Source organism: Pleurodeles waltl, chromosome 6 (assembly GCF_031143425.1).
Source record: "Pleurodeles waltl isolate 20211129_DDA chromosome 6, aPleWal1.hap1.20221129, whole genome shotgun sequence".
Lineage (NCBI taxonomy): Eukaryota > Metazoa > Chordata > Amphibia > Caudata > Salamandridae > Pleurodeles > Pleurodeles waltl.
This window is the reverse complement of record NC_090445.1, coordinates 1,423,538,897-1,423,683,075: the sequence shown is the minus strand read 5'-3', so window position 1 is coordinate 1,423,683,075 and position 144,179 is coordinate 1,423,538,897.

Genomic DNA, 144,179 nt, shown 5'->3' with positions numbered 1-144,179 from the left:
TGCGCTTACAGGTCCTGTACCCCAACAAAGCTCTACCCTTCACTTGACCAAGAGTAGAGACAGGGCTGTAAAGTGTCTTAATGATGTTGAGACCTCTTTCACGTATCCTAGCAATGCTGTGAGGGTGGAGGGGTCTGTGGTATCCTAGCAATGTGTAGAGTGTTCTAGGTCCGGGGTGGAATGATGCGGGTGGAACGCTGGGGAGGAGAGAAAGGAGAACGACGGTTGAGGAGCAAAAAGGAAGTTGTTGGATTGCGTAGGGCTGTATCTTCATCTTGATCTCCTACAATAGAACCCCGCTATCATCGCTACGCCTACTCGTGTGATTTCAAGTCCTACTTGCGCTTCTATACTAATGCCTCTTTTACAGGGTCTCAGTCATGTTGTATCATTTCCCCAATTCAGTATGGATCTCTAAAATATTTCACCACCCCTGGGTAAGACTAGGCCAGCTGTATGAAGTCAGCTTTCTGATAAGAGCACCTAGTCATGCAGTATCAAACAATATGCCAAGTGGCCCAACTTGTAGAGTTGTCAAGTAGTATCTTTGGGTAAGTGCAGTAGTCTCTTACTGGTGTTTAAAGAGAACCCTTCAATTTTTGTACAGCAGAACTTCCACTGTTCATCCATGAGGGCCTGTGCTAGGTCTGTTTCCCGGGTGCATCTGGTCCAGCATGGCATCAAGTGCTGCATCAGATGGGCACCTTGTAAAGTCAAGAAACCATAGTGGCATTAGCATGGTGCAACAAGGAGAAATACATTTATTTCCCCTTGTTTTTGCTTTTTCCATGTGTGCTGTATTCTGCAGCACACATAGAAAGAGTAAATTGCCATGAATGATTGTTTATGTGCAGGAAGGTTTTCCTTCCTGCACATAAACAATCATTCAATAGTGACGACTTGCTACTTCTATACGTGCCTCAAAATTGCCACTGTAGATTGTTTATGTGCAGGAAGGGACACATTCCTGCACACAAACATTCATTCCCTTCAACGCAGGCACCCTTGCAAGGACGCTGCCAGCTAAATGTAGCACCATTGCTCGGGGAAACACACAGGTGGCGCAGCTAGCAAGGGACCCACTTCTGGGCATACCCTAGCCACTTGCGGTGCACAAGGCAAGGCTCAAGACTGATGTGCATATGGCTGGGTCCAAACTGTGGTGGCAGGCAAATAAATTGATGGATTAAATCCAGATCTTTGTAACTGGGGGTGATTTTTGGCAATGTGCAGCATTCCGTCCATCACCTGTTCATTTCCTTTTGTCGACCTAAGTGGGAAGTGCATGCCCAGACATGGGTTCGTGCTCACTGCGCCACTGGATTCAAGCTAGCCTGGCTAATGAAGGGTGATACCCTGAAACCGGTCCGTGGATGCTTGTTTCCAGTCCACAGAGGACCTGGCTTAGCAGTTCGGGCTGGGCCGTTCCCATGGGGAACAGGGTCAACTCTGATTTGCATATAGCTAGGTCCAAACTAGGGAGGCGTGGGGGCCAAAAACACAATGGATTAAACCCAGATCTTTGTGACTGGGGTGAATGTTTGCATTGTTAAGCATTCTGTCCATCATCTGCTCTTTTTGTCTTTGTTGCCCTAAGTGGGAAGGGTATGCCCAGACATGGAGCTGACCTCACTGCGCCACTGGATTCAAGCTTGCATGGTTGTTGAAAGATGATACCCTGAAACTGATCCCAGGATGCTTGTTTCCGGTCCAGGGAGGACCTGGCTTGGCAGTTTGGGCTGGAGTGTTCCCATGGGGAACAGGGTCAGGACTGATTTGCACATGGCTGGGTCGAAACTGGGATGGAGTGGTGGGCAAAAAATTATGTGGTAAACCCAGATCTTTGTGAGTGGGGGTGAATGTTTGCATTGGTCAGAATTCCATCCATCATCGGTTCTTTAAAAAAAGTATTGTTGGCGTAAGGTACAGATACAGATATCCAGTTGTTTGGTGGCCTTGGGAACTCCATGCTGCAAGTTCAGCATCTCTAACATAAGCAATTAAAAACAGTGAATAAAAAACTGCAACACATGCAACACTGTATTTCATTTGGCTTCAATAAAATGGCCAATCCATTGGCTGCAAACCAGGCAAAGATGGACAGTAAAATAGACAGTCTCACCAACAGCCTTGAAAAATTGTGCCTAGAAATGCAGAGGATAACACCAATCAAAGGCACAGACAGAGAAGCACTGCAGCACATTTGGATGGGTTAACCCGTTCAAATGGGAGATTGGCACATGGAAGTTCAAATTTATGAGTAAATCTCTAAGTGGAAATGGGCCACTTTAGCGGGGACCTCTCAAAGGACTTATGGTAAATTGCCTCTGCAGTCAAGGTACTACAGACTTACCTCGAAAACTAATTGTTGACAATGTGTTCGCTTTGCCATCTCCCCTCCACTGCTCTATTCTACTATTGCCCACTGAACAGGTGGCACATGGTTTTCATCCTCCAAATCCAAGCCCAACATGGTGATATGTCGGCCGCTTTGGTTGCAATATTATGTAGCATGGCACATGTTGCCACTATCTTGCATGCGGTTTCTGGAACATATTTCAAGGCACCCCCACCCTTATGTAGGCACTGGAAATGAATATTAAACAAACTAGACTTCCTCTCATTCACACCCCTGGTGCAACAATGTGGTGTGTTGCATCACCTTTCATTTTGGGTTGTGGGGCATAGGTATGGTGTCAAAATCTATGGACACAGGGCATACACACTATCACCCAAACAAACAAATAACTCTAAGTTTTTTTCATTTTGCATTTGATTAGCACAAACACGTGTCATTATATTAAATGTAATTACCTAACAAATAGCCAACATCAAACTCCACTCTTTTCAGCTGACTGCATATTCCAGAGTGTCTAAACATGAAGGAGTCACAGGTGCTTTCTCGGTATAGTGCCTCAAAGTATTTGGGATGTTGTCCATCGATTCAACCAGTCACGGAATGAAGGGGACGTAAGAGAATAAAACAATCCCTACAGGAGACACTTAGAGGAAAAAGGCCTAGAGTAGCTGGCAATTAATTAGTAAAAGGCACCTGCATCAGACACAAGGTTGAATTAGTGAACAACATCCCAATTACGTTTTATGACCTCTGAGTTTTTATTTTGCGTGGTCCATCACCAAGATCCTTCATTACTTCACGGCCTTATAGTGTGGCTATTTGGTTGGTCTAGTTTTTGCGCAATACATTGAGGCACTGGGTTATGTTAATCCCTTTATTTTCATGGATGATGATCCCAGTCTTGTTATAGGGATCTTGTTGGGTTATGGACTCAAACCCTGTGTTCAGGAATGAATTGCAAATCTTTTTCCTCAGGCACATTGGTTTGTCCTGATGATGATCCTAGAGTTGGACTAAAGGATTGAAACTTTGACTACAGTACTCTGGGCCTCATTATGACCCTGGTAGTCACCAGACCGCCAGGGCCATTGTCGCGGTCGGACTGCCACCAAAGTGGCGGTCCGACCGCAACATTATAACCGTGGCATGGTCCAACCGCTGACACCGCCAGGCTGCCACCAGCCTGCAGCCTGGTGGTCCCGGTGGTTGTAATCTGCCAGGGCAGCGTTGGAAGCAACGCTGCCCTAGGGATTACGAGCCCTCATCCGCCTGTCAAAGGCTGGCAGAATGGGGGACTTGGAGTCCCCCATGCACTGCCCCGTCGCGCATTCCACTGCCTGATTTACAGGCAGTGGAATGCGTGGCGGGTGCTGCTGCACCCAACGCACCGCCACATTGCAGCCGGCTCCATTAGGAACTGGTTGCAATGTTAAGGCCCTGTTTACCGCAGGGCCCGCGGGGGGAACCTCTTTTTCTGCCTGCCGGCCATGCAATAAACTCCTAATAGGGCCGGTGGGGTTCAGGCCCCACAGGGGGCCTGATGGCGGGAAGAGTTTGGCAGGCAGCCTCTGCTGCCCGCCAAACTCATAATGAGACCCCCTGACTCAGTTCTTGATTATGTGTATTCAGTAGCAATAAGTACTACTGAAATGTTACTTATAATTTTGAAGTGTTTCTGATTGTCGCATTTTAAATGGGTGAGCTATGTCCTTTCTGCACTCTACAGTTTTTCCCCTGTTTGCCTCTACTTTCCCACTATGTGATTGTGGTTATAAATAAAAGCGTTTATTTGTATATTTTCTATTTTGTGTTGAATTAAGAAAAGATTCCATTTGGTTTCTATTTTCCATCTGTCTGATTTATTGATTTTGTGGAGGAACCTTTGTTCCTTTATAACATAATTTGACCCCTGGTCCCACAGTATCCATGGGTTCTCTTGTTTTTTACAGCAGACCAATCAGGTGCTAGCAATTACGAGTGACAAGTAAGCCAATAAATGGTGGGCAATGGATGGGCTCCATGTCTCTTATAAGTTAAAGATAACAACTCTTGTAAACCATAGCATCCACGCTGTGTCAGGCAAGACTTAAAAATCAATATAATCTACAGATTAGTCTCTGTACTGTGGACCGTGTGCTTCTGGACAGCCAACAAGTAATACTTATTACTGCAACCAGAAGAGTCAGGCGGTCATAACTGTACATTCTTTCATAAATTTGACATTGGGGCAAACAAACATAAATGATAACGTACATTTTGGCTATTTTCTTGGTTCCCCCCAGGGGAATTCATAAACTGTTTATAACACTCTGCATGTGGGAAAAATCTGTGGCAAAGCCAATAGGTCTTGAATATGGAACTTTGCTGGTGTTTTAAAGCCATGCTGCAAAGTAGTTTAGCTAAAAATAAAAAGATGCAATGACACATCTACTGCATCATTTTGCAGGTGTGTGCATGTTCACAGCACACATGCGCCTGCCTACAAAACCTTTTTTTTCTTCTTTTTACCTTCCGATTTGAGATGGATCAGTACATAAACTAAGTAGCCCAAATGCCCATCAAGTAACTGACCGCACAGAACCTTCGACTCGACGTTCCTGTAATTGGAATTGTCAGCATGTAACACATGCTGTCAAATCCATGAGTATATCATAATACAAAGGAGAGAACACAGTGATAAAGGTAGAAACATACAAGTGAAGGGGAGCAACATGGATCCAAGGAGGGTAGAGAAGCACACAGGTGGGAGAGAGCACATGAGTGCAGAAGAGGGGAAAGAAACAAATGGCCTAGAGAGAGCAATGTGACGGCATGGGAGGAAAGCGGAAATGAGAGACAGCTGGAAAACACATGCACACTCATGGAATGCTTAACCACCAAAAGTGAGCACAGGAAGCATAGAAGCCAATCATTCTTCTGTGCAGAGCCTCTTTGTCCCTCTCTCGGAGCATACACTCCTTACCATTCAAGGTAAAGAAACTATACTCTGTAGGAAGGACAAACCCAAAATCAACAGGGTTAAGCAAGGAAAGCATCCAATAGAAAGGAAGCAAATAAGAGTGACAGTAAAGTGAACCAATGGTAAGCAAGTACTGCAAGTCTCTGTATCTTCTTGGTAAGCCCACAATATGTCTTGTGCACCCAGACCATTGGCGCTGTCTGGTAGACATGACCTAAAAAAGGCTGAGCACCAGCAGGTAAGAGACTGAGGGCCTGATTACTAGTTTGGTGGTTCAAGGATCACCAAACTCATGGTGGCAGTCGGACCACCAAACTCCTGGCAGTCCGACTGCTAGATTATGATCCTGGCAACAAGACCGCCACCTCCACCAGGATTAGGGATCCCCACGGGTTGGCGGTGGTCGGAGAAGTGACCAGCCACGGTGGTGCCAGCACCGTCGGAATGCGCGCTGTCTGATATGCCAAGGTTGTAATCAGGCCCTAAGAACTTAGGGGCACATGTACGAAAACTCAAATTTGCGAGTCGGTAATTGTGATTCAATCAAATCGCAATTACCGACTTGCAAATTGGAATGTACGAAGCAATCGGAGACCAATTTAGCGATTCAGTGCTGAGTCGCTTCGCAATTTGCGAAATTGCACATTGCAATTTCCTAATTTCCTAAATTGCGAATAAGGGTGTTACTGAATCGCATTTTGTGACCTGGACTCGCAAATTGCGACTGAGTCGCAATGAGCAAACGGGAGCAAAAGAATAGAGAAACTTCACTTCCTGGTCCTGAGTAATGACCTTATAACCAGGAAGTGCCTCCCATAGAAGTGGGAGGAGTCTAGCCAGCACACACAGCAGAGGCACACCAAGCAGAGAGGAGCAACTGCAGCCATGGCTAGCCAAACAAAGGAGACAAACACAGCAGGAAGCAAGATAAAGTTGAAATTTTCTGAAAAAGAGTTGGAAGTCCTCACTGAGGTGTGCTGCCTGCATCATGAGGTCCTGTTTGGGAAGGCAGCAATGACTGTACCTGCCTCACAGAAAAACAAATCTGGATGGACATACAGAGCAAAACTAATGCTATTGGAGTCAGCCACCACTCCATTGAGGAAGTCCGCAAAAGGTGGTATGACCTCAGGTCACGAACCAAGGAAAGGGTTGCAGAGCGGATGAAGAAGGCGCATGGAACAGGTGGGGGACCATCCACAGTACCACCACCCACGGCAATTGAAAGTATGGTAGAGACCACACTGGAGCTGGAGGCTGTTGTGGGAATCGGGGACACGGACAGTTCAGCACCAGGAACCTCCAAAAGTAAGTAGCACACATCACATTTTCACACTTTTCAGGTCACTTGCATTCAACCTCAGTTCACAAAAGCATGCATCATTCAGATACTTCCATGCCTAGAAGTCCAGGTCAAGTATAGTGCATAAGGGGTAATGTTGTCCAGTAGTCCAAAATGTGATATATTTTTATTTTGATAACCCAAACATCTGAGAGGCACTGACAGTGTATCCCCTGTGTCCCACAGGTCTCCCTCAGGTATCCACTGATGACCCCAGTGTTGAGGGAGGTGATGATGCCACCATGGCAGCAGAGGAGGCAGTCAGCATTTCCACAGAGGAGGGCAACCCACAAACCATTATTTCCAATGCACCTGAAACCACAGAGGACACCGATCTGGACAATGACGGTGTAAACCTGACTCCCAGTCCAGAGATGGGTGATAGCCAGCCACAGAGATTCACAGGGCGTTGGCATAGAAGGTGTCGTGTGGCACATGCTGCAGGTGATGAGGATGCCAATACTCAACTTTTTATGGGACTGGATGCATCCCAACTCAACAGTCAATGCCTGCAAAACAAATGTATGCGCTTAAGGAACAGGAATGTACACCGTTTGCAACAGACTCTCACACAGGGATTTGGGAACGTGGAAACACAATTGGCCACCATGAATGGCAACATGGTCAACCTCACCACTGCCGTCACTGACCTATGCAGGGAAATGGTGGTAGATCGTGCCCATGTAAGGCGCCATGAGCACAGCACAGTTGCATGGATGGACCCGCTATGTCAACCAATTGTCCATCTAGCCACAACAACTACATGCCTGTCACGATGCGGTCACACTCCAGGTTGAATTGGGACATTTTGCTGAAGACGTGGCCAGGGTACAAGGCCGCATTACTGCAGCTGTTGACCTACTCCATACCTCCCAGGCAGCAAGAGGCAGTGGTGACACCCCTCAGGACAGTGAGGACATATCTAGTGTGAGCAGCATTTCTGCCTCAGATGCCCGCGTACTTCGTAGTAGCAGTGCCCGCCAGACATCTGTGGACCAACCAGGCACAGGCCATGGTATTCGTCGCTGTAGGAGGGTGTGATGTAATGACTGTTTTTTTTTTAAGGCACATGGCTTGAATGAATCAGGTGATATTACCCATTTTTTGTTTACTGATTGGCACATGCCACTATTGACATGATGCACTCCTGACATTAAAGGATATTTTTTTCAACAACATTTGTGAGTGCAGTGTCGGTTGTCACTTACCTGTCAAAGTAATGGGTTGCTATGTGATCCTGTCTGCCCTCCATTGCAGTGCTACCATACCCAGGCTGTCGTTGTGGTGGCTCCTGCTCCTCATACTCAGATTCTGTGTCATCTATGGTGAGACGCCTGGTTGCAAATGTTGTGTAGGATGGCACATGTCGCCACAATCTTGCATGCATTCTCTGGGGCATATTTGAATCCACCTCCACTTTTGTGCAAGCATGTAAAACGTGACTTTAACATGCCAAAGGTCCTTTCAATGATGGTCCTGGTGCGCCGATGTCCAATGTTGAAGCACCTCTCGTTCTGATTTGCAGGTGTTAGGTATGGGGTGAGTATCAATGGCCTCAATGCATATGCACTGTCACCTGTGTAACAAAACCTCAGATATGAGCATGGCTTTACCTGGTTATGCACTGACACATATTTATCACATTGGTGTGTGTATTTCCTCTGCATTTCTGGGAAGGTAAATGTATCTCGACATGTGTGCGAGTAAGGTATCCAAGAACCATCTAAAGAAACGTGACAGGGCACTTTGGGACACCCCACCAGCGACAGCAATCACCCCCTGGTATCTACCCGAGGCCAAGAGGTGCAGTGAACACAGCACTTGTACATGTACTTGTACATGTGTGGGAATGGAGCAGCTGCGCAGGGCTTGGCTTTCTAGCTGATGTTTTAGCAATTCTGTGCTCTCTAAGCAGTGTAGCCCCATTTTCTGGTACACAAGCCCCATGGACATGGCTCCTGACTTATTAAAGACAGGAGCCATGCCCAGCACCCCAATGGCCATGCCCAGGGGACAACTGTCCCCTGGGCATGGCCATTGGGACCAGTGCCGTAAATGGGGCCCCAAGTCAGGGCCCCTGAGCGGAGCTGGATAAAAAAATACCTACCCAGGCTTACCTTCGGATGGGTCCCCCATCCGTGGGTGACCTCCTGGTGTGGGTAGGGGTGGGGGGGGTGTCCCTGGGGACAGGGAAGGGAAGGGGTCTCTGACCATGGAAATCTGCCTCCAGGTCCTCTTATACCTGCCCTTACCCAAGCGTTAAATAATGGCGCTAAGCAGGCTTAGCGCCATTATTTAAGGCCGTCCTCCTCCGTGCGTGATTTTTGCATGGGAGGATAAATAAGGCGCTAGGGCCTTTGAGGCATTTTTTGCCCGGGAACGCCTACCTTTCATCTCATTGACGCAAGGTAGTTTTCCGCAGGCAAAACATTTTGTTAACTCCAATATTTTGGCGTTAGACATGACTAGCGCCAAAATATAAATATGGAGTTAAGTTTGTGCTGGATTTGCTTAAACAAAATGACGCAAAACCGGTGCAATCAGAGTATAAATATGGGCCTAGGTGTTCTCTGAAACTGGAGCACAAGCAACGCAAGACCACTTTTAGCCTATTTGGTGAGGTATCAATACGTGTGTGCTAATCCAGATTTCACATTTCATGATGGAATGTTTTAAATAGAACAAACTTTCAAGAAGCAACAACTAACAACACAGTGAAAGGGTGGCACAATTTCTTCCAAAGAAGCCTTAGAAGAAGGCACCTAACACCAATTTTTAGAAATGCTCAAAAAAGAATAGAGCTAGCAAGAACTATGACTAGAAAAATCCATAACACAACTGAAACCAAAAATATGCAAATAGACTAAATAAATGCATGAAGTACTCACAAGCAATGTGTAATTATTTACTGTCGACCAAGGCCTACCCTACCTTGCAACAATAGCCAGAACACTACTAAAAACAATCACCAGAAATTAAGTCAAACTAAAACCTGACTTAAAAACTATTAAACAGCAAAACCCCTCAGTTTTCATAAATATAAAATTATCTCATAAATTGATAAATAATTCCTATCAATCTGATCAAAATTATTAAGTAAATGTAAACATGATTTCAATATAAGAGTATAATAATTATTATTTATAAAATATGATTTCTCAATAAATAACACAACTCATACACAGAAATATTTAGTACATGTAGACCAAAACAATGTATAATATATCACAATAAAATTAATTATAGTTACAAAATAGCAAAATAGGAGCAAAGCAAATAAAGTTAAAAACGCACCCAACAAATAAATGATATAAAAAAAAAAATTACTCACAATTTTTAGCTGAAGTCCCTCATACACAATATGGCATTTAAAAAAGCACATTACCCATCAAAAATATATGAAAAATATACCCACACAAATGAAAAAATAAACAAAACATATATTCCCTCCAATATGGAGATTTAAAACCCTGGGAAACAAGCCAGAACTTGAAGAAGGTTAAAACGTACACAAACTACTCCAGGAAGACCACAAAAAAGCATTGATGAGTAAATCTGAACTATTTTTCTTTACAAAAACATTAGCTGCATCCACCAAACAAAAATAGAACTTTGAATTCAATAAAAACAAAACACACAGAAAACACCCTGAACAGAAATTACCCCATATAAACACTAACACACGTGTAAGAATGTAAAAAAATAGTTAAATGTACATCATATTTTCTTAAGATACAAACACATTCTCAGTAAAAGAGAATTAGAGAATTAGACTTACTGCGTTCAGTGCAAAGAGAAACAACAAAACTGAACACAAACTATAATATAAAAATAATACTAACTGTAGTAACAGTCTACCACCTCCTTCACAAATAGTGGTGATAGAAAATATATAAAAAATAACCGTACCTTTACCGCAGAATAGCAACAAGAAACATCTAACCTGCAGGGTAGACTGCACCCAAAATTGATAAGAACAGACTACAAAATAAAGAAAGCAGTAAAAAAATGGTGGAATAATCAAATGAAAAAATACTTTCTTACTTTACAAACAATGCAATTAATAGATCCAAATACTTTGTATATTTTCTATAAAATGTACAAAAGTTTAAAATATGTGCAAACAGTTTTATTGAATGTCTTAGAAAGAAATTTAAATATGTACCAAAAACTGTAAAATAAATGAAAAATAATTTATAGTTTCAATACAGTATATATATATAAATATATATAGAGTGTATAATTGAAAAATAAATATAAAATGAATAATTGTGAAATTTTGTGTTAAAATTTTTAAATACAATACGCATTTAAATATGGATGAACAATTCAACAAAAATGTTTATGCAAATAAATGTATATGTTTTTATGACTACAAACTTTACAGATACTTGTTGAAAAAATAAAATGTACTATTTTCAACAAACAAAATGTTAAACTAAACTCAGTTGTTTCATTACCAAAATGGTTAAAATTGTGAAACATATTAAAACATGGTAAATTCAGTTCCTATTTTTGATAAATCAATCTAAATATTTCTTACTTCAAAGTAACCAACTTAAACAAATAAAATGCTATTTCCATTAATTTTATTATTTTTCCACTCCAATCCTACCCTCAATAGAGAATACAGTTAGATTTTCGGAGGATTACGTTTTCAACTCCCCACTTCATACCTTACCACACCAGGGAAAATGTGAGCCTTAGGAGGTTTGATTTGCTATTTCCATTCAACACTTACCCACATTGGGGAAACTGATGGACTGTTGGAGAGTTACATTTACTATTCCAACGCCAAACATAGCCACATTACAGAAAGCATTGGATGTTTGGAGAGTGAGTGTGTGGGGAGGATAGTTTTACTGTTACAAATGCAACCACATTGGGGGAAGTTATGGATTTCAAAAGAAGTTCAAATTTTCTATTACACTCAAATCTACCCCACCTTCCTAAAATTATGACAATCTGAGAGATTTATATTTTACAAACAGATTACAAAAAATCTAAATAAAAAACATCAGTAAAGAGTAAAAAATTGAATGTTTATCAACTTGATGTTTAAAAAAAAAAATTAATTAAAAAAAGTAAAAATAAAAACAAAATAAAAATTTAAATGAAAAGGCAAAATTGTACCCTTTTTAAAAAAATATAAAATTATGGATTTGAAAATGAGAAAAACAATAACAACTTAACCAATTACAAACTAACATATAACTAGGCTAACAAATTAAAATAATTTAAAACAAAATTAATAATTATGTAAAGAAAATAGAAACATAGGAGGAGCACTTAAACTTTTTCAATTAAATTAAAAAAACATTCAAATAAACTGGAAGTCTTAATAAACTCATTTTCAAATAATGTCCTTTTAGAAGTGCTGTCCATGAAGGAGCCTCAGTTGTCATTGATCATTTCACCTCCATTATAAACAGACGGCAACAGCCCAGCCAATGCATTTCATCCCCATCCGGGATTTCATTTCAATGGGCCTGATAGGAGTTTGGCGGTTGAACCGCCGGAATTTCAATACAGTGATAGTGAGTCAGCCGTGAAGCCGACGGCCTCACCACAAGTGTATTACAATGTTTCTACTGGGTTGATTGGCAGAAATATCATACTACAATGTTACCATCAGTCAGCCTGGTGAAAGCATTGCAGCGGCATTGGCCTTTGCTCCTTAGGGAGCCGAAGCCAATGCTATCACATACAAGCACCCTCGGAAGCTGCACTGTCTGCAGTAGCAAACTGCACATTTTGAGCGTGCTGGCAGGGGGCCGTGCCCTGCCCATGACCTGGTCATGGGCAGTGCAGGGGCCTGTCTGATCCTGGCAGTGGTGGCGGTCTCCTGGTTTTCCAATGGCTCAGATCATAATCTGGTGGTTGGAGCTCCAGGAGTGCGATGGTCCGACTGCCACTGCAAGTTTGGCGGTCTGTGGACCGTCAAACTCACAATGAGGCCCTATGTTATTTTGCACCAAATACTCTCCTTCAGTTTCCTCCTGATTCATTGAGTCATGGGTGTGTAGAGAGTCCCGTTATCAAGAAATGTCCGTATGTCTTCAGTTCTAGCAGCAGCCTGAACCAAATCCTATCGCTTGTCACAAAACCTCAGAACAACACTCTCATGATTGTATTTTGTATTGGCTTAGTAAGGAGGTTGTTTGGCAGTTCAACCTTGGTTTTAAGGCACTAACTTTATTGATTTTTTTGTCCTATACACCTGTAAGGTAGATATTTAACCATTTTATGTAAAAAAGTATAAAATGGGTTTGATTATTAGATGCACTTAAGAATTACAATAAATATAAATTTTTGTAAAAATAATACAACTTACATATCAAATTAAGAAACAAATATCAAAAACACTTCCCATCCAATTCCCATGCTAGCCCTACAACCCAATCCTAAATTATTTAGAGTCAAAATAACTCATAAATTAAAATATTCAATAAATTAATTATACAACTACTTAATAATAATCACAATAAAATTATATATGACAGTCTATAAAAGCTCGATATTAACCGTAACAAAACAAAAAATTCATGAGCAAAACACTATTTGGCCTGTGATAAAATATCCCACAACATCAATTATATTACAACATTAGTGTAACAATGTTAAATAATGATGGTAATTTTGACACCCTCTTAGGGGCATGTTTATACTCTGTTTGCGCCGAATGTGTGTCAAAAATTTTGACGCACATTCGGCGTAAACCTTGCCCCATATTTAAACCTTGACGCCCGACCCCGCGGACGTCAAAATTCTACTGTGTGCGTCATTTTTTGGAAGCGGGAAACTGCCTTGCGTTAATGATATGCAAGGTAGGCGTTCCCTTCCAAAAAATTACTTTAAGGCCTTTGCGCCTTATTTATACCCCAGTGTCATTTTGACGCACAGGAGGGGGAGGGCCTTAAAAAACGGCGCACAGCCTGATGTGCACCGTTTTTTATGCCTGGGTCAGGGCAGGCGTTGAGGGATCTGTGGGCTCGGAAGGAGTCCGCAGATCATTGGTTGCGCAGTTGTGCGTCAAAAAGTATAAATATGGCCCTTAATGTAGTTTTATGAAACAATGGTCCTTACAAAAAGCATACAAAAGTATCAACTCAGTGAATTTTTGGCATAATTTCAAAATCTCATATTTAAAAAAAATATATATTTATTGATAATCCAGCATGGTGGGTATTGCAAAAAATGTTTTGCAGGTCTTTGTTTAAAAGTAAACAAAAGTGTATATGTTCTCAGGTGAATTCTGCAGTGAAATTTATATACAATGGGGTCATTACAACATTGGCAGTAAAAGCTGCATACCGCCGTGCAGAAGACCGACAACACACCGCCACGGCCGCGGAATTCCGCCACAGTCATTATGACCCAAAGGCCGTAATCCGCCAAAATCTAGACACCCACACAAGTCCGCCACACCAAAGGTCAGTGATAAACTGGTGATAACAAATCCTCCACCGTCACGCCAACAGGAATACGCCCACACTATCACGACGCACGAATCCATGTGGCAGTCTTTCAACCGCGGTATTCCATTGGCGGTACACACCGCTGCGCTCAAAATACACACACAATTACAAAACACAGCCACATTGGACAATGCCAAATACACACACCTGATACACATACACACACCACTCCCACACACCCAATACAATATAAAACACACACCCACATCACCCACAAACCCTTACGACCACAATTGCGACTGAAGGCCACAGAGAGACACCCCATCTACAAACGAGCATCCACAGGCACTCAACACCATCACCCACATAGCATCCACGCACCTCACACAACACACCTCTAAAATCACCCCACACATCATAACACACACCACCACACACATCACCCACACCACCCCATGGCACGGCAAAGACACCCCAGGTTCTCTGAGGAGGACCTCAGGGTCATGGTGGAGGAAATCATCCGGGTAGAGCCACAGCTATGCGGATCACAGGTGCAGCACACCTCTACAGCTAGGAAGATGGAGCTATGGCGAAGAATAGTGGACAGGGTCAATGCAGTGGGACAGCACCCAAGAAATAGGGTTGACATCAGGAAGAGGTGGAACGACCTACGGGGGAAGGTGCGTTCCGTGGTCTCAAGACACCACATCGCGTTACAGAGGACTGGCGGCGGACCCCCACCTCCTCCCCCACAACTAACAACATGGGAGGAGCAGGTCTTGGCTATTCTGCATCCTGAGGGCCTTGCAGGAGTAGCTGGAGGAATGGACTCTGGTAAGTCAAATCTTTACTATTACATCCCCCACCCTACCTGCATGCCATCACATACCCCCACCCTCGCCCTCACCCCATCACTCCTACTCCTCACATATGTCCCAATATCACAAACCACACATCCCAACACCAAGCCCTGCATGCAACACCAAAGCATGGACACCCATCACCAATGCATGGCCACTGCACATACCCATACACCCCCCTAAACCATCATCACACAAGGTCCTACACAGGAATGCAGGCACTGGGGTACACAGCCAGCCACCCATTGCACACCATGGCACATACAGATGCAATAATCATGCCTTTACACCCCTGCAGGACCCCTACCCAACGTTACCGGACAGGAGGGTCCAGATATGTCCACTCCACCCACAGAAGAGGCCCACTGTGATGACAGAAGCTCTGTCCAACTGGATCTAGATGACCAGCCCGGCCCATCTGGGACCTCGGGACAGTCGGTTCCACTCACACTGGCACAGGCCACTACAGAGCTTGCCCCCTCTGGAAACACCAGCACAGCACCCACCCAGCGGGCCCATACTTCTGTCCCCAGGACACATCAATCAGCAGTGTGTCCACCACTACAGGGAACCCAGGCTAACCCACCACCCCAACAACATCAGGGACCTGGGGCAGTGGTAGTGGGCACACGGTTCAGGGGACAGAGGCCCAGGAACACAGGGGAACTGGGAGGGCTGCTGTGCGACAGGGGGAGGACAAGCCCATGGAACCCACTCTCCAGGAGAACCTCTCCAAAATCATGGGAGCCTACCACCATTCCCAGGAGACGATGGCAACGGTACTAGCCAAGTTTCAGGAGACCCAGCGGCTGCAGGAGGAACAGTATTTGGGCTTCAGGGAGGAACTCAGATCCATCAATTCCACCCTGGGCACCATTGTAGGGGTGCTGAAGGAACTCCTCAACACCAGGAGGTAAACTGTGGCACAACAAGGGGCACCTGACACTAGCCTGGACGATGAACTGCCCACCACCTCCGCCGGCGCTACTGGACATGAGGCACCGCCACAGGACCACCACACCAGCACCCCACCCCCTGCAGAAGGAGAACCACCCCACAAACGGTCCCTGAGATCCAGGACAAAGACAGAGAACAATGCCAAGACCCCCTCCAAGAATTGAGAACACCCTGATTGTCATCCTTTTGTCCCACCTTGTCACCCTGTCCATCCTTAAACTGCCTCCGCTCCACTTCCTATGCCCCTTTGGACAATGCACCTGTGAGACTAATAGACTGGACTCTGCCATGGACATTCCTCCACCATCACCCCTGACCATTTTACAACCCCCTCCAATATTGAGCACTTAAATAAACACCCTTAAAGCACAAAACAATCAGGAGTCTGTCTGTGATTTCGAAATAGTGTAATAGCAATTACAGTGACAAAATGTTCTTTCAAATGTAATGTCAACATACCTATGTCACACAGCTCTAGTCCATAAGGAAACAAAGCAGATGTCACACTGTGGGACCCACATCTGTGAAATCGTAAGGGAAAGTGACAACTCAGTGAACATACACTGGGTGAAAATGACAGACAGATGAGAGGTAGTGGATTAAAATGTAGCAGGCAGAGTTGTCTTATTACCTGTGTCTCACTGGAAGTATTGCAGGATCATCGTGTTCCTGTTGTCGATGTCCTCCTCTTCTGCTTCCTCGTCTTCACTGTCCACAGGGTCCACAGCAGCCACAACACCTCCATCTGGACCATCCTCCTGCAGAAAATGCACCTGCCGTCGCAAAGCCAAGTTGTGAAGCATACAGCAGGCCACAATGATCTGGCACACCTTCTTTGGTGAGTAGAATAGGGAACCACCTGTCATATGGAGGCACCGGAACCTGGCCTTCAGGAGGCCGAAGGTCCGCTCTATAATGCTCCTAGTTCGCCCATGGGCCTCATTGTAGCGTTCCTCTGCCCTTGTCCTGGGATTCCTCACTGGGGTCAGCATCGATGACAGATTGGGGTAACCAGAGTCACCTGCAAATGGCGAGGGACAACCGTTAGACACACACTGACTCATAGGGACATCCACAGACCCAGACAACTATTCCCACTGATTTGGGTCCAGGTGCTCACCTAATAGCCACACCCGGTGCCTCTGGAGTTGCCCCATCACATAAGGGATGCTGCTATTCCGCAGGATGTAAGCGTCATGCACTGAGCCAGGGAATTTGGCATTAACATGGGAGATGTACTGGTCTGCCAAACACACCACCTGCACATTCATCAAATGGTAACTCTTCCGGTTTCTGTACACCTGTTCACTCCTGTGGGGGGTACCAAGGCCACATGTGTCCCATCAATAATAATGGCACCTATAATATTGGGGATATGTCCCAGGGCATAGAAGTCACCTTTCACTGTAGGCAAATCCTCCACCTGAGGGAAAATGATGTAGCTCCGCATGTGTTTCAGCAGGGCAGACAACACTCTTGACAACAAGTTGGAAAACATAGGCTGGGACATCCCTGATGCTATGGCCACTGTTGTTTGAAATGACCCACTTGCTAGGAAATGGAGTACTGATAGCACCTGCACTTGAGGGGGGATTCCTGTGGGATGGCGGATAGCTGACATCTGGTCTGGCTCCAACTGGGCACACAGTTCCTAGATTGTGGCATGATCAAGCCTGTAGGTGATGATCACATGTCTTTCCTCCATTGTCGATAGGTCCACCAGCGGTCTGTACACTGGAGGATGCAGCCATCTCCTCACATGCCCCAGCGGACGGTGCCTATGGAGGAGAACAGCGAGCAGAGAGTCAACCAACTCTGTGGTACGTAAACACAGCTTACTCTGAAAATATTCTTAAATCGAAATTTGCCTGTATGAGTGGTTAGGCAAGGGCTAGGTATGTGTGACGCAGTCAAAAATAATGCCATGTGGGCCCCTGAAATGGCGGCTGCCTGACCTGTAATGTGGGACAGGGGGATGTGAGGTAACTGCGCTGGCGTTCTACACCGTCGCGATAGGCGTTCAAAGACCGCAGCACAATTCTGTATTGGTTAACATTGGGCCCTATGGGTCCCAGGAGCCAATGACGATGTACGCCGACGGTGATGGTACGCACCGCCAGGGACGTGACCGCCATTTTCTATCTGTTCAATCACTCGATACCTGATCTTCGACAGGAGAGGACCTACACTGCAAGTGCTGCTGTGACCTCAGTCTGGAAGAGACAATGGCTCGTGTGTCTGGGATAAGGGCCCCTGCCTTCAGCACAGAGGTGTTGGAGAAACTTGTGGATGGGGTCCTCCCCCAGTACACGCTACTCTACGGTCCTCCAGACAAACAGGTAAGTACACTGTGAGCATGCTGTATGGGCAATGCCTGGGTGGAGTGGGGTGGATGAAAGATGGGGGGGAGAATGAGGCGTGAATGACACAACAGTGAGTGCATGTGCGTCATGGCAAGGGTAGGGATGCAGGCCAATGACTGTGACGGTGCAGTTGGTAATTAATTCTCTTTTCCCCTGTACAATTCCTGTAGGTCAGCGCCCACCAGAAGAAGGACATCTGGCGTGCCATCGCCAAGGAAGTCCGGACCCTGGGGGCCTATCACAGACGGAGCACCCACTGCCGGAAAAGATGGGAGGACAGTCGCCACTGGAGCAAGAAGATGGCAGAGGGCGAGGGTAGCTCCACGGCAGGGACAGAAGCTGATGGATTCCTCCTCTGATGGGAGCTCCATTGCGGTGGCGGCCCCATCTGTGCCCCCCGCATCTACAGGTACAGCTGCAACCCCCTACCAGCACTGCCCTCCCAGCAGCCCCTCAGCCTTTGCCCCGTGCCCGCTCACCTAGGAGGGTGGGCATTACCTTCGCCCCAGGCACCTCAGGCCCTGCCCCTGTCACCCCTGCTGCCCTCAGTGAGGAGGCCATTGAATTCCTCAGGTCCCTCACTGTTGGGCAGTCTACCATTTTGAATGCCATCCAGGGTGTAGAGAGGCAGTTGCAAGAAACCAATGCATTCCTGGAGGGCATTCACTCTGGTCAGGCAGCCCTTCAGCGAGCTTTTCACACTCTGACCTCAGCACTGATGGCAGCCATTGTCCCTGTCTCTAGCTCACCTCTGCACACCCCACAAGGAACCAGGACGCCATGGAACCGGAGCTCCAAATTCTGCCAGCCTTTATCTTCCTGCTCCTCCAGGAGCACAAACGCCTGCGGAGAAGACCACGGTGAGTACTGCACCTATGACACAGGGGACGGGGGAGGGAAAAAACAGTGACACACACATGCAACATGCAAAACCCCCCCCACCCTCACACACTACAACACACACACAAGTACATGTTGATACATCACAGTTACACCCCCCAACCCCACCTGGAAGAATGCAAGGACAAAAGGAAATGAGTCAAATAATTGTAATATATTCAAAGACATGAATCAAAAATATATACAAATATATACATTTATACTATATACAATTATATACACCAAGAACACAAGTCCAAGGGATTCCACCATCATAGTCCATGGATCACTGGGCCCAAAAGGCATGGGCTAGGCCCACACTCAATACCCAATCAAAACGGAGAGAACACTGCAGGGGCATCAGATAGAAATTAAACAGGCACCTCAGGCGGAAGGGAAGGGGGGGCACCTCAGCCGGTTGAGTGCACGATTCCAGATCCTTGAGGGGGCTCCAAGCCCATTGATGTATCCTTGAGAGTGTAAAGCCACAGTCTCACAAGTCTCTAGAGTGGGTGGTTTGCCCACTGTTCAATCCTGGGGAGTGCAAAGCCACAGTCTCTCAAGTCTCTACAGTGGGTGGGTTGCCCACTGTACCATCCTGGGGGGTGCAAAGCCACAGTCTCTCAAGTCTCTACAGTGGGTGGGTTGCCCACTGTACCATCCTGGGGAGTGCAAAGCCACAGTCTCTCAAGTCTCTACAGTGGGTGGTTTGCCCACTGTACCATCCTGGGGAGTGCAAAGCCACAGTCTCTCAAGTCTCTACAGTGGGTGGCTTGACCACTGTACCATCCTGGGGAGTGCAAAGCCACAGTCTCTCAAGTCTCTACAGTGGGTTGCCCACTGTACCATCCTGGGGAGTGCAAAGCCACAGTCTCTCAAGTCTCTACAGTGGGTGGTTTGCCCACTGTACCATCCTGGGGAGTGCAAAGCCACAGTCTATCAAGTCTCTACAGTGGGTGGCTTGCCCACTGTACCATCCTGGGGAGTGCAAAGCCACAGTCTCTCAAGTCTCTACAGTGGGTGGTTTGCCCACTGTGCCATCCTGGGGAGTGCAAAGCCACAGTCTCTCAAGTAGATGCAGGTCTCTGCTGGTACTGGGGGGGACTGGTGCCCAGACTGGATGAGTCTCCCCGTGAAAGGTCGTGTCCTGTCACTGTCCCAGTTGCACATGGGATAAGGATGCCTGATGTGGCGGTCCATTCATTCCTACCCAGTGCTTGCCCTGTTCAGCGGTGCTTTGCCATGGCTGTCTTTGCCCTGTTCAGCGGTGCTTTGCCATGGTGGTCTTTGCCCTGTTCAGCGGTGCTTTGCCATGGCGGTCTTTGCCCTGTTCAGCGGTGCTTTGACATGGCGGTCTTTGCCCTGTTCAGCGGTGCTTTGCCATGGCGGTTCAGGACTGTTCAGCGGTGCTTTGCCATGGAGGTCTTTGCCCTGTTCAGCAGTGCTTTGACATGGCGGTCTTTGCCCTGTTCAGCGGTGCTTTGCCATGGCGGTTCAGGACTGTTTAGCGGTGCTTTGCCATGGCTGTCTTTGCCCTGTTCAGCGGTGCTTTGACATGGCGGTCTTTGCCCTGTTCAGCGGTGCTTTGCCATGGCGGTTCAGGACTGTTCAGCGGTGCTTTGCCATGGCGGTCTTTGCCCTGTTCAGCGGTGCTTTGAGATGGCGGTCTTTGCCCTGTTCAGTGGTGCTTTGCCATGGCGGCTCAGGACTGTTCAGCGGTGCTTTGCCATGGCGGTCTTTGCCCTGTTCAGCGGTGCTTTGACATGGCGGTCTTTGCCCTGTTCAGCGGTGCTTTGCCATGGCGGTCTTTGCCCTGTTCAGCGGTGCTTGACATGGCGATCTTTGCCCTGTTCAGCGGTGCTTTGCCATGGCGGTGCAGGCCTGTTCAGCGGTGCTTTGCCATGGCGGTCTTTGCCCTGTTCAGCGGTGCTTTGCCATGGCGGTCTTTGCCCTGTTCAGTGGTGCTTTGCCATGGCGGTTCTGATACGGACATTGGTGTGTGGCATGACGTTCTCTACACTGGACATTGGTGTGTGGCATGACGTTCCATCATTGCCCAGTGGGGCTGTGGCAGCCGGGGCCCTCCAGGGCACTGACTCCGGCGGTAGCGGTGGTCTCCTGACCAGTGACGATACTTGGGCCCTCCAGGGCACTGACTTCGGCAGTGGTTTCCTGACCAGTGACGATACTTGGGCCCTCCAGGGCACTGACTCCGGCGGTGGCGGTGGTCTCCTCACCAGTGACGATACTTGGGCTCTCCAGGGCACTGACTTTGGCAGTGGTCTCCTGACCAGTGACGATACTTGGGCCCTCCAGGGCTCTGACTTCGGCAGTGGTCTCCTGACCAGAGACGATACTTGGGCCCTCCAGGGCACTGACTCCGGCGGTGGCGGTGGTCTCCTGACCAGTGACGATACTTGGGCCCTCCAGGGCACTGACTCCGGCGGTGCTCTCCTGACCAGTGACGATACTTGGGCCCTCCAGGGCACTGACTCCGCCGGTGGCGGTGGTCTCCTGACCAGTGATGATACTTGGGCCCTCCAGGGCACTGACTCCGGCGGTGGCGGTGGTCTCCTGACCAGTGACGATACTTGGGCCCTCCAGGGCACTGACTCCGGCGGTGGTCTCCTGACCAGTGACGATACTTGGGCCCTCCAGGGCACTGACTCTGGCGGTGGTCTCCTGACCAGTGACGATACTTGGGCCCTCCAGGGCTGTGACTCTGGCGGTGGTCTCTGGACCAGTGACGACGGTGCTGGCGGTTGTGTCTCGACCGCCGGAAATGATGGCACACTTCTCCGCCGTGACACTCACAACAGGCTGGGCAGACTTCCTCTGGCCCTTCCCCACCTTTGGTGGAGTCACAGCTGACTCTCCAATCCCCTTGGAACCCATGTCAGTTGTTTTCCCACCAGGAGTCTTAACACGGTCCCGTCGTCCACTCTCCAATTTTAGAGCCTTTACAGGGGGTGGGCTGCCAGTGCCTTGGCTCCGGGTCCTACTGCCTGCCCTGGTGGCCGGTGCACTCCACAAACCTTGAACAGGCACCACTGGTATTGGAGGCTTTTTGGCTGAGGCGCTACGATGGGACTGATGAATTGGAGGAGGGGGGTGGGGGCAAAAAGGTCAATTTTACAGAGGGACAGTTTCTAACGAACACTGGGATGGGTAGCTGGAGGGGGTCTGGGAGTGGAGGAAGAGGAGGTGGTTGTCGGAGGTATCACTTTAGCTGTTTTGGGTGCAGGTGCAGGTACTGGAGGCTGTCGTGAGGTGGATGGATGTTGGGTGAGTGATTGCCAGCGTTTGTGTACTTTGGGAGGGAGCGTCACAGACACACTGGGAGAGGACACAGGGGACATTTAAATGGCAGTGGAGGTGGTGAGTGCAGGTGAGCGGCTTGTGGTGCTGGGTGTCCTGGTGCGATTCATGGTGTAGATGTGGTGCATGCAGGTGTGTGTGTAGACGAGACTGGGAGGGAGGAGGGAGAAGAGGAGGAGGGGGACACAGTAGAGGCAGTGGATGTTGCTGTGTCTGCATGTGGGTGAGGCTTGCGTGAGTGCCTGTGGTGTGTGTGGTGCCTATGTTTGCTTGAGCTACTTGTGTGTGTTGACTTGTGTGCATGCTGGTCTGTAGGTGTGCTTGGGATGGGCTGGGGTACAGGGGATTGGGTCTGGGTGGAGGAACCTGGAGGGGGGAGGCTAGACACAGGGACAATGGCTGCCATCAGTGCTGAGGCCAGAGATTGCAGGGTTCGCTGAAGGACAGCCTGACCAGAATGAATGCCCTCCAGGAATGCATTACCGTGTTGCAACTCTCGTTCTACACCCTGGATGGCATTCACAATGGTAGACTGCCCAACAGTGAGTGACCTGAGGAGGTCAATGGCCTCCTCACTGAGGGCAGCAGGGGTGACTGGGGCAGAGCCTGAGGTGCCTGGGGCGAAGGTGATGCCCACCCTCCTGGGTGAGCGGGCACGGGGCGAACGCTGAGGGGCTGCTGGGAGGGCGGGGCTGGTAGGGGAGCCCCCATCGGCGAACGAGTCCATGTCGCTGCTTGGTGATCCGGTGGCCGACGTGAAGCTCCGCTCGCCCTCTGTCCCACTGGTGCATTCAGAGTCTGTGGTGTGGCCCTCCATGGCCATTTGGGATGCAGCTCCCTCGTGCTCCGGTGCCACTGTACCTCCGCCTGTTGATGCTTATGTACAAAAGGACAGGGAGAGCAGAAAAAGGGGGGAGACAGAAGAAAGAGAGTTTTAGTGCATGGCATACCGCTACCGTTGACGGACAAGACAGACGCAGCAGCCCCCTGCATTACGTCGTGCTCTTGCCCTTTGCACACGCAATTTCTGGGATATGGCCTACATGGCAATGGTGGACATCTGCACACATGGATGCCACGGGGCATCTATACCTCGACTTGGCACTCTGCTGAGGTGGGGTAGAGTGCCACATGGCCTACATTACGGAGGGGCCTTGCCTACCTAACTCACCCTGGCCTAGGGACACCCACAGCCCACCTCCCCACCCAGACACCTCCACTGCACGCAAAGTCCACAGAATGAGGTTGTACTCACCCCCTTGTGTCTGCTCTGATGCCCTCAAGCGCCCATCCAACTCCGGGTAGGTCACTGCCAGGATCCAGAACATCAGGGGGGTCATGGTGCGACGGGCACCCCTCCCACGTTGGGAGGCCATCCCCAGCTGAGCCTCCGCCGTCTTCTTGCTGCAGCGGCGAATGTCCTCCCATCTCTTACGGCAGTGGGTGCCCCGTCTCTGGTGGGCCCCCAGGGTCCGGACCTCCTTGGCGATGGCACGCCAGATGTCCCTCTTCTGTGGGCGCTGACCTACATGACATGCACAAGGGAAGAGGAACAGTCATTACCAACTGCACCGTTGTTGTGAGTGGCCCCCTCCCTACTCTGGCCATGTGGCCCATTCATTCCCATGCATTAATGTTCTATGAACTTTGCCCCCTTCCCTCTTCCAACCAGCCCTCTCCACCCAGGCCTAGCCCATACAACGTGCTCCTTGTGTACTAACCTGTTGGTCTGGAGGACCGTAGAGTAGCGTGTACTGGGGGAGGACCCCGTCTACCAGTTTCTCCAACTCCTGTGCAGTGAAGGCAGGGGCCCTTTCCCCAGACGCAGCAGCCATCGTCGCTTCCAGACCGAGGTCACAGCAGCACTTGCAGTGTAGGTCCTCTCCTGTCGAAGGTCAGGTATCTAGGGATTGAACAGATAGAAAATGGCGGTGACGTCCGCGGCGGTGCGCATCATCACCGCTGGCGCACCTGTTCATTGGCTCCTGGGACCCATACGGTCCAATGTTAACCAATGCAGCATTGCACCGCGGTCTACGACCGCCTACCGCGACGGTGTACAACACCAGTGCAGTTACCCCACAATCCCATTGTCCCAATTTAGAGGTCAGGCAGCTGCCATTTCAGGGGCCCACATGGCTTCATTTACTACTGCGTCACACATAGCTAGACCTACACTCAACACACATACACACATACAGGAAGGGTTTTGTGAGTGGTTTAGTCTTGTGTGTAACTGTGGGTACATACCTGGAGGAATAATGACTGGTTCTTCGCTGTTGTCCTTCGTAGGCACCGTCAGCTGGGACATATGAGAAGATGACGGAATCCTCCGGTGTACCGACTGCTGGTTGACCTGTTGACAGTGGAAGAGAGACAAGTCATCGTCACCTACCGGTTTGACCGTGCCACTATCCAGGAACTATGTACCCAGTTGGAGCCAGACCTGATGTCACCAATCCGCCTTCCGACTGGAATCCCTCCTGAGGTGCAGGTGCTGTCAGTGCTCCATTTCCTTGCAAGTGGGTCTTTTCAGACTACTGTGGCCAGGGCATCAGGGATGTCCCAGCCTATGTTTTCCAACGTGTTGTCCAGAGTGTTGTCTGCCCTGCTGAAACACGTAAGGAGATACATCATTTTCCCTCAGGTGGAGGATTTGCCTACAGTGAAAGGTGACTTCTATGCCCTTGGACATATGCCCAACGTCATAGGTGCCATTGATGGGACACATGTAGCTCTGGTCCCCCCCCCACAGGAGTGAACAGGTGTACAGGAACAGGAAGAGTTATCATTCCATGAATGTCCAGATGGTCTGTTTGGGAGACCAGTACTTCTCGCAGGTAAATGCTATGTTCCCTGGCTCAGTGCATGACGCCTACATCCTGCGGAATAGCAGCATCCCTGATATGATGGCTCAACTCCAGAGGCACCGTGTATGGCTATTGGGGGACTCTGGTTACCCCAACCTTTCCTGGCTATTGACCCCAGTGAGGAATCCCAGGACCAGGGCAGAGGAACGCTACAATGAGGCCCATGGGCGGACTAGGAGGGTGATCGAACGCACCTTCGGCCTCCTGAAGGCCAGGTTCAGGTGCCTCCATATGACAGGTGGATCCCTATTCTACTCACCAAAGAAGGTGTGCGAGATCATCATCGCCTGCTCCATGATCCATAATTTGGCTTTGCGACGCCAGGTGCCTTTTCTGCAGGAGGATGATCCGGATGACGGTGTTGTAGCAGCTGTGGAGTCTGTCGAGCCTGTGGACAGTGATGAGGATGAAGCTGAGGAAGAAGACAACGACAACAGGGAGTCAGTCATACAGCAATATTTACAGTGAGACACAGGTGAGAGCATTTTCAGGTTTAACATTACATTCACTTTCACACGTCTACCTCTATCCTGTTTCTCGATTTAAATCACTATTTGGTAACTGAGTTGTATCCTTCTATTACGGTTTCACAGGTGTGGTTACCTACGTGTCAACTGCTTGTATCCTTCAAGGGCTTGTGATGTGTGACATAGGTATGTTAGCCTTACAATGGTAAACCCATTATGACACTGTCATTGATAATACATATTTACTAAATCACAGACTGACTCCAGATTGTTTTGTGTTTCAGGGTGTTTATTTAAGTGCTCAAAAATGGAGGGGGGTTGTAAAATGGTGATGGGGGATGGTGGAGAAATGTCCATGGCAGAGTCCAGTCTATTAGTCTCACAGGTGCACTGCCCATCTGGGCATAGGAAGTGGAGCTGGGGCAGTTCGAATATGGACAGGGTAACAAAGTGGGACAGTGGGAGGACAATCAGGGTGGTCTCATTTCCTGGCGGTTGTCTTGCCATCTTGCTCTGTCCTGTTCCTGGATCTCAAGGACCGCTTGTGTGGTGGTTGTCCATCTGCAGGGGGCGGGGTGCTGGTGTGGTGGTCCTGTGGCGGGGCATCCTGTCCACTAGCGCCGGCGGAGGTGGTGGGCAGTTCATCGTCCATGCTAGCGTCAGGGGCCCCTTAGAGTGCCACGGTGTCCCTAAAGGTCTGCTGTTTGTCCTTCAGCACCCCTACGATAGTGCCCAGGGCGGAGCTGATGGTCCTGAGCTCCTCCCTGAACCCCAAATACAGTTCGTCCTGCAGGCGCAGGGTCTCCTGCAACTTGTCCAGGACCGTTGCCATCGCCTCTCGTGGGAGTGGTGGTATGCTCCCATGATGGAGGATAGGGCCTCGTGGAGAGTGGGTTCCCTTGGCCTGTCCACCCCCTGTCGCACAGCAGCCCTCCCAGTTCCCCTGTGTTCCTGTGCCTCCGTCCCCTGGACCGTGTGCCCACTACCACTGCCCCCAGGTCCCTGTTGTTGTTGGGGTGGTGGGTTATCCTGGGTGCCCTGTAGTGGTGGACACACCGCTGATTGACCTGTCCTGGGTAGGGAGGTTTGGGCATGCTGGGTGGGTGCTGTGCTGGTGTTACCAGAGGGTGGAAGGTCGGTGTTGGGATGTGCCTGTGCAAGGGGAACCGACTGTCCCGAGGCCCACGATGGTCCGGGCTGGTCATCAGGATCCAGTAGGGCAGAGCTGCTCTCGTCACTGTGGGCCTCTTCTGGGGGTGGAGTGGTGTTGTCTGGACCCTCTGGTGTGGTGACGGTCCTTTGGGGGTGCTGCAGGGGCATAAGAGCATGATTATTACATGTGTGTGTGTAATGGTGTGCAATGGGTGGGTGTTTGTGTACCCCAGTGCAAGCATTCCTGTGTGTGGGTTTGTGTGATGATGGTTGGGGGGGTGTTCTGGGTATGTGCAGTGGGCATGCTTTAGTGAGGGGTGTCCATGCTTAGTTGTGTCATGCAGGGCTTGGTGTTGGGATGGGTGGTTTGTGTCATGGGTACATTAGTGAGGAGTTGTAGTGATAGGGGAGGGGGTGAGGGAGGGGGTGTGTGATAGCATGCAGGTAGGGTGGGGGATATGATAGTTAAGATTTGACTTACCAGTGTCCCATCCTCCACCGACTCCTCTGAGGCCCTCAGGATGCAAGATGGTCAAGAGTTGCTCCTCCCATGTTGTTAGTTGTGGGGGAGGAGGTGGGGGTCCGCCGCCAGTCCGCTGTACCACAATGTTGTGCCTGGAGACCGTTGAACGCACCTTCCCCCGTAGGTCGTTCCACCTCTTCCTGATGTCCTCCCTATTTCTTGGGTGCTGTCCCACGGCGTTCACCCTGTCCACCATTCTGCACCATAACTCCATCTTCCTGGCTATTGATGTGTGCTGTACCTGTGAGCCAAATAGCTGTGGCTCTACCCGGACGATTTCCTCCACCATGACCCTGACCTCCTCCTCGGAGAAGCGGGGGTGTCTTTGGCGTGCCATGGGGTGGTGTGGGTGATGTGTGGGGTGGTGTATGTGGTGATGAGTGTGGTGAGTGTAGTGGTGTGTGTTTTTTTGTGCGTGGATGTTGTGTGGGTGATGGTGTTGTGTGCCTCTGTGTGATGGGGTTGTCTATTCTGTGCTCTCTCTCTGGCCTTCGTTCATGATTATTTTGTCGTAGGGGTTTGTGGGTGATGTGGGTGTGTGTTTTATATTGTGTTGGGTGTGTGGGAGTGTTGTTTGTATGTGTGTCAGGTGTGTGTATTTTGAATAGTCCAATGTGGCGGTGTTTTGGAGATGTGTGTGTATTTTGAGCGCGGCGCTGTGTACCGCCAATGGAATACCGCGGTTGTATGACCACCGCATGGATTTGTGTGTCGTAATAGCATGGGTGTGTTTCTGTTGGCGTGGAGGTGGAGGTTTTGTTTCCGCCAGTTTATCACTGACCTTTGGTGTGGCGGTGTTGTGTGGGTGTCTGAATTTCGGCGGATTCCAAGATGGGTGTCATAATAGCTGTGGCGGAATACCGCCGCAGCGGCGTTGTATTGGCGGTCTTCTGCACGGCGGTAAGCGCCTTTTACCGCCAATGTTGTAATGACCCTCTATATGCTGATGAAGTCTCATGCCATCAAATCAAAGAAGTGCTAACTATCAGGATCACTCCAACGCCGAATGTTGATTACGAAAGATATATTTTCAACCAGAAAAGATAAAGAGCTTGCGAAATGGTTGACAAATTTGTTGAAAGACTTGATACGCTTGCAAGTTCAATTAATTTAATGATGAAGAAGCCATACGTTCCAGAGTTGTAGATGGCTGTTTGTCAGATTAATTCAGAAGACGAATGCTGAGAGAAACACTTAGCGGCTGATTTAGGTCTTGGCGGCAACAGTCCTGCTATCGATTTACCGTTGGACTTCCTCCCTGCCTTCTTGGTGATCAGTTGGCTCCATTTAGATGTTGGAAGTCGCATAGACGAAACACCGCCATGAATCTCCACCCGCATCAAAGGCGTAATAGGCAAAAGTGGCTGACGGAGAGACTCCAGACAGTTTTACTGCTGAGCCAATCACAATGTGCATTCCCGCCGACGCAACTGTGGTGGCTAACGTGCCACACCTGAGTTTGTGGGTTGGGAGAGATATAAGCATAAAACACACCTTTTTTCGAGTTTTCTCATTTTCTGCCACGATGAACCTGATAGTACAAGTCATAACTTTGCTGCTGCTGCTGGACCAAGTTGAAAATCTACCCTGTCTTTGGTGGAACCAAAGGTAAGTCACTGTTTTACCTTTTTTCCTCAGACTTGCCTATGTACTTTAGCACTGGATTCGTACATGATTATTTAATACTTGCAAGCAATAGTACAATGCTGTGCAATGTATATGTCTGTAAAGTGGTAGTTACAAAAACTTGAAAGAAAACACTCGACATATAATTCACAATCATCATTATTGTGCCAGCTGCCTGCATGCCAATGGACACCTACACAAAAAGTTACAACAATCCCTAAATGGGAATGTGTCCATTCAGGTGTGTGTGATCATTTAACACAAACTACCATATCATAGACATGAACAGTACACATCATATAATACATAAAGCCAATATAATGTGGTATTTGCACTACACTGTGAAACAAGTGGGTTTACACAGAATGTACACACAATGCAACCTCTAAACTTAAAACATGTCAGAGATGTATTAAGGTAACAGGTACCCTGGGTTTGTCCAATTTCTGTTAAACATTAGATGCCATTTAACCCTAAAGTGTCATATTAGGTGTGTAATGCATATGTGTACATCATCAACACATCATGTTGAGATAAACACACATGCTTTCTCAAGTTACAAAATAGAAACATATATACCTTTGGTGTAAGAGTCCAGTAACAGGAAGAAGGCTTGCACCAAAAGCAACAGGTCCATCACAAATGCACAACACTAATGTATGCACTATAGAAATATGTCAAAAATAAAACCTGTTTTTGTCACTATCATAATTTAAACTAAGTTAATTTAACACACATTTGCAAAAATAACATTGTCAATAATCAATTAGTAATAACATTAAAACCCCAGGCCAAACGTACTGAAAATAAATGAAAGAATGAGTTACCTCTCAGATATTGAAAAACAATTTTAAAGAACAACGGTTGTCCAGACTGTGCTGCTTAGGACTGGTGGGCTTCAAGCCCAGAACGTGCCTCCTAATTACTCTGCTAAGTACAGCCTCCTCAGCAAGGGACATCTAGTGGGCACAAAGCAGGCACCTCAAGGACCTTACTTGGGAAGAGGGTTTCGGGAGGGGTGGTTTTGGATTTGGGAGGGGTGGTTTTGGGTTTGGGAGGGGTGGACTTGGGTGTGGGAGGGGTGGGTTGGGGATTGGAATGGGTAGGTTTAGGCTTGGGAGGGATGGTTCGGGATTTGGAAGGGGTCAGGGCCAGGGCAAATAAAAGGTCTTTCTTAGGAAAATGGGTGGGGTGGTTGGCAGGAGTTGGGGTTCGGAGTTAGAGGGAGTGACAGTGGGTGATGTGTGTGTGTTTGTTGAGGGTGCAGTTGCCTGTGTGTCTGGTGTATGTGGTGTATGTTTGAGTGTTTGTTTTCTACTGGGTTTCTGTTGCTTTGCTTGGTTGAGTTTGGACGTTTCTGTCCAGTGAGTGTGAGTGTGGATGTGGTACTTGCGGTTGTGATGGTGCATAAGGTTGTGATAGTGAGGGTGGTGTCTGTAGGTGTGCTGGTGGTGGTGGTCCATATGGCTGTGGTGGTGGTGTGGTGTCTGCTGTTTTGCTACTGGTGCATGTGGGTGTGATGGTGGGTATGGTGCCTGCAGGTGTGCTGGGGTGGTGGGGTACGTGGGTGTGGTGGTAGGTGAATTGTCAGCTGGAGTGATGGTGGTGCATGTGGGTGTGGTGGCTGGTGTGGTATCTGCAGGAGTGCTGTGGTTGCAGTGGTAGAGGATGTGGTAGTGGATATGGTGAATGTATGCTTGCATGTTTGCCTTTGTTTCTTGCTGTGTCTGTGTTTATGTATGGATGTGCTGCTTTTGTGTGTTGGAGCAGGTGTGTGCAATGGAATAAGTGTGCTTTAAACAGGGCGGGGAATAGGAAATTGGAATAGGGAATTGCAGGAGTTGGTGCACGAGGGTGGGAAGGTTGGGAGGCTGTGGTCAGTGAGGAGGCCAGACCTTGGAATTACCTCTGTAGGCCAAATACATGGTCCAACCTAACTGCAGTGTTGCAACAGGTATTTCAGACTAAACATTTGTCAAGTGTTGGCCTTACAGTAAGGTAACATATATTACATATGGTAACTAAGCCCCTGGATGGTATTCAAGAGTGCAGTCTGGCCTACAGTGATGGTCTGCAAGCGGTCAATAGCCTCCTTACTCAGCACAGCCTGGAGGACAGGGGCAGAGGATGTGCATGCTGCAAAGGAGACACCACCCCTTTTAGGGTAGTGGATTTTGCCAACTTTGGGGAACCAAGAGGGATGGTGGATATGGGAACGTGTGTGCCAGACAAGGATGCTGGTGGTAAATTCTTAGTAGGTTCAGTCATCACTAGGGACTGACCTTTGGTGGAGTCCTCCAGTGATTATGATAATGATGATGATGATGAAGTCGTGGCCCCTGAGCCAGTTCCTTCCCCTTCCATGGCACTGGGTCCCTCGGTGTCAGTGGTGTCCGCAACAGAACCACGGTAGCCAGCTGCTCCCCAGCTGACGTAGCCAGTGTCTCCTTCGCCTGTACCGGATTATGCTGAAAAAACTGATACAACAGTTTGAATGTATCTGTGCAAGTAGAATTGTACATGAACTTTGCTCACATAACATTTGCAAGTCTACATATTTAATCAGCTTCAAGGCTCTGAAACGTAGCTTCTCTATCATCAGAATGGAATGCATGTAGGGAACATTTTCTTAAACCATTTGCTCACAGTTTTGAAATCCCTCAGGCTAGCTCCTATATCATGTATGCCCTTGTCTTTTCAACCACTTTTATTTCTAGTCATGAACTGTTTCTAACCTCTGATTGCTAGTGCTTTGTTGTTTATAATACAGAACTCATGTCCCCAAAATTTACAGTAAACAGAAATACATTTGTGCAGTATATTTACAAGGTCAAATAATCTGCATCATTTACATTCACCAGCACATAAATATGGATCAGTGTGTGTCCACAAATACTGCAATGTTGTACCAATAAGTCTATAAACTGAAAACCTGTTTCCTTTGCCTGACCATTTCACAATTGCAACACTTACTTCAGGTAACTGAAGTATATTTCAAATGTAGTCTATATCATGTGGAGCCTGTGCTGAATTAACGTAGCAAAATATTAGTGTACCATGTACATACCTATGTGGTCAAAGATATTTTTTGAAACATTTTTGTGGTGGATTGACAAATGGCAATGACAGCAGAGTAAATACATACACCTTGATACATTTATAACCCACTTCACTACACATTTCCAAAAGAGTCCTGATTGGGGCCTGATGTTGATTTCTAAAGATGGGATACCCTTAGACATATGTGATGTAACCTTCCATCTGCAAATGTCCCTTTAAGTATCACATTTCTCACCATCATTGATTTTTTTTATCTGGACATAACTAAGGACCCTGAAATGTTGTTTAAGGTATGTGTAACTCTGGCACCAAGGAGAACACATTCCTGTCTGTTTAAATCAATACATATTGGCTAAAAAATTAATTTAGTTATAAACCGGCTAGCTTACATGCACATTTGTGAAGGACTTAGGGCCCGATTACAAGAATGGCAGTCAGACTGCCAGTCCACCGCTGTGGTGGCCCCAGAAAAGACTGCTGTGCCGGCGGTCTCCTGCTGCTGTATTACGATGTATGCAGGTTGAGCCACGTCAACATCTTGTTGCCCGCCAGCGGCGTGGAGAGTTGCAGTGTGGCGGTGTGCACTCCATCACAGTCAGGGCTGTGGCCAATCACTAAGCCTATTACAAAAACACAGTTGACATGTCAGCCCCCTTGCGGCGGTTAACTAACGGTGGTCAGCCGTCATGGTACGCTCTCTACAAAGCACAGAAAAAGCACCCGTTGGATGGATTAAAAAACAACAAAGCTGACATCCATTGGCCAAATGGACAAACCTGCAAATCACACTATGAAACATACCCCATCCCAGACCATGATCCTTTGCATCACCACTGCAGCTCAGAAAGTCAGAGACCACCCATCATTTTTTCGACTAAAGGCAGCCCTTTTTCCCATCCCGTTTAACACCTTTCACACACTTCTTATTTTTTTCCCCCAATATCACTCGTCTTGTTTAGTTAGTTACAGTCACCCACTTTAATTTACAGTCATATCACTGCCCCAAAATCCACGTTTTTCTGAGGATGAGTTGAGTGTCTGTGTGGAATAAATCATAAAATTAGAGCCACAGTTGTTTGCAGCCCAAGTCCAACATACTTTTCTCAGTAGGAAAATGGAAATGTAGCAAAGGATAGTCAACAGAGTGAATGCTGTATGCACCACCTTGCACCAAAGGAGGATATTAGGAAGAGGTGGAATGACCTTATGGGGAAGGTGCATTCCCTGGCCTTCAAGCAACACATAGAGCCCCAGAAGACTGGTGGTGGTCCTGTCAGCACCTCATTACAACTCTTTCCCTGGGAGGAGAAGGTCTTGGCAATCCTGCATCCTGTGGGCTTGACAGGAATAGCTAGGGGATCGGAGTCTGATAAATTACACCACAAAAGACGTCACAAAACATCCATGTCTTGTATATTCACAACTCAGTTTTTGCCATTGTGTCGCTCATCTACTTTCCTAACATGCAATACCCAAAGTATCAGAGACGGTAGGTTGTCAATGTGTATTGTTACACATAACATCACATGTATCAATCTCCATTACATGCCATATGTTGGAATGGGGTCTGTAAGTGCTTTAATATCAAAAGATCATGCGAGGACCCATGGTATGTGTTAACAAATAAATGCCTGGTCCAACCTAAATGCAGTGTGGCAACAGGTATGTCAGACTGAACATTTGTCTAGTGTTGGGAGTTAGAAAGTGACATGACTACAACTACCATGAGGCCCTGTTTCTGTAACTCAAAACAAGAGGCCATTGTGCTCTTGTCCAAGGACACTTGTTAGCCATGTCACAACTGTTCACTCGTCATGGACAGAGCAATCTACCTATCATACTTAACTCTGAGACGTGTCTGCCTACCTAGCTTAATGTTGCCCTGGTAACCCCAAATTACATTATTGATGCCATGAATGACACCTCACCTAGTGTATACATCAAATAGTTGTAAGGCATTAAGCTGCTTCAGCTGATTGGAAGTGGCAGGTAACGCATGCACTGCTCTGCACTGCTTACATGGTGTCTACAGCTACATATACAACCAAGTTTTGTGTGTGCCTGCATCTTACACAACTAGGCCATGGAATGGTCAAATACACGTTACTTCTCCAATGTGTTGGCTTAACTGTTTTTTAGATGTCGTGTTCATTCCTTCATTCAAAATTCAACTAATAGCACATGTAAGGGGCTGCTCAATCCTAATAGGTTTTGCAACCTCCACAAATGTCTTGTAAACGGCTTCAATACAGTGGAAATATAGCACAATAGGCAACCCTACCTATTAACATATTTCTGGGTCTCTACTTACTGTGACACAAAACATTTGGATGTAGATTTCACACTTTCACCAATAACAATGTACTCTATTTCTCAACAGGTTGAAGTGGCACTGCACCTGGACAGACACCGTCCACCGAACAGACTCCCAACTGACCCCCGGATTAAGCCCTCAAGGATGACACACTCCTGGACATGTGGATGTGGATGACGCACCTGGCACATCTGATCAACCTGGTCAGATGGCAACAGTGAGTCTCACTGTGCCCACATCAACACCTTCCACCCCAGCTGCTTCAACATCTAATCCAAATGTCCAATTGAAAATGCCATGGTGAAGGTACCTAAACAAACACAAAACAAAGGGTATAGTTATGAAACCATACATATGACAGTCTTCCCATAGCAAACATCTGGAGAACGCAGTCCATGGCTTAAGTGTGACATAAAACAACATTTACTAAATATGACTCTGTCAAAAGCTTCCTCACCAAACACTCTGGCAGATTTTGCCAGAACTTCAGCCTCCTAACAGTTTTAATAAAATGTACTCCTCACATCATCACAATAAGAGTTCATTGCACAGTCAAAGTCATGACATCTCATAGACTCATGAGAAGGAGAGGTTGATGAGATCTTGTCGCAAGTCAGCTTCTTCCTCTTTACCATGGTCATCATCGTTTGGCATTTCAGGAATCTCAGCAGATGGCACCTCAGGCTCTCCCTCCTCTGTAATGCAAGGAATGCTCCTTCACAGGGTGATATTATGGAACATGCTGGAGGCCACGGTGTTTTAACACACCTTCCTGGGTGAGTAGAGGAGGGACCCCCAGGCTTGTCCAGACAGCAAAATCTAGCCTTCAGGAGCCCAAAAGCCAACTCAAATGGCTGCCGTGTTCTTCCATGGGCCTCATTGAAGTGGACTTCCCCTGACATTGATGGATTCTCCAGTGGTGTTAAAACCAAGGACGGTTGGGATATGTTGAACCTCCTGTTTTGTAATGACTTATTAGAGATACAATGAGACACACATCTCCTGATTATAGCACCTGACATTGCACACACAAAGTTAGGACAGATATTATTTACCAACAAGCCAGGCCCTCTCTGATTGCTGTTGTGACATCAGCTGGGGTATTGTGCTGTTCTGCATTACAAAGGAATAATGGGCTGAATCTGGGAACCGAGCAAAGATGTTTGAAATGTACAAATCTGGCAAGCAGACAACTTGCAGGTTGATAGAATGGAAGTGCTTCCTCTTTCGATATACTTTCTTTACTAGCAAGCGGTGGAACTAATAGAGGTGACCAAATCTACAGAAGTCAACCTTCACATTGGCTAAACCCTCACATCTTGGGAACCTGATGTAGCTGTCAATGTGTTTCATCAATGCTGATGGCACGTCTTTTGAAACTCCACTGAACATAGGTTGTGACATTCCACCATATATAGCCACTGCATACTGAAAGGACCCTGTCACCAGAAAGTGTAATACTGCCATGAGTCTCACAATAGGTGGCATACATGTTGGATTAGTGATTTGAGGCATGAGATCTGGCTTCAACTGAGAACATAAATCTTGTGTAGTTTGCCTATCAGACACAATTTCTTAATTACATCCCTTTCTTCCATGGTCTGAAGCTTTGTAAATTCACGGTACACTGGAGGTTGTTGTCTCCTTCCTCTTCCATGTGCAGAATCAAATACATAGGAGCATGAGTCACAGTGTGCAGAGCAACATATATGATGACTAAGACAAAAGTCATGTGACAAAACATTACTGGCTGAAAAACCATTACACACATTTCAATTGCGTGTAAGGTCCAGCTATAATTCCCATTGTTATCTACATGTGTCTACAACATACATGTGCATATTATACACCTATATGGTCCTCATGTGCACCTTGATATAGAAAAGTATGTTTTTTCCTCCCAAAATACCATCACCAGCAGTGCACCACGGTTATATGGCATTTATGACCAGTAACACACTACACTGATGATTGTGTAGAAGAAACCACTCATCAATGGAGTATTACGTAAGCTTACATGTAACAACACATTTGTAGTGGTAGTGACACATTTACCAGTCACCAACACTGTAGTTTCAAATGCTAAAATGATGGATGCGTGACCCCATATATTCGAATAAGTCGACTGCGGGGGTGGCAATTCATCCACGCCAGTCACAGCCATAGGCTAACTGTGTTGACTGTGACTGTCGCAGACCAATGTCTGTGCCCATCTACACTGATGACTGCATACATGGCATACATGTACGCCTTGGTTTGAAAAAGAACTCACTTGCCTCCTGACACTGCTGCCATGCACACCTTCACCACTTTAGCTGCTGTCTGCCACCTTTGGGAGCAATCATGCCAGGCCAAGCAGGTGTAAGGGTCCCTGCCTTCTCTCCAGAGGAGCTGGAGAAACTTGTTTAAGAGGTCCTTCCCCTGTATGATTAGCTATATGGCTCACCAGAGGAACACGTAACTACCTCAAATACATATTTCGCAACCGAGGGTATTCGGACCAACTGTGGGAGAAGACCAATAAGAGAATCCGCACAGTTGAGAGATCTACTCTACTATTAGACACTACACCTAGAAAGAACACAAAAAAGATGGGTCTATGTTTTATTACCCCCTACAGTAGTGCAAGTTCTGATATCTTTAAAATCCTTAAGAAAAACTGGCCCATTTTACTCTCTGATGATACCTTAAAAAATGCTCTTAGAAATAGACCGGTTATTATATACAGGAGATGACGCACTTTGAGGGATAGCCTATGCCATAGTTTTCTACCTACTAATACTAAGGAAAGTTGGATGCCACAACCTCCACAAGGATTTTACAAATGTGGCCACTGTAACATATGTGACTACACCATGGACAAAACAAAATCTTTTTGCTTCAACACTGGCATACCATATCACATCAAGCAATTCATGAATTGCAACACCAGATTTGTGGTTTATTGTCTCATCTGCACCTTAAGCAGATATAAGTAAGTAGCACCATTAGACCTTACAAAGAGAGACTACAGGAACACATTTGAGAAATTAAAAACAACAACAGAGAATATCCATTTGCTGTACACTTTAATTCTGTACATGCCCAGTGGGAAATACTGGACATTAAAACACATGGCATTGCCACCCTGGGCGGATGTCCCAGGGGAGGCAACAGGACCCTCTTGCTGAGACGCCTGGAAAGGAGGTGGATCATCAAGCTACGCGCAGTGGAGGAAGGTCTTAATACAGACAAGGATCTACATATCTTTCTTTAACCACGTCTTCCATTGTGCCATTTTATATTCACATACATGTACTTTTACGTGCATTTATGATTTAATATTGATATGTATCCCATCACTGTATATATGCACGTATATGCAGCTCATGTCAAAACTTTCTTAACATATGTATGACTGGATGTGCTTAATTGGTATAGATTTGCGCTCGTCACATGTGGACACAGCATTCGTCATAACATTGATCGATAGTATACATTTAAGATTAGTGGTACTTTCATATGTATATGCTTTGTCATTACCTTATGTAATCATATTAAGAATGGGTGTAGACATTCTGTCATAGAACACCGACTAGGCAACCACACCAATGTGCACTTATGTGTCTATTTACAAATCTTGACTTGTGTGCATTTTTTTATATATATACATCGTTTCATCATTTCCACAATGTAAATGTATATTAGATTCAAAGATGTCATTGATGCTATGGGCTTGTTTTTTCTTTTTTCTGACCACTACTGCCATTTTCACTTTCCATATCTTTCGGGGTAACGTGCACCACTTACTATTTCCTCTCTATATCACACACGTCTCTCCATTCCAATATGGCCGACATTTGCAATTCTGTGCATATCATAGTCCTTTCTCTATCTCCATCATACTCAACTACTATAAACAACTTAGTGATGGAGCACGAGTCCTTACTCTACAACGCCACGGACTCTGAACAATCAGGGATTCACTCTAACGGGTAAGACGCCACCCCGTTTATGTTATTACTCTGGTACCCTGTCTGGCCTTCTGCCGTCTCTCTGTACTTCATCATACAAGCAGACAAGTGCACTTTAACACGTCTTTTGATGCGTATTCTGCACACTTATCCCTCGGAGATTTACATTATTATATCTGATATTGGGCGCATGGAACCGCACTTTTCCCCGACTATGCAAGATGCTTCTTCCTTATCTGCATGATTCCTCAGCATGGGCCCTTTATTTTACCCAAGGCTTACTCGACTGCCAGATCTATACTATTTTGACATCTACGGTCTGCAGTCCTTTTTTGGACGCCAAATATTTTCTTTCGGTTTGTCCTACATATGCCGTTCACTTATATATAATAAAATAATATAATTTGCCCATTCAAGACCTTGTTCTTGCTAACATACATATATTTACCTTTTTAATTGTTTACTCTTACCCCGACCATGTAATAACTTGTAGCAGTTTCCCTCACCACCACTACTTTGAATTCTCCCTATCAGATCCTTACTTCTGCATGGAAGTTCTGTTTAAACCTTGCTTTTGTGACTACTCCCAAGTGATCATGACCCTCGCTCTCTTTCTTACTTAGACTTACCGTGGTCCCAGTGTGGTTATTGGTACAATACAAGAGCGCACTCTTTTGGATTCACTAACTAAGGAACCTTTCGTATTTAAAAGGATTCTGCTCTTGGAACCAAAATATTATGGCTTCAACTCTCACACCTAGCACATGTGTATCTTTATCATATCTCTAAGGTATGTTGATTCCAAGTAACTTTTTCTCTGCTTCAACTTACTCTTCACCTGCTTTTCTCTATAAATAGCTATGCACTCTTTAGACGGTAATAGCACCTGTAGCCCTCTACCTCTCCCCGCGTCTACTCTTTTCTTACATGGCACGCACATCTCTTTATGGAGCACCTAACAAATATAGACTTCACTTAGTCAGACACTGTGTTGATGATTATATAGTGTACAGAACACTTTTTCTATTTGGTACAATACCCTATAGGTGGATTGTCACTTTTTGGGCTGGCTGATACACTATATTAGACAGTTGGAACTAACAGTTGGTTTATTTATTTCCTGTTTGCAACATTGTTTCACAGCCTTGAGAAAGTCGCTATTGACGAAACACGTGTCGGCTGTCTTTGCATTGAATACCATACAAGTGTTCTGATTCAATGTCACATTTAATGGCTCATGACCGTGATGACTTCACATCTGCTTTGAATTATCATCTGACCCAACTTGAACAATACATGGATATAATTATGAACATCTGGATGTGCCGTGGTTCTTTCCTCCACATATTTGACTATGTTCAACACTATCCTTTCCTTTCTCACAGGCTACAATGTGCTTCTGAGTCACAGATATCTTTCTGGATAACTTTAGTTACACTTTGTGGTCCATACATAGGATGTACACATCCTGGATTGTGGATCCCTCTACTTCTTATATGAAAAATGACCATTGTGCTGTGTGGTCTATGATAAGTCCTAGATCCTCCTTCTGTTGCATTCACGCCTATGCAAGTGAACCTTTCAGGGTAACAAGATGCATTTGATGATCCGATGATGGCAAATGACAAAAAATGATTTGCAGTACAGCGTGAGCTGTGTATGTGTTCTGTTAAAAGCAGTTGAGGTGTAAGTTAGCAATGTGTAGAGTCCCACATAGCCCAGATCAGGCCTTAGCAAACTGTTGTCTGAGAGGTAGCTAATCCTCACTGACCCCTTCCAAGTGCCACATAACCATGAGATTACATATAGGATGGCTACAAGATATATTGTTATGCATAGAAGTCATGGAAATGCAATGTTCATGTTGGTTCAGTTTGAGCAGACTGCAGAGAGCCAGGCCTGTCAAAGCCTTTCCCATTAGGGGACAGAGCAAGGGGACAGGGGCATAGTTACTGTGGCAGTGCAACTGATGCACATGATGAACTCCCTGTAGACCTGCAGATACTTGGATGTTCCCAAAATGGGTCTTCTGAACCAGCAATAAGCCTAAATGATTTTATATTGACTACATTTGGAATGGTGACTGAGGTAACCCCCCCTTCCTGCTATATCTTTCCATTTACCCACATTGTCAATGTGTGACATTTACTACTGACATTTATTACTTCCACAGGTCTGTTGTCACTTTTCCGTAAGTCATGTTTGCACTGTACTGGCCTACTACACAAGTGACAAACATACAGTGCAGATAGTTGGTTAATTCTATTGAAAGCAATACATGTGAATCACTAGCTTTGTTACATTCAGCCAATCAAACCAACCATACCTTGGCATTTTGTATCTCATCTCTGTAAGTGTGCCACATAGGATAAAAGGTGTGTCCTGTGATACCAGTACATACCACACATGCCCAGTCTTATGTAGCATGAGATTCCATTTAGTAGTCTACATGTCCACACATCCACAGAGAGGAAGCTCTCAGTGACACTCATGCCAGTCACTTAGGTCTTAGGGTGCAGTTTACACCATGGTAGTAGCCTCAATACAATACAGTACAATATAGACCGTATGCAAGAAGTCAATGTGCCTGGAAGTAAAGGTGTCTGTACAGTCATGCACGTGTAGTTTACCCTTCAGAAGGTCGCATTGGTGTGCTCTGTTTTGTCGCGTAGGCTCTCATTATTCTAATGAGACTACTGGATTTCGAGCAGCCGAATCGCCTGCGGTGTGGGAGACTGAGTCTGACTCACTACGAGTTACACCTGTCGCTCCAATCCAGGTTTTGCTCTGGCTAACTAGCAGTGCCTCATCTCCACCCAGGGGTGGGATGATTGGGCAGCCGAGCACATGACATAATTGATTTCTCAGGGAAACCGTGGTCACTCAGGTCTCAACCGTTTCTCCCAGTTACATTGGTCTCACATACACAATGTCAAACAGAGGCAGTATATGTTTGAATAATATTTTAATGAAGCAACTGCATCTTAGATAGCAAAGCATGGGCTGCAATAACCAGGACAATACAGCATGACAAGATTAAAATTGTGACAAGGAGAGTGAAGGAGAGTGAAGCATAGAAATAACGCTGCCATATTGTCACTAGAGTCAATAGACTAATTCCTACCTAGGGAATAATAGAGCACAGTGTGTTAAGCTCTAATTCTGCCCTTCAGGTTCCCCTGGGAAGACATCATTCCCCCATACCTGAGCAAAGGCCTGAAGTCTGCATAAGCAGCTGTAGCGAAGCGTTCAGCAATCAGCATACAGTTGTGATTCTCTGGCTGGAATATCCCTCTAACGTGCAAGGGGCAGGGAAGTGTTTTTATAATAAAACAGCTGTCCCTATGTAAGGATGTGTGTTTTCTATGAATGTCAGAGACAAAACTTTATACCACGTTCATCGGCAACTTATCTTACTGCAGCCTTGGAAGAAGCACAGAGCGAGCAAGAATGTCTTTTTTGAGATTGCTGGCCTAGGCAAAAGCAGTTAGATAGAGAGAAATCAAACAAGACCGTAAACACAAACAGTTTCATAGTGGCTCACATCACAGTACATGTTGGTTTGTCTTGGGCTACCTGATGTTAGTGGGCTGGCTCAGTCAGTGTAGGTCATGACCAGGGTTGTGGATAATCAACAGATGATTGCAAAAGCGTGTATATGTATATCCCTTTACTTATCAGCATGTGAAATTTCAAAATGTAGTGTGTTAACAATTCAAAAATGCTTGTGCTAGGTGTCTACAAAATATGTGAGGAAAAAACAGATATCCCAAATTATGCAATTACAACCTCTTCATTTGTCTATTGTATTCATGCAGGGCAACGCCCATCAGAAGCAAGCCATTTGAAGAGCCATCACCCGGAAGGTGCGGGCCCTGGGGGTCTACCGCCGACACAGCGTCCATTGTCAATAAAGATGGTACAACCTAAGACGCTGGGCCTGGAAGATCACAGAGGTCCAGCTGTGGCTGTCCTCCCTACGTGGACAGGATGCATGCGGGACCCTGGCCTCCCTAATGGCTCACATACTGGCGGAGCTTGCCTGGAGTTTGATGAGTGGTTGAGAGAATCACAGCAGCTACAAGGCGGTGAGTCCTGAGCAGATTCATACATGTTACATTGCCAACTTTATGCATTAGAAGCAGCCATCCCCCCCTGAATATTGGAGGTGGCCCATGTGCAATGCACAAGTAGTTATTGTTTGTGTAGATCTAGTTGTAGGTGCATGCTGATGTGCCTTGCCTATTTTCCAAATAACCAAGAATACAACAGAGTACAGACCACTCCCACTACACTCTCTTGCGCAGACACATGGCTGAGTCAGTGATCAATCAGCTAATGATGTGTGAAGTTCACAAGTTGATTGATCACAGTACTCAGCCATGTGTCTGCTCAAGGGAGTATATTTGCATTTGTCCCCAAGAGGCCACTTATCTTCAGTGTGTCATGAGTGCCGGTACCTCACTACTGTGTCTCATGTGATGGTGGACCTCATACATGTGACATAGCATGTAGTGAATTTTAGGTGCAGTCACTGAGCAACACTTCCCTTTGCTAAGTGTGGAATGTACAGCTACATGAGATGGCTAACATCACAGTTGCCAACAGAATCTGTGCCTACATGTTGGCATGTGTACCTTTCACTTTTGTAGTATCATTTACACTACTCTTTCACACATGATCAATCTTTCCTCATGGGATGATGTCTGATACTATCACATGTGTGCGCATGCAAAAAATAATTATTGGAGAATAGTTATGTGTGATAGGTACACAGTTCATGTGTTCCAACAGGCAAGGGTGTGTAAACATTGGTTGGTGGGTCACACATACCATAATCCATTACTCAATGACATTTTTAATGTCCAATTGCTAAAGCAATGAAGGACATGACAGGTAGACCTACAGTCATGACTCATAGGGGGTCATTCTGACCGGGGCCAGGGTCGGCGGGAGCACCGCCGACAGGCCGGCGGTGCCCCGCAGGGCATTCTGACCGCGGCGGTTCGCCCGCGGTCAGAAGAGGCAAACCGACGGTCTCCCGCCGGTTTACCGCTGCCCTTAGAATCCCCCAAGCTGCGCCGCCATGGGGGATTCTGACACCCCCTACCGCCAATCTGTTCCTGGCGGTTCGCCCGCCAGGAACAGGATGGTGGTAGGGGGTGCCGCGGGGCCCCCGTAAGAGGGCCCCGCAAAGTATTTCAGTGTCTGCTAAGCAGACACTGAAATACGCGACGGGTGCAACTGCACCCGTCGCACCCCTGCAACTCCGCCGGCTCAATTCTGAGCCGGCGTCCTCGTTGCAGGGGCATTTCCTCTGGGCCGGCGGGTGCTCTTTTGGAGAGCGCCCGCCGGCCCAGAGGAAATGTCTAAATGGCCGCCGCGGTCTTTTGACCGCGGTGCGGTCATTCAGCGGCGGTACCTTGGCAGACGGCCTCCGCCGTCCGCCAGGGTCATAATCAGGCCCATAATGTGCATTTCCATGTCATTGATGTGGAATTAATAGATAAGTGATTTGCACATGTTTATTGGTGAAGGTTCATTAATTGACTGTTGACATGCATCAGGGAGTGACAAGCGGAAATGTGGGACTCATATAGGAGTGTGTACACTCAGTAAATCAATGGAATTTGTGTTTGTATGAAAAAAGGCACAGTGATGTGCCTTCCCATGGAGAAACAGATTAAACCACCTCTTCAGGTAATTGAGATTCCCTGAGACTCAACAACATTCAATGGACTATTGTCTTTTTGCTACACAATGTAAGAATGGTGTTCTCACCAGTACCAATCTGGACTGGTGATTTGCCTATGTCTAGCTCATTCATTGTGCTGTAGCTATATGCAGACAAATCTCCCAGACATTTTGACCAGATTGTCTCCAGTGTACTTTTTTGTGCGACATCTTATATAGTAAAGCTACTTTAGTTCAACGCTCATGAGACTATTTTGACAATGGACATATTAGGAAGTTACCATTGGAAAGTTTCTACAATGTGACATGAGTTTTTCTATGTAATCTTCTTCGGGGTACTGTACATCTTGCTGCAATATAGCTGTATTAGTTGACCATCTGATGATGATGTGGTATTAGGTATATGAACATTTGCTGATTGCAGGGGCTTGTGTGGAATCTGAAGGAATACATTTGGCATTGCCAGACTGCTTGATGACAATAGATTACTGAGGTATGCTACAAGAGACAAACCATTCAAGTTGACAAGGTCTCCTACTTGATACATGGATATTGTGATTGCACAACTTCACTAATGCAATTGGAGTTTCTGTGAATCTGACTTTACTGTGGGCAACTGTTTACAGTTCATGTAAATTTGCAAATGTTGGAGCCACTTTGTTGGACCTTATAGCTGGGGTCTACTTACATTATAGTGATGTTCTGTGATCCAAACTGTTGTTCAACAATGTTCTGGCGCATGCAATGACCCGATTTGTATTTGTCATTTCAGCATCATCCCAGGCAAACGTAGGAGAAAGGGCGGACATCTGTTGGGAAGCAGCTGGCCACGGTATCTCCTGTTGTGACACTGGAGACACAGAAGGACCCCGATGTTGAGGGGAGTGCCATGGAGGACACAGACTCTACATTGTCATCAGACGAGTCCAGCTCCAGTGGACTCTACCTAGTGATGGCAGAACATACAGGACCAGTTCCTACACCATCCTTGTCTGCCACCCACACTACCTTTTCCACCCTTCCCGTTGCTCCCTAACCAGTTGGCCGGGCCCACTCACCCAAGATTGGGGCCATTTCTGACACTCCAGGCACCTCACCCTTTGCCCCTTTTCCCCCTGCTGCCCTGAGTGAGGAGACTATTGAACTCCAGAGAAACATCTCTGTTGGTTAGGCTGCACTACAGGATGCTATCCAGGTGCAGGGCAGCCATCTGCAACAGATAGTGGCCTACCTGGAAGACATCCACAGTTCTGTGTCTACTCTACAGAGATCTTTTCAGGCTCTGGCCTCTTCCCTCACGGCTGCCTTTCACCAAACCAAACTTCCACCCCACCACCTGCCTCTTCCCCTTCCAATTTCCCTATTCCCATACCTGTCCCAAGCACACTCACACATAAGCATGCACACACCTCAACAGCCCCAAGCAGCACACGTAAACAGAAACACCACAAAGCACACAATCATCCAAACCACTCTTCAGGCACACACCCCACTCACAACCACTACCACCACCATACCCCCAGACACCTCACCCAACCCACAGACCCATCCACCAGCCCCACCATACCCCCTGACACCACACCGACAGACCCATCCACCACCTCTATTAAACCCCCAGATACCACACTCACACCCACAAACCCAGGTAGCACTCCCATCATACCCCCAGACACCACACAAACAGACACAGCCACCACTCCAACCATACCCGACCTCACACCCTCAACAACAGACACATCTTCCACTCCCAGAATATCCAGCACATCCACATCAAGCACCGCAAAGAAATGCAAATGCCCATACTCACCCACATGACAGACACCTACAAAACACAAACATCATACTTCAGGCACACAGACAGTAGCACCAACAACACACACACACCCACACCTGCCACTTCCACTTCCAGTTCCTCAACCTAATCCCTCCTGGACACTCTACTCATTTCCCAAAAGAAACTTTAATGTTTGCCGTTGCCCCTATTTCTGTAAAAAAACACTCTCTCCCAAAGTCAAAAGGACCACATCCACACTCCATCCCATCCCTTCCTCATCCAAGTCCACCTCTGTTACATCTGATCCCCCACCCCACTGAACACAGCCATATGCCAAAGAAACTAAAAAAATGACACTCCTCCTAAAGTCAGACCAATCCCTCCCAAAACCAAACCCACCCACCCCCAAAACAACGCATCCCAAAGGACATAAATGAGGTGCCTGGACTGCCCACTAACTGACGCTTCCTGGGGAGGTTCCCATGGCAGTGTTCTATGAGGAAAGTTTATGGCACAGCAGTGTGCTGAACCACATGTTGACAAATGGACTGGCCATTGGCTTTGACTACACATATTCATTTTTTCTAATAAAAATAAGTTGGTAGTTTTCATACACATTTATCCTGCCATTATTTTTCTGCCATTTTGATGTTCATGGATACTTTGGAATGTATGACTAGATTTGTGTTTGTTTCACCCTGATGACCCATTTGATGTAGTTGGCATGATCTGACCTTGGAACCAGTGCTGGAGTTACCCAGAACTAGGGGAAATGTTCAATGGACGGATGTGGGAAGTAATCTTATTGGGGCTGACATTGCCTTGGGTGGAGTTTCATGTGGTAAGTATTTCCTCTTGGCTTGGCCAGTGTCAATATCTATTAGGTTACCTTTCTCCCTATGTGTAGGTTGGACATTTGTTTAATGTGTGCAAGCTAGATATTTGTTTGTCCTCACATGGGAGGGGGGTTTCAAATGTCATACCTTTGTATACATTTTAATGGACTTGTGTCTATTTAAATGTGTGCTCCGTGCAGTTAGTGCTGTATTTGCTTTCATGCCTTGCACTTACTAATTTCTTACATATGCATGGCACTTGGTTATACTATTGGTTGTCCCCGATATACATCAAGCCACAATTCCTGTGTAAATAGTGGTTTTGAGGCATGTGCAAAGTGGAGTGTGGCCCTGGGCACCAGCTTTCCAGGGGCCCCACTGGTAGAGGCATATCTATTCCTCAGGGATTCTTTACATTTTGACCTTTCAATGTTTCTCACACTGACTATTTTGCATCCCATTTACGTTACATTACCTTGAGATGTAGGCGATATGTGGAAGTCATTACAGAGATTTAGCAGAGAAGGTGTGTTTCAGTTCAATGACATATCCTTTTAGATATATCTTTGATATCACAACAGGCCATGGCATATGAGCAATATGAGGGTATCAATAAGATTTGAATGTATTGATTCGAAGTTGCTGTTGTGTGACACCATATTATGGACACATCCTTATCCCTGAATATTGTTTGTGCACACATTTAAAATTTAGAAGAGTGTGGCTGTGTCGTGTCAGTGACCTGGCCAAAGACGGCATCATAGGGCTGAGATTGGGTCATACAATGAGTGCAAGTTTCAACAGAGGCACACAAAAGATGGTTGACCTATGGACTTCATGCCAGGTCCATGGTGGGGCATTGATTTACTGTGGAGTTGATGAAAACAGATAAGTGTTTTAGCCTACTGTCATTTGCTTCCATGACGGCATCAGTTTTGGGCATTATCTAGCGGCACAATCAGAGGAACAGCATGTGCGATTGGCTCCATGGCCGCACAGTATATGTGAATCTGAGTACAGGTGAGTTTCAGCCTTATATGCCTCCCTTTCCACCTGCTCAACGTCAGTGGAAATCCACCTTGTAATTGGTCCGGCATTTACACTGCTGGTCTGCCCTCCAACAGAAGCACTTAATAAACGCCGTGGTCTAGATGTGCTGGCAGTGTCAGCAGGACCGTGGGGGTCTTTTGTCTATGTAACTGCATGCAACGTAATACAGAGGTCAGACTGCCAACACTGTGGTGGGGTGAGTGTCACCACTGTATGGCGGTCTGAACACTGCCAAACTTGTAAGCAGGCCCTAAGTCCTCATGCCAGTCTGCTGCTCTCCACATGAACTGACTTAAATCTTGCAGTGAAAACAAAACATATTTCTAACATTTTTTTTAAACGTAATGATACAATTGTACTCATGTTTCCAGTTCTTTTGGACCAGATGCTCATTGTCATTTGGTCACTGTACCAACTTACCAATGTAAAATCTGAAACATCAACTGTATGATAGTGCTTGGTATGCAATGTCACCTGTACTAGGGCCTACATTCCTGCTCACATGCCCAATCCTCAAATGGGGCATGTTTGGTACAACTGTCCCTTATAACACCTAAAAAATGCAGATACCTATTTTTTCTTATACTGACGTGTATCTGTTCAAAAGAGATGTGGCTTGTGATGAAGAATCTAGTGGCAACCTTTAGCACAAATCAATACCCCAAACATAGCATTGGACACCGTCTAAAAATGTACTCCTCCAGAAATCCTTGTGTGAATTGGATGTGTGTCAACTATCATGTTGATGCCACGAAACATTGATGTGAATAAAAAAGGTTAAATAAAATGAATGGCTACAAAAAATAACTCACCCCCTTGAAGCTGCTGTTGGGCCCTCAACTACCAATTAAGGTCCACAGAGGACAACACAAGGAAGCAGGCCACTGGGAGGGCTGGCTAAGCTGGACTTCTGCTGACTTTCAGGTCTAGCATTGAGGTCCCTCCACCTCTAACTGCAATGAAGGCTGCACCGCTTATGGACCCCCAGGGTCCCCACCTTCTTGGAGATAGCCTTCAATATTTAATGCTTTTGATGGATGTTGACCGAAATGGATGAGAAAACGTAGAAACAAAATATGTTCTGAGTGATTTTGTCTGTAGTGCTGTGACACAATTTTACTGCATCCCTCACATGTCTTTCTAAACCAGTCAGCATAGAGTATCTGAAAACATTTCAAATTTACTAGGAAATACTAATTTGCAGTGATCTGTTGAGTAATCTCAACACTTTCTATCTCCTCATGTTACTAATCCAGGCCACAACCATCATGTAGACCAGGGAAACCTTTCCTGTAGTGAGACCCATTCCTGATCAGTCCAAATCATTGTGAGCTACCAACAATTAAACAACTTGAACATTATTTGCACCTACCCCCATGTCCAGCTATATTTGCTTAATGCCTAATCTTATAAGAGTCAGATACTATGGTTTGAACCACATACAGTGATGAAGGTCAGTATGGAAGGGCTGCCATGTGTCAGTGAGAGCATGGTGTTTGGGGATGTATGAACAATTGTATGTAGTACTGGGGCATACTTCTCTGGGTGTTTGAGGCCCTATGACATTTAGACTTGCAGCACAGGAAATACCTTTCCCCAGACGTGGCACCATGACATTTTGAAAACATACAGATACTCTTCTTAGAAAATATGGGCTGCAGTTTAACTTGAAAGAAATTCATCAGACAGCTCCATAATTTAAAAGTTTCTTCTTGCACGTTACATTTCTCTCATTTGACATGGGTTGTATGTTTTCTCTTATACTAGTTGTACAGTGTGTATTGCCCACTGGAAATAGAGGGTCTGCAATTTATCTAATGAACTCTGGTATTGTTAGTGACATTTACAGAAATGTCAGCTTATTCTTTCAGGTGATGTTTCATTTCAATGTACAGACACTTCTAACATTGTTAAACAACATTCTGTACCAACTAAATTAACTAAGGTTAATATGTCCAATCACAACACTTCACTCATGAACAAAAAGGGACACATTAACCTGTGTATACAGAAGGAAAAAGGTACTTAGTAAAACATTTCCCACCCAAACATGTACCTGTTGTTCTAGGTTCCCATACAGCTGGTTTCTTAGGGACAGGGCCTCTGTGATGAGGAAATTCAACTCCTCATGGAAGAATGCAGGGGCCCCGTCACCTGCATTACTCAGCAATCTGGATCCCAGAGGTCAGTAACTGCAGTAAAAGTCAAGGAGGTATTGCTAGCTGCAGTGTTAGGAGGCAAGTGAGCTTTGTTCCAGATGCCAGGTACAAGTACACAGCATACGCAATTCTTGAGGGAGACGGACACAGCCATTGGCTTTCGTATCTAACCGCACACACGTTAGCCTATGGCTGTGTCTGCCGTGGAGTGATACTTACTGCGCAGTCAACTTCTGTCGATGGCTGTCGGATAGCCAATGTCCTGACGTCAAGGTCAGGCACTTTCCATTTTAGAATGTAAACAGTGTATTTTCAAATTGTTTGTGTGTCACTAACACTCATAGTGGTGGCTCGTTTGTTTACCAATGTCAGATACATACAACACTGTTTTTGCAAATATATGACACATTAAAAAGTGTACTCTCACTGTGTTCAACATTCATAGTGCCTTGGTGTATGTTATACTTCTCTTGACGATAATTAAAAAAATGAATAAAAATAATGTGCAAATAATACATTTCAAAAGTATTATTTATAATTTATTTGTTAAAAATGTCAGGCATGTAGAAGAATAAAGGTTTCAAGTTGCAACATGCAACAAGTATGAGTTAATTATCAATGTATTGTGTGACCATTTCAAGTGATAGTTTGTTTTCAATAAATGCAGGCATATGAACCCAGGGAGGGGTAGAAGTTGACTTCCTCAAGTCTTGAGACCTTTTCCAGAACCTTGCCACCATGGAGGAAAGGGACATCATAAAGAAATTCAGACTAAATAGGCAGACAATACTTTATTTATGTTACCAGCTGGAGCCTGATCCCGTGCCTCACAATAGGAATACAACAGCAATAACACCAATAGTGAAACTCATAAAAGTACTTCATTTTGTGGCCAATGGATCTTTCCAATACACTGTGGCAGTATCAGGAGGCATTCCAAAACCAACTTTCAGTAGTGTGCTACAAGAAGTCCTTACGTCAATAATGAGATGCATCTACAGCTTCATCCAGTTTCCAAGACATTAGGATTTAGCCATTGTGAAGAGAGATTCTTATGCTTTGGGTGGGCTACCACTTGTGGTTGGAGCAATTGACAGCACACATATTGCCTTGGTGCCACCACATGCCAGGAAACAGGTCTACCCCTATTGGAAGAACTAAATTCCATCAGTAAGCACGTAGTCTGCTTACCTGATTTGTACATCTTAAGTGTGTGTCCCTGCTTTTCAGGTTCAACACGATTCCTTTTTACTATAGAACAACACAATGCCCCAGCAAATGTCACAACTTGGACCTGAGAGGGCCTGGCTTGTTGGTAAGTACAATATGACTTGAAGAGTGTTTGCTTTAATCCTAGTCAAGGAATATACAATGGCTTGATATGATTTTAATCTACCAATGTATTTCTTCCATGTAAGAGGCTCAGCGTATCCTAACCAACCATAGTTGATGGCACTGTTGAGGAATCCAACAGTGCCAGGGGAAGTCCGCTTAAATGAGGCCCATGGAAGAACATAGAGGCCTATGGAGTGGGCTTTTAGGCTCCTAAAGGCCAGATTTGGGTGCCTGGACAAGACCGGTGGAGACCTACTCTACTCCCCTGACAAGGTGTGCAAAATCATGGTTGCCTGCTGCATGTTGCACAACATTGCCCAGCGAACATACCAATCATCACAGAAGATGGAGACTGTGAAGAGCCACCAGGTGAGGATGTTGAAATGCCCAATGAAGATGACAGTGGTGAAGAGGAAGTTATTTACCTGCGTCAAGATGTTACTCACCACTTCTTCAAATAAGTGTAAGTGTACCTTTACATATTGTAACTTCCAATGTCAGAGCAACTTGTGACATACTGAACATATCAGTCTGTATCGGTAGCTTAGTAGGAATGTTCAGCTCAGGAAAGTCCAAAGTAAAGATGTTTGTAGATCAAAGTTTCCATACACTGACTTTTGTATTTATTGACAGAATATCTTTGCTTGTCCTAAATGTATGTGTCCTCCTAACTTATCATTTGAACCAAATTTCCTATGTGAAATCATTCATTTTCCCTTGCAAATCTGTTTTAGGATTCTTTACCATGTCATCTCCAATTTGGACATTTCAAAGTTGTGACATTTATAGTGAGATGTTGCTGTTGAAAAGTACAAAGGGGACATTGATTGATCCTAGGACTGACACCCACTTTGGATATACAGATCTTGCACAGAGACAGCTTGCACTATGGTTGAATGGATGTTCTTGAGATTGTATCAGACCTGTTTTCTGTTGGATGCTGCCACCAAGGCAATATGTGCTACTTAACTTACTTTCTCTAATCACATGTACATATATATCAAGCTATAACATACTGATCTCCCTTCACATTGGCTAAATCTTCAATTTGTGTTCAGTGTACGAAGATCTTGATGTGTCTCCTCATAGCTGAAAGAATTTTTTTTAGCACACAACTGAAAGGTGGTTGTGACATTCCACCAGGTACTGCCACAGTGTTCTGAAATAGGCATGTGGCCTCAATTGTTGTTACTGCCATGATGTAGACTATTGGTGTTATTGATGTAGGATTCCTATTGTGAGGGCAGGATGTCTGGCTCCAGCTGAGGACGTGAATCAATAATAGTTTGCCTATTTAATTTGGTTTTATGAAATTTTCACTTTTTCCCATGGTGCCAAGGTTGTGGATTGTCATCTTCTAAAAAGCACGGACTATTTGGGTTAAGCATGGTTTGTGAAAATCATCTTTGATTATGTGAAAGACTTGTTACCTACAAATGTATGACACCAATACATTGTGATATCATTGTTTCGTTTTCTTTTTAAAATGGGAAACACTTAACCTAGTTGGTATCTATTATTTTTTTTTTTATCATATTGGTTGACAGGTTTAAATAATGATGGAATATGGAAGACATAGAAAAGGAATTACCACAATAAAGACTACACCAGTGTTTGAGTTTGTGTTATGCACATTTATTTTGAAAAAAAAAGAAAGCAATATCTTTGAAACCAGAATGAAAAAGAACAAGAAATTACGTTTGATGTCTCTTGGAGGTAGTGGTAGAGGTCTTGTTATCCTCTTCTGGTGGGCCAGATGAACGTCCCCTCCTGGTGGGCATAAGGCACAGGGACTGGGGTGGGTGGAGAAGTCTCCTGTTGTGGCAGTGCCTCTCTGCATGTGGCTGAGATAGGTGTATTCTGTCCTGATGTTGAAGGACCACAGACAGGGGCTGACGGTACAGGAAAAGCCCTGCACATATGATGATAGATGTCAAACATCACCCCAGTCAAGGAGCAGAAATTGAAGTTGATATTCTGCATCTCAACATTGTGTTCTCTCTACACCTACGTAATGTCCCACAAATACAACCTGGCTCATCAAGTCTTGGCACTGTTGTAGTGCACTTGTACTCAGAGAAAGTGTGCATGTCGGGCTGGCGGTATGCAAGGAAGAAAACAAGTCAAAGAGAAGTTGACAAGTCAAATCACACAGGTCATTCACACATTGTCCTAAAGGTACGCATAAAATGAATGGATGCTCCATATCTTTTATTTTATACAGTGGTGCGTTAATAAACATTATGCCTTATGGGAGTACCACAACTGTATCCAATGCCCCTTCTCACACTATCAAAGACTAAGGTGTGTACATGGGCTGCATCAATGCTAGTAAAAGGTCAAGGTTAATTTGTAGCAACCATAAAACACAAAAAGATAAAAGTACAAACTCATTCATGTGCTTCAAGGTACTCCCTCAAAGGCCTGTTTACTCAGTTTCAGTACTGCTGCTGAAATAGGATTGATATTGGTAAACTATGCCTAAAATGTTCCTCACAAGATAGTGAGTTTGTTTCCATCATTCTTTCATGGTTTAAGAAAACTTAAGACCATGAAAGTGCAACTGTATATTAAAGAGGACGTTCGCCCTATGGCTCAATGACATGGCTGAATTGCATTTCTTTTACAGGACGCAGTTGAAAAAAAACCTGAAACCTCACTAAAGCATTATATCGCTGAGTGATCTACTGGTCTGACACCATGGGTTTCATCCATAGTGGTAGTGCCCAAAGAGAACTGTGAAAGAGCTGTACGCATCTGTGTTGATATGCATCAAGCTAACAAGGCAATTGAAAGTATAACAACATCCAGGTCCACTCATTGCCGAAATTATCACAAAGCTAAATGGTGCCAAAGTCTTCTCTCGCCCGCACCTTGATCTAAACAAAGGGCATCATCAATGGGAACTTGAAGAAAATTACAGGTATATTACTACCTTTTCTATTCACGTTGGGTTGTTTAGCTATAAAGGATTACGTTTTGGTGTCATCAACTGCAGAATTTTTTCAAGATGTCATTCGACGCGTAACACAGCGTACTACAAATTCTTTCAATTACAATGATGACATATTGGTGTTTGGAGCCACATGAAAAGAACATGACAAAGCTCTCACACAAGTTGGTAGATTACTTGCTGATGCAGGTCTAACCTTAAATGTGTGAGTTCCACAAAGTAAAACTCATGTTCTTTGGCCATGTTTTCTATGATGGGGGAATGACTTCCGATCAGGATAGATTACAGTTGTTGTCTGCCATCTGTCCCCCACAACATCTTACCACGTTACGTTCTTTTCGTTTCGTTACTTTGCCACAGTAAGTGCTCCCTTAAGAGACTTAAGGGAGCAAAATGCTTCATTTCACTGGTCAAATAACTGTGAGCAAAGCCTCAAGAAAATCAAACATGCGATTGAGAATGCCACTAAAATGGTCTTCTTTGACCCAAAGCCTCATAATGAGGTTGTTGTTGATGAAAGCCCGGTTGGGATAGGTGTGATTCTTTTCTAACACAGTGGACACCCAAATGCTGATAGGAATATTGTGGCACATGTTACCAGAATTTTGTCACATACTGAACATGCCTATTCACAACCTGAAAAAGAAAGGTTAGTAGTGCTGTAGGCCTGTGAACATTTCCACGTATTTTTATATGGAAAGCATTTCACTCTTGCCACAGATCATCAAGCATTGTTTACCATCTTTAGCAATCCTGAAGTCAAGAAGCCTCCTCGCATTGCACGTTGGGGTTTGCGATTACAGGAATATAACTACACTATTGTGCACCAACCACGGAAAAATCAAAACCCTGCTGACTGTTTTTCACGAGGGCCAGTAGAGTGTCCTAGTACCATTTTCAAAGCAGCTAAAACATACATTAGCTTTATAGTAAAGTCCAGTTCACCTGTTGCCTTTTTATTGAAATAAAACAGTACTGCCACGAGCACAGATGCTGACATGTTGATACTTAACGACATTATTACTCATCAGTCCTGGAAACAGCACGCTCAACCTCTTACAAATGACAGAAATTCAAAAATGGGAAAGATGAACTGCCGGTTAGTCAGGAAAGTATTGTCTTACAAGGTCTGAAAAATGCCATACTGGAGAGTCTACCACAAAAGGTCATTGAAGTGGCACATGAAGGACATTGCAAAATTGTTGCCACGAAAGCTCCGAGTCTGGTTTCCTTATCTTGATGAAAGAGTTGAAAAGGAATTAAAGGCCTGTCATTTGTGCAACTGCTTATCTCCCATAACAATCCAGCATCTGCTGAACATGTCTGATCTTCTGAAGCATGTGTGGGAGACAATCACTGTTGTCTTCTTTGGACCCCTTGACAATGGACATCACCTGATTGTGATCATTGATGAGTACTCTTGCTTTCTTTTGGTAGAAGACCTCTCATCAATCACTCAGGAAAAAGTTATTGAGAGGTTAGATGGCATTTTTTGCAACATGGGGTGCTCCTTCAATTCTAAATTCCAACAATGGTCCCCCTTTCATCAGTCAAGAATTCTGAGACTTTCTTAATCATCTCAGTTTTAGGCATTAGCAAAGCATACCTCTTAGGCCACAAGCAAATGGCCTTGTTGAGCGTATTATGAGTACACTCTAGAAGACCATTCAGTGTGCTGCGCTGGAAAAGCTTGACCTCAAATCAGCTTTTCAATCTACTCTTCATGCCTATTGGTTGACTCCTCATTCAACGACTGGTGAGAGTTCTGCTACCCTGATGTTCCAGAGAGCCATGACGACCACTTTGCCACAATGGACCATTGAAAGATCAACAAATGATGGTAAATTTTGTCACACAGATTTGTGTCACAAAGCAATATGAAAATGTACGGAGACAAGCACCGATGTGCTAAGTACACTGTGATTACAGAAGGAGATCATGTCCTCCTAAGACAAAAGAGAAAACGCAAGTCTTATTCTCCATTTGATGCTGAACCCTTTAAAGTTGTGGCTAGTAAAGGACTTGGTGACTGCTTATTTTCCTGGAAAATCCATTGCACGTGATTCTTTGCATTTCAAGCATCTGCCTCATCATTCACCAATTCCCGATATCAGAAATGAGCCTGTCTCAACTGAGACTTCTGAGAACCCACTGACTGCACCTGTCTCTGGATCACCAGTGCCAGTCACAGACACCTCTCCTAGCTCTTCACATTCTCACAGGACACATTCTGGGTGATTGACTTGAGCTCCACAATGAATTATTGAACATCTGTGATATATATATATATATACAATATTTGTACTTTTTATTTAACGGGGAAGATGTAGGGTCTTGTGAGTGAGGGATGACAGGACCCTTTTGGCTCCTGAAGGGTTCCGTAGAACTGTGAAGTAAGCGTTCAGGTGTGGTTAATATAATTCATAATTTGGAAAGTTGAGTTGGTGGTTACACACTGAGTAATGAAGACGTGCAATACCAAGTTCTATGTGTGGCATGATCATTTATATGTACTGAGGCTGGAAAGACATTACAGGTATAAGGAAAAGAAGACTTTTGTTGTTCCAAAACAGACAGCTCTTTCAATATGAGTTTCTAAAAAGTAGGAGTTTCAGACGGAATAGTACTGTTCGTGGGTGGGGAGAAAGTGTTGTCAGACTTACAGGTGGAGGGATGATTAAAAAAGAATGCTTGCAACCTAATTTGGCAGACAGTTGGAACAAAAGACAGACCTATTGAAATTTCGGTGGAGGGAAGAATATGTAATGACAAGGTGAAAATAGGAATAGTCTGCATAGTATGAGGCTCAGTAGTAACAACCTCAGGTACTCAAGTGTTAGCTGGGGAGATTACAATGACTGAAGTCCCCATTGGTAATGTTTTTGTCTGGTTTTCTGTAGCTTGGGGTGGTTTACCATCGTTGGCCTCTCTCCCTCCCTCCTCAGGGTGAACGAGATTGCCCCCTTGCTAAAAAAGTAGGGATAGTACTTTTGGTCGGGGAACTTAGGCCTTCTCCTTGATCAGAACAATCTGCTGAATTTTCTGAAGTGTCTGAAAATGTGACCACTTTGTTTTGTCTTTTAAACCATCCCCAAGGATGAACAAAAGTAGAGTTAGAGTAGCTTTTATTAGTAAATAATTTGTAGTTTAAATAAGGATATGTAGTTTATATTTACGAATATCCTTTTTCACTGTATTAGATTTATTTTCTTGCTTCAGCCTGTTGAATTCACTGATCATTTTCTCACATACACTTTTAGCCTCAGTAATAAGTTTTGATTCTTTAAACTGTTTTTCTTGGGTAAAAATCTCTTCTAAGATTTTTTTGGAATGTAGAGAGAAAGTTCTACCAATATGTCTGAAAACTGAAAAGCTCTTCAAAAATATTTGCAACCCCATTGGCAAAAGGCTCCCTGGGAACCCCTTCCCGTTTGCGAATGGGTTACCACCTACTTGAAGTTGGTGGTAACTGAGAGTGTTTTGCAGCCCCTTTCCCGGTCGCAAAACATTCCTACATGGGCCTGTGTCTCGCTATTGGAAGGGACCCTCTTGGCATGCCCCTTCCTAATAGCGACTCGCAGTCACTATTCTGCGAGTCGGTAACAAGTTACCGACTCGCAAAATAGGGATGATACATGGCCAGAAGCCTTTCCCAAGTCTTAAGCAGTCCGATGAACAGTTTGCGACCAGGAAAAGGCTTTCCTGCACATGGCCCATAGTAATTATGTAACTGTGCTGCTGTATACCTGTACCAAGAAATTTCGGACTACAAATGATTTAGGGTAACTTAGGTGACCATGCTCTTGCTCATGTGTATATTATAGTGCGATAAATGAATTCCAATACAGGCAAATTAGTCAAGGCATGTATTATAATTTCCCTGTGCATTTTAATATTCTCATTTCCTAGCCCTTTACCTATTTCTTTTATGTAGTTTCACTTTTGGCTACTGTCACACTACCTCATCTTACCTGCTGAATGTCAAAGAAATCTGCTTAGATGCCAATGAGTGTCTGAAAGGGTTTATTGACAAATTCAACTGGCCAGTGTTTCCACCAGCAACAGTCAGTAGTGCAACCTCATAGACACAAGGCAAGAAGCACATTTAGAAAGGTACTTTACACAAGTTTCAATTATTAATCATGTGCCTGGCTCTTACAAGACCCACTACCATGTGCCTAGACTGAGATAATGAGAAAGGATGGCCTTCAAATTGCAGCAGAAATGTAAACTGTTCAGCAATCGCTTCCTGGTTTTTCACCCTCTGTAGCCAAGATGAATGAGTGGCTCCATGTCAAAGACACTGCTTCCTGTGGGCAATGGTAGCCTGAGCTACTGTAAAAACCCATACAAACATATACATGTTTTGCTTACATGGATGAAGTGGTCCATCCAGCATAATTGCTACTGGGTAGGTGAATTATATTGTATTTGCTTTAGCATCAGCTCTGAAATGAGTAAAAGAAAATGTAGGGACGAGGCTTCACCTTTATCCAATAATGGATAGGTAGGGCTTAGTTTGCCAAGTCACCTTTTAGTAAAATCCAGTTGAGTTTTCTGAATGACCAAAAAATGCAAATAATTTCATTTGAAATTCATTATATGTTAATTGTCCTTGTACATATATATTATGACCTTCGGAACTAGATTTGACTAATGTGTGGGTCGAGAGCCCAGCCTTTGCATACACGTGTCTACCCTGAACCTTTGACTGGTGGAGGGCTAAATTAATTGCCAAAAAGTGAAGATTGTAAAATCTGCCTGTGGAGAACATTCACTCCTGGGACAAATTTGCCTCTTTTCGTGGCTCAGTGCTATTGGACGGATTTTGAGGTTGCTCAAAATTTTGCCCCACACTCAAACAAGTGAACTGAAGAGTACAAGCACACACCAGTGGAAAGTTGTGAAACAAACATTGGCAAAGTCAATAGGTCTCGCCCATGTAAGAACTATTGGCTTTGCCAATGTGTTTTAGCCATGTTTTACACCAGCGTGGCTGCGGTTCAGCATGGCTAAAGCTTAGTGCCATAGAGGTGAGTGGCCTGGATTCTCATAGATTGGGATGGCAAAGAATGGAGTAGAGTGTTGTAGAGATGAGTGGCAGAGAGTGTCTTGTTTTGGAGAGGCATAGTGTGAAATTGCCTAGAGTGGCATACACTTGAGTGGCAAAGAGTAGAGGGGTCTGGGATAGAGTCCACTGGTGTAGAGAGTTGCAGAGTGTAATGGTGTAGAGTGCGGTGGCAGTGACTGCAGTGGCTTTGAATTCAAAGGTATACAATGTAGCATCATAGAATGCAGTGGCATAGATTAGAGTGGTGCGTAGTATAGTGCAGTAGCGCAGAGTGGAGTGGCGCAGAGTAAGAGTGGCACAAAGTAGAGTGGCGCAGAGTAGAGTACAGTACAGTGGCATAGAATACAGTGGAGTACACTGCAGTGGTACAGGGTAGAGTGGCGTAGAGTGGTGCAGATTGGAGTGGCGTAGAGTCGAATGATGCAGAGGGCAGTGGGCAGTGCCACAGAGTAGAGTATAGTGGCATAGAGTGCAGAATAGATTTGAGTGGCATAGAGTCCAATGGCATAGAGTAATGCAGAGAAGAGTAGCATAGAGGGGTGCAGAGTACAGTATAGTGCCGTATAGTGCAGTGGCACAGAGTGCAGTGGCATAGAGTGGAGTAGCATAGAGTGGAGAAGTGCAGAGTAGAGTGGTGTTGAGTTCAGTGGCACAGAGTGCAGTGTTGCAGAGTAGAGTGCCAGGGTGCAGTGATGCAGAGTGGAGTAGAGTGGCATAGAGAGCAGTGGTGTAGAGTATAGTGATGCAGAGTAGAGTTCATTGATGTAGAGTGTAGTGACATAGAGTGCAGTTGTGTAGAGTGCTTTGGCATAGAGTGCAATGCTTAAGAGTGAAGTGGCATAGAGTGGAGTAGGGTGATGTAGAGTGCAGTGGCATAGAATAGATTGTTTGAGAGTAGTGTTAAGTGGCATAGAGTGGAGTGGTGCACGGTAGAGTGCAGTTGAGTAGAGTGACATAGAGCGGTGTGGTGCAGAATGGCATATAGTGGACTGGCATAGAGTGCAGGGGCATAGAGTTGAGTGCTACAGAGTAAAGTACCTTAGCGGGGAGTGTATTGGCATAAAGTGCTGTGTTGCAGAGTGGCATAGAGTTGAGTTGTGCAGAGCATATTGGGGTATCCTAGACTGAAGTGGTGCAGAGCGCAGTAGCGAAGAGTGCAGTAGTTTAGAAATGAGTTGTGAAGAGTACACTGGCATAGAGCGGAGTTGTACAGGATAGAGTACAGCAGTGCAGCCTGAAGTGGTGTAGAGTGCTGTGGCATAGAGTTGAGTGGTGCAGAGTGCAGTGGCGTGGAGTGGTGTAAAGTAGAGTGGTGCAGAGTAGGGACAGTGGTGTGGAGTGGTGCACAGTACAGTGGACTGCTGTAGAGTGGAGTATTCATGGTGTAGTAGCACGCCACCATTACAGATAACACATTTTCAATTGAAATGATCATTACATTTTCACAGACATACAGTTTTACTAGTAAACCTATACTGGGCACAGATGAAAATATGTGGAAATTGCATGACATAGTGTGATGATTTGTTTTGATCATATTAAGGTATTTGTTTCCAACATACTTTAGAAATAACAAAAATGTGCTTCATGTGTGTGTTCATTATCCAGATATAATCTGAAATACTTGTACAGTTTATATAAATGTTGGTGTGTGCTAGAAAAAAACTATTTTCTACCCCCAGTATCCAGCAAGATTGTCACGTTAACCCTCTCACTTTGAAGTCAGAGACAGAAAAAAGTAAATAAACGCCCTTGGAAGACAGCATCTGACATTTTACCTTGGAATTCGAAGGCATAGCAAATGTAAGGAGATAAGAACAAGAATTACAGGCCTGTTTACAGAATGGAACACTCAGAAGGATACTGTAAGCAAAGTTTGTTCAAGGGAATTTTTTAATTCAAGCTGGCCAGCCTAAAACAAATAAAGCCAGCAAATGGAAAGCCAGAAAATGTGAGTAACAAATCACAAAGTGAATGGCAAGCGAGCAGAAAGTATTTGTAGGTCAGCTTTCTGAAAGTCCCCAAGATGTCTTTAACCGTTTCTGTGCCTTGGACGAGGTCACCTCGTCCAAGGCTACAGGTCCTGTGTGCCTTGGACGAGGTCACCCCTGTGCACCCCCCTGCCCCCCCAAGGCGGGGATGGAAAGGGAAGACCTTCCCCTTCCACCCCCGCTGTGACGTCAGCATGCGAGCGCGCGCTGATTTGTCACAGGGGCCTCCCCCATCGCGCTGGAAGAAGAGAAATGCTTTGCATTTCTCTTTCAATCATGTGGGGGAGGCCCGGAGGGGCTTCAAAGGGAAGGAAATGTATTTCCTTCCCTTTGAAGTCTCTCCCAGGGTTTCAAAAGCAAGCAATCCGGCTTTTGAAACCCCACTAGACACCAGGGATTTTTTTTTTTTCTGAAAGTGAAAAAAGGGAGCGACCCCTTGGGCAAGGGTCGCTCCCGGGGGAGGGGGCATTTTTCGTGAAGGCCCTGAAACCTCTAGGCACCAGGGATCTATTTTTATTTTATTTTGTTATGTTTTTTTTTTTTTTTTTGGTGGGGAGCGACCCCTTAGGCAAGGGTCGCTCCCCTAGGGGGCAAATTATATTTAGGCCATTTCTGCCCCCCTTGGGGGCAGATTGGCCTCTTTTGATGAGGCCAATCTGCCCCCAAAGGGGGCAGAAACCACTAGACACCAGGGAGTTTTTTTTCTTTGCGTGAATTTCACGCAAGGGGAGCGACCCCTTAGGCAATGGTCGCTCCCTGGGGGGGGAATTATGTTAGGCCATTTCTGCCCCCCCCTGGGGGCAGAAACCTCTAGGCGGCAGGGCAAATTTTTTTTGTGTGTGTTTTTTTTGTTTTGTTTGTTTTTTTGGAGGTGGGGAGCGACCCATTAGGCAAGGGTCACTCCCCTTGGGGGGAAATTGAATTTAGACCATTTCTGCCCCCCCTTGGGGGCAGATTGGCTGATTTTAGGTCAATCTGCCCCCAAGGGGGCAGAAACCACTAGGCACCGGGGATTTGTTTTTTGGTGCCAATGTCACGCGGGGGAGCGACCCCGTAGGCAAGGGTCGCTCCCAGGGGGGGGTGGGGTTTGGTGGGGCAAATTTATTTTATGCCATTTCTGCCCCCAGGGGGGTCAGAAACCTCTAGGCGCCAGGACAAATTTTTTTTTGTGTTTTTTTTTTTGTTTGTTTGTTTTTATAGAGATGGGGAGCGACCCATCAGGCAAGGGTCGCTGCCCTGGGAGGCAAATTGTATTTAGACCATTTCTGCCCCCCTAAAATCGGCCAATCTGCCCCCAAGGGGGCAGAAACCACTAGGCACCGGGGATTTGTTTTTTGGCGCCAATGTCATGCAGGGGGAGCGACCCCGTAGGCAAGGGTCGCTCCCGGGGGGGGGGCAAATTTATTTTAGGGCATTTCTGCTCCCCCCGGGGCCGGCTGAGCTAGAGGCCAAAATCCACAGGTAGGCACTTTGCAAAAAACACCTCTGTTTTCTGTGAAAAAATATGTTGTGTCCAAGTTGTGTTTTGGGCCATTTCCTTTCGTGGGCACTAGGCCTACCCACAGAAGTGAGGTACCATTTTTATCGAGAGACTTAGGGGAACGCTGGGTGGAAGGAAATTTGTGGCTCCTCTCAGATTCCAGAACTTTCTGTCACCGAAATGAGAGGAAAAAGTGTTTTTTTGGCCAAATGTTGATGTTTGCAAAGGATTCTGGGTAACATAACTTGGTCAGAGCCCCACAAGTCACCCCATCTTGGATTCCCCTGGGTTTCTAGTTTTCAAAAATGCGCGGGTTTGCTAGGTTTCCCCAGGTGCCCGCTGATCTACAGGCCAAAATCCACAGGTAGGCACTGTTTTCTATGAAAAAATGTGATGTGTCCACGTTGTGTTTTGGGCCATTTCCTTTCGTGGGCGCTAGTTCTACCCACACAAGTGAGGTATCATTTTTATCGGGAGACTTGGGGGAACGCTGGGTGGGAGGAAATGTGTGGCTCCTCTCTGATTCCAGAACTTTCTGTCACCAAAATGTGAGGAAAATGTGTTTTTTTAGCCAAATTTTGAGGTTTGCAAAGGATTCTGGGTAACAAAACCTGTTCAGAGCCCCACAAGTCACCCCATCTTGGATTCCCCTAGGACTCTAGTTTTCAAACAAGCGCTGGTTTGTTAGGTTTCCCCAGGTGCCGGCTGAGCTAGAGGCCAAAATCCACAGGTAGGCACTTTGCAAAAAAACAGCTCTGTTTTCTTTCAAAAAATGTGATGTGTGCACGTTGCGTTTTGGGGCATTTCCTGTCGCGGGCGCTAGGCCTACCCACACAAGTGAGGTATAATTTTTATTGGGAGACTTGGGGGAATGCTGGGTGGAAGGAAATTCGTGGCTCCTCTCCGCTTGCAGAACTTTCTGTCACCAAAATGTGAGGAAAATGTGTTTTTTTAGCCAGATTTTGATGTTTGCAAAGGATTCTGGGTAACATAACCTGGTCAGAGCCCCGCAAGTCACCCCATCTTGGATTCCCCTGGGTTTCTAGTTTTCAAAAATGCGCTGGTTTGCTAGGTTTCCCCAGGTGCCGGCTGATCTACAGGCCAAAATCCACAGGTAGGCACTGTTTTCTATGAAAAAATGTGATGTGTCCACGTTGTGTTTTGGGGCATTTCCTTTCGTAGGCGCTAGTCCTACCCACACAAGTGAGGTATCATTTTTATCGGGAGACTTGGGGGAACGCTGGGTAGGAGGAAATTTGTGGCTCCTCTCTGATTCCAGAACTTTCTGTCACCAAAATGTGAGGAAAATGTGTTTTTTAGCCAAATTTTGAGGTTTGCAAAGGATTCTGGGTAACAAAACCTGTTCAGAGCCCCACAAGTCACCCCATCTTGGATTCCCCTAGGACTCTAGTTTTCAAACAAGCGCTGGTTTGTTAGGTTTCCCCAGGTGCCGGCTGAGCTAGAGGCCAAAATCCACAGGTAGGCACTTTGCAAAAAACAGCTCTGTTTTCTTTCAAAACATTTGATGTGTGCACGTTGCGTTTTGGGGCATTTCCTGTCGCGGGCGCTAGGACTACCCACACAAGTGAGCTATCATTTTTATTGGGAGACTTGGGGGAATGCTGGGTGGAAGGAAATTCGTGGCTCCTCTCCGCTTGCAGAACTTTCTGTCACCAAAATGTGAGGAAAATTTGTTTTTTTAGCCAGATTTTGATGTTTGCAAAGGATTCTGGGTAACATAACCTGGTCAGAGCCCCGCAAGTCACCCCATCTTGGATTCCCCTGGGTTTCTAGTTTTCAAAAATGCGCTGGTTTGCTAGGTTTCCCCAGGTGCCGGCTGATCTACAGGCCAAAGTCCACAGGGAGGCACTGTTTTCTATGAAAAAATGTGATGTGTCCACGTTGTGTTTTGGGGCATTTCCTTTCGTAGGCGCTAGTCCTACCCACACAAGTGAGGTATCATTTTTATCGGGAGACTTGGGGGAACGCTGGGTGGGAGGAAATTTGTGGCTCCTCTCTGATTCCAGAACTTTCTGTCACCAAAATGTGAGGAAAATGTGTTTTTTTAGCCAGATTTTGATGTTTGCAAAGGATTCTGGGTAACATAACCTGGTCAGAGCCCCGCAAGTCACCCCATCTTGGATTCCCCTGGGTTTCTAGTTTTCAAAAATGCGCTGGTTTGCTAGGTTTCCCCAGGTGCCGGCTGATCTACAGGCCAAAATCCACAGGTAGGCACTGTTTTCTATGAAAAAATGTGATGTGTCCACGTTGTGTTTTGGGGCATTTCCTTTCGTAGGCGCTAGTCCTACCCACACAAGTGAGGTATCATTTTTATCGGGAGACTTGGGGGAACGCTGGGTGGGAGGAAATTTGTGGCTCCTCTCTGATTCCAGAACTTTCTGTCACCAAAATGTGAGGAAAATGTGTTTTTTAGCCAAATTTTGAGGTTTGCAAAGGATTCTGGGTAACAAAACCTGTTCAGAGCCCCACAAGTCACCCCATCTTGGATTCCCCTAGGACTCTAGTTTTCAAACAAGCGCTGGTTTGTTAGGTTTCCCCAGGTGCCGGCTGAGCTAGAGGCCAAAATCCACAGGTAGGCACTTTGCAAAAAACAGCTCTGTTTTCTTTCAAAACATTTGATGTGTGCACGTTGCGTTTTGGGGCATTTCCTGTCGCGGGCGCTAGGACTACCCACACAAGTGAGCTATCATTTTTATTGGGAGACTTGGGGGAATGCTGGGTGGAAGGAAATTCGTGGCTCCTCTCCGCTTGCAGAACTTTCTGTCACCAAAATGTGAGGAAAATTTGTTTTTTTAGCCAGATTTTGATGTTTGCAAAGGATTCTGGGTAACATAACCTGGTCAGAGCCCCGCAAGTCACCCCATCTTGGATTCCCCTGGGTTTCTAGTTTTAAAAAATGCGCTGATTTGCTAGGTTTCCCCAGGTGCCGGCTGATCTACAGGCCAAAGTCCACAGGTAGGCACTGTTTTCTATGAAAAAATGTGATGTGTCCACGTTGTGTTTTGGGGCATTTCCTTTCGTAGGCGCTAGTCCTACCCACACAAGTGAGGTATCATTTTTATCGGGAGACTTGGGGGAACGCTGGGTGGGAGGAAATTTGTGGCTCCTCTCTGATTCCAGAACTTTCTGTCACCAAAATGTGAGGAAAATGTGTTTTTTTAGCCAGATTTTGATGTTTGCAAAGGATTCTGGGTAACATAACCTGGTCAGAGCCCCGCAAGTCACCCCATCTTGGATTCCCCTGGGTTTCTAGTTATCAAAAATGCGCTGGTTTGCTAGGTTTCCCCAGGTGCCGGCTGATCTACAGGCCAAAATCCACAGGTAGGCACTGTTTTCTATGAAAAAATGTGATGTGTCCACGTTGTGTTTTGGGGCATTTCCTTTCGTAGGCGCTAGTCCTACCCACACAAGTGAGGTATCATTTTTATCGGGAGACTTGGGGGAACGCTGGGTGGGAGGAAATTTGTGGCTCCTCTCTGATTCCAGAACTTTCTGTCACCAAAATGTGAGGAAAATGTGTTTTTTAGCCAAATTTTGAGGTTTGCAAAGGATTCTGGGTAACAAAACCTGTTCAGAGCCCCACAAGTCACCCCATCTTGGATTCCCCTAGGACTCTAGTTTTCAAACAAGCGCTGGTTTGTTAGGTTTCCCCAGGTGCCGGCTGAGCTAGAGGCCAAAATCCACAGGTAGGCACTTTGCAAAAAACAGCTCTGTTTTCTTTCAAAACATTTGATGTGTGCACGTTGCGTTTTGGGGCATTTCCTGTCGCGGGCGCTAGGACTACCCACACAAGTGAGCTATCATTTTTATTGGGAGACTTGGGGGAATGCTGGGTGGAAGGAAATTCGTGGCTCCTCTCCGCTTGCAGAACTTTCTGTCACCAAAATGTGAGGAAAATTTTTTTTTTTAGCCAGATTTTGATGTTTGCAAAGGATTCTGGGTAACATAACCTGGTCAGAGCCCCGCAAGTCACCCCATCTTGGATTCCCCTGGGTTTCTAGTTTTCAAAAATGCGCTGGTTTGCTAGGTTTCCCCAGGTGCCGGCTGATCTACAGGCCAAAGTCCACAGGTAGGCACTGTTTTCTATGAAAAAATTTGATGTGTCCACGTTGTGTTTTGGGGCATTTCCTTTCGTAGGCGCTAGTCCTACCCACACAAGTGAGGTATCATTTTTATCGGGAGACTTGGGGGAACGCTGGGTGGGAGGAAATTTGTGGCTCCTCTCTGATTCCAGAACTTTCTGTCACCAAAATGTGAGGAAAATTTGTTTTTTAGCCAAATTTTGAGGTTTGCAAAGGATTCTGGGTAACAAAACCTGTTCAGAGCCCCACAAGTCACCCCATCTTGGATTCCCCTAGGACTCTAGTTTTCAAACAAGCGCTGGTTTGTTAGGTTTCCCCAGGTGCCGGCTGAGCTAGAGGCCAAAATCCACAGGTAGGCACTTTGCAAAAAACAGCTCTGTTTTCTTTCAAAACATTTGATGTGTGCACGTTGCGTTTTGGGGCATTTCCTGTCGCGGGCGCTAGGACTACCCACACAAGTGAGCTATCATTTTTATTGGGAGACTTGGGGGAATGCTGGGTGGAAGGAAATTCGTGGCTCCTCTCCGCTTGCAGAACTTTCTGTCACCAAAATGTGAGGAAAATTTTTTTTTTTAGCCAGATTTTGATGTTTGCAAAGGATTCTGGGTAACATAACCTGGTCAGAGCCCCGCAAGTCACCCCATCTTGGATTCCCCTGGGTTTCTAGTTTTCAAAAATGCGCTGGTTTGCTAGGTTTCCCCAGGTGCCGGCTGATCTACAGGCCAAAGTCCACAGGTAGGCACTGTTTTCTATGAAAAAATGTGATGTGTCCACGTTGTGTTTTGGGGCATTTCCTTTCGTAGGCGCTAGTCCTACCCACACAAGTGAGGTATCATTTTTATCGGGAGACTTGGGGGAACGCTGGGTGGGAGGAAATTTGTGGCTCCTCTCTGATTCCAGAACTTTCTGTCACCAAAATGTGAGGAAAATTTGTTTTTTAGCCAAATTTTGAGGTTTGCAAAGGATTCTGGGTAACAAAACCTGTTCAGAGCCCCACAAGTCACCCCATCTTGGATTCCCCTAGGACTCTAGTTTTCAAACAAGCGCTGGTTTGTTAGGTTTCCCCAGGTTGCGGCTGGGCTAGAGGCCAAAATCCACAGGTAGGCACTTTGCAAAAAACAGCTCTGTTTTCTTTCAAAACATTTGATGTGTGCACGTTGCGTTTTGGGGCATTTCCTGTTGCGGGCGCTAGGACTACCCACACAAGTGAGGTATCATTTTTATTGGGAGACTTGGGGGAATGCTGGGTGGAAGGAAATTCGTGGCTCCTCTCCGATTCCAGAACTTTCTGTCACCAAAATGTGAGGAAAATGTGTTTTTTTAGCCAAATTTTGAGGTTTGCAAAGGATTCTGGGTAACAAAACCTGGTCAGAGCCCCACAAGTCACCCCATTTTGGATTCCCCTAGGTCTCTAGTTTGCAGAAATGCACAGGTTTGCTAGGTTTCCCCAGGTGCCGGCTGATCTACAGGCCAAAATCCACAGGTAGGCACTGTTTTCTATGAAAAAATGTGATGTGTCCACGTTGTGTTTTGGGGCATTTCCTTTCGTAGGCGCTAGTCCTACCCACACAAGTGAGGTATCATTTTTATCAGGAGACTTGGGGGAACGCTGGGTGGGAGGAAATTTGTGGTTCCTCTCTGATTCCAGAACTTTCTGTCACCAAAATGTGAGGAAAATGTGTTTTTTAGCCAAATTTTGAGGTTTGCAAAGGATTCTGGGTAACAAAACCTGTTCAGAGCCCCACAAGTCACCCCATCTTGGATTCCCCTAGGACTCTAGTTTTCAAACAAGCGCTGGTTTGTTAGGTTTCCCCAGGTGCCGGCTGAGCTAGAGGCCAAAATCCACAGGTAGGCACTTTGCAAAAAACAGCTCTGTTTTCTTTCAAAACATTTGATGTGTGCACGTTGCGTTTTGGGGCATTTCCTGTTGCGGGCGCTAGGACTACCCACACAAGTGAGGTATCATTTTTATTGGGAGACTTGGGGGAATGCTGGGTGGAAGGAAATTCGTGGCTCCTCTCCGATTCCAGAACTTTCTGTCACCAAAATGTGAGGAAAATGTGTTTTTTTAGCCAAATTTTGAGGTTTGCAAAGGATTCTGGGTAACAAAACCTGGTCAGAGCCCCACAAGTCACCCCATTTTGGATTCCCCTAGGTCTCTAGTTTGCAGAAATGCACAGGTTTGCTAGGTTTCCCCAGGTGCCGGCTGATCTACAGGCCAAAATCCACAGGTAGGCACTTTGCAAAAAACATCTCTGTTTTCTGTCAAAAAATGGGATGTGTCCACGTTGTGCTTTGGGGCATTTCCTGTCGCGGGCGCTAGGCCTACCCACACAAGTGAGGTACCATTTTTATCGGGAGACTTGGGGGAACGCTGGGTGGAAGGAAATTTGTGCCTCCTCTCAGATTCCAGAACTTTCTGCCACAGAAATTTGAGGAACATGTGTTTTTTTAGCCAAATTTTGAGGTTTGCAAAGGATTCTGGGTAAGAGAACATGGTCAGAGCCCCACAAGTCACCCTATCTTGGATTCCCCTAGGTCTCTAGTTTTCAGAAATGCACAGGTTTGGTAGGTTTCCCTAGGTGCCGGCTGAGCTAGAGGCCAAAATCTACAGGTAGGCACTTTGCAAAAAACACCTCTGTTTTCTTTAAAAAAAATGGGATGTGTCCACGTTGCGTTTTGGGGCATTTCCTGTCGCGGGCGCTAGGCCTACCCACACAAGTGAGGTATCATTTTTATCGGGAGACTTGGGGGAACATAGATTAGCAAAACAAGTGTTATTGCCCCTTGTCTTTCTCTACATTTTTTCCCTCCAAATATAGGAGAGTGTGTAAAAAAGACATCTATTTGAGAAATGCCCTGCAATTCACATGCTAGTATGGTCACCCCGGAATTCAGAGATGTGCAAATAACCACTGCTCCTCAACACCTTATCTTGTGCCCTTTTTGGAAATAGAAAGGTTTTCTTGATAACTATTTTTTACTCTTTATATATCAGCAAATTAATTGCTGTATACCCGGTATAGAATGAAAAAGCACTGCAGGGTGCAGCTCATTTATTGGCTCTGGGTACCTAGGGTTCTTGATGAACCTACAAGCCCTATATATCCCCGCAACCAGAGGAGTCCAGCAGACGTAACGGTATATTGCTTTCGATAATCTGACATTGCAGGAAAAAGTTACAGAGTAAAACGTAGAGAAAAATTGATGTTTTTTTTTAACCTCAATTTCAATATTTTTCTTTTTCAGTTGTTATTTTCTGTAGGAAACCCTTGTAGGATCTACACGAATAACCCCTTGCTGAATTCAGAATTTTGTCTACTTTTCAGAAATGTTTAGGTTTCTGGGATCCAGCATTGGTTTCATGCCCATTTCTGTCACTGACTGGAAGGTGGCTGAAAGCACAATTTTTTTTAAAAATGGGGTATGTCCCAGTAAAATGCCAAATTTGTGTTGAAAAATTGGGTTTTCTGATTCAAGTCTGCCTGTTCCTGAAAGCTGGGAAGCTGGTGAGTTTAGCACAGCAAACCCTTTGTTGATGCCATTTTCAGGGGAAAAACCACAATCCTTCTTCTGCAGCCACTTTTTCCCATTTAAAAAAAAAAAAAAGAAATTTTCACTGTATTTTGGCTAATTTCTTGGCCTCCTTCAGGGGAACCCACAAAGTCTGGGTACCTCTAGAATCCCTAGGATGTTGGGAAAAAAGGACGCAAATTTGGCTTGGCTAGCTTATGTGGACAAAAAGTTATGAGGGCCTAAGCGCGAACTGCCCCAAATAGGCAAAAAAAGGCCTGGCACAGGAGGGGGGGAAAGGCCTGGCAGCGAAGGGGTTAACAAACCAGACCTAAAAAGCAGCTTGTAGCATTTTTTTCGATTCTGTTAATTACATACCCCCATACCCTCCTTTAACTCGACCCCTTTTCTCTTTCCCAACTAAATAACAAATATAATGTTGTCTTCTGCAGAGGCTTAAATACTAATTTGTTGGTCACAAATCCCAACAGACCAAAACGTGAATGAGTACACGTGACGCACGCACTCTTTCTTCATCTCCCCTCAACCCTCTCCGACAAAGGAAAACTCAGCACCTCGAGACAAGACAATCAACTTTGTAGCGTGGCGTGACAAACCACGCTCATAAATAAACAGAATAAATGCCTTGTAGACGGTTTCTTTTTTTTATTTCTAAGGGACATTCGTTTTAAAACTGTCGACGTTTCCCTTATAAATATAACTTCGTGCAATGCAAGGAGACTAGAACGCTGTTTGGCCGCTTCCTGCAATCAATAGCCCGCCTCATCTTTCATCGCTGCGGTATTAATTTGCCCTTATTTATTTCGCTCGGCACTAGACGGGCAACATCTTCCTGTTTGAGACAAACCTTTCATTCAGAGTGAAGCATGGCGGCAGGCCGAGCAGCGGGGTTAGTAACGTTTGCGTGTTTACTACGTGCAAGATGAATGACCCGCTCAGGCATTTACATCCTCCTGCATTTTTATGACAGCGCAAGGAAAGCCATGTGATGTATGAGCCGGGAGGAGAATAAGGGGTTTCTGTGTCTAACAGCTGTTCGCGGGAATTTCAGCAATGTTTTAAGAGCTGTCACCATTTACCACTCACCCCTGCTCTCTGCTATTTACCATCCGGCCTCATTAATTTCGTTTTTTTTCCCTGCGTATTTGCACGGAGCAAAACAACACTGTGCTGAGAAAATAAAGTATTGTCCCTGGGAGAATGCTGACGTCTCCTTTCCAAGAGTGAACTATGTGTTTCATTTGCTTGTTGGTTTTCTCTTGGAATGTATTTTTTTATGAATGTGGGAAGAGGCCTAGTTGACCGAGTGGACCCTACATGGGGCATGTTTGTGGCACATGTATGGTTAACTGTTACAAATGTACATAATTCAAAGCTCCTTCTTGGCAAGGCCATAAGTGGTTAGAGGAGAGGCACTAAACAATAATAATAGTCCATTGGTCAGCTCTAGAGGCCGCACTACCCTCCTTCTTAAATAGGCCGTTCAAGGGGCGTCAACTCAGTGCAATGCACTCCATCACTAGGGGAAATCAACATCAGAGAAGCCTGTGATTAAGTGGGCATTGAAACGGAACCATTGGCAAACTGGCTTTTAAGGTCATTTTGCAATTCACCAATGACTTGTCTAAGGCAAGCCCATCTGCGCCCGTTCTCCTTGACCGAGCCTAGGGGCCAGGGAGGCTACCAGTTCTGGGCCAGTGGAGCTCAATCTATGCTATACTAGGCAAGACCTATTAGACATCGCACTTAAGGTGAGATGCGAGGGAGGCGAGCAGTAGATACGAGACGGAAGGAAGCCTGTCTCTGTACCTGCTGCGCCTGGACACTGGATAGACCTAAAGCTAGGGTACTGTGGTCCATACCGTGAACTCTTCTCAGGGGGTGTGGGAAGCAGGTGTTGGGAAGACATCGAGGACTAAGGGAAACCTGAGCTGCAAACTGGTGAATGCTCGTTCCCTAATTAAACACAGCTTTGAAATTTGTGAACTGATAGAAACTGCCAAGCTGGATTGCCTCTTTGTGACAGAGACCTTGGTAAGAGAGGATTCTGACCCGGATTTTGTAACAGCCACACCGCCAAGGTATGAGGAGGTGATATTGATAGGTCCGGACAGAGGGGAGAGGGTGTAGACATTATTTTTAAAGACAGCCTGAATTGTACGCTAGAGCATTTTAACATGGACATTAAAGTCTGCGAAGGAGCTTATTTTAAGATTTAAACTAAAAATGCTAACATGATGGAGGGAATTCTGATTTATCTTCCAACAGGGCTGAAAAAGCAATTTTTATCGCACTGGCACCAAGTTGTATGATTTATTGCTTGCAATAAGTTCATAGTCCTGGGGGATCTCAATTTACATTTGTGTGCCCGGGCCCCGCCACCCAGCACCACCGACTCCAACACAGCCGCCCTCAACCTCAGACATTGGATAGACGACTGCGCCCACACTCTCCCTCCGCCCAAGAAATCCTCCAACAACCGCACCAGCACCAAGGCCATCTGGTTCACCACTGACCTTCAGGCCTCCAAGCAGGAGTGCCGGAAAATCGAGAAGAAGTGGTCCCACAAACCAACAGAGAGCAACCATGCCGCCCTCAAGACAGCCATCCACAAGCACCACCAGCTAATCCGGACCAACAAAAGATCCTTCTACAAAGATCGCATCGACAACAATGCCCAGGACAGCAAAGAGCTCTTCAGCATCGTCAAAGAACTCACCAACCCCAGGTCATGCTCCATCGACCCAGTTCCATCGCAAGACCTCTGCGACTCCCTCGCAACCTTTTTCCACTGCAAGATCACAGAGATTCACAACAGCTTTAACACCTCGCCCTCCACTACCACCTCGGCCACCACCAACCCCAACCCCAACGCACCCAGCCACACCAACCTCTTGCTCTCCTGGAACCACATCAACGACGAGGACACCATCAAAACCATGACCACCATCCACTCCGGATCTCCCTCCGACCCCTGCCCCCACCATGCCTTCAACAAAGCGAGCTCCATCTTCGCCCCCAATTCCTTATGATCATCAACAGCTCCTTCGAGACCGCCACCTTCCCGTAGAGCTGAAAGCACGCCGAAGTCAACGTCCTGCTAAAGAAACCCAAAGCTGACCCCGAAGACCTCAAGAATTACCGACCCATCTCCCTCTTTCCTTTCCCGGTGAAAGTCATCGAGAAGATCGTCAACGGCCAACTGACCCGCTTCCTGGAGGACAACAACTGCTGGATATATCCCAATCCGGATTCTGCAGGAACCACAGCACCGAGACCGCCCTCATCCCCAAAACCGACAACATCAGGACCATGCTCGACAAAGGCGAAACCGTGGCCCTCCTTCCCCTGGACCTCTCGGCTGCTTTGACACCGTCTGCCACCACACCCTCTGTACTCGCCTCTACGACGCGGGGATCCGCCACAAGGCCCTGGACTGGATCACATCCTTCCTCTCCTGCAGAACTCAGAGAGTCCGCCTCCCTCCCTTCCTGTCGGAAGCCACCAAGACCATCTGCTGCGTCCCGGAAGGGTCTTCTCTCAGCCAACTCTTTTTAACATCTACATGGAACCGCTCGCCAACATCGTCCGATCCCACAACCTCAGCATCATCTCCTACACCGACGACACCCAGCTGATCCTCTCACTCACCAAGGACACCGCCAAAACCAACCTCCACGACGGACTGCATGCCATTGCCAACTGGATGGAGAAGAGCCGCCTCAAACTTAACTCAGACAAGACAGAGATCCTTATCCTCGGCTCCAACCACTCCGAATGGGATGACTCCTAGTGGCCGGCCACCCTAGGAACCGCACCAACACCCACCACCCACGCACGCACGCAATCTAGGTTTCATCCTAGACCCATTGCTCACCATGACCCAGGAAGTCAACGCCGGATTATCTTCCTGCTTCAACACCCTCTGCATGCTTCGCAAGATCTTCAGATGGATCCCCACCGAAACAAGAAGGGCGGTCACCCATGCCCTCGTCAGCAGCAGACTGGACTACGGAAACGCACTCTACGCAGGAACCACATCCAAGCTCCAGTAGACACTACAGCGTATACAGAATGCCTGCGCACGCCTCATCCTCAACATCCCACGCCGCAACCACATCTCAACCCACCTCAGAGACCTACACTGGCTTCCCGTCAACAAGAGGATCACGTTCAAACTCCTCATCCACACCCATAAAGCTCTTCACAACACGGGCCCTGCCTACCTCAACGAGCGACTCACCTTCCACACTGATATCTGCCAACTCCGTTCTGCCAACTTTGCCCTCGCCGCTGTCCCTCGCATCCATCGAACTACAGCCGGCGGCAGAACCTTCTCTCACCTCGCCGCCAAGACCTGGAACACCCTCCCCACCCACCTACGACAGACCCAGGACCTCATGACCTTCAGGAAACGTCTCAAGACCTGGTTATTCGAGCAGTAGCAGTCCTTCCCAACCCCCTTTCAGCGCCTTGAGACCCTAGCAGGTGAGTAGCGCGCTTTACAAATGATTGATTGATTGATTATGATGAGTTAGATCAGGGCACTAGTGATTTTTGGACTTTATGAACCTGCTTTGGCTGGTCTCAAGGGGTTAAGCTGCAATGCATAAAGTTGGGCACATACTAGATGGTTTTTTTTCTCGACAAGGGACTTTTACCAGTTGTCAGGAACTAGATTGGACTGTTCATAGTCTGATTTCCTTTGAGGTACATTGGGGAGGAGTGGCGGGACTCAGGCAGAACCCCATTAAGAGCAGCAGAAACTGGGGCAAAATTGAAGGGAAGGAGTTTGCATGTGCCCTACATAAATATAGAGGAAGGGCCCGAGGGGGTCAAGGCTCGCCGGCGGAGAATTTCAATAAGTGGGTCAGGGCAGCAGTATGAGAAGTGGCTTTTTAAGGATCAAGAGGTCGAAGACCAGGAAGAAATCTTCTGCCCTGTGGTATACTGAGGAGCTTAAGGAGCTCCAAAGGCAGTGTAGCCAGCAGGAACATAAATGGAAACTGGACTAGGAAATGGGAGAGAAAACTAAGCTCAGGGAACTATTGTTAAAATATAAGAAAGCAATTAAGGATGCCAAAGTAGGATTTGTCTCTCAGAAGATTAGGTCGCCCATTACTGTCCATAAATAACTTTTTAATATTGTAAGCACTCTGGCGTCACCCCCTTAATTTAGAATGTTGAGAACTTGCAGACTTTTTGAGATAAGATAACTAGGTTCTTCAAAGATAAAATCTTAAAGATTTTCACATCTTTTCTGAACTTTACTGATGAATACCCCAATCCCGGAACTCGGTCAGGCAGAGGGGGAAGACAGTGGACTGGCTTTAGCCAGGGATCAAGACCCTTTTAGCTGGGATCACCTCCGGCTCCCCAGATGACACTTGTCTATCGAGGGTGCTGCATCTGGTCCCGGACCTAATGACCGGGCGTTGGAGGAAATCTTTGCTGAGGTCCTGGAGTCTGGGGTATTCCCACTGGGCAGGAAGAAGGCAATTGTTATTCCTCTGAAAAACAAACTGGAGGAGGATCCCACTGATTTGTAAAACCCATGCCCTCTTTCTCTGTGGCCTGCCCCTGCGAAGATCCTTGAGAGACATATAAACCAGGAACTAGCTAGCTACCTCCTTGCCCTTGATCTCCTGGACCCTTCGCAAAATGTGTTCAGGAAGTATCATAGCACCGAATCCACATTCATTGCCACTTTGAATTCCTTCTGCAGGCAGGTGGATCGGTGGGAGCGGTTTGATTGGTTTTGTTGGCTCTATCTGCAGCTTTTGATACCATATCTCTACTCTGGATAGTGCAAAGTTTGCGTCAGATGGGGCTGAGGGATGTCGCGCTTGGGTTGCTAGAGTCCTTTCTGTCTGATAGATTTATCAAATTAGCTACGGAGATTACAGACTGGCCCCCTTTCCGCTCCCTTGTGAAGTTTCCCAGGGGTCTTCTATCAGTCCAACCTTTATAACCTCTGGCTAAACTGGTTCGCACTTTTGGGTTCCAGGTTTCATCATATGCAGGTGATACCCAGATCATTATTTCTATCTCGGATGACTGGGAAGAGGTGTCGGACAGGTTTCAAGGCTACATAAGGGAAGTCAGCAGGTGGACGAGTCAGAACTGGCTGAAAGCGAATGGGGACAAATTGAAATTATGGTATTTGGTGCAGACAGGTCCATTTGGTGAGATCACTGGTGGCCAGAGACTTGTGGTATCTTACCTACTCCAATAGTTGTGGCCAAAAACCTGGGAGTGGTGTTTCATAATGTATTGACCTTTGACACTCAGGTCATTAGAACGGTTAGCCCTTGCTTCTGGAAGATTAGGATTTTTTTTTAAAGTCAAACCTTTGCATCTAAAGAGCTTAGAGTGCCGGTTTTACTAGTCCTTATCACCTCGAAATTGGATTATTTCAATTTGTGATACTTGAACATCAACCAGTCTTCTTTGACCAAGCTCCAGATCATCCAGAATGCGGCTTCACAGCTGGTTCTAGGATTACCTAAGCAATCCTCAATCGGGAGGGGGGTGTTGAAACATCTTCATTGGTTGCTGAGAAGGAAACAAGTATACTTTAAAGCAGTCAGCTTGACGTATAAAGCCCTTCAATTTCAGGGATTTGGGTATATATAGTCTGCAATGAACTGGTATATCCAGAGCCAACCTTCAAGATTGGCAAGTCATTTTAAGGTAGTTGTGCTGCGCTGTAAGAATGCCAGGTGGGGCTACCGGGCTTTCTCAGCTGCTGTGGTTAGGCTGTGGAACTCTCTTCCAGACCATATTAGGAGCCTGAACTCGTATTTACTGATCCACAAGCAATTAAGTGGGTCTTTACACTGTAGTCGTCTAGCAGCTCTTTTATCCAGTTTCTCCGGCTATCCAGCGATTTATGCTTGCACGTTTAACACGCTCAAGTAATGCTAGAAATGCTAAATGATAGATCAGGCTGTGGGCACGCTTTTTGGCTGTTCTTTTGCCAGTTTTATGGTCTGATGGGCCATTATTTACTATTGATTTCCCTGATGTTACCGCAAATATGCAATGTCCCACGCCTTGCAAAACACATTTACTGGGTGCCTTTACAGTTTAAAAACTGCGCTAATTTGCAAATATGGACAACCACTTTCGCTATTTTATTCGCTAATGGGCCACTTTTATTTTGGTGCCCAGGAGTATTTTCAGTCCCAGTCCGCCCTGGAAGGAATTGAACTTGACATTTAGAGATAAAAAACCTTTACTCTAGGGACTGAAAGACATTCACTGGGCTAGAAGTCTTGGCATCTTTTTCACCCCAGAGATGGCGTTGTAAGAAAAGGGAAAGTATACATGAATATTTTTATGGCGAATCCTTCCACTTCCTTCAGAAATTTTTAAATAGAGCTACCAAAGTTGTTCAGGTGCTCTATTTTTCTATGTCTCTTTAGAGGTGGTTTATCCTGAGTGTGTTGCTATACAAATTGTCCTTTATTCCCTTAATAATTTGAGAGCAAAAACGAGAAACAGATCTTCCACTTACTATGTGCATTAATAATTAGGTACTGCATATCATAGCTTCTTGCAGTGTTGTGGGGTCTTGTATACTGTGTACTGCACAAGTGCCTACGTGGAACTTGCACGCTATGGTGTAGCATGAGGGCTAAGGTCCAGAATTTCTGGCTCTTTTTTTCAGCATAGTTCAGACCTTCCTCTGTTTAGCTGTGATGGCTAACAATCCATACTCGCTAATAGGATGCCAGAGATAGGACAACATCTACCTCATCGTAGTGCTGACCTGTGTTACAAGGCCAGCTATTTATTTCAGTCACGCTCATGGAAGGCGTTGTATAGCAAAAACTGTCACACCCTCCTCATGCAGCTTTCCTGCTTGCAGTCTGCCTTGAGGTACCCTTAAAGGCAAACTTAGGGGCATATTTATACTCCATTTGTGCCGAATTTGTGTCATTTTATTTGATGCAAATTCATCGCAAAACTAACTCCATATTTATATTTTGACGTTAGACAAGTCTAACGTCAAAATATTGAAGTTTGCACCATTTTTTAGATGCGTGAACCTACCTTGCGTCAATGAGATGAAAGGTAGGCGTTCCTATCTAACCAATGGTGCTAACCCCATAGCCCCATATTTATCCCTGTGCAAAAATGACGCATGGGTGGGAGGAGGGGATAAATAATGGTTCAAAGCTTGCTTTGCACCATTATTTAACGCCTGGGTCAGACCTGGCGTTAGGGGACCTGTGGACCTATTTTCATGGTTAAACACCATGGAATGGGTCCACAGGTGCCCTCCTCAAGCCCGAGGAGCACCCCCACCCACACCAGAGGGACACCAGAGGATGGGGGACCCCATTCCAGGTAAGTAGGGTAAGTATGGGCAAGTATTTTGTTTTCTTTAAATTAAATTGCCATTGGGGCCCAACTTGGGGCCCCTGCATGGCACAGGGTGCAATGGCCATGCCCAGGGGACACTGGTCCCCTGTGCTGGCCATTGGGGTGGTGGGCATGACTCCTGTCTTTTCTAAGACAGGAGTCATGTGGTATAGATTGTTTTGCACAGGAAAATTACGCTATGCTGGTTAGAGGCATTTGTTTGCCTCTATGCAGCCTATCGTAATTTTTTGGTGCAAACCCCCCTTCTTCCATACTGCCACCCCCATCCCCACCCGGCTAACATCATTTTTTTAACGCTAGCCCACCCTTTACACCGGCTTGCACCATTCCATAAATATGGTGCCCAGCTGGCGCTCAGGAATGGCTCAAGCTGGTGATAAACATTTTGATACAAAACTGTGTTAGTGCAGTCTTGCACTAAAACATATAAATATGGCCCCAAAATTGTACTACTTCTGGCCTAGAAGTTTTGTCTGTGTCCCTTACCTAGTTGAATTGGAAGACATGTTGGTCCGAGTTGAAAAGAGCTGAGACTAAGTATATTTAAAATTATTCCACATTTTATAAATTAACACTTAACAGAGCAGGCAAATTAACTCTAGGTGCTTTGTGTAAGATGGGCAAGGGGCTGCAGGGACTGTTAAACTATTGAGACTCGGAGATTCTTCTGAAATGTTGATACTCTGGTGCTGCCCAGATAGTCCAAGAGCCAAAAGATGGGTTTTCATGGAAGAATAATTGCCACAGATTCCTACTCTTGGATTAGGTCCATGTGCATGCAATCCACTTGTCCAAATCTCCCCAAAGAAAGATCAACATTGAGAAGAAATGTAGTTGGAACCACTCCCATGGTGACACCTCTTTTGTTCTTCTAAAAATAAATCTTACCATCACTCCTGCCCTGTCTCCAGTTTCTGATGGTATCCAATGTCTGGGGTGACGTGATAGTGAGTTCGGATATGGCGCTCCAGCGTCTCAGAATAAATACTTTGGGTGGGATGGCACAAACAGAGAAACTATAGCATGTGTTGAATGTGAAAAAGACCACTTTAAAGTGATAGGTGCCTATGACAAGATCACAATTCCCTAGTAACCATATTAACCCCTTCCCTGCCAGGCCTTTTCCCCTCAGGTGCCAAGCCTTTTTTTGGCTATATGGGGTAGTTCACTCTTAGGCCCTCAAAACATTTTGTCCACATAAGCTAGCCATGCCAAATTGGTGTCCTTTTTTCCCAACATCCTAGAGATTCTAGAGGTACCCAGATTTTTTTTTTAATTGTAAAAAGGGCTGCAGAAGAAAGCTTGTGTTTTGTTCCCTGAAAATGGCATCAACAAAGGGTTTGTGGTGCTAAAATCAACATCTTCCCAGCTTTCAGGAACAGGCAGACTTGATTAAGAAAACCACATTCTTCAACACAATTTTGCCATTTTACTGGGACATATCCCATTTTTACTATTTTTCGTGCTTTCAGCCTCCTTCCAGTTAGTGATAGAAAGGGGCGTGAAACCAATGGTAGATTCCGGACAGCTAAACATTTCTGAAAAGTAGACTAAATTCTAAGTTCAGCAAGGGGTCATTTGTGTAGATCCTTCAACATTTTCCTACATAAAGTAACAGCTAAAATAAAAACAAATATTGAAATTGAGGTGAAAAAAGAGCCATTCTGTCCACATTTTCTTCTATAATTTTTTCAGCTACGGGATATTTTGGAAAACAATACACCATTATGTCTGCTGGACTCTACTGGTTGCAGGATATATGGGGCATGCAGATTCATCAAGAACCTTAGGTACCCAGAGCCAATAAAGGCGCTGCACCTTACAGTGGGTTTCCATTGCATACCGGGTATCCAGCAGTTCATTTGGTGAAATATAAAGAGTGAAAAATAGGTATCAAGGAAACATTTGTATTTCCAAAATGGGCACACGATAAGGTGTTGAGAAGCAGTGGTTATTTGCACATCTCTGAATTCTGGGGTCCCCATACTAGCATGTGAATTACAGGGCATTTCTCAACTAGAGGTCTTTTATACACACTGTCTTACATTTGGAAGGAAAAAATGTAGAAAAAGACAGGGGGCAATGACACTTGTTCTTCTATTCTGTGCTCCCCCAAGTTTCCAGATAAAAATGGTACCTCACTTGTGTGGGTAGGCCTAATTGCCATGACAGGAAACGCAACATGGACACATCACATTTATACATTGAAATCTGATATGTTTTTTGAAAAGCGCCTAGCTGTGGATTTTGGCCTCTAGCTCAGCCGGCACCCAGGGAAACCTACCAAACCAGTGCATTTTTTAAACCTAGACACCTATGGGAATCCATGATGGGGTGACCTGTGGGGCTCTCAACAGGTTCTGTTACCCAGAAACCTTTTCAAACCTCAAAATTGGCAAAAAAACACTTTTTCCTCACATTATGGTGATAGAAAGTTCTGGAATCTGGGAGCAGACACAAATTTCTTTCCACCCAGCATTCCTCCAAGTCTCCCAATACAAATGGGACCTCAATTGTGGGGGGAAGGCCTAGTGACCGCGATAGTAATTGCCACAAAACACAACAAGGACACATCACATTCTCCCAATGAAAACTGACCTGTACCTGCAAAGTGCCTTGCTGTGGATTTTGGCCTCAAGCTCAGCCTGAACGTAGGGAAACCTAGAGAACCTATACATTTTTGAAAACTAGACACCTAGGGGAATTCAGAATGGGGTGACTTGTGGGGCTCTCACGGGGTTCTGTTACCCTGAATCCTTTGCAAACCTTAAAATTTGACAAAAAAACACTTTTTCCTCACATTTCGGTGATACAAAGTTCTGGAATCTGAGAGGAGCCACAAATTTCCTTCTACCCAGCTTTCCTCCAAGTCTCACAATAAAAATGGTACCTCACTTGTGTGAGTAGGCCGAGTGCGCACATCAGGAAATGCCCCAAAACGCAACATGGACACATCACATTTTTCCCTTTACAACTGAGGTGTATTCTCGAAAGTGCCTAGCTGTGGATTTTGGTCTCTAGCTCAGCTGGCACCCAGGAAACCCAGTAAACCTGGACATTTCTGAAAACTAGATACCTAGGGGAACCCAGGAAGGATCCATCACAAAATTGTGGGAAAAATGTGTGATTTCAAGCAAAGTTGGAGGTTTGCAGGGGATTGAGGGTAAGAAAATGGTGCGGGTGCACGTGAAGCACAACACCCTGGACTTACCCAGATGTTTAGTTTTCAGATGTGCCTATGTCTTGCAGATTTTTCTACATGGCAGCGTCCCAAAGTCCAAAAAGTGCAGCCCTCACCATTCCAATTGTGACGATTTTGAGAGTTAGACAAGCTCTCATGGCCAAAATGTAAAAACAAAACCCCAAATAATCAAATGTCCTCTTGCTTGCCATAGGAATAAGATATTTTTGTGTGCAGAGGGAGAGCTGAAAGACTGTTACCCCCTTCAGTTGGGAGTAGGCCCATACTGGTTTGTAGATACCACCCCACTATTTTTTTTTTTTTTTTAATTCCCTGGCATCAAGTAGGCTTTCTACCTCCCCCCCCCCAGGGTGTGGATCTGGGGTAATTGCCCCATCTGCCCACCGGTGGGCAGAACAACTTTGTCCCCATTTATTTTGAAAAAAAAATGTTCCCTGGCATCTGTTGGGCTTTCTACCCAACTTGGGGGTAGATGGGCCTTACAAAAATAGGCTGATTTGCCCCCAAGGGGGGCAGAAATGGCCAACAGTAATGTGCTCCCATGGGGATGGACCTTTTCCCAAGGGGCTGCCCCCACCAAACAAAACACACACACACCAATCCCCGGTGTCTAAGTGGTTTCTGCCCCCGAGCTGCCCCCAAGAGGGGCAGAAATAGCCTAAAAAACTTTGCCCCCAGGGGAGTGACCCTTACCTAAGGGGTTGCTCCCCATCTGTAAGAAATGAAAAAAAAGTCTCTGGTGGCTAGTGGTTTCTGCCCCCCCTTGGGCGCAGATTGGCCTAATTAAAATAGGCCGACATGCCCCCCCAAGGTACTCAGGAATGGCCTAAAATAAATTTGCCTCCCAGGGAAGTGACACTTGCCTAGGGGGTCGCTTCCCTTGTATGAAACAGGTGCAAAAAAAATCCCTGGTGTCTAGTGGTTTCTGCCATGGGGGCAGATTGGCCTAAGAAAAATAGGCGATCTGCCCCTAAGAGGGGCAGAAATGGCCTAAAATAAAGTTACCCCCCCCCAGGGGTGTGACCCTTGCCTAAGGGGTCACTCCCCATCTGTAAAAAAGTTTTAAAAAAGGATCCCTGGTGGAAGTGGCTTCTGCCCCCCCCCCCCCGGGGGCAGATGGGCCTAATTGAAATAGTCCGATCTGCCCCCGGGGGGCAGAAAAAGCCTAATAAAAATGCCCCACAGGAGCGACCCTTGTCCACGGGGTCGCTCCCCTTCATTATTTATATCTAAAAAAAAACTCCTTGGTGTCTAGTGGGCATTTCTGCAGCCCGATCGCTTTATGATCGGGCTGCAGAAGTGCTTTGAAAGACATCAAAGGAAATGAGAAAGCCTTTCCTTTCCTTTGATGCCTCTCTCCCGGCCCCATCCTCTGAAAGGAAGAGAAATGCTTTAATTTCTCTTCTGATCGGGGCGATCTCTGATGAGGGCTGAGAGCGATTGTGTGCTGGCGTCATCAGATGTCACTGGAGGGGCTTCGGGGGGGGGGTCGGGTTGGATGGGGAAGCGATTCCCCTTCCATCCCTGCCCAGGGGAGGGTGGTGGGAGGCCCATGGGCGGAGCACTAGTGCTCCCCCGTGGGCCGGGTGCAGGACGAGCTGGCTTCGTCCTTGGCACATGGCAACCAGGTCATCCCAGGCACCTGAGGGGCTACATGCAAATCTCACTATACATTAACAGAACATATGAAAACTTGCCTGTCCCTAATTACAGCATATATTTTTACCCACTGAACACCACAAGCATCTTCTTTTTAGTTCTCACCTGCTAACCAGTGAAAGTGTTGTGTGTTGTGAGACATATTGTGGGCTTACCAACAACATACAGGGGCTTGGAGCCTGCACCTTGCTTATTGTTTGTTTGCTTTCCTGTCACTCTCATTTGCCTGCTTCTTATTCATGTCCCAGCTTGTTAATCTTGCATTTATTCCTCTCATGGAGCATTTGTTGTTTCTTTTGTTTGGCTGGCTTCTGTGCTTCAACTGCTTGCTTTTCAGATATCATATTTTTCTTTATGGTTAAACAGAGGAAATGTTTTTATCCAGCTGTCTCCCTTGTGTACTTCACTCCCCATGCACTCTGTTTTGCTCTCTGTCATCCATGTGCTTCTCTACATCCCCACTCAAAGTTGTGCTCACCCTTGTGTACTTCCTCCTGTTCTTTTCTCAACCATGTGCTTCTACCCCAACCTCCCTATGTTGCTTTCGTGCCTGTTGATTCTCCTTTCCCAATTCACACCCTCCATGTTCTACCGCGCCCTCATACCCTGTGTGTCTTTGCCACTGTTTCTTCCACCCCCATTGCTTCCCCTACCTGTTTTTTTAAATAACACTTTCACACCTTTATTTGTCTTTTTATTTAGTAGTCCAACTCAGATTGGCAACTAAACAGAAAAAGATGCCTGCAACAATTTGAAGGCGTGCACATACTTCTAAGGATTTTTCTTTTTTATTAATAAGCCACACCACACAGCATACAGCATGATTAAAAACCATTGGCAAATCCAGTAGGTTCCAAAGGCGAGGCATATTGGGTTTTCCAATGCGTTAGAAGAACAGCCTTCATTAACTCAAACCCCACAAGAGCAATGTCCCTAGACCAATTTTCTTCTTAACTCCCTATGACAATTGAAAACCCCCAGAGGTCCATCCCCTCTCCCACCTTGGAGCTGATCCACCCAATCAGTACTGCGACCAACCATGAATGCAAACTCTACCAGAGATCCTACAACCTGCTATGAATATCACCTTATTTTTTCAGGTGGCTGACTACCCACCACAAAGAACAATCACAACTGTTGTCAGAGGGAACTACTAAAGTCACTAAATAAACCTGAACTCAACTCCCTGGTAGCTATGATACAGAGCAGATAGGATTAATTTAGGACAATTTGTAGAGTCTTTGCGCAGTTCAAAAACAGCAACAAAGACAAATGGCAACATAATAAAAACCCCACACTTAGTAAGAAAAAATAGAGTGAAATTTAGCAATCAAAATGACACCAAACATGAGATAAATATAATAGAGGCACCAGAGATATACATTTTTAAAGTTTTAACTTTGAAAAGCGCAAAGCAACATAAAGTGCCAAAGGCAATCAATGTTAGCTGTAAACTGGGACATAGGTGCAGTTTGATGCTGACTGTGATAGAGCAAAAGGCCAGATAAACTAACCAGGTTCATCCTGGTCAAAGATTTTATCTTCTGACTTTAGTCCTTCAAGTCTCAAGTCACCACAGCAGTACAATTCTAAAGGCCTCCAGAACTTTAAGAGAGGTACTTAGACACTCACAGGATCTCAGGGAAGGGCCACATAGCAGGGTCCAGTCCAGGCCTGGTTGCGACTGGTTGGATGGGCTGTTGCAGGAAAAGGTGTCTTGTAGCTTGTTGTATACCTGTAGATTTAACACATGGTCTGCATTATGACCCTCGGAGCCCACTTCTTTATCCTGGGCATGAACAGGAGAGACAAGGTCCAGTCTTTCAGGACTCTACTCAGGTCACAAAAAGTCCTCTTATAATCCTCCTCAGGTCTAAGAGTGTTCTGAAGTGTGTGAGTGGAATTGCCACATTTATACCACTCACATGCTAGTGAGTGGGAATGACGCCTGGGCATGACCTTCCCAATGGGATAAAAGTTTCATGAGCCAACCCTACCCAATTTGGGCCCTTTCAAGCTTGCAGAAGGCTTCCGCCGTAGTAAACTTTGGATCAGAGGGCTGGGGTTGAGTGTGGGAAGTGTACTTTGGTAATCCTAGTGTCCTCCCACATCTAACACTAAAATCCAGTTTGGGCCAGGCACTATACCCACAATAAAAACAGAGACAAAAGTCTGATGGACTAAATTTAGGTTTTCCAACAATTAGACAGTAGATGCACAAGAATTGAGATGACATCCTGTTTTCACCCTTTGAAGTGTTAAATGAAAAACTTGAGCACCTGTCAAGCAGGACTTGACATTCACACAGAATTTAAAACTATAATGTCAAAAAGGCTGCTCACAGCCAACCCTGCATGTTCTGTCAGGTTCAGAGGGGTCATCTCTTCACATTGGAGTCAGGCTACTACTTCTCTCAGGCATTTCACACCCATTCACACCGATACAAATGCTAAGTAGTGGCTGGTCGACATTGGAGAGTAAATGCAAATGGCCCTCTAGGGGCTTTAGGCAGGGAAAAGGTAAGTTTCTAAAAGTATGTTTTCCTTAATATTTATCAAAAACTTAAATTCATGATTGAATGGGATTTTTAATAACTATTAAAAATAGTTGTTTAATTATTTTCATATCTGTTTACTAACCAAATTTATCATTATTCAATGTAATAATATAGCCCAGTATTTGTGTATGGAACAGCCAACCGTGCTAGCGTAAAAAATACTGTTGGGGCTCTGTCCCCAACAGTATTTTTAACGGGACATGTTTAACATTGAATGCCTACATGTCCTACTTTTAAATACTGTGGACCCTGCGTAATCTGTAATAAGACCTACATAGGGGTGACTTCTTAATATTTCAAAGACATTTTTTTACTGGTCATCTGGGGTCTTTTTGACTGGTCAGATTTGCAGTTTAAAACTGCAAGAGTCAGACTCCAAATGGAAGGCCTTCAGTGATGTTTGCACTTTCACTGTAGAGGAAGACACAATGGTTGCTGCAGTCCTCCAGTGACATTTAACTTACAGGCCCTGGGTACACTTTTTACCATATACTAGGGTCCTACAGGAAAGTTAAATATACCAAGCAGAGCTAGGCCAATTTCAAAAAATGTGATAGGGGGAGCACAGGCACTTTATCACTGATTAGTAGGAGTAAAGTGCACAGAGATCTACAGCCAGCAGAAATATAGGGTCCAGCAAAAGGTGAAAAATCGGTGTGACCCTGCAGAAAGTGCAAATTTGCTACACACCTGCTCATTAGGAATGCCCTCTTACATACTTTATGCCTGGCACAGGCATAATGTGGCGCAAGGGATTATAAACTGGCGTAATGGAAGCATTGTGCCACTTTGCAAATATGGTACAGCTTTCTTGCCCTTCCAATGCTACATTAGCATTAAAAAATTGACACTAATGTGGCATTGGAATGGCGCTAGGCCACCATAAATCTGGGCCAGACTGTGTTCAGGCTGGTCCATGCTCAACAGACACATTTCCTACCAATGACTGTCTGTTGATAATTTGACAGGTTTCTCAGCATACCCACTAATACTTGCCATTTGATCACACAAGACAAGATTAACAGTACCAGGTAAAAATTCTGTGTTATGCTTGTTAGCAGAGGAGGCACCTGTCTAATTTTTCATTGACAAGCATGGAATGTGTCATGGACACAGTATGGCATGTTACCAGGACCTTTGAACCCATTATTTCAAGTTTATCTATGGTCAACTTTGTGCTCATGCCTCTAACCTGGTATCAGAGACAGGAGTAAACACCTGTCTCTGTACATCTTTACAGTTTACATCATTTTTAACTGTCATACAGCTGACTAAAGTTGTCCATCTCTGTTGCTTATTTACTGGTCCAGAAATGCTGGTTTATTTTGCATATTTATAGACTTCGCTTGTCAGTATTTTTACATGCAGCGCCAAACAGTGATGAATGAGTCCTATATATGTAAAAGGCTCTTTGCTGCCACAGGGTTCAGAAAGATTAGGCACATCTATGATTGACAAGAGATACACAATAGAGCATCAGCAGCTGCTTTATTTTGAGTATGAGTTAATATTGAGCATTCCCTTCAGCACCAGAAAGAGGCAACAATGTAATAAAGTCACTGCTGCCTTTCAGGAACTAGTTAAACAGTCTTGCTTTAAATAGTCACCTGTCATCTGTTTCTAAAATGCAGAGATGCCCTTTTTAGGTTTATCCTACTAGACAGTGCATGCTTTGACTATTGCAAGGCATATTATGACTTACCGTGAGCACAGAGAGACTTGGAGACCATCCCTTGCTTACCATAGGTTGACTTTCCTTGTCTCTTTCATTTGCCTGCTTTCGACTGTGATCCAACTTCTCAACCTTATGTTGTCACCATCTTGTAGAATTGCCTCTTTACCATGGATGATGTTTGCCTGGTGTCTGTGCTCAATATTAGGGAATTATATTTTTCTTTTTGTGTAAATGTTCACAGAAAAGCATGCGTTTTTTGAGAAGTCACCATTGTGTATATCTCTCCCACTTCACGCTGCTGTCTTTCCCTCTGAGCTTCACCCCGCTTCCTCTGTGTTGTGCTCACCCGTGTATGTCTCTGTGTTGTATCCAACCTCCACCTACCCCATGATTCTTTTGTGCCCTCTACTCTTCCTGTGTTGTTTCTGCATCTACTGCATCCCTTTATCAAGCCTGTGCCCCCCACTCCTACTTCCTGTTACTTCTGTAAGTCCCTGCCTTTCACTATGTTGCTTCCATGTCCCCTCCCTCTACCCTTTTGCTTTCAACTCCCCCACTGCTTTGCTTCTCAGTGCTTCTGCTTCCTGTTGCTCCAACTACCCCTACCGGATTTGATAACATTGTAGAAAAATGTTTTTTGAGCATTTTGTTTTGTTTTTAGTTAGCAATCTGACATGGATTGCTACACATGTATGTATTGTATTGCAGCATTTATATAGTGCTGACTGCCTCTGTGTATGGTAATCTAGATGTTCCATGTAGGTCGTGTAGTTGAATGGTGTTGTCTTTGTTTTGTGATCCTATGTTGGAAGTGTTTCCACATCATGCGTAATGACCACTGAGGTTTGGTTATTGTGTTACAGGACACAGTGCACAGCAGTGTGGGGTATGAAGAGGTTGAAGAGACAGACGGCTGGTTTATAGTTTTCAGTACGCTTCCAGCTTTAAACAGCTCTGCACGTCCCTTCATGATATTTCTTATGATTTTAGTCTGGTTAGCTGGTAACTGTACTTGGTTGTATAGTCTGAAATTTTGTTTATAGTTATCCTGAGCTGGCATGGTTAATAGGTAAGAGAAATAGAGAGAGCTACTGTGATGGGAACTGTTACTATCATCCAATATTTGATCTGCGTTCGATTTTGTCTCAAGAGAGAAATTATGGGGAGTATTAAACAAAATCAGTGTCCCAGGAAACTTAGTGCATTTAATTCAAAGGTTACATGAAAAAACATTTGCACAAGTTAGATGGGGCAATCGGGGGGAACTCACCGATAAAATAGATATTAGGAGAGGAGTCCGCCAGGGCTGCGTTCTTGCCCCAACTCTATTCACATTGTTTATTAACGAGGTGGTGCAAGTCGTTACCAACTGCCAAAATGATGCTCCATCCTTGAATAACCACAAAATTCCAATTTTGCTACTTGCTGACGATTCCCTCCTGATCTCCAGAACTCCTATGGGTCTCCAGGTACTTGTGGATAAGTTTAGTTCATTTTGTGGTGACTATGGACTCGAACTTAATCATAGCAAAACTAAACTTATGACCCTGGGCCGTGGCCCCACTAAGAGATATTCAATATTCTATAATGGAACACCCCTAGGCATGGTAAGCTCCATAGACTATTTGTGGGGTTGAGAGTTAGCAACAATCTGCATTGGGGGGCCCAAATCGATAAAAGTTTAGCTCTTTTGGCCCAGAGATCTGGGGCTATTCTACGCTTCCACAAGTCTACCTCTGAGAGAGTGATTTCTCCAACTGTTAAAATCTACCGAGCTAAGGCACAGAGGGGGTTATTCTAACTTTGGAGGAGGTGTTAATCCGTCCCAAAAGTGACGGAAAAGTGACGGATTTACCACCAGCCGTATTACGAGTCCATTATATCCTATGGAACTCGTAATACGGCTGGTGGTATATCCGTCACTTTACCGTCACTTTTGGGACGGATTAACACTCCTCCAAAGTTAGAATAACCCCCAGAGTGCTGCGGTCTATGGGGCAGAAATCTGGGGGTCCTCGAACACTGGCAAGTTGGCAGTAGGGGAAACCAACTTTGTAGGGTCAACTTTGGTCTGCCCTCATAATACCCCACTGTTGCCAATGTTCTGGGACCTTGGCCTTTCATGCATCTCAGATGTAATTGCCCTACGACCATTGCTTTTCTGGGTCCGAGTATGGACCACCACTGAGCTATCCACATATAAGAAGTCTATTCAAGACATCCTAGATAGACCAAATGTACTTACCATTCCTTGGTTTAATCACATCTCAAAATGGTTTTATAGATTGGGTCTTAGTGAGTTTTGGAGTCATCCAGAAAGTATAAGGATTTCAAATGGTATCCATATCTGGAACCATTTATGGATACAATTCTTGACCCATTAAGTAAGAGCTTATACATTCAGTTCAGATATGGTTGTCTGCCTCTTAAATCTTATGGTAGTACACGGAGTTTGACCACAAGATCTGATCCTTGTCCTAGTTGTAATCACACTTCAGAATCTATTGTACACTTTGGCGGTCATTCCGACCCTGGCGGTCATGGACCGCCAGGGCCGGGGACCGCGGGAGCACCGCCAACAGGCTGGCGGTGCTCCCAAGGGCATTCGTCAGAAACGGAAAACCGGCGGTGTACTGCCGGTTTTCCGCTGCCCTGGGGAATCCTCCATGGCGGCGCAGCTTGCTGCGCCGCTATGGGGATTCCGACCCCCATACCGCCATCCTGTTCCTGGCGGTTTTGGCCGCCAGGAACAGGATGGCGGTATGGGTTGTCGTGGGGCCCCTGGGGGCCCCTGCAGTGCCCATGCCAATGGCATGGGCACTGCAGGGGCCCCCGTAACAGGGCCCCACCATGATTTTCAGTGTCTGCCATGCAGACACTGAAAATCGCGACGGGTGCAACTGCACCCGTCGCACCCCTTCCACTCCGCCGGCTCCATTCGGAGCCAGCATCCTTGTGGAAGGGTGTTTCCCGCTGGGCTGGCGGGCGGCCTTCTGGCGGTCGCCCGCCAGCCCAGCGGGAAACCCAGAATACCCGCGGCGGTCTTGTGACCGCGCAGCGGTATTCTGGCGGCTCCCGCCGGCCCTGCGGATACTGCGGCCGGCGGGAGTCAGAATGACCCCCTTTATGTTTATATGCCCTGCATATATGATTGCGCGACGGAAGTGGTTACGACCTGTGTGTAGAAATATGGGGATAAGACACTGCATGGCTGCCTTAAGGATTATGATGAGGGATACTTCCCCCCCTCTATCTTGTGCGGTTAGCAAGTATATTGTAGCTGCCTGGCATATACGTATCAGTTCCCTGGGGAAAAATGATGATGAGGAACAAATTTTAAAAGGAAAAAAAAAAAAGAAAAAAGTGTTTTAGCTGCTAAATTTTAACTATGCACCTAAGACTGAAATAAAACCCCATGTTTTATTTAAATGATAGATACTAGGGGTTTAGGTGCATTTTGATGGAAAGTAATTTTATGTGTTTTAAGGTTGCACATATGTTATTCTATTTTATTCTTATCCCTTTTTAACTAAACTTCTTTTTCTTTTTTATTCAATTGTTGGTTGTTTGCTTTTATGGTTGAAAGTAACCGAATAAAGCTATGTGAACTGAGTGTCATTGTGACCTGTAATGAAGCAGCCATAGTGAATAGATATTTGTTACTTGCAGTGGAAGACTAGAATAAGTTTGTCCGATTGAGCAGTAGTGTGTGACATATCTCCTCAGTTTTTTCATGCTGGTTCATTTGGTGATGACTGGTTTACTGGTTGTACAGTACTGGTGATGGACAACCCCCCTAGCAGTTCCGTTTTACGTGACAGTTGGATGCAGACCGCTGAGTGTTATTTTATTGGTATTTGTGTTGGACACAAATCTTAAATTCAATATTACATAACTATATAACACTGCAGTTTAAGACCCACTTTCAGCGGGCCATGGGTCACGCAGGAGCTACTGGGCCCAACTGTGGAGGTTGAGGTCTTCTACTCCGGTTGTTCCAAGGCCGGAGCTACTATGGATTCTGTGCAAGTTGGAAAAATACCCCTTCAGCACTTGACCCTCAAAAATAGCATGGTCCGAGTAGTCCAAGCCAGTCCCATTGGTTCAGCGATTTGGGAATTTCACTTAATGGCAGTCCCTCCTGGCATATGGGGTAACTGACACCTCACTGCACATGGACTCTGGCTCAATTGGCACAACCTTACCCATGCTCACTTCATAGTTGCCTTCCCCTGATATCAGAAGTATGCTGACTTCGTCCTGCACACATGCAATGACCCATTTACTGCAGCAGCTGTCCTTCACACAGAGAATCCAGTCTACATGATTCCCCACTGGACCTTCTTCCCTCTAACGCTCTCCTCGTACTCACAAGGCACACTGGCCTTGGCACGCAGGCAGGCGCTGGTGCTCCAGGGCAGGTGGTCTTGGATTCCTTGGATGATGTTCCCTCACCCAGCAGAAAGACAATCAGGCCTTGGCCCCCAGTCCTGGTCACAGGCAGGTGTCTTGCAGAACTTCTCCTCCTCGCAGAACTCGACTGGCTGCTTGACAGATTTTGGGGCCTCAAGCTTGCCATCTTATAATTCATTTTCAGACACAAAATGTGATTTAGAGTCTGAGTCTATGACATTTATGTTGGGGGTCTGCTTTCATTTGAAGTGCCTACTCCTCTGCCCTCTCGTCTTCTTGAAAGCAGTCTGTACAGCACGAGTGACTCTAAAGCTGATAGCCCCACAACACAGACCATGGGAGTGCCTAGAGTTCACACCTGGATGTGAGTCACAGTGATGTGTAACAAAACATTAGCCCAGGGCCTAAGCCCTACTCTTTATGATTCCCTTATCAGCCCCAACACCTTCTTGAGACGTGCCCAGGCTCCTGCCTTGTGACCTCATTATGGATAAAGAGCATCTTTTGACGTGTAGAGGGAAAGCCTGATTTTCCCCTCTCTAGTGTGTCCCAGTCTCCCCCAGCTTACAGGAATGCAGCATTACACATATCTGTCTGGGTGGATTCCTCTACCCCCTCATGTTTTACCATGCATACCTGGGTCTTTCAAAATAGAACCCATACTCTGGCACATATTGCGCCATTCACAGGTGCACATTCACACAGTACGTGTATTTATAATACACACTGTACAGTACTGTATTCTTCATGTAATGTACCACTCAAAGACAAACCTACAGTCATCACATACATATACCATGCATGCACTACACTGTGCTATACCCTTCATGTATTGTACCACTCACAGGCATACATACATCCAGCACATGCATTTAACATGCACACACTGCACAGTATTACATCCTTCCTGTATTGTACCACTCACAGACACACAAACCCCCAGCACATGCATCTACTATGCACACACTGTACAGTACTACATTATCTCTGTATTGTACCATTCCCAGGGACACATACACTGAGCGCAGATACACCACTCCACTATGAGGGTGGTGATTTAGGTACTGCTCCTAGTCCAGCAGTCCATGAGATGTCATGGTGCACACGCATGATCCGTGTTTGCCTTAGACAACAAATTCAAATAGTGATCCAGACATTGGTGCAGTTGGGCACTCAGGGCAGGGGTGCACATCCATTACAATGCAAAGGATGTTTCTGTCCCAACAGATGTCCCACCCAGACCAGAACCCCCGCACCAATTCCTAATCTGAAGAGGGTGGATAGTCAGATCAGTAAAACTGGTAGAAAAGTCCATCAGCATTCCAAAAGGCTCAATCTGGCTTTGTGCTCCACTACATAGTCTAACCCTTCCAAAGAAGTAGACAGCTCAACAACTTGGGATCCTCTCTCTTCATTGCCATCAGCCATTTGGTGGCTTGTAATACGTTTGTACAACAAACTTAGTGCCAAACAAACAAGGGTGAAACTTGGTTTCTGTGCAGGTGCTGTGCATAGTGCCTTTTTCAGTTCCTCAAATGCTTACTGACACTCCTCAATCCATATCACTTTCCTGGGCTGCTTCGTGGAGGTCAAAGCACTCAATAGGGCAACTATACTTCCTCAGTTCGCACAAAGTTCCTGAAATGACTGGTGAGTTTTAATAAGGCCCTACCTTCAGTCTGGGTAGTAAGCACTTCCCACTCTATCACACACTAAATCTTGGCCTCTGATAGGCAAATCTTCCACTTCACCACCTATTGCCCAATGTTGACTACAGAGGACTGCCCCACCTGACATTTAGTCATCTTGATAGTCAGTTTTGCCTCCAGTATCCTAGCCAGTACCTGTCCTAGGCTAGGAAGTCTATCATTTTGGGAATGAGAATTAGATGGTTATTCATCATCCATGTATTTATGGCACAACAATGGTCATCAAGTTTTGAATTGTAGAAGTCTTCCGGACCATCCATTGTTTAAATGATTTATGTGTCATATGATAGTTGTAACAGGTTATGTTAAATGATTTAATCAGGTTTGTTAAGAATCTTAGGTAGAGGTTGAATATTAAAGAGCTTATGGTGGATCCAAAGAGACGCCACAGTGTTGTGTGAGGTGCTGATGTGAAAGTTTGTAGGTAAATTATACTTTGTCTGTCTCTGAGGTAAGAAGCAATCAATTTTAGAGTATTTTCACAGACTCCAAGATAATGAAGTCATTGTAATATTGTGTGGTGATAGATAGTGTCAAATGCAGTTGATAATCCAGAAGAGGTAGGGCAGCCACCCCGTCTTTGTCCACTGTGAGTTTTAGATCATCCAAAATGGATATGATGGATGACACTGTGCCTCTGCCTAGTCGGAAGACAGACTGTTGGTCTGGCATAAAGTTGTTTTGTTCTGTAAAGTTTGAGCATTGAATAAATACTTCTTTTTCAAATACATTTTCTCTGGATTGTCCATTTGATATAGGCCTGTAGTTTGCTTGGTTGGATGGGCAAGATTTTTCTTTTTGAGGAGCGGTCTAACATAGGAGGTGAGAATGAGTAACAAATTACAACAACAAAAAAGCAGCAAGGCCAATCGGTCACAGTCACTTTGCAATGGCTTTATGAGTTTGCTAGTGCTAACCTCAGTGAGGTGGTACCAAAATCTTGAGTTTTGACCAAAAAACTGCACATAAATTGGCATGTACTGTGCTACATTGATAACATAAGCATATGTACAATTAGAATAGTAAATCTATACCTGTCTATATGTGCTTACCTTCATAATATAGTGACGGTTTCTTACTATTTTAGAGTCAATATCTGTGTAGGTTGATATTTCTGTAGTGAATATTTTGATGAGGATTGTGGCTCGTGAAAAGAGATAATTGGGAGATTTCTGAGGTAGTAGTAACATTTTGGAAAGATGAGGTTTGTGTTGCTTCTGTGTGCCCTTAGACCAAATCGAGAACACACACTAAATACAACACCGCTTACTGAAACACTGACAGGCAATATGAGGTACCTTACCAAAGGCGGCCGCGAGCAGCATGCATTGTGACAACAGAATGCAACTATAATAAGTTATTAATACTTAAGCATTCTATCATTTATTCATTTTTGCTTCAGATTCAGAAACGGTATGTAAGTGCAAGGACAACACAAAATATGATACTTGGGCGTAGAAACAAAACACAAAACATTACAACCCTAGTTCTCATGCACAACATAAATCACTACCCTTATAGGGCACATGACAAACATACTGTTGCCAAATACAGACACTGTCAAAAGATGGTTCCTTCCATCTGATTGATGATCTTTTGAGATCCCTACGAGAGGGCATACAGATAGGCAATACTCTGTGATGCCATAACAATGGTGGTTCAAACTATACAAACGTGAATAACATAACAATCCCACAAAATAGCCTACTACCAGTCCAAAAATCTCGACAGGACCTGAAGCACTGTATACATGCAACTATAGCACAATGCCTCTGCCAGACCTTGGTATGCTTTCACACCCTGGATGAAGTCTGCTTTATTCAGGGTTGTTTTAAACTCGGCTCAGTGAAAAGCGCTCTTAAATCTAGTGAAAGGTCTCACTTGACATCCCCTTCCGAAGTCTAGCTATCTTGCTGTTCTTGCGAATCTTTAAAACCCTCACTGATCCTTATGTGTTTGTTTCTAACTGCATGTCAACACAGTTTAATACATAATTGTCTCATATACAAGAAACAGAAGGAATACAGGCTGCCTTTGATACGGTTGACCATGACGCCTTAACTCAAAGACTCCATGAAGCCGGCATACAAGGGATTGCTCTCGACTGGATTACTTCCTATCTTTAAAAAAGAGCAAATATCATCCACTCGCCCCCCCTTCTCGTCCGAACCCTACCTCACAAAAGCAGGGGTCCCCTAAAGGTCAATCATCTCACCTTTGCTTTTCAACATCTACATGATATCTTTACCAGAACTGATCAATGATTTCCATCTCACATGCTACAACTATGCAGATGACACACAAATACTACTTGAATTAGAAGACCCCAAAAACATTGAAAACTCACAAATCTTCAGTTGCCTCAGAGCCGTGGATCAGTGGATGACCTGGAGCCATCTCAAACTAAATACCTCCAAAACAGAAATACTCATATGTGGCGACTGGAAAAGTTATGACCCTCTGTGCGTCTGCCCTGACGATCTCAGACCACCTCCTCAATTATCCAAGGAAGTTAAAAACCTAGGAATCACCATGGATTCCAAGTTAACTATGAATGCCCAAGTAGACAAATTAGCACGCACAAGCTTCATCACCTTAAAGACTTTACGACGCATCTTTCCCCACCTCGGATTTCCACACAAGGTGCAAGCTACTATCTCACTTGTACTATCCAAACTGGATTACGCCAATAGCCTCTACCATTGATCATCTCTATCTGTTATGAAAAAACTACAACGTATCCAGAATTCCGCCACCAGGCTACTACCACATATAAAGCCGCAAGCCCACATCTCCCCTGCCTTGAGAGCACTACACTGGTTACCCGTTGCCAGAAGATGCACTTTCAAGCTGCTTTGTATCACCCACAAAGCTATACATGGAACAGGACCGCTTTTTATCAGAAAGAAAATGACCAAATACATCCAACAAAGAACCCTCCGCTCAAGACTGGCACCCCGCCTTAGAACACCACCATACAAGAAAAAGACTATAGGTGGTACATCCTTCTCCGTCCAAGCAGCCAAACTATGGAATTAATTACCCCCAACTATAAGAGCCACAGATAACTTTCTTGTCTTCAGAAACTACTCAAGAGTTGGCTCTTTCCTTCATAACCACCTTTTTCAAACAACAATGAACTGCATATGCCTATGTGGATAAATATTTTTCAGATTATATGTATATTTCTATTTATTTATAGTTTCTTTGGAAAATATGTATTGCTGCTATGTCATAACAATAAAATACACACACACTCTTTAAACCTGTCTGACTAAGTATTTGTTACCCATGATTCTAATTATGTATTGTATGTGCATATGTGTGTGTGTATATATATATATATATATATATATATATATATATGTATGTGTATGTGTATATGCTGTTTCTGTGCTTGGCATGTTTGTGGATCATTGCATGGCTCCTGGTTTTTGGGTTGTTATACTAGATATCTATGAATTCCTGCTCTCATCTTATCACACTTATCTACTCATCACTCTTATGTCATGTCTCTATCAAACTATCCTCCATTCTCACTCTGACTCATCCCAAATCCTTTCTACCACTTTCATCTCCTAAATATCTCTGCCTAAGCGCTTCCCTCCACATCTAACTCACCAAAACCTCACTCTACCTCTGTGACCTCCCACACAACCCTACTAAATTCTCCTGCATTCATCTCACCCTGCTACTATGCTCTCCCTAACCCTTCCACATACTCTTCCCCCTCCACCCCCCTTTACTCATCCCAAGCCTTTGGGCTGAGTAAATGAAGGATATACTCCCAATGAACACTTCTGGATTTATTTCCTCCTCCACCCCTCCATTACTCCAGTCTAACTAACAAACTCTCATATCTGTGGCTCAAATTAACTCATAATAATACTAAAACTGTACTCATTATTTAACGATACTAAGCCATCACTAATTCTTGTTAGGTTCCGGAGTAGCGTGCTACTCATCGAAAAGCGCTTCGACGCCTCGTCAGGGGTAGTAAGCGCTATATAAATACGATTACAATACAATACAATACATACTAAAACAGAATCCAGACACCCTAAACACACACCAGCACACCAGCACACCAGCACCTAGATGGGGGGCATCATAGCTTGAAGAAAGAGCACTGCTCCTAATGGAGAAAATGGGTACATTCAAATCATATAGTATCAATGGTTCTGTAGGAGTTTTATGTATACATGAGCTGCAACAAGGACCTTTGTATAAAAACCTCTCATTCAAACAGCACATTAGGTTCCGGAATGCACATACGTTATATGAAATTGTATGCAATGAGTTAGTTTGCATAAGACAATAACTTCTTTGTCAGGGCCACCGGAATTATGCAGCTGCAGCAATTTTTGCATAGTTATAGATTTTCCACATTTACCACATAATCCATCCACTATTGCAGATTTTAATAAAGTTTGTTTGTAGCTCAAACACTTCAGAAGTTACTAAAAATGCAGTGAAACGTGTTGCTGCACAGTAGAAAGAAATTTGCAACGCTGGACTGGTCACCTTTCAGTTGCTTATTGCTACATCTGGGTGTTAAACTGGTACCACTGAGGTGGAACCAATGCCCAAACAGTTAGCAAGTTTAACAGGCATTTTCAATGCAATAGGTCTCTCATTTTTTAAGTTAGAGCTGTTTGTGTTATTAACGACAATGTCTTTTTGGTTTGGAGTGGAAAATGCTTAATTACACCACTGGCACAGACGGTCTCCCCATACAAGAGAATGCTCCAGTTGTAAGTTCTTTTGAAACATATTGTGCAGGAGGAAAGAGCAAAGTGGTGTTTATATGTTTTGATGTATTTGTATCTGCAACGGAAATGCTGATGGAGATATTACAGTCTGAACTTTAATTTTTACATTTACTGCTTGGCCATCAAAACAGATTAAGGAGCAGAAGGGGTGGAGTGTAAAGGGAATACAAAATAAATACTATTACTCATGTTTGTGCAAGGCAGTCAGGGTAAAATTCTATTGTAAGCTCTCTGGAGTGAAAGTAATATAGCATTTAGAATGAGCAGCTATTTAAGGAAATTACAAAGATAGAACAGTTTTTAATAATAAATTTAAGATGAAGATATTGACAAAGAATAAATAAACCAGCCTGATATGTTTTCTGCTGTAGCAACAGCTGTGTTTCCTGCATTAAGTCTTACGTTTGTGAAAGTTAGAGGTACTAGTGTTGAAAAATGCATTTTTTGCACTCTTTTTATGCAGTGGAGTGATGATATTTGCATAGCGATATTGCCATTCGTATGACCCTACGGTGCTGGAGAACCAGATAATGGGAAATAGGTTATGAGGGAGTGGAGACAAGAGTAATATGCTGGCTGTAGAAAAAAACAAGTACAAAGATCCTGGAAAACGCAAACATTCATAGAGAATGCAAGATTAAGTAAAGCATGTGAAATGTAAGCGGGAACAACATGGTTACATTAACGTTTTTATACTTGTAATATTCTGGCTGTAAAAATCCTGCAACATTTACTGTTGTAATGTGCACGAAGCAGGGAAAGGGTGCAGTCCACAGGCTGTCCCCTAAATGTCCCCTGAGATCTCTTTTGGCTGCATAAGGTACTGCACCCTGCAATGTTGAATTAAACACATCCCCAATGACTTTCGGGTGCTGTACTGAAAAATAAAATGCAGCGCCTGTTTTGAGAAAGGTTTTACGGTATGCATACAGGAGGGGAGAAAAGAGTAATATGCTGTTTGAAAATAATAATAAGTACGAGGTTGCGCTATATGTCACTTCACGTAGTGGTGTAAAGCACTCTTCTGATCAAGTTTGCACTATATGAAACTCCACGTCCTCATGTAAAGTTCTCAGACTCCACAAAGAAATAGTGGCATGCCCAAAACAAGGAAGAGGAAGAAACAACATGCGACCAGCAGTGCGACGCGGCAAGGCAAAAAAAATAGTGGCTGCCATCCTCAGTGTAGGCGCACATGCAGCTTTGCTCGCCATCCACCGTGCTTAAAAGGGAAGTGCAACTGCTGTGGGGGAGATGGAGTGATCGACAGGCTGCAGGCAGTGATGCAGAGTTAATTACATTTTACAAGCTTTGCTTTAAGCGCGGTGTTCATGATGTGTGTGCTGGGGAAATGTACAACTGAAGGCACAGCGTCCATGAAGCGGGTGCCATGCTGAGCCACAAAAACACTACACTGTGTAAGAAATGAAGTGCAGTGTCTGTGAAGCGTTTGCTACGGAGATGTAGAAGTGAAGGCGTGGCATCCATGAAGAAGGCGCCGTGCTGAGCTACGAAAACACTGCACTGAGAAATTAAAAAAGAGGGCTCTCCAAGTATCCTAAATTAATATGAAGAGTAAGAACATCAGTAACAGGGGCAGTCTCCATGGGAGGTTACAAAAGTAGAAAAGGAGGGACTAGTAAGCATATTAACCAATGAAAAGCAGGTATTTAGGAAGGACAGTAAAAGGAGCCAGTTGAAACAAGCATTTGAAATGCAATGGGTCTTGCGTTTGCTCGAATTAGAACTATTAGTCCTAACTGGACTTTTCTTGCCACACAAATTGAAAATTAGGAGTAAAACAGTTGACGTAAGCAAACCAATTCAAAGCGCAAAAGCCGCAAAGAGCGTGAGGACGAAGGAGAGACACAAAAAGAAAAGGAAGTTCGCTCACACCCAAACATATCGGCAATCATACAGTTATCCATCTAACAGGGTCGATGGCCAAGGTGGTAACAAAACTGCCCAAGAAAGGACAAATGTAAAGCATTTACCAATGATAACAAAGGATTTTTGAAAGGCAAGCCCATGAACGAGTGATAGTAATGGGCATGTGGCGGGCGTGGTTAAAAGTCCACAGATAGATTACAACAAGTCAGAGCACTTGCGCTCGACCTAAAAAGGGGCGGTGCTTAAAGCCCATATTCTAGGTACAACATGTCTCGAAGAGACAGCGCATGCGCTGCCTAGACGAGACCTAAAAATTAAGAAATAATGAAGCAATACTATTACAAAATGTGCTGCATTATACTTCATAATTTATCTTTTCTTTTAGCATAATTTTCTCAATCCTACTGCATAATCTGGCCCTCTCTCTTACTGCATAATTCCAGTGGCCCTGCCCATAGTATATTAAGGCAAAATGGGTGCACAGTTGACTGAGTTCACAATGCTCAATCGTGTATGTTTAATTTAGCACTGAAAGAAAAAAAGGGCAAGCCCCATGGCGGAAAAGTATATTTTACAAGAGGATCTATGGTATAAATTTAGTGGGCTGCATGACCTATATATATATATATATATATATATACATATATATATATATATATATATATATATATATATATATATATATATATATGTCAGTTGAGTTGGATAGAGTGATTTTGACCTACACGTTGTGTCAAGTGGTCTTCATGAGGACAGTCACAATGTCAGTTAAAGCTAATACATATGAGCAAAGAGGGAAGAAAATAATCAAATCAATACATTAGTCAGATAAAAATAGGTAAACTCGCATGGGCACCATTTGTAATTGTCAAATGAATCCTCAGAGTTGCTGGCTGTGTGACGCACATAATGCTGCACTACAAGTATTTAACAATGCTGTACAAAGGAAATGGCTTTTCTAAAATCACTGAAAATGTATGTAGAATGGGAAAGATTAAGAAAAGCTAATCTTGTGGTACAAGCAACGCTATGTTGGTCTGCCAACCTGGTTAAATAAAATACACACAACCTTACCTGTAGTGTCAAAAAGAAATGGTCTGAGGTAGAAGTCTGTTTGTCAGCCTTTTATTTTTGGGAGATGGTAGGTTTATCGCAGTGAAAACATAAAATAATATAATGATATTTAAAGGAAAATGATACTCACGTTGACAAATCAATGATGTATGGCTTCCTTTACTTCAGTGTTTCCAGTGCAAAACACATTTCTGATCTAACAAACACTGCATCTTTCTAACTTTTCCACCTTGGGGAAATCAACCCCTTTATCCCATCTGAGGATCTTACGATCTCGCTTCTAGCCCTAGTGCTATCTCTCCTCAACAGTGACAGTGCATTTCTTGAAGATTCCCCAAGGCTAATCTCGCCCCTTTCATAGCCATCAGACAGAGGTATGCTTTCCTCATCAAAGGTACAAACATATCTGATCACACTACCCCCGTACTAAAATACCTTCTTTGCTTGCCCTTTGTTGCTTGAATTCATTTTAAATTTGCTTGTGTCAGCCAAAAAGTCGTACACTCTGGTCTACCTGCCTAACTGAATAACAAACCAACGTCCCCTGGAGGGACCAACGGTACTAGGAACCATGCTCTCATGATTTTGCAAATTCTAAAAGTAAAAAAAATCAAGACTGAACCAGGCTGTCTCGTTCTTTTCCCTTAGACTCCGAAACAATCAGCCTAGAACCTAGGCCCCATTGACAACCTTCTTCACTTCAAAGGAAACAGAAAACGTGCTTGTTCAGAACGTATCTATACAATTTTTCTCCCGGACAGACTCTGCCCCTCTCCAGTCTTAAGCTATGGTTCTCTTTTACGAACTCTCTTATTTAATTCATTGTAAAGCACCCTGATCTCCATGTAGCTAGGCCCATGCTATATAAATAGTATAAATACATAAGTAACAACCGCATGGTATGCCACTGCTAGCTATGCTGTAATGTTGTTGCCCATACCCTCTGTCATACATGGCGCTCAACAGAAAAATTAGATATTTGCCTGGGGAAAAGTGTTTACCATTCAGGGATTTCATGTAGGCCTTTCAATGCATAATCATGTGTTTCAAAGCATCTGAAGTCTTGTGCGTGAGGACATGTGCGTGTCTTATGATGTCAGATTAATGATTTTTACTTCCACATACTGTCATTCTCAAATTGTTTTTTGTCATCCAGTTGTGGTTCCAAAGATGCTTTAGGAGTTTCACACTTGATTCTGGTGTGGTAAAGTAAATGATCCTATATTTCTTGAATGATCAGTCAGTGATTTGATATCTACATACTCACACATTTTAGTGTTAATGAAATGGCCACATAAAGTACAAGTACCACATTTTGAGTGTCAAATTATTGCACATGGCCTCTAAGAGACCATGATTGACTGTACAAGAGTATTATGGCAGTATGCACTTAACACTTGGGCCCTCATTCTGACCTTGGCGGGCGGCGGAGGCCGCCCGCCAATGTCCCGCCGTCAGGTTACCGTTCCGCGGTCGAAAGACCGCGGCGGTAATTCTGACTTTCCCGCTGGTCTGGCGGGCGGCCTGACCGCCCGCCAGACCAGCGGGAAAGAGGCTTCCACGATGAAGCCGGCTCGGAATCGAGCCGGCGGAGTGGAAGCTGTGCGACGGGTGCAGTTGCACCCGTCGCGTATTTCACTGTCTGCGCAGCAGACAGTGAAATACATTTAGGGGCCCTCTTACGGGGGCCCCTGCAATGCCCATGCCAGTGGCATGGGCACTGCAGGGGCCCCCAGGGGCCCCGCGACCCCCCCTACCGCCATCCGGATCCCGGCGGTCGGACCGCCGGGATCTGGATGGCGGTAGGGGGGGTCGGAATCCCCTCGGCGGCGCAGCAAGCTGCGCCGCCTTGGAGGATTCTATGGGGCGGCGGTACACTGGCGGGAGCCCGCCAGTGGTGCCGGTCCGACCGCGGCTTTACCGCCGCGGTCGGAATCCCCATTGGAGCACCGCCGGCCTGTCGGCGGTGCTCCCGCGGTCCTCCGCCCTGGCGGTCTTTGACCGCCAGGGTCAGAATGACCGCCTCGGTCTGTGAAGTTTTGATATATCTCAAAGTAAAGGAGGGATTTTGAAATATGCTGCAAGCTGGTACAGCATGTCAGTATCTCAGCACGTTTGTGACCTGACTGCTGAGATAGAAAGTAATTGCACTAATCAATCTGTTAATTTTCCATTTCTTTGGATTAGGTTTTAGTATTTTTTCAGGGAAGCCAAGTCATGCCCGCTTTTTACCCCATTTGTACAGTCATTGGCAGTATCTACCTTCTACCCCTGGGGCACCACAAAGTCCTAAGGTTATTGCCGACTCCCTTGGATCCCTCTCTTTAACACCTCAAAGAAACAAGGTTTTGGCAAGAGAAACCCAGGGGACAGGGGAATGGGAAAACAGAGAAAGGCACACTGGATTTTTTCTAGCAGGTAGGCAGCAATCTATCCATCTCTGTAGGCTAACTGCCTGATGAAGAAAGCGAGAATCACGACCTTACTATAATTATAATTCTAAAGACCTCACAGCCTACCTCCTTTGAGTTGTGCACTCTCCTAAGGACAGTGCTTAATTTGAGCTGTTGGTTACATGTGGTGGCCAACAGAACTCATTTTTGGTCACGAGTGCTTAGTTTTCCTCATCAGACTTTGATCCAGAGCAAGACAGGAAAAAAGACACAAAGTGGAAAGAAGGAGAAAAAGAAAGATGGAAGAAACATGACAAAGGGAGAAAGCAGGGACGGAAAAAAACAGCAAGTGTGATGTAAAATGGCAAGCAGTGTCTCGTGGTGTATTAAAGAGGCTTGAGGTGGAACCAAGACTATACATTCAGCACATTGACTCAGTAGCGCTGATTGCGGCCTTCTGAGCAAAACTTTGGGTTCCAGCACTTATTTTTTTCGCAAGTGAATCAGTGCCTAAGTCTGTCACCTTTCTATTACTTTTGTGTTAAATTATATTTTTACAAGGAAAGGAAATGAAACGTGACCGTGAAGGTGTGTGAATGTCTTAATCTTATATGCTTTGTCCTACACCCCTCATATTTGCCCGCACTCCCACTATAGGAGAAAGGGGCATACACCTGCAATGGGCCATTAAGTCACATCTTTATCTGTGATAATAGTCTATGATAGCACTTTCCACATTTTCCAGGACCACGGGCCAAACTGAAGACCGATAAACTTTTGTGACCCAACTAGCAGTAATGGACATGAGTCAGGGTGATTTTTTAACGTAATACGAGCAATTGTTTGTAAATGTCATGTCCTTGACCACGCCTTCAAGTTTAGATGGTGGCCAAGATGTTGACTTGCCGATAAAAGAGGTAGATGGTTAACTGCTCTGGAGCTAGAACACTTTCATGGTAGGGTGCATGTATGTGGCACCCATTCATTAAAATTGCAACGCTTCTGAAAAATCTTGGTGTTGATACTATGATTTTAACAAATTTGAGAAACCCCTTCTGCAACTGAATATGAGGTAAGGCCTCATATGTGTTAAGACAAGCCCCAGTGGCGCACTCTGGACTCTGTGTGTGTGTGTGTATATATATATATATATATATATATATATATATATATATATATATATATATATATATATATATTGACATCAGCACCAAATTATACTACACAAGGTTAGATGTATCTTATTATAAGCACAACAGAAGAAGGAGTGATTTGCCCAGAGTCAAAGGATAGTGAGCCAAATCTAGGTCTCAAACCAGGTTTTCCAGATTCAAAATAAGTGGCTCTAACCATTAGGCCACATCCATCTTTCTCAATTTAAGTGGGAATGTAATGCACAAGTGGTATGTTTGTGTCTGATCACGTATAGTGAGGACATTCTCATTTGAAATGGCTTTGTGAATTAAAAACAGTAGCAACAAATACTACAGGGTTCACCCAGAGTCATGCTGGGGAATACTTGCAAGAGTTTGCTTTAAAAATGGACTTTAGGGCATTGTTTAGCACCTTTGTACTGGTACACAAACAGGGCTAATCATTTTAAAACTTAGTTACATAGAGAACAGGCCTTAGGGGTCAACACACCAGTGATTCAGAGGTGCAGAGGAAAGGTGGGGGAAGCGCAGACTCTGTGCTTAATTTGTAAAAACCATATGTCCCAGTGTTCAAAGTACTTCTTATGATGCCACCACAACTTGAGCACTGTGCCAGTGGAGTCAAATGCAGTGCCATTGTTGGTACTAATATCACACTCCAACAAATGTAGATTTAGATTTAGAATAGCCTGGAAGAGGGATTGTTATTTTAATGCATGTTAAATTTTCTTTTTTTAGATGTTTTTTTATAAATCTTTTTATTGAAATCAGTGTAGAATCATCACACAGGTCAGTTAGTGCACTGACATATATAAAAACAAAGTTAGCATCTCAGCATGCATTACTAAGCAATATTCCCTTGTCTCCCACGTGTTGCGTGGATAAAGTGAAGTAAAATCCTGGGCAGTGGGATCTTGATATAACATTAGAAAAGTAAAACACGTAACAGGTCTAATCACGCATTGAGAAATGTAGACACAGTATCAATAGTTCTGCATTTGTTGTTAGGATTCAGTTTCACCTCCTTCACCCGTTGCATGAACAATAGGTAAGTCAAAACCCACAGTAATTGACACAGACTTTTTCCTTAGTGTTTCTACTGATCTCTTCACACCTGATATGAATTTGAGCGACCCTAAACCTTAGTCCATTTCTGAGGACATCCCTGTCCTTCGTACACCACCTTCTCTACCAACATGCACCAGTCCATATCTTTTTTCCAGGCAGACAATTCTGGTACTTGCTCCTCCCACCATAGGAGTGCAATGTTCCTTGGCCACTCACAGCCTGAGTGTAACCCATGTTTGTTCCATACAATTCAGGTCAGTCTCTCTCCAAATATTGAGGAGACACCATTTAGGAGAGATAGCCATACTCTGGGTACATACTGAGGCCATACAGTGTATTACTGAATCGCAAAAACATTGCATTTACAGGCAGCTTTACAGTGTATGGTAGAAGGTACCAGGTTGTCCACATCCAAGTCAACAACATCCATCCACTACTCAACCCTTTTTGAACATAGTGTGTTGTGCATATTAGGAACTTTGTAAACATTTTATTTGGACGAGACGAAACCCCGCTCATATAGCTACATCTCTGGGGGACGCTAACGCTTCCAGCCACTTATCATCTTCCAGGCCCTCCAGGTTGTGAGCCCACCTATATCGTAGGCAAGTCAAAGCATCTGGTATTGTTGATCAGTTTATTGTGTGTCACAGATACTGCCTTACATGGCATTGATCTGTGCAGTAGTGTGTCTTCTAATGGTGAAGATTCAAGGCATTCCGCCCCCTTTGGGAGTGCTGCTTGAAGTGGATAGTGTATTTGTAGATATTGATAGGCATCAGAGGGGGCCAATTCGTATTTGTGCTGTATGTTTGCTAAAGGAATAATATCCCATTGAATCCATAGGTCACCGACCTGGGAGAGACCGATAAGGTCCCACTTATCAAATCCCACTTTTGTTCCTAGGGAGCCCAATGCTTCTGTATCTCACAGGGGCATCGTTTGTGTGATTGTGCCCAGCCAACCCAATGCTTTTGTTGCCGCATGCCAAATGTGGACCACAGCAGTGGCAGGTTCATCTAGGGACTGAGAGAACTAGTTGGTGACAGTAGTCAGGTGTGCTGCCCAGTAATATTTCTGAATATCGAGGAGGGCTATACCGCCATTGTACTATCCTCTTGTAAGTTTTTGCAGTACTTTTCTTGCTTGACTTCCATTCCACAGCAACACCGTTCAGAGGTCAGTTTATTTATTAGTCTGGCCCCGATAGTGTGTATTGCACAAAGCATATAGGAATCATGACAGGGACATAATTTCAAATAGGGTGGCTCTTCAAAGAAGAGACAACGGCAAGGATCTCCAGTGTCTGACATCACTTTTTAACCTATGCAGCAGGGAAGCAATTTAAAAAAAAAAAGAAGTTGGGGTTTGTTGTGACATAAATTCTGAGGTATCAGAATCCCTCCACAGCTTTAGATGCTTATCATTCATAAGGTAGCCTCGGTGTAGGATTCTGTAGAATGCATATTAAGGATTTATGCCAGTTTATTGTGTAGCCCGAGTAGCAGTCAAACAGGGAAATTATCTGCATACAACGATATTCTGTCCTCCCAGTCATCCGTCCAACTAAGTTTGCGAATCAGTGGATCCAGACGAATCCAGGGGGCAAGAAGTTCCAACACTAAAGCAAAGATCGATGGTGACAAGGGGCATTACTATCATGTGACCCTTTAAAGGGCAGAGACTTGAGATTTTCCCCTATTGACCTGAATGTGAGCCAGAGGTTCAGAGTACAGCAGGAAACACCCATTTCAAGAAGCGTGGACGAAAGATACATTTGGCTACGACTTCAAACATATAGGGCCACACTACTGTGTCAAATGCTATCTTGGCATCAAGCGAAAGCACCAAGGCACTTTCTCAAAGGGCATTCATCTGACCAAGCACGCCATGTGGGCATCGCAGGTTTGGGGAGGTACTTCTGTTGGGAATAAAACCAGATTGATGTGGATGGACCAATGTTGTAATAGTTTTTATTAAACATGTATTCAAGACTTTAGCAAGGATTTTAACCTCCTTGTTGAGGAACAATATTGGTTGTTATGAGGAGCGCTCATCAGGGGGTTTGCCTTCCTTGTGGATGACCATGATAGAAGCTAGTTGTTGGTCTCTGGGAAGAGCACCAAACTGATGACTACCCTTGTACATACGAAGGAGGTAGGGAGCAATTTTGGAAGCCGTCAAATTGTATAATTTAATTAGCAGTCCATTAGGACCAACAGCTTTCCCCGAGTTTAGGTCGTGGATTGTTTTTATAATTTCATCCTCCATTATTTCCTATGCAAGTAGTACTTTATCGGTAGTCGATAGGCCAGGGAGATGAATATCAGTCAAGAGTTCCTTGGATTCATGCACCTTGGCAGAATCCACAGGTGAATAAAGGTGGGCATAGTAATTAGCAAAGGCATTTGCAATGACTTTCTTGCCTTTCACAGTGTTTGACTAGTCTTCAGCTTTAATTTCTAATACACACCATTCTGTCTGGTCTTGTTTATCTAATCATGCCAAAAGCTTTCCCACATTATTGCCCACCTTGTGTAGTCGAATTTGTGTGGCTAGCCTTAGCTGCATCTATGGCTGTTTGTTTGCACTCCTGCTGCTTAGTTTGTAGGGCATGTTTGGCTTCTGCACTGGGTTGGCTTAAGCAGAGTGTTTTCAAACTCTCAGATTTCATCTTCAAAATGTTTGAGTTTAGCTTGCTTATCGCGCTTGTGTCCTACTATTAAAGAAAGACTTTGCCCCTTAATAACCGTTTTGTAAGCCTCTCGTAATATCTAGGCAGAGTCAACAGAATCTTTGTTATCAGAAAAATAATGCTCTGTCATCATTAGAAGACTTTCTCTGATATGAAGACTTTAAGATACCAGGGATTCAGTATTATTGCGAGGAGCTGAGCTTCTGTGTAGAGCAAACTCCACCCACAAAGGGCAGTGGTAAGAAGCGGGCTCCAGAAAACTATTGTATTTGATATGAGAGGGCGAGGAAGCAATCAGTATGCGAGAGGCTACCATGTGCTGCCCAGTGGAACGTATACTGCAGGGTCATTGGGTTAAGGGATCACCCACATGTCAGTCAGGCCCAGGGTAGTCAGGAACTCCACTAGTGGGTTGTGGGGAGGGCCCACCTCTCTGTGGGGCCAACGATCCAGTTGGTCACATATAGTCGCATTAATGTTTCCCTATCAATTTTTTACCTTCTGGCATTTGGAGGAGGAGGGCACTCAGATCTGGGAGTGTGAGGTCATGCAGGTGGGGTAGGACATAAACCGAATATAAGTTAAGGATATTTTCCTCCCAGCTACGCCAGCTCCCAGTAAAGGGCATGTATCTACATTGGGTGTCAGGCCAGCTCCATTGAACTATTAATTGGAGGGACTTCTTCATATAAAAAGCCTGCAGTATAACCCGCATGGGAAACTAGTTTATAACCCCAACGATCTAAGGCACCGTTCACATTCGAGGACAGTAGTTTTATTACTGATGTGTCAGTGCAGTGTTCCATAGGTTTTTGGTACCATGGAGGCCTAATGAATTATTGAAGTGGGTAGCAAGCTGGGGGAGACATGTAAGGAAGGACTGGGCATGCGTGACAAACCTGCAACGTTAGGAATGCACATGACCATCAAGGTTCTACACAAGGGCTAACATTAAGAAATGAAAGAAGAAACATCACTAAAACAAACCCTCCCTTCCTGCTTCCCTGGAAGGGAAAAAACCTGCCCAACTCCCCAAACATTGCAGAGTGATTGTCACCTCAAATCAACACAGAAACAGTAGGGAACAATGGTCACCACAAGCAATCCCCCCACCCGCTTCCCCTCCTGAAAAGGTTTTATGAGCTACTGAATGCCATTAGAATAGACTGTTGCCAGCAAATACTTTCAGCTGCCAGCAAAGTCCACCCCTATGTAGGAGGAGTTGCACCATCATAGTGCATGTTTGCAGAGCCAAAACAGTCATAGAAGGTCCCAAGTTCACCCAGGGCCATTGTGTCAGTCTGAACCGTTTTCTTGTTTCTGAACTCCAGCGCTGTGCTGAACTTTATGACTGCTGTGCTTTGTTGTTGTCATCCCCACGATCCAGGGGTCAGTGCACGTCCGCGGCGGTGAACTTGGTTATGTGGGCATGTTCTTCCCACTGGACTCCCATGCGGGCTCTGGGGTCACCTGGGCCCGACTATCTGAACATTGTTTCCCCCTGACCTTTCTTTCGTAGTCTTCCAGTGAGGCCCCCATGGTCTCTGTGGTAGTGCGCAGAGCTTTGACTTGTTTAACAGCCACAGTTTCAGATTGGACGGTTGCGAGCAAAGATTACTCATATTTTAGTAGTACATTCATATTTCGAAGGTCTGTCCTGACTAATGTGATTTCGGGGGAGACCATATCTATTTTTGTTTCCAAGCATCTTCAGACTCCTTGGATCGCAGCCATGATGTCTTTGTGCATTCAAGGGCTGGTCATTGGGGGTTTGAACTTCAATTGTCTCCATCCTGGGCACTCCTTTCCATGGAAGCCTGAACTTATCTAGTTTTCTCTGCAGTGCCCTTTGGGTGTCTCTGCCTCCAGTCATGGACACTGTCTCTCATGGTCTACCCGCTTGAACGGGACGCCAAGATGGTCGCGGACGCCAGCCAGGGGAACTCACCACCCCACCAGTCACGTGCAGCCTGTCGGTTTTCTCTCTTGTGTGCTTCCTCTTGATTGCCGGATATATTTCTCTGAGTCGGAGGCGGGCCGCGGTCAGTACAGGTCTCATCATACTTGTGGAGCTTAGGTTTGTTAGAGGCCCAGGGAGGGCCATCAGAAGTCCAGTTGCGTGAGGCAGACTCCTAGCGTAAGAAGGCGATTAGAACAATGATCTAGTACTGTCTTTTCCACTTCTGCAGGTCTGTGCACTGCCCAGTCCGTATTGGGTGTCGACCGTGACTGGAGAGTGGTGTTGGGGGTGCAAGCAATGTCTCCCTTGAGAGACTACCAAAGTTGTGTTTAGTTAGATGTGCCAAGTTGCTTCCAGTTTCAGGTCAGTTTCAGTGGGCAGTTATCTCCAAATGCAGTATTTGTGCGGTTTGGAACAGTAGGACCAGCAATGTGGGGTGTCTCTCTTTTCACTATGGGCATTTCTTGTCTCTATGCCAGGTGTGATAGCCGAGTCTGCGCACAGTGTCTAGGGCCAGGGGCAATCACTAGGTTAGATTTCCAACGAAATGCAGCAGTGCAACAAATTGTGAAGAAGGAGCTCTGGCGTCTGCCTCCAGTCTAGCTGCAAGTCTCTCTAACACTCCTGGGGATAGAGCAGAAACCCAGCAGTCCGTACAGTTTGGGCATCGGGCTGGTAACGACTTTCACCTCCCCATAAACATCGGAGATTCAATTCAGGTAATTTGTTATTTAGATCGCAAAAGTTGGTGAGGTTCCTCTGCTCTTGTTGTTTGCTCCTAGTTCATTGCTAGTAGCTGCACTTTCTCACCCAGGGGGGGCCTCAATGTACTCACAGCCACTGGCCAGGCTTACTTGCAATTGTCTGAGGCTGCTCCAAATCGTGGCATGGGCCTTGCGTGGTTTGTGCGCTCTGGAGGGGCCCGCGGGAAGCAAGAGCAACGCTCTAGTCTTCCCGCGGGTCAATTCGGGAAAGGAAGTGACGGCGAGGGACAGGGATTGGGAAAGGTAAGTGGGGGCGGGTCTAGGGGGAGGAAATAAAAGGGGTTGGGGGTGGAGGGACCGGCCTCTTTTCCGCGCTTACATCGCGCGTTTTAATTTGGAGTGGCCGGTCCCTGGGGATCCTTCATAGTGGGAGTTTGTGGTGCAGGTAGGCTGGGGTTTAGGGCAGGGAAGCGGTATATGGGAGTTTTGGTGTCCTTTGGTTTTAATACTAGGGGGCCGGGGCACGCTTGCAGCCCGCGCGGCCCCCTTTCACAATTACTGGGGGTGGCCATGCGCTCTTTTCGAGCGCCGCCCCCCCCCCCATTTCAGGAACAAGACGCGCGTTTGCTGGCCAGCAGGCCTGCATTCGCAGCTCCACCACCGCAGTAGCAAGTGGCTGTTTTGAGCCACTGCGGCCCCCTGGGGGCCCCGACAGCAGGCCCCCTCCCCCTTTTTTCTGGGGGCCCAACATTTTCAATTCATTCAGCGGCGGTCCAGATTGCCTGGCTCCGACCGCGTGGGGGCTCTAAAAAAAAAAAAAATTATAATTATCAGTAAGTAGACAAGGGTAAGTTTAAATTAGAGCATTATGTTTTCAGGCACAGGCTGGTTAACTATAATTAATAGGTGGGGGGAGATCACACATTAAGGCGTGGGGCCCTCGCCACAGGCTTTCAGGGCCCAATTAAGCGAGTTAGGGCCAATACAGGCACCCCCCCACCCCCCCAAAAAAAATATATATATATATTATGAAAAGTAATAGATACAATTTTATACAGGGAGGCTATTGCGCAGGGAAAAATTAACGCGCTCACAGGCCCCCTCCCCTTTGTCCAGGCCCCACGTCAAGACCCTGGGAGACGGCAGGTTAGGCAAAGGCCACGTATCCCTTATCAACACTCCCTCGGTGGGCCGCAGCAAGGGGGCACAGGCAGGCAAGTGTAGGAGGGACCCCCTCCCCGGACATGTCCGTGCCATGCGGCCGGCAGCCGGAGAGGCCAGCAGACAGTACAGGCAATGTAGGAACCATGCCCCAAGACAGAGGAAGGGGCAGATGGGTACGGGTCCCGAGCGGAAGGGGACAGGAAGTCGGGGAGGATAGTGTTTTAGGTAGCAAGATGGGAGCCAGTGGCGCATACGGCCATGTGGCGCGCGGAAGGTCAATGCCAATGCAAGAGGTTGGTAGAAAGAAGGCGATACCAACGGGGCGCAATACGGCCCGGCACGTTGGTCAGAAGCGCTAGAGGGGTCTTCGGCGGCCTTCTCTACTTCGCAGGATCGGGGACAACACAGAATGGCGGACGCCATGTGGGGCAAGATGACATGTCTAATAAATGCATGAGGATGAGTGGGAGTGTTTGACAAACGGATGTGTGCGAATAGGAAGTGCTAGAACTGGACTATGAATAGGTTTCTGGAAGAATGGGAAAAAGGGGAGATCTGGGAAACAGAGGTACACAGCATAAGGGGGAGGGGAAGAGGACGCAGGAGCGGCGCAACCCCTCTCTCCGTTTCTATTTTTAGGAGCGGGACAACAGCATGGGTCCACAGGAAAGAAGGCAGGACCAAGCATGGGGCTGAGGGGCCCGGAAAGTTTTTGCGGCTTTCAACCACACGTGGAAGAGGTAAAGGGCAATGGTGGTAGGTTTGGGGGACGGCGAAAAGGGGATGTCATTTCAACTTACAAGTCCGTTGGGGTGGGGGAAGTTTCGACAGTTGACACACTGCTGCGAGCCAGAGCTACAACTGAGGGCGAGGGCGGGGACAAGATAGAAGGAGAGAAGTCAGGCACAGGAGAGTAGGAAGGGGGAGGACACAAGAAGAGGCTACCCTATATGGGTCTGGCTATGCCATTGTGCTCACACGTAGCGGAAAAAGCGAAGGCAAGAATATGGAGACCTGATTATGTAGACGTTTTTAAACTCTTTCATAAGGACATACAAGCCAAAGGAGGGTCTAAGGAAGAAGAGTAGGAGTTGGCCCGTAGGCCGAGGGTGCCAATTAATATGGACGTCAGCGTTTTTAATTTTGCAAGCATTTATTGTGAGAAATACCCTGACATAGGCTATAGCGCTATTTAAATACATGGACATCATTAAGCCATGGGGGGGATGTAGACCCAGAATTATGGATGCAGGGGATGACATCATCACAATCCGCAGTAGCGACACATACGGCCAGTGGGTTACCGGTGGTATATAAGCCTTTTCAGGCACGTCCAGCCCCGGGGGGGGGGAGACAAAGAACAACATTTAACACAACAGGAGCGTGCGGGATTTTCACCAAAGGTTTCTGATCCAGACATCCTTGTAAAAAGGAAACAGGACTGCTCCAAGTGCGGGGGCCGTCATCAGGTTACTCAATGTTTTTCACCTCCAGTCCCTCCGTACAATGGAGGGCGGCAAAAGGCGGAGGGACACAGGGCGCTATCTGCTCCAAAAGGGGGCCTACGCCAGTTAGGTTAGTCTTTATCTTACCAGGGCTGCGTATATACACGGATAGGGCAGCTGCTTTGAGTTAGCAGAAGGGATTCAAGAAGGTTTGAGGGTCAGTGACCACGGCTCACGGGTGAGACACTGGGCAGACAACGTGCGGTCTGCAAGGGAATTACCACAGGTGGTAAGGAAAAGCTGGACAAGGAACGGTCATTGGGCAGAATTGCGGGCCCATTTTTTATGGGCGGCCAAGTCAGATTTTGATGATATCCCCGCTGGGAGTCGTGCCGAAGAAGGCCCCGGGTGAAATCAGGTTGATACATCACCTCTCATGGCCGGAGGGCACATCTGTTAACGATTTCATGGCAGCAGAAGACACCAGACTGGTGTATGCATATGTGGATGATGCCGTAAAATTGGTCAGGGCGTGCGGCCATGGGGCAGAACTGGAAAAATGCAATATACAATCAGCTTTCAGGTTATTGCCGATACACACAAGGGATTTTTGAATTGCTGGGGAATGCAGCTTGAAGGGGCAATCTATGTGGACAGGGTCCTGCCCAGGGGTCGCGCGATTTCATGCGCATTGTTCGAAGCTTTTAGCACCTTCATGCAGTGGGTCTTTGTCAAGAGTAGTGGGCATTATGCGGTGACCCATTATTTGGATGACTTCTTTTGTAGGAAGGAAGGGTTCGCGGGGAGTGCCGGACAGCTCTGGAAGGTTTTCAGGATATGGCACAGCAGATGGGAGTGCCGTTGGCACCCAGAAAGACCAAAGGCCCCTCATAGTTTCTTACCTTTCTGGGTAGGGATTTAAGACTCCAGTATAATGACGGACAGATTACCGGCACAGACAGTAACGGAGATGCTGTTTTTCTTGGACACGGTGATAGGAAGCACGGAAAATCGATTCGAGACAGCCCAGAAGCGGTTGGGGTACCTTAACCTTGCTTGTAGGACAGTTAAAGGGGGGAGGATGTTTTTGCAGGTGATTAGGGTCGTGCATGTCAGGCGCAGTTTTGCCACACCAAAGAATAAGAGGGTCAAGGGGACTCGGAAGATGTTAAGGTGGGAAATATTTCTGAAACAATTAATTGGGGTACCCAGGTGGTTCTGGGAAGAAGAGACAGTATGGCAGGTGCAGATATTTTCAGATGCGGCAGGAGCGCATGGTTTTAGAGATTTTCGGGGATGGCAGATGGTGCTCGGAGGCGAGGCCAGCATTTTGGTGACAACTTAGGAGGAGCATTGCTTTTCTGGAAATTATTTTCCTTGCTGGTGGCCATGGCAGTATGGGGGCGCGAGTTAGCATATAGGGCAGTTTTCTTCAGAACCAACAACATGGCTGTCGTGGATTGAGGAACGGACAGGAAGCGAGGGATGTGAAGGTTTTTACGCTGGTTGCGCCGATTCATGTTGCAGGGTTTATCTCGGAATTGTGATCTTTAAAGCTGTCCATATACCAGGAGTTGTCAACGAGATTGCGGTTTCCCTGTCCCTTTCACAGGGGCAGCGTTTCAGCAACCTGGCTTCAGGAACGGAGCGGACCAAGACAGCGGTCCCGGCAGACAATTGGGAATGGGGGGTATGATGATCACAGGTGGGTGGTGATGTTTTTAGCGGACTCCAATCGGCGAAGTTACCGGCTGGCCTGGTTGGAGTTTTTTCAGTTTTTGAGCAGTTACAGGAAAGTTTGGGGGCAGAGTGACAAACAGTTAGAGCATCAGGAGTTTTGAGTTCTTGTACGGTGCATGTTTCAGAGAGGGTATCAGCGGCCACTATTTGGGGGTAAACTGGCAGGTGGACCTTTTTATGGCAATTGTTTTTGATCACGACCCAGCAAGAAAGGATCTGTGGGAAGAATGTTAAAAGGTTGGGGCAGAATTAGAGCGGTAGGGGGTAGAACGGCCAGGGAACCCAATTTTTGAGTCGTTACTAGATTTGTTACACGAATTGCCGGTATGTTGCGCAGATGAATACGAGCTAGCAATTTATCCGCTTAGGCAGGGTGGATGTTTTTTGGAGCTTTCAGTCAATCCTCACGGTTGTCAAACAAGGAAGCCGGGGTTTTTGTGCACAGATCAAGGTCCAAGCTCACTAGTTTTCAGCTCTTACGAGTGTTGAGGATGGCGTTGGGTCGTGTGGGCCGCCGGGCCATGGTTTTTTCGGCACACCTTAGTTTAGGTTTGGGGCAGCTACGGCCGCAGCGCATTTGGGTTGGGACTGGGCAAAAGGTCAAGGCGAGAGTCCGCTAGCGATCAAGGTGTTGTGAACTTTAAGTTAAGACCCTGAAAGGTGGGGCGATACAGTTGGAGGGGGTTTTAGAAGGGGGGGGGTTTGTTCTGTTAAAAAAAAAAAAAAACAACACAGGTTACAGTTATTTTTCCATTGCAGGAGATGCGTTTGGTCCATCACAGAGCAAGATGGTTACATGGCTGGTCGGCCATTCATTTGTCCACTGGGCAGCGAAGTTCGTGGAGAAAACAGATATATGGTCGGGGCCTTGGACTATCCAGCAGGCGGCACGAGGTGCTATGGTGGGGAAAGAGCAGAAGGCAGTGGGGTAACCTGCTTCCTTTCATCACTGCTAATTTATGGAATTGGGGATGTGGCGGAATTGTTAATCATACATTTGGGAGAGGATGGCCTTGTGAAATTGTCAGAACTCACGTTACTGCAACACGTGCAGAGGGATTTGGAGATTCTCAAGCAAAAAATGGCATGGTACATACTTGGGTGGACAGAATTTGTTCCGCGTAGAGGGTGGAGAGGGGCAGTTAAGTATGGAGCCATGGAGCGGGCTCGAAGGAGTAAAGGTTTTGCTGGGCGCAAGGGCAAAAAATTAATGAAACACGAGAACATTACAGAGCAGGAGGTGGCACTGTTCAGAAACGATGGTGTTCACCTGTACACAATGGGAAACGCATAATATCTGACAAATCTGAGACTGCTGGTGGAAGATTTGTGGGGAGAAAATTGGTGGATTACAAACAAGAAATGAGAAGTACTGGGTCGCAGTAGCGTGGCCTCTGGGGGGGTGGGGCAGCAAAACGCCAAATGGGTTTGTGCTGGTTGGCAGTAGATGGGGGAGGGTGGTGAGTCAGATGCGGGCTTGGCCACCCTTCTAGGGAATAAACAAGCAGGTGAAGGCTCTGAGTGGGGGTACGCACGAACCAAATGGGGCATGAAAGGAAAAGGGGAGTGCGTAGGGGAATGGAAACGAGATAAGGGTTTGAAGAAGAAGGATGAGCGAGGAGATGTTAATAGGAGGGCGTTATTAAAGTTACGGTTACCTTTGAAAGTTAATGGTTATGTTATTTATGCAATCCTGTCCTAATAAATGACCTTTTACACTAAAACAGCTGTCACTGAATTATTTCCCGATGGAGGGGCCCGCGGGAAGCAAGAGCAACGCTCTTGTCTTCCCGCGGGTCAATTCGGGAAAGGAAGTGACGGCGAGGGACAGGGATTGGGAAAGGTAAGTGGGGGCGGGTCTAGGGGGAGGAAATAAAAGGGGTTGGGGGTGGAGGGACCGGCCTCTTTTCCGCGCTTACATCGCGCGTTTTAATTTGGCCTCCCACCCACCCGGCAATTGGAAGAGCGATTGGAGGGACGGAAGTTAGAGTCGAATAGCAAGGAGGGGAGGGAAATTGTCAGTTAGGGCAGGTTGCAGGGGTGAGCGAGCAGTAGATGGGGGAGGGTGGTGAGTCAGATGCGGGCTTGGCCACCCTTCTAGGGAATAAACAAGCAGGTGAAGGCTCTGAGTGGGGGTACGCACGAACCAAATGGGGCATGAAAGGAAAAGGGGAGTGCGTAGGGGAATGGAAACGAGATAAGGGTTTGAAGAAGAAGGATGAGCGAGGAGATGTTAATAGGAGGGCGTTATTAAAGTTACGGTTACCTTTGAAAGTTAATGGTTATGTTATTTATGCAATCCTGTCCTAATAAAGGACCTTTTACACTAAAACAGCTGTCACTGAATTATTTCCCGATGAGCAAAGCCACGTTTCAAAATCAGAGGTTCAGCCGCAGCGTTTCACTGCCATCTCAGATTCTCTCCAGGTGGGCCCTACAGCCACTCACCGCAAACAGTCAGGTTCCTTTTCAGTCATTTGACACTACTCCGAACTATAATACAGGCCGTGCAGTAGCTGTGAGCTCCGAACAAAGCCCGCGTCCCCACATAGACAGATTCGCTGAGTGTCTCACTGCCGCCCAGAGTTCCTGCTTCACCTTGTGGTGGGGTAGGCTCCAATCAGGCCTAATGTTTTCTGCCACAGCGGCGATTGAGGGAGGCAAGCACTCCTGTGTGGCTGTACTCCCAAGTGCACTTAGTAGTTAGTGTGCGCTGCAGGGAGCAAGATCAGCCACTTCTCTCCGTCGCAAACATTGGTGTGGGCTGCCTACTCGAGCCTGCCGCTTCAGTTGAGGTAACAGGCCATTTGTCTCTGTTGGCTATTCACAGCAGGCATCTGCACTACGAAGGAAGTTTCCGCACTGACGCGACCCTGGGACTTAAAAATAATAGCCAGGGAGTTGCTGGAGACTTGCGTATAAGAGGGATCTTTGGGGATTCGGGCAGTGAATTTCAAGAGCTGCTCTGTTAAGCAGCTACCTTGCCTGATGGTCGGCTATGTCCCCCCACATTTTCAAACAATCTTTTGATGAGCTTGTTTCAAAAATAGACAAACTGCACCACCATGTAGTGGTTTTTCAGAAATTAGTTATGGTGTTGACAAATAAGTACTGGTGCTGAACACCGGCAAACACTGGCACAAAACAGCAAAGTGGTGGTTTGGTCAATATTTAGAATTTACAAAATGTGAGAAAATACATGGAGTGTTCTTCTGAGGGTTCCTGGTTTCATTTTAACATTCTTTAAGTGCCACTGGGAAGCCGGTGCTGTAGGTGTGATGTCACACAATGACCTTTGCCTTTTTTGTTAGAATAGCATTGTCAAAAAATGTCTTCAAATGGTTTTGAGTTAGACAGGTGCTGATGGGATGGTAGCACCTGGATGGGCTAGCATTTGGCTGAGATGGCTTATCGATGCAAATAGGCTGGCAAGCAATAGCAGTACTTCAAAAGGTCTGTGCATCACATCACAAATAGAATTTAACTTAGATGGCTTTCTCCTAAGCATTATATGGGGCCTATAGGATTAGGGAACTGATAGCAAACTTAAAAGGGAGTCTTGTGAGAGTGGAGAAGGGGGTCTGCCAATGTAGAACATACGCTATAAATGAGACTCTGATATGAACACCCTAAAATGAGCAGCACACCTGGAAAGATTTCCTTAGCTCCAAAGGAGGTTTGCTTATTGCATGCCCTTCAGAGAAAAGGTCAAAAGATTGGTGTGCATCTCTCTATTCTATAACGAGCTATGCTCATCTAGATCTAGAGTGTTATGAGTCATACAACCCTGTAGGAGATGCTCTTATCTTTAGGGGTTATTTGTAGTTGTGTGGACCCTCACCCTGATCCGTGAAAGCAGTAAATACACACAGCAATTGATGTTCATTATTATTGATCAATTATTATGTATTTACTATGCATAATTAGCACACAAACTTTGTATTTCAGAATAATCTCAACTATTATTGTTTTATCAGCAGGCATAATGTAAAACTAGATGAATATTAGAAAAACCCAAAGCATTTTATATCGCACGTCCCTAATGTGTATAATAATTAGTATATCCTCTACCTTACTTTTTTTATGCATATTATCGATTGTACTACTAAATTTAAACACTAACGATATTGTGGCATATTGAGGACAAAATGTGGAGGGCAAAATATCACAGAACAAAATGTCGAAATGTAAGTGCACATAGGGAAGTTTTGATTTATTATTCCTAAGTCCACATCTATGTACCTTGAATGTTTGTGTACAACTTAGATACATATACATGGAGAAAGTATAGAAAATCTAGACAACTTACCTATCGATATTTTATTATTGATATTCAGTCCTTAATATTTCGTCTCATCGATATTGTTGCTTTGATATTCAGGGGACAGACCAATATTATCAACCTTCTATTTATGGTATTGGTTTAAAGATCGATACCTTCCTTCACTACTTACACAAAGCCATTCATTATCCCCACATACTTCTAAAAAGCTTTCAAGTCTGTAATTGGATATATTCTCTCCGGCATGTTCCCCAAGCAACAGGGCTTTAAGACTGCTCCTACAAAAGTCTTAGGTCTTTTTCACTTTTCTCCCCAATTAATTTTTATGGAGAAGCAAGGAGAATCTTGCACTTTGCTCAATAGACAGAGCTTTCTGAGCATCAGAATTAAAGAGCTCCTATTTGCTGTATTTCTGTTACTTGTGTTAGCGTGACTAACGTCTACCTGCTTACAAAATGATATCGCTCACACACACTGTTAGCTGTTATAAAATTTCAAAATATTTGTTTTCCAGGCCCTAAGACTTTCACATACACACTTTAAAGGATTAATGGGGCCATGTTCATCATTCAATTAGAGGTGATTTGTATGTAACATGCACGTTATCAAACATAGCCCTGTCACATATGTCAACTAAGCTCTAAATATTCTCCTATATTCCAACAGAGGCTAGCTGGTTGTGTAGCGGTCATAAAGGAGGGTAGAAGCCGTGAGCACCAATGATACCCAGGGGCAGCATTGGCAGAATTATTGGGTGTTTGCCCAAAGAGGAATTTCCTGTTAGTCCTGATACATAAAGGTCTCCCCTTGATGTTTTATCTGTTTTCCAGAGTCATATGTTTATTTCTTGCCTACCTTCATATTAGTACCATGTTCTTAATAGCTCACAAACCTGTCATAGTCAAGGAGCATCCATTTGCCAGAAGGTGGCTGATGAGCAGCCACATCTGCTCTCCTAGATGGGACAAGAGGCTGGCCATATCTTTGCTCTGGCTGGGCACAGGAGATATACCCACGAGCCAGATCATAGTTATTTTGATGACTGTCATTCTCAGCATTATAGGAGGAGACTAGCTTGGAAGCACTATAAAGTACACAAGCTAAAGTTGTTCTTTTTGCTTTATGTTTCCCCAGATGTTGACAATGGGTGCTTGAGCCTCAAAGGGCAGGTTGCACCAATGACTAACTATGCTATGTTTCTATGACTAGCTATGCTTCAGCCAAACAGCCTACGGGGTCAGTGGAGATGGATCTGACAAGAGCATGTAGGTCTTTCCAGTTGTCCAACACCATGCCTACGATGGGTGCATATGGGCACAATTAAACGTCTCTGTTGGGGCACACAGGTGCAAAATTATTAAAGGCAAATCAATGGATCCACTTCTGGTAAGGGGCAGACAAACAGAAACTGTTGTAGCCACAAAAGGGGAGTCAGCTGCAATGCAGACAGAAACAGTCATTGGGGGTGCAGGAGTTTTTTTAAATGTAAACTTTTATTGGGTATGTGGTGTTACTGCACAATAATTGATTCTGGAATTTCGTTTCTGTCTCACAAGGGTGAAAAATAAATGTGACTACAAATATTTTCCACAAAACAATTGTGTGGTTGTGTTTCCTTAAGCCAGCTGCATGGATTTTTGGCAGATACAGGTTCAATGCCACGGGGGCTTCCCAACCTGGGGAGCAGCGGGATAAGGCCACAGCTGGGCAGTAATGGACCGTGGTGCTAGGAGTGTACTTCTGGGTTGTGTGCAGGGTTTGGGATATGAAAAGGGTTATGGGATAAGTTTCCTTACTCTGAATGTGTGGTCATGACTGAGGCATGCCGGAATGCAGTTGGATGGGTGAAGGTAGAGGTCTAGGGTCCTGGAACAGAGAGCATTTTTCCTTTTTGTGATTGTACAAGCCCCAGTCCTTGATTTTCACGCTACATCATAAATTAGCTTACTAAATAAGGGAAGAATTTATCTTACACTGTGTGCTGCATTTCTTCACTTCAACGGGTGGGCAGTGGACTGTCGGTCCGGGACGTACACACACACCTGATATCATCAGTGAGGGGAACAAAGAAGTAGATTGGCACCATCGGCATTTAAAATAAATGACTTTTCTAAGAAGGTTTTTTTTAAATCATCATTGTCTATGTTTGACCCGTTGGCACTGCAGCATAACACCATCTTTGAATGCAGGTGCATAATGTAAAGCATCCCCTCTCGGCATGCTCTACTTCTGACTCCTGGAATACAAGTGCATAATTTTTCCCTAGAGTGCCAATATGCCAAACACAAAAGGTCCTCCTATTCTTTAGCTCTGAAAGACCAAGCCTTCAAAAGCCAAAGAGAACTAGGCCACAAAATGTATGTATGGAAAGCATTTTGAGGTTGGTCGGAAGTTCTGCTGCCAATTTACTGGTTTCTCCTCTTCAGCAGTAGAGTGAGCAAGACTTGATTTAGTTTGATGGTTGTGCGGAAGGGACAATATATATTATTGAGCATAGATATAGCAGTGGGGGAGTCTGGACAGCCACCAATCATGCCAGTACCTAGTTCAGGGTTGGTGCCTAAGCAGTGTTGCATTGAAAACCCTTGAAGATAGTGTCTCAAGGAAACACTGCTAATTACAATCTTCCATACAATGGCAGCAGCATACAATTTGTATCTCCAGTCCTCAAAAAGCAAATCAACCTCCTTTTGTCACTGACCAAAGTGCGAACTTCAGCTCATACCCTGGCAATCTCTAACCAAAACTCTTGGAAAGCTGTACTAGCTGTGGTCCTCAAACCTTGCTTGTTTCTCTAAGAACTGTTTTTAACTCCACCCCAGACTCTCATCCACCCAGACGAAATTCGACCTTATTCCTCCTAACTTAAGGAACTTTCAACAGCTGCCATTTAGTGCGAATAAAGGTCAGGGTGTGCTGTACTACTTAGCGGGCAAAGTTATGTACCCTAAAAAAATGATTTAATGATCTGCTATATTGACAGTATTTGGAAGACAGTGTGGTCTTAGGAGCAATCCTACTGAATTGCTCAGACATTTTCAAGTGCTTCATCAGACGTTCATGAGCACTGCAACCAAACTATGGAAACCCACATATCAACTCCACCTTTTCTTCTTTCCTCCACGAAATTTCAGAAGGATCCTCTCTTCCATTTCTTTCGGAGCCACGAATAAATTCAGTGGAACCATTTTTATGTGCTTGCTTTTTGCTGTTTCCTTGTCTCTAGTTAATTCAGTGTCCTATTCTTTTTGTAAAGTAAGTTAATACTGTTACATGCAGCGGCAATAAAAGACCTTTACATTTATAAATGAATAAATAAAAATATCACAGCCAAATTGTGGTTGCCGTGTCCCACCCTCAGGCCAATTTCATCTAAAGAAATGTAACTTCTTCAGTATTGTAGAATATCGGGCTCCAGTACCTCGCTCATTCTCCCAGCAGCATCTAAGATCCATTGTAGAGCTGTCTGTAAGGTTTTCTGTTTTATTAGCAGAATTCCCAAGATTTCAAGGTAATGAGTAAGTACCTCATCCAGCCTAGGTTAAATCTTTTCTTACTTGATTTCTTGCCCTGAATATTCCAGTAGTAGGACTACAAATCCCAGAATGTAAAGCAAAAAGCTTGCTGGGTAAAATGTTCATGCGTGCTTCTGGGAAACCGTAAACATTTGGTAATTTTAAAGAAAAACAACATTTTTCCAGCTACACCAGAACACATTTTTTCCATTCCACCACAAACTACCAATGTGTAAACAAATCAGAATTATTTTCATGAGGCAAGATCTCTGGACTGATCCCTTAACGCTGCCTTTGCAGGACACACCTGCTTCTCAAGAATCCTTGAAAAGGCAGGATTATGACTGAAGGAGCCATGCAACCGAAGGTCATCGCATGTTATTGCTTCATCCTGTTGAACACTGCTAAAAATGAAGCTGTCAGGAAGCCTCTGCTGCCTCGAGACAGTCGGAGAATGCCTGATGGATGTCGGGGGCAGGAGTCCACTTGTCTGTGGTGTCAGAGTGTGGTTCATGTCGTGCAACACACAGGATTGCCCATTAAAACTGATCCTTGCCACTCCCAAAGCTCTTCACGTAAAGCCAACTTTCCTCGGGGGGTGCCTCGTGCAGGATCTGACTGCTTGGCAGCCAGATGATTAATGACTTGTGCAGTGCCCTCCCAAGAAGCTGCTAATTAGAGGCAGACTGATTACAGCACGCCGAATCCTTTCCGACCTGAAAGGCAGCTGGTTCCAAGCGCATTGCTCCTCACGTTTCGAATGTGTAGTGAAGTAACGGTAACTGCGTTTATATAGCGCGTATTACCCCTGACGAGGCGTTGAAGGGCTTTTAGGACGGGGTGCACGCTTTGGCTGGCCCTAAGGTTAGTGGGCAGCCGCGACTAAACATAAAATAATAATCCCCGGTTCCACAAAACCTAAAATATGCTGAGTAGCTCCTGAATTTCTTACGGCACCAAACATGAGAGTGAAACTGGTCTACCTCAATGATATACAGAGAACTGAAGCTGAGTGGGAAGTCCCAGAAAGGTGCTTCCTGAACCCTAAAGGTCATGGGGGTCTGTGGTTACACCTTATCCTCTGTGACCTCCAACTCCACAGTATGCTTACACAGCCTGTATTAGGATTATTAATTGTACTCTAGGGACTTTCTTTTCATCAACACAATACATTATTTATCTTTAAAGATAATGTTATATTATGAATAATGCAATATATTTTACAGTCCAGTGTGTTACAATCAATTCTGTTGTAAGAAGTCCTTGCGTTTGCAGTGTTTATGGTTTTCACCATTGCTAATAGACTCACTACCGATATAGGCATTTGCAGTGCCCATGCACACAAAATATTGTGTTATTGAAATACACAAGTTTATATTGCAATGCATTCTGGTATGTGAAGTCTGCAAGTTAACAAAGGTTTCTGGTTTTGCCATTGCACAGCTCGCAGAGGGTTCTGGCATTTGCAGTCCATGCGCTCACACTGCATTCTGGAATGTATTATGTTGTTTTATAGCATAGTACTGTGTGCCCCTTGCTTCATAGGAATTGTTGGTCTCCATGCCTGATGGACCTCGTGAAATGGGTGTTAGTAGGTGGATTGGTAATGGGCATGTGAGTATGCTGTATATGTGCAAATGTGTCCTCATATCATGTGCCCCTCTGGGTATGCACTATGCGATGCTGGCTTTGCCAGTGCATGTTCTACTTTCATAAATGCAGAGCAATGGGTGAAAGGTGAGGTAGCTCAAGTAGCGTACCTTCTGGAGTGATAGTAATCCAGCAACAATCAAATAGCCATTCAAACATTCAGAAATTGCCTGTTCACTGCCCATGTACAGGCAAGACATGGTCCACGTTTGAAAGGAGACAATAAACTATAAGGTGCTACACATCCATCAATCATCAATTGATGACTTATTCAATTAATTCATTCACTCAGTCACAGTATATTGACCTACTGATAAGGAATATGCACATTGGCATTCAGTCATTCTTCACCAGCACTTATTACACAAGGAAGTTTAAAAATGGAAAGCTAATAGGTCTGGGTTTAATGTGCTAACACAAACCGAGTTAGCACAATAAAGTGGCACACACGGGAAGTCGTAAGCAGACAAAGACAGAGAGGGCAATAGTTGTAAAGCAGTCCATCATGCAATTCAATGCAACCACAATAACGGAGACGGAAAGATACATCCTAGCAGCCAACAGCATTAGGCCAGAGATGAATACTCCACTCGGCTAAGATATTGACAAAGTCTCAAGCCAATGGGGGAAACAGGCTGCTTGAGGAAGACCAGTGGTTTCATGATTTGGACCCACAGGCCAATCTATGAATATTGCTGGCAATTGGTCTTCTGATAGCTGCACAATCAAAACCTAGACCTAAAAAATTTACAAGAGCTCTAAAAACAGTTGCACGGCTCTCCAGCCACTTGCGTTTTTGCCGGTTTTAGCCAGTGTATTTTTAAAGTCAACGGATGTAGATCAAAGCCAATAGATAGATCAGTCTAAGATTTAAGGGGTGGGAGCCTGCTCCTCCACGTGTCTGTTTTTGCAATGCCAATTGAATCATATACTAAAACGCCCTCCAAGTTATCCTTTGACAAATTAGTCTTTTTGTATTCTTATTAATAATATTTTGAGACCTCCAACCTCTTCAGAAAGGGCCCCATACATAACAGAGAAAACAGATGGTGGTACAAAGTAAACAACGGTAAAGATTTTTAAAGTAAGAAAATGAATCCATTTGGGGATGGACACACCATCAAATTAGAAATTATTGTAGAGAAGATGTCTGTCATGGATAACCTAAAAGCAGAGCAGGCAGCCCACAACACAGTGTGTATGTTTGGGTACAAAATGTAGCAGTAGCTGGAACTTTAATTTTTCTGATATGTAGGACATGGATGGGTGGAGAAAATGTGTATATATTCAAGGTGTCTCTTACTTCCTGCCTACCAGAAATTTGGCATGTAGACCCTCATTTTGAACGGCTGGCAAGTGAGCCAGAAATCCCCTTAGAGTTAACTGTACTGGGCATGTCAGGAGCAGGGAAAATCTGTCCTATTCCAAGTATGAACCTGATGGTCCACTAATAAATGGGGAATTACAAAGGTCTCAGGAATACTACACCCAATTCCTTTGATAATGTTTCATTGTGAGACAAAGTGCCATTCATGGTTTCAACTTGCTTATACCAGGCAAAATTAGAAGAAAACCTTTTGGGTCTGCAGATTAAGTGAGCCATTGCAATTCCCATGGGGCCAGCAATGGATGTTACCCACCCCATTAAATTATAATCCAACTCGTAATGATGGCCTTGGTGGCAGACCTGAACCCACTCCTAAAAGCTGTTACCTCAGAGCCAATTGGTACTTCTACAAGCAGGAGGCAGTCTCACCATCTTCCTTCACGTTGGATGAGAATCCTCACCAGTTCCTTTTTTTTCCACTGATTGATCTGGATTTGAATTTTCCACTCACACAGATTTCTTGTCTTAGCTGTGTTTATTTTTTCTCCGCCTTGCTTCAGCATGTCAGTCTAGGCAGCAACACTTTAAGGTCAATTGATGCTCACTGCCGCAAGTAAAATTTTCAGCAGCGAACACAAATATAGTATGCCCTGCATGTGGAAAGAGCCATCGATTGCATGCCTGCTCCTTAGATGCAGTCCATTATTTAGATTTGTTTTACAGGAGATACTGTATTCTATCTAGGTGAAGATGACTCACGAGATAAGAAGAAGAGCCAAGCAAACCGGTTTTAACACCTTGTTCCTCAACTTTCAGGGAGATGGTCAGGCATCTCATCCATGGACCTTCTCATGTGAAGGTTTCCTTTTAGGGCAATTTTGATGATTGCTAGAAATACTTTGGGAGGGTGAAAGCTCCAGGACATACAATCACAACTTTCATGGTAATGGTTCCACCAGGATCCAGTCTAGGGAGGGGCGTTCCTTGCAAAGGAAGCAAAAGCTCATGAGGGTCTGTGCCTTCCTGCACACTAAGACTCCATTGCAACATTGAGTCAGTTTCATTTCCGTTCTGGAGTGATGATCTAGGACTCCTGTTGCACTATGAGGTTATGCAAACTTCTTCTTCTGCGCACTGCTTTTTAGCTTTCTGCACTGCAAAGTTGAACATCTTTCCTTAACTTGGACAGATGCTGTGATTCAAGGAGCTTCCTGGTGTAGAGAAAGGACGTACCAGTGAGTCAAGCTGTCCTCCTCATGAAAGCCCTACTTCCACATGTCCCATCTTTTCAATTTCTCTCCTGTTTCAGACCCCTCTTCCTCACTAGTGGTCGAGTCCCAATGCTGTTTTTTAAGCAATATTTGATGAGGAAACAAGGTGTATCCCAAATGGTAGCTGCCTTTTATCCTGTCCTTAAACCTTTCTTCAAAATCAAGGAAAACTTCCTTGCAGAATGTCTGAACAAGAAAATCGCTCTAAAACAATGCCATGTTGATTGGAAAGAACTGTCAGGCTCAGCAGACACTAGCTACAGCAGCCACTTTGAATGCCAAAACTTCATACTTCTACATTATGGACCAAGAGGATTATAGTCCTGAGAGCATGGAAGGCAATCTACCAATCCAGTGGCCTCTCACTAAGACGTAATCTAGGCCAGCCTTAACCAAATCGTGGCATACTTTCTCTTTTTTTCCAAACCAGGTCCAAAAAGAGTACACATTCTGGCTCAGCCTTCGTAAAAGGCAGCTGAACAGAAACCGTGGTTATCCTGTGGCCAATCAAAGCAAGGTGCCGCCCCCCCCCCCCATTAGCCTTTAGTCTGTGCAAATAATAACTCATCTGTACAAAAGTTAAAACAGTCTTTGACCTGCGACTGGCTACGTGTTCGAAAAAGCAGCTGTAGGTATCATTGCGACATTGACTACTAAAGTAGCTAAGGAATACTGTCACAATTCGAGATGAAGTCTTCAGCACAAACCATACTCTGTATGTTTCACACGTGTCAAACAGCATGGCCTTCACCTTTTAAAAATCTGGCAGTCGGCATAAAAAATAGTGCAGAGGGGCCATAAGTGAAAATATGAACCATCTATTACAGGTAGGTTTGAATTAGTATTCATTAGATGCAAAGGCAAGCCATGCATGACTAAAGAGAACACTAGTGGTATCAGAATACACCCCTGTTTAAGACCATTATGAGTTGCCACCCTTACTTTCCTTTGATCTCGAATACCTACTATAGCTTGGGCCCATGTGTTTGTGTGATATGCTTTCAACAACTTTAATAGGCCGTTAGGGATGTTCTACTTGACAAACTTGTGCCAAAATAGTCCGCGAACAACCAAATCAAATGCTGATTTAAAATGAACAACCAAAGCTATACAACACCTTGTCTAACTGCTTTTCGTATTAGATAAATATGCAAAGATATGATGTAGAGTTGACTGTCCCAGTCGAAATTCTACTTGTTTCCTGGGTAGTAGGTTGTATGTTTGCCTAGCTCTCAATTTCTCACAACAAATTCGAGGAACAGTCTTAGCCAAGGAATTGAGCAATTAAATAAAATGGTGTGCTAAAAGGTTCCCTATTTTGACGAACATTGGCAAACCCAATAGGTCTCGCCTATGCAAGATCTATTGGCTTTGCCAATGTGTTTTAGCCATGTTGTTCACCGAAAATGTTCACCTAAAAGGTAATGGCATAGAGGAGAGTGGCACAGATTGGAATGGCGAAGAGTGGAGTAGAGTGTTGTAGAGTGGAGTGGCGGAGAGTGTTGTGTATTGGAGTGGCATAGTGTGGAGTCACGTAGAGTGGCAGACACTGGAGTGGCATAGAGTAGAGTGGCCTGTGTAGAGTGCATTAGTACTGGCCTAGAGTAAAGAGTAGACTAGAGTGTCGTACAGTGGATCTGCATAGAGACATGGGCACAGAGTAGAGTGTTACAGAGCAGGGTACATTGGCATAGAGGGCAGTGGCATAGAGTGCAGGATTGCAGTGTGGCGTTGAGTGGAGTTGTGCAGAGGAGACTGGTGTGGTCTAGAGTGGAGTGGTGTAGAGTGCAGGGCCGAAGAGTGCAGTGGTGTAGAATAGAGTGGTGAAGTGCGCATTAGAATTGAGTAGAGAGGTACAGAGTAGAGGGGTGTAGTGGGAAGTGGCATAGACTGCAGTAGCGTAAAGTGGAGTAGTGCAGAAAGCAGTTGCATTGTGTGGTGTAAAGGGGAGCGGTACAGAGTAGAGTGGAGTGGTGTGGAGTAGTGCAGAGTAGAGATGAGTGGATATAGTGGAATATTTATGGTTTGGTAGCACATTGACATTACAGACATATTTTCAATTGAAATGGCCATTATATTTGCGTAGACATACAGTTTAACTCATACATCTATACAGTACACAGATGAAAATGTGAGGAAATTACATAACCTAGTTTAAGGATTCAGTTTGATCATATTAAGTCATTTGTTTCAGACACTCTACAGAAATAACAAAAAATGTGCTTCATTTGTGCATTCATAATTCCGATATATTCTAAAGTACTTATAGAGTTCAGTTAAATGTTGTGTGCTAGAAGAAAACTCTTTCCTGCCCCAGTATTCAGCAAGATTGTCACATAAATCCTCCCACTTTGAAGTCAGAGAAAGAAAACTAAACAAGCATCCTTGGAAGATAGAGGGTGACATTTGACCTTGGGCTTTGAATGCACAGCAAATGTGATGAGATAATAACAAGATTTAAAGGCCTGTTATCAGAAAGTGAGTTTGGGAAAGGATACAGAAGGATACGGAAAATACAGTTAGAGGAACGGGAGGGACGAACTGAACCTGGACACCCTAAAGCAAACAAATCCAGCAAATGGAAAGCCAGAAAGTGTGAGTTACAAACCACAATGTTAATGGTAATCAATGAGCAGAATTCATTCCTAGGTCAACTTTCTGTAAGTGCCCAAGATGTCTTTAGCAAACCAGACAGCTGTGCTGGTAGGCTGCGAGTTAAAAACCGGGTTATGAGGGAGACTTGTCAAAAGCATGGTACCCTCCACGTTTCCCTCATGTAATTAAAATAAGGGCAATAAAGCCCACCGCTCAGAAGTTTTTTTGAAAACCACATGAGATCATCAGGACCTGCAACCTTACTAATGTTACTTACCTATCTAGTTTCTTCTGGGGTGATTATGTCCCATTCAGAATCGCTGAAGTACATACTCACCATAATGATACCCAATGTCATCTCCAGTGATGGCTAATACAGTTTTCCTAAATATGGTTCCCACTGTCTATTTGTTAGCTGTGAAAGATTACAATCTGTGTGCACTGACACCATGAGGCATGCATTTCTGATACAGTTTCTGATAGCAGTTTTTGATGGTGACTTCTTCTTTTGCGAGTTAACATGTACTACAGATTAATTTTTTCTGACTTTTTATGTAGTAACTTATATACCTGTTTGATACTCCTCAGTACTATGTTTACCCCATACCAAATGTTAAGTATCCACCGATCTTAACTCCGGATGTAATTGTAATTGTAATTGAATTTATATAGCAGTTACTACCCCTGACGAGGTGTTGAAGCGTTTTTTGGTAAGTAGCACGCTACTCCAGAATCCAAAATGATTAGTGGTGGATTAGTATAGGGGAAAACGAGTACAGTTTTAGAATTAGTACAGGGAGGTATGAGTTAATTTGAGCGGAGGACGTGTGTCTGTTCGTAGGATTGAATAGAATAATAGAGGTAAGGAGGAGTTAAGAATCCAGAAGTTTTCATTGGGAGGTCATAGTAGCTAGATGAGGTTTGGGTCAGTTAAAGAGATATAAATGAGGGAGAATGTAGTAGGGCTATTTGGGAGATCATATTAGTAAACTGAGGTTTGGGGTGAAACAGGAGGTGTAGAGGAGGGAAGAGTCTAGGAAGGGGTATTTTGGAGATCATAGTAGTAGAATGGTTTTGGGATGAGTCAGAGAGTGGAGATAGAGGATAGATTGATAGAGGTATAGGGTGATGGTGAGACAGATTAAAGCCTTCAAGAGAGTAATTTTTAGTTTAAAAATATTTTTTCCTCTTGTATAGTAGGACTAAAGTAATAAATATATAGATACATGATTACCTAATAAGGGAATAATGTGTACAGAATATAATTGAATGAGATTTAAGTTGTATCGTATTTTAACTTTCCTCAATATTTCAATAGTGAAATGATTGTAGATAAATAGTTAAGATAATATTTACCTATTGCAATAGATAAAATAAAAACAGAGACTCAAGCATCTAATCAAAAACTTATATAGAAACTATGCAATAAGTTATGAACATGTTAAGTGTAGAATAATATACCCATATACATATATACATACATTTGAACAACGAGACTCAGCACATATATACATCCACCTGTAGAAGAAGGAAAAATCTCCTTATGTATCTTCACATCCTTCTGCAGCACCATATATATGAATTGTCTCATCAACCACGTCTTCTTTTAACATAGTTAATTATTAGTTCATTTGTGGTTATCCATATATCACTTCCTGTACAGTGCAAATAGCCATAGCATAGGTGGATGTATATATGTGCTGAGTCTCGTTGTTCAATTGTAGCACCTTGTATTTGGTGATTGAGGATTAGGGGGCTGACCTTCAAGACTTGTGCACTATTTGTCCACAATTATTGATACGTATTATTCATATGACTTAAAGAAAGGGTGCAGCAATATTTGCCTCAGCCCCAGAGTCTGTTGTGTAGAATATATACATACATGTACATATACATAATATGTAAATATATATAGTATATATATAGTCACATACATACATCTACACATACATGTTTACATTTAACAGTAAGCAAAATGTACATTTGTTAAAACAGGCCTAAAGAGTATGTATACATTTTAAGACGAAATAGTTATTATACCTATTTGTACGAGAAAATACACATATTTATATATATGCATATTATGAAATTATAAATGTTTACAAACACAGGGATATGCAGTCCATTGCTGTTTGAGTTTGCTGGTTACGTAGGAAAGAGACAACTCTTGAGTAGTCTTCTGAAGATAGGATAGTTATCCATGGATCTTATATTTGGGGGTAATGAATTCCATAGTTTGACCGTTGGAAGAGAAAGATGCACCATGTATTGTCTTTTTCTTGAATGGTGGTGTTTTGAGGCTGGGTGCCAATCTTGAGCGGAGGTTTCTTTCTTGAATGTATTTTTTGATTTTATTCCTGATGAAAAGGTGGTCCTGTTCCATGTTTTGCTTTGTGGGTGATACACAGCAGCTTGAAGGTGGATCTTCTGTCAACTGGTAACCAATGTACTGCCCTCAAGTCAGGGGAGATGTTGGCTTGTGGCTTTACATGTAGGAGTAGTCTGGCAGCCAAGTTCTGAATGCGCTGTAGTTTTTTCATAGTAGACAGAGATGATCCATGGTAGAGGCTATTGGTGTAATTCAGTTTAGATAGTATAAGAGAGACAGTAGCCTGCACCTTGTGTGGAAATCCTAGGTGGAGGAAGATGCACATCAGTGTTTTCATGGTGATGAAGTTTGATCTTGCTAATTTTTCCACTTGTTCATTCCATGGTATCTCTATGTCTATGGTAACTTCCTTATATGCTTTAGGAGGTGGTCCCAGATCGTCAGGCCAGGTGCAGCATGGGTCATAATTTTTCCAGTCGCCACATGTGAGTATGTCTGTTTTGAAAGCTTTCAGTTTGCGATGGCTCCACGTCATCCACTGATCAATGACTCTGAGGCAACTGAAGATTTGTGAGATTCCAATGTCTTGGGTGATTCCAGTTTAAGGATTATTTGAGTGTCATCTGCAAAGCTGTATCGTGTGAGTTAAAATTCATTGATCATTGCTGGTATTGACATCATGTAGATGTTGAAAAGCATGGTTGAGATGACTGAGTCTTGAGGGACCCCTGGTTTTGTGACGAGATAGGGGGACTATGGATGACATTTGTTCTGTTTTGAAGGTAGGACAGTATCAAGTTGAGAGTAGTCCCCTCTATGCTGGCTTCATGGAGTGTTTGTATTAGGGTACCATGGTCATCTGTGTCAAAGGCAGCTGAGAGGTCCAGGAGAAGTAGTGAAGCAACTCCATTGTAGTCTATTGTGTTTTGAAGATCATTCCAGATGGCGATGAGGGCAGATTCAGGCCTCTTCCTGAGCGGAATTCAGTTTGGTAGTCTAAAAGTATGGCGTTATCTTCAATAAACTGTGACATCTGGGTGAAAGCTACTCTTTCTATCAGTTTGCCAAGGAAAGGTCCATTTGTAATTGGTCTGTAGTTGTTGGGGGTCATGCAGGTCCAGGTTTGTTTTCTTTAAAAATGGTTGTATGTATGCCTTTTTAAGATCTTCAGGAAAGATTCCCATAGTTAAAGAATTATTGATGATTCTTCTTACTGGTGTGGCAGCATAGGTATATAAAAGAATGCACTTGAAGATGTGTGGTGGACAAGGGTCAGAAGGGCAGCCAGAAAGCCTGCTTGCATAAATTCACTTTGTGATATTTGTTTGAAGAAGTGCAGGGGCTGGCTTGGCTTACTCTTAGAGGGGATTTTTGGAAACGTGTTGGTGCTGGTGGTTTTCCTTTGTTTTAAATAGAAGTCCAATGCGTCTGCCTTGGTTGTGTAATGATTTGCAAGTTTGTCTGTCAATTCTTGAGAAATGGGATGAGTTCCTTCCATTCATTTAGGTTTCCGAAATTCATTGAGAATTTTATAGAATTCTTTATTTGCAGATATAACATTTTGAATTCTGTCTGAGTGGTACTTTTTTAGCTTTTTGATTGATGATCTTTACATTTTGTTAAGTTTGCATAGGTGAAGTTTTTCTTGAATGTTGTTTGTTTTGAGCCTGGTTCATTGCATCCCTCTTATTCATTATTTTATCTTTGTTAGTTATGTATTCCTCCACCGTGATTGTTTTTGTTTGTCCTGTTTTATTTTTCTGAGTAGTATTAGGATGTAGAAAGCTTCCTGTAGCCACTCTTAAAGTTTTTGAACAGAATTTATTGTGTCAATATCTGTGTTAGCTGTTAGTTGTGTTTCTAAGTATTTGAAATTTAGTTTGTTCCATGGTAGATAGGTGGATGTATGTAACATGGTCTTGGGTGTGCTGATTTGTAGTGTTTTATGTTGGAAAGTTACTAAATGGTGATCTGACCGTGTGACTGGTGTGATGCTTTGAACAGTAACTAGTTCTTGGTTTGCAAAAATGACATCTAAGATGTATCTAGCGATGGTGTGTGGGATTGTGTACAATCTGATGCAGGTTCAATGTGACTAGGCCAGTGATGATAACTGTTGGATGGGGCATAGTAGGTTTGTCAAACCAGGGGCATATTTAATAGCCCCTAGCGCCTCCTTGCACCATATTTGCATCTTTTTTTATGGAAGTATGGCCTACCAAGGCCAAAAATGCCACACCATATTTACAAGGTGCGCAATGCTTGATTGCACCACTTTGTAACCCCTTGCACCACATTATGCTTTTGCCAAACATAATGTATGCAAGGGGGGTGATCCGGCACTGGGGGTGTGTGAAAATGGCACAAAAGAATCTACGAGATTCCTTTGCGCCATTTTTATTGGAATTTTTTAATGTCTGCTAAGTGCAGGCGTTAAACAGAGGCTCCCATTGAATACAATGGGCCTCTGGGTGCTTTGCAGGATTAGCATCATAATTTGTTATACTAATCCTGCAAAGCGCCAGAGTAGCGTAAAAAATTATGACGCTAGTCACCCTAACTACCGCTATGGTGCGCCGTATTATAAATTCAGCGCTTTTGTGTCATATTAGGGTGGAAGGAATATGGGTTAGGGCTGGTGGTGGAGATTATGGGCCTTATTCTAAGTCTAAACATTGTGCAATGGATGAGAGGCAGATGAATGAATGTTGCTGTTTTGGGGTATTTGTGGTAGATGTTGGTGAAGATTGAGAATTTAGAATTGAAGTTGGTTTAGGATCTGAATTATTTGTGTAGTCATGAGGGTGGTAGTGGGTGTGAAGGGATGTATTAAGAGTGTGTTTTTTTGATGGGCTGGTGTGTGTGTTTTGCTTTGGTTTTGTGAGTACTGACAGGAGGTATTGATGTAGTAGTTTTCTGTGAAGGATTTGTGTGTTTGTAAGTTACCGCTGGTGAGTGATATTTGAATAGTACAGGGAGTGGTGATGTGTTTTAGAGAAGAGTGTATGTGGTGTGCAAGAAAGGATGGACAGGGGTTATGAGTGTTGGTGTTAAATTTGATCACTGGAAGAAGTAATATGTGTGGTTGAGCAGACTGTAAGGATTGCATGGTTGTGTGTAATTGGTAAAACAAGGAGGATGATGTTGGTGGATGGTGTGATGGAAGGTTGAGTTTAGGTTTTGCCATGATTAAAAATGGTCTGTTAGGAGGAAGTAGAGCACTGAGCAGTTGTTTTGTATGAATAGAGAGCGTGTGTCTGGATGCATTAAAGTTATGTATAAAGTGGCTCTGTGTTGTGTTGGTGATGTGTGGGTGTGTACATAGTATGTACGTGGTATAGGATAGAGTTGTGTTTTGTGTGAGAATGAAGGTGCCATAGTGTTCTAGTTGTGTTAGAATTGTATGTAGGTGTGGTTTGTGGTGTTTTGTAGTGGTTGTTAAGACATTTTAATATGTATGAGGCTTGTTTGTGGCGCATGAGTAGATTGCCTTTGCTGATAGTGTCTTGGATGTTTGTGGTTGTAGAGGGCTTAAGGTAGCAGCTGGTGTGTGAAAATTGGGCAACATCTTTGGCCCAAGGCCTGACTGGTCCTCAACAGACCCAAACAGGCAGATGTCCTTGGCCTCTCCAACGTTAGCCTAGGCTGAGAAGCTCTGAATCCTAGGCTTAAATAGCCCTATTGGCCAATGGAACCCTAACCCAAATCAATCGGAATCCCCGCCCTAGAGCCAATGGAAGACCTGGCCGTATTAACCAATCACAGCCCTGGTCCTAACAGCCCATCAAAACAATAGCCCTAAGCCCTACATCCAATAGGAACCCAAGCTCTACTAACCAATCAGAACTCTGGCCATGGCAGCCAATCAGAACGGTAGCCCAAAACCCTTAATCAAGTGGAAATCCTAGCCCTAGTAGCCAATCAGAACCCTAGCCCTGACAACCAATCAGAACAGTTAACCAAAACCCTTAGTCCAGTGGAAACCCTAGCCCTAGTAGCCAATCAGAACTCTAGCCTGAACAGCCAATCAGAGCTGTTACCCAAAACCCTTAGTCCAGTGGAAACCCTAGCCCTAATAGCCAATCAGAACCCTAGCCCGAACAGCCAATCAGAACCGTAACCCTAACTCTTAGTCCAGTGGGAACCCCTGTGTGTAAGCCTGAATTTCTCATCAGACCAATAGATGGTATTTTTAATTTGGAACTTCTTGTGTACTACTAACAATGCTTCAAAAATGGTGTTAGCTGAATTCTCAAAGTCACAGAAATTAAGTTCTTGTTCAAGGTTTAGCTTATGTACCCTTGCAATTAGTGTATCCAGATGGCACCAGTTCATAATATCGCCTTGTTTACTATAAGAAGGTTTAGATAGGTAGTACATATGGGTTTACTCCCAAGATAAATCAAATGAGAGGTGGTACTTCCTGGGAGTATAATTATTGTCCGCCTAGGTAAGAATCACAACCCAGCCAATGTAAAACCTCAAAACATCTTACATATCTTTCTACAGCCTAGAGGTCGACTTAAATGTAGGCAATGGAGTGATTTATAGTCAAAGCACCCTTAGAGACCACAACCAAAAAAACTAATCTCTGCCCAGGTTCATCCTCTACAATAGCTGGCAATGACAGAATTCCTTGTGCGGATTATCCTTGGTAAACGTCTGCTGTGGACAATAGAGGTGCATTCCCGTTAATATCCACAAGAAGGCGCTGTGAGTTCATGACCACTCTTCTTTAAACCTGTGCAGAGTACCTCAAAGTAGCACTGGTCATTTCAAACTTCCTGTCCTTTTGAGATTGTAAATTACATTCAAGCCAGGTACCTGCTTTCAATATGTATAAATGACTTCAATAAATCATGCAGGAGGGGCCCACCTGTTTAGCATTCTGACCTCCACATTGAAGAATCTGATCGGCTTCCTGCCATTCTTTTTACTAGAAATGATAAGGAAAACCAGTTTACCATGAACGAGGAAGTCAACAGGAAGAGGAAAATAAAACATTTATTAGGATTCCAAGTAATCTGGTAGGTGCGATCAAAATGTATCAGCTATAACATTACAGTCAAGATCTTTCTCAGGTGTATTCTCAAGAAAATAACAGAATCACTCTATTGATGCAGGCAAATTAATTTAAAATAGTCAACGACATTTTTAAGCAATTATCAAAAAAAGTATTTGCATGCGTCCCCCTCTACACGTCCCCAAGTAGGCCAAATCAGAGTAAAGTGTTTAAACAATCTCTGTTGCATTGGTGTGGAGGGCTGGAGTCCCATTTTACATCCATAATTTTCCACTTGTGCCTGCGCATTTTCCAAAAAAACATGTGAAGTCTTTTAATCAAAAACGTTTGCTCTCCCCCCGACTTCCTGCACTCCTTCGCTCTAACTGTAAATGTCACTACTATTTATCGGGTCTGCACTGGCCACCTGCCTACGTGGAAATAATGCAATTCATTTAATTCTCAGTGGGATTCAAACGTGCTTTTAAACCGCGCCATTGTTTCTACGTTTATTTGCACTTTCGTGCCCATTATAATTTTCACAAAGTATTTTCACTTCTGTATTTTATTGAAAAGTCATTCCTAGGAGGCTGCAGACACTGACATCACTAGTTGTTGCCAATAGAGCGACTCATTCCACCTCTTCAGTGCCAGACTATGTCACGGGTCGGCCATCTTGCAGTTTAAAGTGTGAACATTTGTAAGAGTTGGGGCACGCAAAAACAAAAGGAAATCATTTTATTAAGGCTATAAAAAAGAAGGATTAGCTTTTCTCTGTGTTATTTCAACAAGCAGAGCTCTGTTATTAAAAACATGTGGTGAAAGGCATGAGCCTTGTTCACGAGTCAGGACATGTGGCACTTACTTGTGGTTTGAGCACTGAGTAATGTGAATCGTACAATATTTTTCCTTTACCCTTCAGTTATACACAGAACTAGCCATCTAGCACTCAGCTATGATATGACATGTTGACAATTTTCTAATAGCAATCATTGGGGCACAAATTGTGGGCTCTGTGCACATACATGGTGCTCGTTGAAGTTGTACTAACGGGCCATTTCATGCATAAAGCACTCGCTGGGACAATACATACGACGGAAAATCAGGAACAAAAGGAACAAAGATTTATTCAGTAGATAACAACCCAAACAGTACACGGCTGCTACTCGGCTGCCAAACCATCTAACTGAAACAGAACCCCCTAACGTCAGTGCCTGGAACATCGGCATCAACAAGGCTCCAGAATGTGAGTCTTGATGTCACCGAGGTACCAGGCCCAGCATATGCATGCTATGAATAGAAGTAGGAACATTTAACATCGCAACACATCCCCCTCCCTCACAATAACCCATATAACAACCTATGTAACAATAAAGTCAAGTAATATAGTCCTTCACCCAGAATGGTTTTGAACGTAACCTGGATGAAAATTTTGAGCATGGTGATGACTCTTTGGATGTTTCCATGCGTGGTAATGACTCCTTAGATGTTCCCATGAAATCTCTACTTTGATCTTGCAAAGTGGGAAAATTGGAGTCTTTCACCAGGCCTTTCCACCTCGCAATTCTAGACATGCTCCACGCATCTCCATTATCAAGAATCACAATGTTCCCCTTTATTTGTTTAATACAAAACGGGCCCTTGAAAACAGATTTTCCCTTGGTTGTAAAACAGGGATTCTTCACTAACACTAAATCACCAATCTTCCACCCAACACCAGAAACCCCATGTTTAGTGTCAAATCGCCGTTTGTAGTTACACTGATATTTTTCCCTGAGACTGGGTGCCATATCAAATCTTTCACGATTGAAATTGGTTTGTGCTACCTTGTTATTAAACCATGCTGGAAATAGTTTAGTGCAACCCACCTTTCCCCTCATGTACTCAAAAGGAGCTATGTTGGTGACACTGTTCGGGGTGTTACGATAAGCCCACCACAGATCCCTTAGGAGATTAGTCAAAGGAGTTCTAGTCTCGATGGCTTCCTGCACACAAGCCTTAACCATCCTATTCATGCGCTCAGCTAGACCATTGGCCTGTGGTAGATATAAGGCCGTCTTCAAATGCACAATAGCCAGGGAATTTAAGAAATGTTTCATGTCCTGCGAAGTCAATTGTACACCATTGTCAGTGAATAATTGGCTAGGTATACCCTCCTTAGAGAACTCCTCTTCAAGAAACTTGATCACTGTACGGGTATCGATTGAACTCACACACTTGGTCACCACCCACTTGGACGTATAATCCACCAAAAGCATGACATACTGTTCATTTGCTGGTAAAAGATGGAATGGACCCATAAAATCCAAACCTAATTTCATCCAAGCTTTCTCTGGCACTTGTACAGGAGACAATGGTGCTTTCACCACAACCTTGCTTTTGTCACTGCTCGCACAACTTAAACAATCCTTCACAACCGCCTCAGCCTCACGGTCTAACCCTGGCCACCAGTATATAGCCCTAAGTCTAGATTTGGTCAAACTCCTCCCCAAATGCCCTTCATGAGCTAGATTGAGAATTTTGTTCCTCACACCCACTGGTGGTATGGATTTACTTCCTCTAAACAATTCTCCTCCGCTAAGAGAGAGTTCATTCTTCACATTCCAAAAACCTATCAAAGAATTAGGAACCTCTTTATACTCCGGCCAACCTCTAACAATGAACTTTTCAACTTCATGTCTACCTTCATCGCTTTCCACAGCCGCCCTCCATTCTTCTTCACTAATGGCCATTTCTCTCACGCAATTGATAGTACATTCATCTACTATTTCTTCACCACTGTCAATTGAAGAACCGGACAAAAAATCTGCCACAATATTCCTTGGTCCCGGCACATATTCTACAGTGAAATTGTACTCCAACAAACCCTCCGCCCACCTTCGTATTCTAGGAGTTAACACTTCATTTTTCTTAGGAGTGAAAATTTGAACGAGAGGCCTGTGGTCAGTCCTAACCACGAAGGGTAACCCCCAAAGATAAAATTTAAAGTGTTTGACTGCCCACATACACGCAAGCGCTTCTCTTTCAATAACTGAATAATGTTGTTCTGTCACTTTGAGAGAGCGGGAAGCAAAAGCAATAACCTTATCTTCACCATCTACTCTCTGGGTAAAGACCGCCCCCAACCCTTTAACACTCGCATCAGTGTACAAATAGGTTTTGGCACGCACATCAAAATGCTCTAGGGTGGGCATCTTCCCAATAAAAGTTTTTACCAAGGAAACAGCAGTTGCACAAACCTCATCCCACACAAACTCAGAACCCTTCTTTAAAAGTGCTCTCAACGGTTGGGTTACACCAGCAAAATTGGGAATAAATTTGGAGTAGTATTCCGCTAACCCTAGAAATGACCTCACATCATCTTTGTCCTTGGGCTCAGGAGCACGAACTATGGAATCAACCAGCTCCAACTTAGGTTTGATTCCCTCACCAGAGATGGTGTGTCCTAAGTACGTCACAGAGGAGACCTTGAATTTACACTTTTCTTTTTTAACAGTAAGACCTGCCTCAGCTAATTTGCACAACACCTCTCTTAAGATTTTATCATGTTCGCTCACTGTTCCCCCATGAATCAATATATCATCTTGGAAACACAATGTGCCAGGAGTTCCTCCTAAGACTTTCTTCATAACACGTTGAAAACATGCAGCCGCGGAGGCCAACCCAAAAGGCATCCTCAAAAACTGATAAGCCCCTAAAGGTGTTACAAACGAGGTGAGGTGCCTGGATTCAGGGTGCAATACAATCTGATGATAGGCCGAGGATAAATCCAGTACACTGAACACTTTAGAACCTCCCAAGGAAGACAATTCTTCAGAAATATTAGGTAGAGGTTGGCGATCTACCCAGATAATCTTATTGAGGTCTCTAAGATCAACGCACATGCGGATCCGCTTCCCATTATCCGGTGCTAGAACAACAGGGGCCAACCACTCAGAGGACTCTATCTCCTCAATGACCCCAGCCTTCAATAATCTATCAAGTTCTACCTTGAGAGGTTCTAGCATTAACTTAGGCACTCTTCTGACTTTGTGTACAACCGGGGTTACATTTTTCTTAAGAATAATCTTGTGTTCAAAATTTACTAAACAGCCTAATTCTTCACTGAACACGCTCGGAAACTCCTGGCAAATTTCTAACTGGTTATTCTCTTCTGACACCACCATAACCTGGTCCTTAGAATTGGGATCTAGTTTAATGCCCATGTCTCGTTGATGGCGCCATCCTAACAAATTATTGCCACGTTTGGCCACATAAACCTTTCCTACAGTAGACTTGTCCCAAAACTGAATTTTCATGATCTTGTACCCAACCACATCTATTTTGGCGCCTCCAAAACTGACTGGGTTGATGTCAGGTTTAGAAAGAGAATCTAGACTCTCAGCAAAAATCTCCTTCCAGTTTCTATCACCAACCATGGTGTATGGAGAACCAGAGTCCGCTAGAACTGTAATGACCCTGTTGTCAAGTTTAATCGTACACTCAGGCATGACTACCGGTCCCTCATCAACCATGCTAGTGTTGTGTCCTACAAGATCGATCTCTTGCCCTACATACAAGACAACCTTACTGATATTCCCAGTGACAGAATCTATGTTGCTTTTGTCATTGTTACACACCCTGGCATAATGGCCTTTCCTTCCACACTTCCTACACAAAGAATTTTGTGCAAAGCAATTAGGACTGTTAGCAGCATGACCCATGTTACCACAGCGGTAACAACGTAATGATTTACTGTCCCCCTTCTTATCCTGGATAAGTGTTTGAGACTTATTGTCCATACTGACTCTTAAAACTCCTTCCTGGATCCTTGATTCTTGTAAGTGGAGAGACCATCTCTATCAGAATGGTTCATTTCCTTGATCCAATTACTGGTACTTCCCATGCCTTCGACAATTGCAATTGCTTCCCTCAAATCAGGATTTCTAGTTAAAAGTTTCTCCTGCACTCTTTTGTTATTGGTGCAACGCACAAGTTGATCTTGTATAAGGGAGTCTGTAATGTCACCAAAATCGCAAGTGCGAGCTAATGTCCGTAAGGCAGTGATAAAATTACCTACACTCTCAGTGCTGCCTTGAGATCTGGCGAAAAATGTATGCCTTTCAAGAACAACATTCAATTTAGACTCAAAATGGGATGCCAATGTCGCCACCAACATTTCATATACATCTCTGGGTTCACCATCAGTTCCACCGATAACCAAAGGTTCCAAACTGTCATAAATATTTCTGCCTTCAATCCCTAAATTGTGTAGAAGGACTGCTTGTTTTCTTGCTGGAGAGAATTTTTCTCCCCCTATGGCTATCAGATATGAGTCAAAAAGATTTTTCCACCTCTTCCACAGAAGAATAGGATCACCTTTGCCTAATAAAAAAGGCGGTGGTTGAGACATGGTGGGTGTAGCCATGGCAATTAACACAGAAACTGTTAAAATTTTGTAAAAATGTAAAATTTGTAAAAAATGCTCTCTCAATAAAATGCCTTCACCAGCATTCACACACAGAAAAGAAGTTCATAATCTTCAATGACAGGATTGTTTATTCCAGCTCCATGGCAACTACTGAGCCCAGGTCACAAGTGAAGTAGAGCCAGAAAAACGTAAGAAGCAGTCTAGTTTATTTCAGGATCTCCATGGCAACGTGTGACGTAGAACCAGTTACATCCCCCGGAACCATTAAATTAAAACGAAATATGGCAGCCAACAGGAACTCCGAGGGAAAACTCCTTTAAGAGGAGAGATTGCAGCCGAAACGCGCTTTGGAAAACCGCGTGCGGAACAAAGTGAGGAATTGCAACCTCCGATGAAGTTAACCGAGGGCCGCGCACTGAACGTTCTCACTGCGGCCTCCGATGAAAACCATCGTATACGCAGAGCGTACACGCACTTGAACGCGGTGAGCAGCAGTGGATAAAGAGGCTGACCGTACCTTCAAAAAAAAGTCTCTTCAGAGCAAATCTCTTCGGAATGGACACAGACGAGGGTGGAAGAAACGAAAATCCAACTGACCGGAGAGCAGCTCGACATTGAAAAAAAAGAAAAGTGAGTCCGTGGGTTCTGGGTTGTTAATGCCTTCGTCGCCATTGTTATAAGTACATACGACGGAAAATCAGGAACAAAAGGAACAAAGATTTATTCAGTAGAT